This window comes from Leptodactylus fuscus, chromosome 11, assembly GCF_031893055.1.
Source record: "Leptodactylus fuscus isolate aLepFus1 chromosome 11, aLepFus1.hap2, whole genome shotgun sequence".
Classification (NCBI taxonomy): Eukaryota; Metazoa; Chordata; class Amphibia; order Anura; family Leptodactylidae; genus Leptodactylus; species Leptodactylus fuscus.
The window spans coordinates 10,209,172-10,337,067 of NC_134275.1; the positions used below are offsets into that span (position 1 = coordinate 10,209,172).

The 127,896-nt window shown below is 49.5% G+C and overlaps 5 protein-coding genes and 3 non-coding genes across 18 annotated transcripts; 2 read left to right on the forward strand and 6 right to left on the reverse strand.

The window, feature by feature from the left end:
- The first annotated feature begins 1,704 nt into the window (after positions 1 to 1,704).
- Positions 1,705 to 37,264, forward strand: RAPGEF1 (Rap guanine nucleotide exchange factor 1). 5 transcript variants are annotated; one of them, XM_075260263.1, is made up of 26 exons: positions 1,705 to 1,954; positions 13,587 to 13,729; positions 14,755 to 14,933; positions 15,311 to 15,467; positions 16,859 to 16,947; positions 17,030 to 17,179; positions 18,643 to 18,766; positions 18,955 to 19,138; positions 19,998 to 20,468; positions 21,867 to 22,069; positions 22,803 to 22,961; positions 26,162 to 26,410; positions 28,028 to 28,120; positions 30,739 to 30,824; positions 32,035 to 32,158; positions 32,238 to 32,313; positions 32,960 to 33,044; positions 33,297 to 33,389; positions 33,655 to 33,843; positions 34,051 to 34,135; positions 34,217 to 34,311; positions 34,398 to 34,476; positions 34,783 to 34,884; positions 34,964 to 35,061; positions 35,146 to 35,274; positions 36,341 to 37,264. In XM_075260263.1, the coding sequence occupies exons 1-26, from the start codon at positions 1,930 to 1,932 to the stop codon at positions 36,489 to 36,491; spliced, it is 3,618 nt and encodes a 1,205-aa protein (XP_075116364.1). In that variant the 5' UTR covers positions 1,705 to 1,929; the 3' UTR covers positions 36,492 to 37,264. The 5 variants fall into 5 exon arrangements, with proteins under 5 accessions (XP_075116364.1, XP_075116365.1, XP_075116366.1 ...); XM_075260264.1 differs by lacking the exon at positions 26,162 to 26,410; XM_075260265.1 differs by lacking the exons at positions 26,162 to 26,410; positions 28,028 to 28,120.
- A 1,111-nt stretch (positions 37,265 to 38,375) lies between these two features.
- On the reverse strand, positions 38,376 to 45,318 carry PRRT1B (proline rich transmembrane protein 1B). The gene is made up of 4 exons (XM_075260290.1): positions 44,601 to 45,318; positions 40,024 to 40,337; positions 39,260 to 39,391; positions 38,376 to 38,670 (listed from the first exon to the last, which is right to left on the reverse strand). Exons 1-4 carry the CDS (start codon positions 44,611 to 44,613, stop codon positions 38,524 to 38,526), a joined length of 606 nt encoding a protein of 201 aa, XP_075116391.1. The 5' UTR covers positions 44,614 to 45,318; the 3' UTR covers positions 38,376 to 38,523.
- Positions 45,319 to 48,900: 3,582 nt separating this feature from the next.
- UCK1 (uridine-cytidine kinase 1) lies at positions 48,901 to 56,871 on the forward strand. Its single transcript, XM_075260649.1, has 7 exons — positions 48,901 to 49,093; positions 53,132 to 53,291; positions 53,379 to 53,475; positions 53,654 to 53,796; positions 53,928 to 54,022; positions 54,370 to 54,418; positions 54,914 to 56,871. Exons 1-7 carry the CDS (start codon positions 49,004 to 49,006, stop codon positions 55,093 to 55,095), a joined length of 816 nt encoding a protein of 271 aa, XP_075116750.1. The 5' UTR covers positions 48,901 to 49,003; the 3' UTR covers positions 55,096 to 56,871.
- Positions 56,872 to 57,018: 147 nt separating this feature from the next.
- POMT1 (protein O-mannosyltransferase 1) lies at positions 57,019 to 69,181 on the reverse strand. Of its 2 annotated transcripts, none has more exons than XM_075260803.1 (20): positions 69,134 to 69,181; positions 64,974 to 65,179; positions 64,397 to 64,503; positions 64,127 to 64,177; positions 63,509 to 63,655; positions 63,030 to 63,141; positions 61,831 to 61,896; positions 61,663 to 61,756; positions 61,433 to 61,588; positions 60,469 to 60,599; positions 60,274 to 60,369; positions 60,083 to 60,175; positions 59,910 to 60,006; positions 59,591 to 59,683; positions 59,289 to 59,409; positions 59,121 to 59,218; positions 58,745 to 58,858; positions 57,900 to 58,026; positions 57,632 to 57,809; positions 57,019 to 57,549 (listed from the first exon to the last, which is right to left on the reverse strand). In XM_075260803.1, exons 2-20 carry the CDS (start codon positions 65,096 to 65,098, stop codon positions 57,378 to 57,380), a joined length of 2,178 nt encoding a protein of 725 aa, XP_075116904.1. In that variant the 5' UTR covers positions 65,099 to 65,179; positions 69,134 to 69,181; the 3' UTR covers positions 57,019 to 57,377. The 2 variants fall into 2 exon arrangements, with proteins under 2 accessions (XP_075116904.1, XP_075116905.1); XM_075260804.1 differs by having other exon boundaries at positions 64,974 to 65,102; positions 69,134 to 69,153.
- A 2,943-nt stretch (positions 69,182 to 72,124) lies between these two features.
- Positions 72,125 to 111,560, reverse strand: PRRC2B (proline rich coiled-coil 2B). 6 transcript variants are annotated; one of them, XM_075258998.1, is made up of 32 exons: positions 111,410 to 111,560; positions 97,258 to 97,427; positions 96,646 to 96,823; positions 96,412 to 96,514; positions 95,436 to 95,508; positions 95,210 to 95,353; positions 94,000 to 94,244; positions 93,015 to 93,142; positions 92,740 to 92,888; positions 92,566 to 92,656; positions 92,200 to 92,395; positions 88,784 to 89,111; positions 88,479 to 88,642; positions 87,855 to 88,068; positions 87,457 to 87,658; positions 84,611 to 86,566; positions 84,191 to 84,372; positions 84,006 to 84,118; positions 83,794 to 83,917; positions 83,267 to 83,343; positions 82,328 to 82,513; positions 81,640 to 81,834; positions 81,448 to 81,534; positions 80,607 to 80,711; positions 80,221 to 80,413; positions 79,734 to 79,831; positions 78,794 to 78,921; positions 78,467 to 78,707; positions 78,224 to 78,385; positions 78,053 to 78,144; positions 76,874 to 76,949; positions 72,125 to 75,930 (listed from the first exon to the last, which is right to left on the reverse strand). In XM_075258998.1, exons 2-32 carry the CDS (start codon positions 97,370 to 97,372, stop codon positions 75,790 to 75,792), a joined length of 6,486 nt encoding a protein of 2,161 aa, XP_075115099.1. In that variant the 5' UTR covers positions 97,373 to 97,427; positions 111,410 to 111,560; the 3' UTR covers positions 72,125 to 75,789. The 6 variants fall into 6 exon arrangements, with proteins under 6 accessions (XP_075115099.1, XP_075115098.1, XP_075115097.1 ...); XM_075258997.1 differs by having other exon boundaries at positions 81,652 to 81,834; positions 95,186 to 95,353; XM_075258996.1 differs by having other exon boundaries at positions 72,125 to 75,927; positions 95,186 to 95,353.
- LOC142185780 (small nucleolar RNA SNORD62) lies at positions 79,603 to 79,683 on the reverse strand. The gene has a single exon (XR_012711955.1). It is a non-coding gene; the product is annotated as a small nucleolar RNA SNORD62 (small nucleolar RNA).
- Positions 79,911 to 79,991, reverse strand: LOC142185779 (small nucleolar RNA SNORD62). The gene has a single exon (XR_012711954.1). It is a non-coding gene; the product is annotated as a small nucleolar RNA SNORD62 (small nucleolar RNA).
- On the reverse strand, positions 83,130 to 83,213 carry LOC142185778 (small nucleolar RNA SNORD62). Its single transcript, XR_012711953.1, has one exon. It is a non-coding gene; the product is annotated as a small nucleolar RNA SNORD62 (small nucleolar RNA).
- Positions 111,561 to 127,896: the final 16,336 nt, after the last annotated feature.

A 127,896-nucleotide genomic window follows, 5' to 3' on the forward strand; every position in this document is an offset into this window, starting at 1 on the left:
GTCTCCCCTCTCTCTGTATATACTCTGGGTCTCTCCTCTCTCTGTATACACTCTGGCTCTCCTCTCTCTCTGTATATACTCTGGGCTCTCCCTCTCTCTGTATATACTCTGGGTCTCCCCTCTCTCTGTATATACTCTGGGTCTCCCCTCTCTCTGTATATACTCTGGGTCTCCCTCTCTCTGTATACACTCTGGCTCTCCTCTCTCTCTGTATATACTCTGGGTCTCCCTCTCTCTGTATATACTCTGGGTCTCCCCTCTCTCTGTATACACTCTGGCTCTCCTCTCTCTCTGTATATACTCTGGGCTCTCCTCTCTCTGTATATACTCTGGGTCTCCCCTCTCTCTGTATACACTCTGGCTCTCCTCTCTCTGTATATACTCTGGGTCTCCCCTCTCTCTGTATATACTCTGGGTCTCCCCTCTCTCTGTATACACTCTGGCTCTCCTCTCTCTCTGTATATACTCTGGGCTCTCCTCTCTCTGTATATACTCTGGGTCTCCCCTCTCTCTGTATACACTCTGGCCCCCCCCTCTCTGTATATACTCTGGGTCTCCCTCTCTCTGTATATACTCTGGGTCTCCCCTCTCTCGTATACACTCTGCCCCCCCCTCTCTGTATATACTCTGCGTCTCCCCTCTCTCTGTATATACTCTGGGTCTCCCCTCTCTCTGTATATACTCTGGGTCTCCCCTCTCTCTGTATACACTCTGGCTCTCCTCTCTCTCTGTATATACTCTGGGCTCTCCTCTCTCTGTATATACTCTGGGTCTCCCCTCTCTCTGTATATACTCTGGGTCTCCCCTCTCTCTGTATATACTCTGGGTCTCCCCTCTCTCTGTATACACTCTGGCTCTCCTCTCTCTCTGTATATACTCTGGGTCTCCCCTCTCTCTGTATATAATCTGGGTCTCCCCCTCTCTCTGTATACACTCTGGCTCTCCTCTCTCTCTGTATATACTCTGGCTCTCCTCTCTCTGTATATACTCTGGGTCTCCCCTCTCTCTGTATACACTCTGCCCCCCCCCCTCTCTGTATATACTCTGCCCCCCCCCTCTCTGTATATACTCTGGGTCTCCCCTCTCTCTGTATATACTCTGGGTCTCCCCTCTCTCTGTATATACTCTGGGTCTCCCCTCTCTCTGTATACACTCTGGCTCTCCTCTCTCTCTGTATATACTCTGGGCTCTCCTCTCTCTGTATATACTCTGGGTCTCCCCTCTCTCTGTATATACTCTGGGTCTCCCCTCTCTCTGTATATACTCTGGTCTCCCCTCTCTCTGTATACACTCTGGCTCTCCTCTCTCTCTGTATATACTCTGGGTCTCCCCTCTCTCTGTATACACTCTGGCTCTCCTCTCTCTCTGTATATACTCTGGGCTCTCCTCTCTCTGTATATACTCTGGGTCTCCCCTCTCTCTGTATACACTCTGCCCCCCCCCCCCCTCTCTGTATATACTCTGGGTCTCCCCTCTCTCTGTATACACTCTGGCTCTCCCCTCTCTCCTGTATATACTCTGGTCTCCCCTCTCTCTGTATATACTCTGGGTCTCCCCCCTCTCTGTATATACTCTGGGTCTCCTCTCTCTCTGTATACACTCTGCCCCCCCCCCGTATACTCCCCCTGTTGCTCAGTAAATACGGCTCCCTTGCAGTTCTGCTCTCGGCCGCCGGGGGCGCTGTGTTGCAGTCAGGCTGGAGGCGGCTCCTCTCACAGGCAGGAGATAGAGCGGCTGTGGCTGTGGCGGACTACAAGGAGCCTCTCACCGGGCACATCACTCCGGAGCACACGGGACATGCTGCCGCCTCTGCTGCGATTGGTTTAGGCCTGGAATCCGGCAGGACAAGTACCGGGGCCTTCCCTCCCCGGAGCCCGGACAGACGGTACCGGAGAGCGCGGCCCCGGGGAGCGGCCTGTGACTGCGGACATGTCCGGGAGAATAGAGAAAGCAGGTAACGGGGAGGAGGCGGCGGGACAGCCCCGGGAGGGACAGGAGACCGCTCCCTGCAGCTCCGGGGCACGCATTCTATCCAGGCCCGGCCCATGACAACAGCGGGAGGAGAGGAGGGGGAGACACCGGGAGAGCAGGCCGAGGACCGGGGGAGACATCAGAAGAACAGGCCGAGGACCGGGGGGGGGAGACACCGGGAGAACAGGCCGAGGATATGGGGGGTAGAGGGTTAATGGGGCGATGAGTGTGGACACTGAAAGGTTAATTGATATTTGGGAAATCACAGTCGGGGTTCACTTGGGGGTGTCTTAGGGATCCCCCCCATATATGTTATGCTTCTTGGGGGCCACTTTGAGGTATGTGATATGGGGCCCCCTTGGAGGATGAGATGATGGGTGAGGGCAGTATAGGGGCCCCCTAATGTTGGGGTGACACGTTTAGGGTGTGAGGTCTGCCCGGTCTGGTGATCTCTCGCAGCATTGATATATGAGGGGGGTCTTGTGTCACATTTGGGGGGGCTGTATTAGGATCAGACTGAGCCACAACCTCTCCTTCTAGTTCTTTGAGTTCTTTTCTACCAAATTATTAGAGAACTTTCTTTTCCCAGGAAAGCTGGGTGACGAGCATACGGCCACAATCTGAGTGCGGTAACAGCGGCCATTGTGGGGCAACTCAAGCACTTCTCCATGGGCTTGTTACATACTTTTATGGGGGCCACTGTGGCCCCTGGAGTCTTCTGTGTGGCTCCTGAAGTTTTGGTTCTATTGTTCGCCCCCCCTCCCCCTCTTAGTCTCAGTGTTTGGGGTCTCTATGATGGGCGCTGGATTTTAATGTGCAAAATGCTGCTGAATGGAACCTTGTCCTGTCCTAATCCAGCGGAGGGTTTGTTACAGTGTGTCATTGTGGGCAGTGAGCGGGTCTATCAGTCTGGATTGATCCATTTCCTGTATGGATACATTGTGACAAACTATCAGCTGTGTAGACTGGATACAACTGTAACAGCCCCTCAGCTGTGTCATGTATCTGATCAGGTTGTGTTGTTACTCCAGTATGTCTGCTGGTTATACTGGTGGAAACATCATCCTCCTCCAGTTATCAATCTGTGGTAGGAAATTGCATCATGTGAATGGACCTCTATGTAATGTACGGTGAGCTCTCGCTGGCGCCCCCTACCTGCCCTGGGGTCGGCACAGTCACTGACTGGTTGTATGTCCATGGTCTATGTTTAATGCAGCAGTCAGGGGATGCTGGGAGTTGTAGTCTCCAACAACTGCAGTGTCTAAAGTCGCCCCCCCCCTGGTCTGCAGGTACTGAGGCGGTCAGGGCATGCTGGGACTTGTGGCTCTTCACTTGTTGTTCTGAAGGATCTCAGGTCCTGACGCTGCTGGTTACTTGTTCCTCTGACGTCTCCAGTGAAGAATGTTGGGGATCACCTCAGGGCTTGGGGTGGGGGGCGTCTTCCCAGTCTGAGAGGTGACATCACATTCTTCTAAAACACTGATGGACTAACATTATTCAGGAGTGAAGCAAAGTGTGAGCCCACAGCAGCACAGAGAATGTCAGGAGAAGGATGTGCTGGCAAGCTGAGGGTTATATAGTGGAAGGTGCAGGATCTGCCCAGCAGCACAGAGTATGTCAGGAGAGGAGTATGCTGATCTTATAGGCTAGGTCACGTCTGCGTCCGCTTGGAGACCCCGGACAGAAACCTAATCTGCTTAAAAAATGCGTCACCCGCAGACCCGTGAGACTATAATGGGATCCGTGTGGTTTCCGTCTAAAAACAGGGGAACAGAATCCCAGCCTAAGTGTTATGTAGTGGAAACAGCAGGGTCCCCAGCAGCACAGAGTATGTCAGGAGAGGAGTGTGTTGGCAGACTGAGGGTTACACAGGCGAAGGTGCAGGAGTATTTTAGGAAGTTATTGTGGTTGGTCATAGACTATAATGCTAATAGTCAGAAGAGCCGGGATATCACAGCTGCACAGAGTATTTCAGTAGAGCATTGTGCTGAGGGGAATGGGGTCCCAGGCTATTGTCACCTGACCCTATTCCTTTCTATGTGATCATATAATTCTCATTGTCCACTCAGTGCCCCTGGGGGGGGAGGAGTTGTAGTGGCGGCGGCTCCTCGGCCGGGGGTTGTAGTGGCGGCGGCTCCTCGGCCGGGGGTTGTAGTGGCGGCGGCTCCTCGGCCGGGGGGTTGACTATTGTCCTCTGTTGTCAGCCACTTCATGCTCCATTGATAGGTGATTTACTAAACGCGGGCATGTAGGAGGACACCCAGCTTTCCCAGGATCAGATTGTTTCTATGAACCTATTTCTACTAGTCTCAGTGGTTTTGTGGATTGTCATCCGTGAAAGAGGAAACGCCGGCGCTGAGATTAGGACGGGGCTGAGTGTGTGTTGGTTTGTACAATGTAGTTGGCAGCGGTCGGACTTCCTCCTCATCCGGCGGGGTCACTGGCACCCCCTCCCCCGTGTGATATCAATAATGAATCATGTGTGGTCAGTGAGTGGCACATGGTAGGTCCTGCGCTGTTGCTGGGCAGTTTGGTGGCCGCTTAGTTACGCTCCGGCATTCCTGGCGGCCGCGCCAGCGGTGGAGATGACCGCGCACGCGGATGGTTTTTTCTGGGTTTTTTTCCACGCAGGCATTCCATTGTGACAGAAGAATTTGTTATGGCTTCCTGTTCTGCAGCTACCGGCTCAAGAATGTCATAAATTAGCCGCAGATTTCACGGAGAATAATGCGAGGAGATGATGAGGAGCAGATTGGAATAATACGAATCAGAGTGGAGGTCTATGGGGATATTGGGGGGGGGGGGGGGGGGGATCATTCTTGTGACTACCTGACGACGTCTGCGCTATTGATGCCTCTCGTACGGTCAGACGTCTCCATTGATTTTCCGCCATCTTTGTCCATTAGAACTAAAAGGGATTTCTGGTGTGCTCTGCTGGCTGTCAGTGAATGGGAACATAGCGGCCTACATGGAGGGGCTTAAAGGGGGATTCTATGTATAGACACAGGATCAATGGCTGATAGTCAGGGGTCCAACTACTAGGAGAGTGGGCGTCTGCGTGTGCCCGTGTGACTGCACTATAGGCCACAGACTCCATTCATACGGGGCACTAGCAGTAACTTCTATTATTCTGTGTGTAGAGAATGGATGTCTATAGTGGTAAAACCCTTTAAAAACACCGGCATGCCTTACACCTCTCACAGCTGAAGGTTTGTTACAATTACACCCAGTATAGAACATGCTGAGTGAGGGCCGAGCTGCTGCACTGATACATTGTAACGAATACTTCTCGTAGTTGGTGAGGTGACGTCACATGGACACGTTCAGGTGTTTCCCTGGACTCCCAGTATTGGAGACCTCTATAGTCCCGGCTTTAGCTTTACCCCTCTCTTCCTGAGGAGCGGGTATTTTGGCAGTGTCATTCTTAGACCCTTTCCTGATCATGCCTACTCAACTTTCCCAGACACCTGAATGGTAAACTATACATCGCAACCCACTCGTATATCTGCACTAGGTTGACCCTAGCATTGGGGTGTCGGGACAGAACAATGGACCACTGAAATATCAGAGCCCGCTGCGTGGAAAGTCATTCATACAGAGACTCCGACCCAGATGTGAACCCACCTTAGTCACCCTGATTTTCTGTTTATTTTGCACCCTCCGCCCCGGGGTTATATTGAGATTCACCTTCAGAGGGCTCTGCAGAAATCTCACCAGGGTGGAGGAGTGTGCACATAGCTCTGTTCATCCTGAGCTGCCTGCTCCATGAATAGAATGCCATCATACAGTTCATTCAGGATCAGGGAAAGCTGAATGAACATGTGATGGGGGTGATAGCAGTGTGGGGGGAAAGCTTTGGGAACATCTAAGGTCAGTTTATCTACCCCTGATAAATAAGACTGTAAGTCCTGCTTGCTCTAAAGGCCGCCTGCTCTGGGCACAGCCGCACAGTCATTATCTAGGAAGATGTTTTGCTTCAGGAAGCCGCAGTGATCTGAGGTCAGGAGAGGAAGCCTGTCCTTCATGTTATCAGCCCGGCCCTGATCCTGAGCACTTAACTATCCCTTTGATGTCTGGGGAGATGGGGTCATGGAGTAATTGTCATGGGGGCAGGGGGGGGTTACTACACCTCATGTCACCCATCCTATTGAAGGACTGTACAGTCGGCCTCTCCTGACATGGCTGATAACAGATAGTACTAGATTGTATTCCCCTGTCCTACAGTCGGCCTCTCCCCTCCTGACATGGCTGATAACAGATAGTAATAGATTGTATTCCCCTGTCCTACAGTCAGCCTCTCCTCTCCTGACATGGCTGATAACAGATAGTAATAGATTGTATTCCCCTGTCCTACAGTCGGCCTCTCCCCTCCTGACATGGCTGATAACAGATAGTAATAGATTGTATTCAGCCCATGGCTCTTGGGTGTAGTGGTTGTGGGCAGTGCCGCCATCTGGCAGGTTGTAGGCTCTTCTTACCGTCTGGCGCTGTCACCTCCTCAGACTTTGCAGCTGTTCCCACTTAGGAAAAGACACTTGAAAGAATTCTGGTTGTCCGTCAGGGCTCAGGCTGTCTGGAGAGTGCGATGTGCAGGGCCCTGTCATAGTACTTACATGGCTGACTGCAGAGAGCAATAGCCATCACTATTACCTTGACTAGAGATTCTGCATATAATGAGACGTTACCTCCTGTTTAATTTGTTACAATGTATCAGAGCAGGTCCTGCCTGTTGTCTGGACTGGATACAATTGTAACAGACCTCCAGCTGCGATCCTCAGTAGTATATTCTTGTATCCTGCTAGTGTGTTACAATGTGTCAGTGCAGTGCAGGCTCTCTCTATTCTGGAGATTTTCAGGCTGCCCTTGTAGACGTCTCCTGCTTTCACTTCTCAGTACAGGGGAGGAAGTGAGGACTTTTCTGAGCACTGAACCCCCAAAATAGCCTCTTGTGGTTGCCGTTTCTTCCTGCACCCTCTAGGCCTGTGCTGGTCAGCCTGATGAATGGTGGGTCCTGTAGGTAGGTGGCCATGTAGTATAGGCTATGGTGACCTGGACACGGGGCAAGTGTATCCTGGGTTCATGGTCCATCTTATAGGGGACCAGTCTTATTGGGGACCAGTCTGCTGCTCGTGGGGGACACAGGACTCCTGTTCATGGTATTTTCAGGTTGCCAGCAGCCATGCTTGTGTGTACTGTGCGTTGTGTAGACAACCCCCTGCCTGTCCACCAGAGACCCTGAGAGGTAGAGGGTCACCTTGGTTGGGGGGGGGGGGGGCTGTGTATTAAGCTTTGCGATCAGATTGGGAGGGCGTTGTATATTGCTGTTGAGTACTATGTGTTTGACTTATTGTCTCGGTTGGGGGGGCCCTGTATATTTGCCTCATTGGCCTTGTTCATGGGGTTTGTGCGCTCTGTTCATTGCCCTGGTTTGCAGGCCCTGTGTATGCGGTTTGTTCTCCAAAGGGTGTCGGGCTTGTCACCCTGATTTGGAGGGGCTTGTTGCCCGGCTTGTGCCCATATCAGGTTGTCTGTGGTGCAGGGTGTATATGGAGGTTTGTCCACTGGAGTAGTAGTTTTATTTCCTGTGCCGGATGTTCGGTGGAGTAGTCCAGTAACGTGACGTCTATTGGAGTAGTTAATAGGATGGAGTATAAAGTATTATCAGTTTCCCTGTAATGGGGGGGGGGGGAGGGGGCGGCTGCACAGTTTCCTCCATGGGACTATAATGTGCATGTCCGCCATATCCCTGACAGCATCTGGCTAATGTACGGCTGTGTTCACACTGTATATGCACTGCATGCAAAGTTTGACATTTCAGATCTGATGTTTTGCACCCTGTACGATAGAGGGGAAAATGACCCAGGGATTAACCATGACAGTGCTGAAGACTAGGAGTGTGTGTAATGGTGACTACTGCAGGGCATATGAATGAGGGGGGGTAGTATACAAGTGACTGGTGGGGGTAGTAGTAGGTATAATGCACTGCACATGGATGGCGCTGGTATTCTAGTCCTCGGTGACATATCCTGGACTTATTACCCTGTGACAGGAGCGGGTGCAGATGTTAAGGCTCTGTTCACACCTGCATCTGAGGCTCCATCACATGACAACCCTACGACCCTATTATGGGGTGCCCATTGTGTGATGGTTTTGTCCCTGCCTTGTGGCTTGAGCCCTAGGCTGGCAGTGCTGATCCTGCTTTCCTCTTTGTTATTGGGGTGCCTGCCCTTGCCTTGGACGTCTCCTGCATATCCCTTCCCTTCATCCCCTGGTACGAGCTGCCAACAACTATTTAGGGACATTTCCATCAAAGATCCCTCAGTGCAGCTGTCGCAGCAACTGCTGCAGCCGCTGATGTTGTGACTCATGTCTCTAGTCACAACACAATCTGCAGAAACTTTTCTCCTGAATCACAGCGACTTCATTTAGAATTGTAACTGAGCTTGATGACTCCCTAGTTTTGCAGCTTGTGTCCGGGAAGATGGCGGCTGGCGCCCCTGTGCCGGGATCCCGGGGACTCGCCACTTACCTGTTGAAGAAGCTGCAACACGGCAAAGAGTTAATGGAGGCGACTGCTGAAGATGTTGCCCATGGATCCCCCCCCCCTTGTTCGTACCACCTGCGGCATTCCTCCCGGGGGACCCCAGATGTTAATAAGAGGGGCCGTCCCCTTGGAAATCATCTATAAAGGGGCCGCAGGGACTTCAGAGCTGCTCTTCACTTAATGAGTCTCATGACAGCAAAAACCGCCTGTATTTACCCCTGTGGTACCAGTGATTAAGGTAATCCCACCACCATCATCCTCCATAGGGATAGCAGTGGAGGGAATGAGTGCAGCACATGATGGGAGTGATGTTCCTTCATTGGCGTCCACTAAAGGGATCAATACATGTGACAGCTCAGTAATGGCAGACCGACTATGACCCCCGATAAATCTCTTGTGGTTGGTGACCATCCCCCGCAGCCGCCTTTGCCGTCCTGTGAGCGGTGTTCTGGTTTTATTAGGTTGTCCGGTGTGATAAGGGGCAGATATAAAAAGTGTTGTGTACAAAAATGGCGCAATTTTACCCTCTATACGTGAATTAGGCCCAGGTGCTGCCCTGTGCTTGTGTCTATAACGCAGCGCCCCCGAGCCTCCCGTATTGTCTGCTCCTCCATGCTCACCATTTTTGTCTTCACCCTCCAAGGCCGCCATCAGTCAAAAGGCGAGTTAATGGTTCTGCATCACTTCATCAGATTAATTAGTGTGGCCTAATGACCAGGCGGCAGCGCCATTGGCGGGGGTCCCCGGCGTCCCGGTCCTGCCTCCTAACAAGGCTCCAGTTTCATTAGGCCGCGGGCTGATAATGGCGAGGAGGCGACGAGCGTGGAGTTCAGCACCAGTTACCCCACAGCGTTATCCCATCCCTTACTGGAGTTAGAGGGGCTCCGATCCCACAGGGGGGCCGGGCCTGTACGAAGTCGTAGGCTAATACACGACTTACTTCCTAATCTTTGGGTATGATTTTGCATTCCTTAAAGGGGAAGCCCTAATTATTTTGGACAAGGGGTCTTCTCCTTCCTGGCTTTTCCCAAAGTCCACAGGGTGTAAGAATCGTGGTGACCGCGCACTCCTCTCTGCAGACTGACGTGTTACAGGGGGCGCTCTCTTCTTGGCCCGCTCCATAAATCCCTGTCCTGGTGCACAGAGCTGCCAGCCATGAAACAATCTCACAGCTGGAGTAACCGATGACATCACCCCATGCCATGGAAACCCATAAACCGGGCGCTCGGTGCAGCCTGCCGGGGAACATGTGTCCATGTCACTGATGTGTAATTTACTGGGCGTTGTAGTCGTCCCCTCTGCTGGAATGCAGTGACCGGGCGCACAGCTGCTCATCCGTTACATAGCAGGGCACAGGCGGGCGCAGCTCTACCCAGTCACTCACTAGTTCTTAGTCTGCTCTATGTGGCTGTGCAGTTCTTGTAGTTGTCAGGGCGTGCTGGGAGTTGTAGTCCCATCCCAGCCCCTCCTGTAGTCCTAGCAGGGCCTCCTCCTGTATACTGCACTTGCTATGAGTCTGCTGTTAGTCAGTGACCACTCAGTACCGGACTAGTTCCATTCACTGACAGCCAGCAGAAATGTTGTGAATGGAGTGTATATAGTACTATAGACCTGAGCCTGGTCACCCTACGCCTCAGCACCACGCCCCGTCCTGTGATGTCATCGCCTCCCTCATCACTCCTTCCAGCTCTGAATATTTCCCGGGTGACTCAGTGGCGGGCGGGGGGGCAGGTGTTCGCTCAGGTCGCCTCCTTTCACTTTCATTGTTTCTGCTTCCACGTGGGCGGTGTATTAATGAGCTACAACCTGCGCTCTCGCGTGCTCGCCTCACTATCATGTGTGCTGTATTATAGGCCGCCTGGGATTTGTAGGTTCCCTGGTTACACGCGGGGCGCTTACATCACCTTTATCTGTTAACCCCTACAGCGCCAGAGCCTTCCCCTCCACTGATCTTTTGATTTTGACCACCCTCCGTCCACCCCGCCCCTCCCCTGTATTGAGCAGTGCCTGGGTTTTGGTGGCTAAGGAGAAGGCAGTCTTGCTGAGATTCTATTTGGGACAATCCTTCAAATCCGGGACTGTTGGCCGCCATGTTACTTTGGCCACTTGCGGTGCCCTCTCTGGGTCGGAGGATGTATTGCATGTGACGCTGCCGCTTCCTCTCAGCTGGTTTCCGTTTCCTGACTGGGCCAAGTGTCTGATTTACGACCAATCACAATGGAAGATTCCTCCGGCAGCTTCAGATTCCTCCGTGTCCCCTCCTGTCCAGCAGGGTTAACCTAAGAGCCTGTTCACACAGTTTGGATTTGTACCAGATTCCTAAGGATGGTCACATATACCATTGTGGTGACTACTTGGCTGCTGGTTCAGGGTCTTGCCTTGCATTACTAGTGCCATTAGGTTTCCCAGAATGCAGAGCTGTTAGACAGTTGATGTGGAGCAGCAGCTGTAGAATTGGCTGCAGCTCTGGGAGTGACTGGAGTAGAACAAGCCAAGGTTACAATTGTTTAGTGAGGTCCTTCTCGTTACATGGGGAGCGGGCTCTCAGTGCCTCCATGGTGCGGGATCGATTGGCTATGGCTGATATTGCTGCAGACCTAACCAGTCGGTCCCGCACTGAGCACAGACAGTCTGGAGAATCCTGGGAATCCATCATAAGATGCCGGGCTCGTATTGGGGTGGGGCGACAGATTTTGCGGCTTGGTCTCATTTCGTTGAGTGCACGGAGCAGCCCCAGGCCTGGGTTATATAACAACCCTTTATTACCCCTATTCTGCAGACGCTTCCCCTGCACGTGCAGATTTTTGCAGTTCACTCTTAGTGCAGGTCACTGAATGTCGCTGTTAACCCCTTCCTTCCCTGCTATAAGGAGTGCTACCCCCATCAGGACATGATGGAGCATTGCATCCTGTAGGACAGAGATTGGGCAGGATTAGAGAGACGGCGCCCCATCTGTCCATGGTCTGGATATGCACGTGCCTATGGCCAGACCTCTGCTTGCTGTCAGTGCTGACCAGTCCTAAGGCGATGTTCACACCTGCACCTTGCTTCTGACGGGGTTGGCTTCTGCAGCAAGTGCAAGGATTTCTCTAAGGCACTATTCAGATTCAGACACTTCTACACCAATCTGCCCAGTATGATGTAATACTTTCCACTGCTGAGGATTTGTTACACTGTGCCCGTGGCTGCGGTTTAGATGGAATTGTAGCGAACCCTCAGCTGTGTCCGCTCTGTATAGTTTCCTGCACTGACGCACAGTAACAGAACTTCCCCTGATTTTTGCGGTTTCCTTGTGAGGCTGGCACTTGCCTGATGTTCCAGTAACGCAGTGTGTAGTTTCCAGGTTGCCCCATCATCCCCCAGTAATCTTACCCCTGTAGCTGCCGCCGCTGCTCTCCCTGCCCCCGCCTGTCTGATGTGACAGCTGCCTCTGTGGTTGCTGAGAAGTGATATTTAGCACAGGATTGTGGTCGCCGCTGCCGCGCTCGCTGCCTCTGACTCTTCACAGACTATTTCAAGCTGTGGTTTCTGCAAGAAGCTTCTGAGCCTTACTCATGCCGGGTGCTCAGCTGTGCAGTAATATCAGCCAGGGCATGCTGGGTCTTGTAGTCCTCAGATGGTAAATATACTCTGCAATGGGAAGTGCATTATGAATAGGCCACGAGCTGCTTGTTCAGGGTCTGCGCAGAGCTCTGGTGCATTCTGGGCTGCAGAGCTGAAATCTCCCAGCATTCCCTGCTTGTTCAGTGTCATTGCGGTGATCTAGGAAGTGCAGGATCTAAGAGAGCAACAAATCTGTGAGCCCAAGTTTCTGCACCTTCTCCTATGTTCACACCTGCGCCTGGATTCTGTTCGAGGTTTCCATCCGCTGAGCAGTGAGAAAAATCCTGCTAGAAGGAAACCCGGCGGACCCCACTATAGTCTGTGGGGGGTGTGCAAGTCTACACCGGTGACCGCTATTTAAGTACATTGGGCTTCTATTTTTCGGGTCCCCAAGAAGACCCAGAGAACAGAAACCTAAACACAGGTGTGAACCTAGACTGATATTATCCTGCAGATGGCGACTGGAGAGAGCGCAGCTCCGGAGTATAATACAGGATAATTAATGTAATGTATGTACACAGTGACTGCACCAGCAGAATAGTGAGCGCAGCTCTGGAGTATAATACAGGATAAGTAATGTAATGTATGTACACAGTGACTGCACCAGCAGAATAGTGAGTGCAGCTCTGGAGTATAATACAGGATAAGTAATGTAATGTATGTACACAGTGACTGTACCAGCAGAATAGTGAGTGCAGCTCTGGAGTATAATACAGGATAAGTAATGTATGTACACAGTGACTGCACCAGCAGAATAGTGAGCGCAGCTCTGCAGTATAATACAGGATAAGTAATGTAATGTATGTACACAGTGACTACACCAGCAGAATAGTGAGCGCAGCTCTGGAGTATAATACAGGATATGTAATGTATGTACACAGTGACTGTACCAGCAGAATAGTGAGTGCAGCTCTGGAGTATAATGCAGGATAAGTAATGTAATGTATGTACACAGTGACTGCACCAGCAGAATAGTGAGCGCAGCTCTGGAGTATAATACAGGATAAGTAATGCGTGTACACAGTGACTGCACCAGCAGAATAGTGAGTGCAGCTCTGGAGTATAATACAGGATAAGTAATGTAATGTATGTACACAGTGACTGTACCAGCAGAATAGTGAGCGCAGCTCTGGAGTATAATACAGGATAAGTAATGTAATGTATGTACACAGTGACTGCACCAGCAGAATAGTGAGCGCAGCTCTGGAGTATAATACAGGATAAGTAATGTAATGTATGTACACAGTGACTGCACCAGCAGAATAGTGAGCGCAGCTCTGGAGTATAATACAGGATAAGTAATGTAATGTATGTACATAGTGACTGTACCAGCAGAATAGTGAGCGCAGCTTTGGAGTATAATACAGGATAAGTGATGTATGTACATGGTGATCTAATGGTGTTTTTGGCATCCTCTCTATTTCTGTATCTTGACTAACCCCTTGTCCTCCATTTTTTGTCTCCGCAGACAGTCAGCGTTCCCACCTCTCCTCCTTCACCATGAAACTGAAGGATAAGTTCCATTCTCCTAAAATCATCAAGCGGACGCCCTCCAAGAAAGGGAAGCCGGCTGACCTTACAGTAAAGACTGAGGAGAAGCCTGTTAATAAGGTAACTTAAAGGGGGGCTCCTCCTGATATGTTACATTTCTTAATGTTTCTTATAGATATTTATATCCTTGATGTTGGGCCCCTCTGTGTGTGATATCGGCCGTTCTCCTCTTCAGCTCTACTTTGGGGAGTGTGGTCTCCTCCTCTGCAGGGGGACATGATCTGACCTCATCTTCTATAAGCTCCCACCCCGCAGCTGTAGCATCGGCCGTCTATCTCTGGCCCCGCCGCGCCCCACAGCTGACAAGGGCCTCACCCAACATATTGGAGTTCCTCAGCTTCCAGAGCTGTATGGCCACGACCCCTGCACCAAAGCTGAACTTCACTTGATCAGGTTTCTGCCTCCTTTAACCCCTTCTTGCACCTAGATCCGCTAGTGTGTGTAGGAATCAATTTTGGAATCTCCATGGAAGTGAATGAAGCCGGGGTGACATGTGAGCCACTTCTCCATTCACATGGGGCTGTCAGGGCGCCCCCGTTCTCATGCTCGGTGGGGGCATGTGTTTGTAGAAATACTGCCTCTTAAAGGGGCGGCGTAGTATTCCAGGGTTGTAGCCGATGTTGAAGGGTGACTCAGATCCAGGATTAGCTGCGGTCGTGTGGCGTATCTGATGAGTTTTGGTCACAGTTTTGATGTGTTGAGGCTCCTCGAGTGTCGCTCAGGAAATCTCTTCTTATGAGTCAGGGAAAGTACAGAAACTCTCATCCTCCTCACTTCCTGACAAGTCACTTTATAAAGCCACCAAATAGTTCCTCTGAAAACTGCCCCAAGCGTGTGAGAAAAAAAATCAAATCGATATCTCTACCTGGGAAAGCTGAATGACCACCATCACAGCCACTACTGTCATAACCCAGCTTTCCCAGACTCCTGAATGCCAATTCCATGCCTCGCCAGTCTTCCTCCTAGAGCTGCAATTTTGATCACTTGGCTTGAAATTTCACCCATCTTTTCAAGGAGCCTGATAACACCGGATTTAGTTGTAATATTTCACATAGTCTCTATTAATCTCTTCTCATATGTTGTAGACTCTGAGCCGGCTGGAGGAGCAGGAGAAGGAGGTCGTCAACGCCTTGCGCTACTTCAAGACTATCGTAGACAAAATGGCTGTGGACAAGATGGTATTAGTCATGCTCCCTGGTTCGGCCAGCAAAGTCCTGGAAGCCATTCTCCCCTTAGTCCAGGCGGACACGCACTCTCAGCAGAGGTATGGGACTATAACTTTCTGTGCAATGCATGCTGGAGTTCATCATCGTTTTGTTGGTCACTGATGGTGCCGGGCCCCTCGCAGCCGGTCAGTGATGGTGCCGGGCCCCTCGCGGCTGGTCAGTGATGGTGCAGGGGCCCCTCGTTACCGGTCAGTGAAAGCTCCAGGTGCCTCGTGGCCGGTCAGTGATGGTGCAGGGCCCCTTGCAGTAGGTCAGTGATGGGTGCCAGGCCCCTCGCGACTGGTCAGTGAAAGCTCCGGGCGCCTCGCTGCCGGTCAGTGATGGTGCCGGGCCCCTCGCGACCAGTCAGTGAAGGCGCTGTCAAGTAAGCCTTTTCTTTCCCTGTTGTCATTGTTCTTCTCCCTTCCATCCACAGTTCTGCGATCTCCTCCTGCTACAGCCGAGTGTACCAGTCTCTTGCCAACCTCATCCGATGGTCCGATCAAGTGATGCTGGAAGGCGTGAACTGCGAGGACAAGGAAATGGTGGCTACCGTGAAGGATGTCATAAAGGCTGTGCTGGACGGTGTCAAGGTAGGACTGTGGCCTTGTAATGGCACTGTTCTGTGCCTGCAGTGTAAAGAATGGAGGATTACATGGCCTTTATCATGTTTGTATTTTTGTCTATGGGAATCTAATAAATGGGCACGCTTCTTTCTTTATGTTGGACTTTGTCATAACTGCACCAATCGGAATGAGAACCCTCCATGCTTTACCCTGCAAGCTGAATTCAGTGAATTAGAGAACAATGCAATATAGTCATTATAGGACAGGTTTATAAATCGCAATGCAACAGAACTCTGGTTCACTTGTGCCAAATGCTGTTGCACATAAATCATCTTCAAGTGTCTGACCACATGACTGCTCCATGTGAATAGAGGGATGGGACGCAGCATGGCTCCTGACACTTCTATGTGACATCAGAGATGGCCCCATAGAAGTGAATGTAGCAGTGGCCACGCTTGTGCAGTAGCTCTCTATTGGTGCACTGGAGGGACGTTACAGGTCCAGTTAACCTGATCCCATTGAACATGACCTCTGGTGAGCGGGTACATATCCCCAGTGTAGAGGATACGGGATGAATGTATATCCTGGTGTTAGACACTAATTGCACCGCCCATTATATGTTAAGGGGTTTCACTTAGTGATAAATGCGAGTACATTACTCAGGAGGAGGTTTGGTTTGTGCACCAAAATTTTGGTGTAAATGAAAGGTGCAAAGCCAAATAATAGGAGGTATTAAATTAGCCATCACCCAGCAGCCACTATGGCAACTGTCCGGCATCGTCACACTTATATTTAGCTAGTCTGGCTAGTAGAAGGGGTTAACAAATCTGCCCCAATGTTTCTGTACGCTCGCTCGGCTACTTGTATTGACTTGTCTGCTTACCACAGTAGCTAAGGGGTTAACCCCAGCCGTACGCTTAGCAGGCTGTCTTTCCCCTCTGGGGAGACACAGCTGGAGCCGGCATCTGTGAGGTCATCCAGAGAATGAAGTCAGATATTTGGGAGCCGTCCAGCCCTCCCCTCCCTCATTCCTGTGCTCAGCTTCAGAGCTGTGACTTCACCTTCCAGCCCTGATTGTGTATAAACTGTCATGGCCTCCATTGCCCTCATTGTCACATCCCGTCCAGAGCGCTGAAAGTTATCAGTGATGGACGCCTCAAACCACAACCCCTGCTTCAATGTGTCAGTGCTGGGGATCTATGATGGCTGAAGTGTGAGAAAACATGGAGGCTGAATACTAATGAAGGCCCAAACCTCATATACATGATCCTTTATTATACTCATGACCTCCAGTAACCCTCAATGAAGAGACCACTTCTCTTTTTTTCCTGGCTATAGCCCCCTCTACCTGCAGGCTGATGACATGTTTGGCTTTCCTTCTCCTCTGTGTTTATTTAATTTTCTTCTTCTTGTTTTAGGAGTTGGTGCGACTGATGATTGAGAAGCAGGAGCGCCCGTCTCCCACCAGCCCTGTAAAGCCGGCCTTACCAGCGTGCAAATCAGACAGGTGGGTTCTGGGCTCTCAGACAAGGGCACATCTGCTGCAGTGACATCCCATGGTTTCTAACATTGTTTTTTTTCTTTTCCAGCACACAAGATTTACCTTTGTCTGATAGAGAATTGGAGATTCTCAATAAGACCCCAGAGCCACCTAAGGAAGTTCCGATAGACTGTGTAGAAACAGACGAGCTCGCTCCACCCAAACCCCCATTACCTGGTATACGAGTGATGGACAATAGGTAGATGTCCCCTATAATATTCACTAGTGGTGACTGTATAACCTGTATCTAGTGAGCTCCCTCTAGTGGTGCCTGTATAATCTGTATGTAGTGAGCTCCTCCTCGTGGTGACTGTATAATCTGTATGTAGTGAGCTCCTCCTAGTGGTGACTGTATAACCTGTATCTAGTGAGCTCCCTCTAGTGGTGCCTGTATAATCTGTATGTAGTGAGCTCCTCCTCGTGGTGACTGTATAATCTGTATGTAGTGAGCTCCTCCTAGTGGTGACTGTATAATCTGTATGTAGTGAGCTCCCCCTAGTGGTGACTGTATAATCTATATGTAGTGAGCTCCTCCTAGTGGTGACTGTATAATCTGTATGTAGTGAGCTCCCTCTAGTGGTGCCTGTATAATCTGTATGTAGTGAGCTCCCTCTAGTGGTGACTGTATAATCTGTATGTAGTGAGCTCCTCCTAGTGGTGACTGTATAATCTATATGTAGTGAGCTCCCCCTAGTGGTGACTGTATAATCTATATGTAGTGAGCTCCTCCTAGTGGTGACTGTATAATCTGTATGTAGTGAGCTCCCCCTAGTGGTGACTGTATAATCTATATGTAGTGAGCTCCTCCTAGTGGTGACTGTATAATCTGTATGTAGTGAGCTCCCCCTAGTGGTGACTGTATAATCTGTATGTAGTGAGCTCCTCCTAGTGGTGACTGTATAATCTGTATGTAGTGAGCTCCTCCTAGTGGTGACTGTATAATCTATATGTAGTGAGCTCCTCCTAGTGGTGACTGTATAATCTATATGTACTGAGCGCCTCCTAGTGTTGACTGTATAATCTATATGTAGTGAGCTCCCCCTAGTGGTGACTGTATAATCTATATGTAGTGAGCTACTCCTAGTGGTGACTGTATAATCTATATGTAGTGAGCTCCTCCTAGTGGTGACTGTATAATCTGTATGTAGTGAGCTCCCCCTAGTGGTGACTGTATAATCTGTATGTAGTGAGCTCCTCCTAGTGGTGACTGTATAATCTATATGTAGTGAGCTCCTCCTAGTGGTGACTGTATAATCTGTATGTAGTGAGCCCCCCCTAGTGGTGACTGTATAATCTGTATGTAGTAGCTCCCCCTAGTGTTGACTGTATAATCTATATGTAGTGAGCTCCCCCTAGTGGTGACTGTATAATCTATATGTAGTGAGCTACTCCTAGTGGTGACTGTATAATCTATATGTAGTGAGCTCCTCCTAGTGGTGACTGTATAATCTGTATGTAGTGAGCCCCCCCTAGTGGTGACTGTATAATCTGTATGTAGTGAGCTCCTCCTAGTGGTGCCTGTATAATCTGTATGTAGTGAGCTCCCGCTAGTGGTGCCTGTATAATCTGTATGTAGTCAGCTCCTCCTAGTGGTGACTGTATAATCTGTATGTAGTGAGCTCCCTCTAGTGGTGACACTGATCTGCTTTTCTCTTCTTACAGTCCACCTCCTGCTTTACCTCCAAAGAAACGACAATCTGCACCTTCACCCACTCGTGTGGCCGTTGTGGCGCCCATGAGCCGTGCTACCAGTGGCTCTAGTATACCCCTTGGCACCACTTCCCAGGTAAGAGATTTCAGGCAGGTATCATATGCCATGTAGTGGATGGCCCCAGTGAGACAAGATAATTTTAAAGGGGTGATGGATAAATAGTGTTCTTGACATCTCCCCCTTAAGGTTGTGTCTATATGTCGGGTGTTAGTTTTCGGTGTCTGTTCCCTTTTAACCTCGTGTTTCTCTTTTGTTGCCAATAGGATTTTGAAGTGAATTGTTTTGCACACCGCCGATTGTCCGGAGGGAGCCAGTCCTATGGGGGCGAGTCTCCGCGCCTCTCACCCTGCAGTAGTATAGGAAAGCTTAGCAAATCTGATGAGCAGCTCTCCTCCCTAGATAGGGACAGTGGCCAATGCTCCCGAAATACCAGCTGTGAGACACTAGGTAAGATGGGGAGGGTCAGAAATGGTTTGGAAAGTGGCATGACATGTCTGGAACTGCAAAATCTTCCAGCAGAATTCATAAATGGCGCCATTTGTACACAACAGAGATGAAGGGAAGATCCGTTGATATGGAGGCTCCTGCCTGTTGAGTTAGTTTATCTTGCATTTGGGATATGGGGGAGGGGGCCTTGTGATCCTTTCCTAAAAGCGAGAGTGAGATGAGAGGTCTGGATGTTTTCGCACGTCGCCTCTGGACGCGCGGCCCTTGTTCTCAGCGGGAGTTTCCTGTCTGTGGTTTTCTCCATTGACCGCTGTGCAATGTGACATGTGTAACGACCAAGAGTCATTTCTTCAGAAAACCACTGGTGAGAACAGACAGTAAGCAATAAAAGCAGGGAGTCTCTGCACAGGGGTCACTCAGCTTTTCCAGAGTCCTGAAAAGCAAATCTTTCTTCACCAGTAATACATAATATAGTCGGCTCTTTAATGGTGCCCATGTGGACTGTCACACAACTTTACCAGAACCAGATTTAACTTGGTCTGTTTGGCTACTTTGTCTGGGTGCTGGGAAAGCTGTGTGACAGACCATATAGCCATCATTGCTTCTGTCACAGGCTCAGCCTGTTGAAAATGAGCAGGCTCCATCACTATAGGTTTGTTACTCAGGAGCCTAGAAAAGAGGGTGTTGATGTTTTACCCAGCTTTCCTAGACAGATGTTTTTCCTCTTCACATGGTTGCTTAATAAGACTTGACGTTCTGGATCCTTGGAAAGTTGGCTTACTATTCCCTGTTGGAGCTGGAATGGTGACTGTGCTGCCAGCCGTTACCTGCTCACAGTTGTCTTCTTACTTCCCTGCAGATAACTATGACCCGGATTATGAATTCCTCCAGCAGGACCTCTCTAGTGCAGACCAAGTGCTAGGCCAAGGCCCCGGCGTCCTCAGTCCTCTCCCAGAATCACTCGGAGAATCCGGTTCCCCCTTTCATGGACAGAATTTTCAGTTACCTCCTAACACCCCCCAGACCTCAGAAGCCTCCCACCCCTCAGCCATAGAAACCCCCCCTGCCCTACCCGAGAAGAAGCGCAGGAGTGCCACATCCCACTCCTCTGATGGATCCCGCATCTGCTACGAGCGACACCCCTCCCAGTACGACAACATCTCTGAGGACGACCTGCTGCTGCCGCCATCTTCTACTCCTTTTGCTGCCGTTTCCCCTTTTCAGGCTGGGAACACTTCACAGGTGGAGTTCCTGACAGACTTCGGAGTGGTGGAGTGCGATGACATTCCAGAGAAACCACCGCCATTACCGGAGAAGAAGAACAAACACAGTAAGTGGCATATGCTCCGGTATATGGCTGCGGTATAGGAGTCTTGCAGGTTGATAATAGATTGTATTCCCCTGTCCTACAGTCGGCCTCTCCTGACATGGCTGATAACAGATAGTAATAGATTGTATTCCCTGTCCTACAGTCGGCCTCTCCCCTTCTGACGTGGCTGATAACAGATAGTAATAGATTGTATTCCCCTGTCCTACAGTCGGCCTCTCCTCTCCTGACATGGCTGATAACAGATAGTAATAGATTGTATTCCCCTGTCCTACAGTCGGCCTCTCCTCTCCTGACATGGCTGATAACAGATAGTAATAGATTGTATTCCCTGTCCTACAGTCGGCCTCTCCCCTTCTGACGTGGCTGATAACAGATAGTAATAGATTGTATTCCCCTGTCCTACAGTCGGCCTCTCCCCTCCTGACGTGGCTGATAACAGATAGTAATAGATTGTATTCCCTGTCCTACAGTCGGCCTCTCCTCTCCTGACATGGCTGATAACAGATAGTAATAGATTGTATTCCCCTGTCCTACAGTCGGCCTCTCCCCTCCTGACATGGCTGATAACAGATAGTAATAGATTGTATTCTCCTGTCCTACAGTCGGCCTCTCCTCTCCTGACATGGCTGATACCAGATAGTAATAGATTGTATTCTCCTGTCCTACAGTCGGCCTCTCCTCTCCTGACATGGCTGATACCAGATAGTAATAGATTGTATTCCCCTGTCCTACAGTCGGCCTCCCCTGACATGGCTGATAACAGATAGTAATAGATTGTATTCTCCTGTCCTACAGTCGGCCTCTCCTCTCCTGACATGGCTGATAACAGATAGTAATAGATTGTATTCCCCTGTCCTACAGTCGGCCTCTCCTCTCCTGACATGGCTGATACCAGATAGTAATAGATTGTATTCTCCTGTCCTACAGTCGGCCTCTCCTCTCCTGACATGGCTGATAACAGATAGTAATAGATAGTATTGAGCACTCGGCCTGGTGGGGCTGTTGTTTGCAGTAGTTGGTGTCGGTCACGGTCAGTCGTGCCATCTTTTTCCTGTCTCTCCCTTTTACCCCTGCCACCTCCCCCACGTGCTGCCATCAGACGGCCATAATCCCGCAGCTGTTCTCCTCCGCCAGCCATTTATTTCCTCCCTGACACACGGAGCCGGGCGTTGTACACGTCACAGTGAGAGCCCTGCGCGGTGCCAGCCATTGTGATCCCATATAGCGTTGTGGGGCTTTATAGGGTGTCCTATGAGCAATGTCTGGCTATGTGGGTGCAGTTTGCCCCTCTCCTCTGGGCCCCGTCTATCAGGTCTCTTTACGACTTTTATAATCATTTGCTAGAATTTTTTTTTTTTTTTTTTGCTAATTTCTGTTTTTTGTCTTCCTTGCCCCCAGTGATGACATACATGCGCTTTGTGGAGGATTACTCCGAGCCGCAGCCCTCGGTTTTCTACCAGACTCCGCAGAACGAGCACATCTATCAGCAGAAGAACAAACACCTGCGCGAGGTCTACGGCTTTAATGATTCATTCAGTGGCCCCGAAACGGGTGTAGAAAGAGCCCCGCCGCCCGCCCTCCCCCCTAAACAGAGGCAGCTGGTAAGTACAAACACCATACACCTGGGAAATATACGCTCGGCACCCTGCGCTGCGCTGTGACTGCCGCTGGTGTTAGGATAGACACAACAATGGTGGTGGAGGAGGGGCTATAAAAAGTAAAAATGGGGTATTCATGTTTTAAAGGCGTTCTCCAGGCTGAAGAATTGACCTGTCCTAGGGCTTGGCCGGTCAGCTGTTTGCAGAGTCTGCACCATAAGAGTAAGCTCTCCGGCCTCTTCACTACTTGCCAAGCACAGCGCTGTACATTATGTAGTGGCTGTGCCTGGTATTACAGCTCAGCCCCATTCACTTGAATAGGACTGAGCTGCAATCAGACCATATGACTGATAAACATGACCTGAGACGCAGAAGAGGAGCTCAGGGTGTGCCACTGCCCCTTCACATAGCTGAATCTGTAGGGGTCCCCGGGGTCAGACCCCCACTTCACTTGATGAGAAGGTAGCATTCAGCCAGTGTAGTCCTCAGGGGTTGTCCATTGATTTCAGTGGCGCTTGCAGACGGCCCCCACTCATTATAATAACCCTACACCACAGTATGGGGCCGTTCCCTGCATCCTTGTATTCCTGTTGGGACTCCTTAGTGAAGTTGTCCCATTAACCACTTGCAGCCTGGGCTGGTGTTGGGGTGGGGGGTCGGCTCTGCTATGTCTTGTGCTCCTTGAATCTCTCTATTTTCCTTCCACCTGCCCTCTCTGTATCTGTAATTCTTCCAGCAGGCCTCCTTTGCTGCTTCTTCCTTCTCCTCTGTCTCGTACTGTGCACAGCCAACCAAAGGGGTCTTCGCACCTGAGGACGGCAGCCACCCTCAGGGCATCAGTCTGTCCGTCTCTAACTGCTTTCTGAGCCGCCATGGCTCTTTCCCTGTGCCTTCGGTGAGTGTCGGCTTCATTGCCTCATCTCTGGTGTGTCGTGTGTGAGTGTCGCTATGTAGAGACCTTAGACTTGTGTATAGGACTGCCATCTCTTCTATAGCGCCGGCGCGTACAGGAGCAGAGCGTGTAGTCACAGAGATCTTTACGCAGATGTGGTCTGTGCAATTTGATTGGTTTCTCTGACACTGCAGATCTGTCATGTACCTGCTCCTTATTGGACATCATGGGGGTCTCCCGCTCAGTCTCACAAGGGGCTGCTCTTTAATAAGGTGTAATCCTTGTATATTAAACCTTCCCCAATTTTATATTAGACTTTCCAGTCTCTGCTTGCTGTCAGTGAATGGAGGTATTGCTTCTATGCTGTGACAGTGTATCAGAGCTGTGCACATGCTCATTCTGTTTACTGTCAGCAGTCAGAGGGTTAATATGCAGGGATCGCTACTACCCCCCCCCATCTTATACGTGACATCATGGGACAGGTCTGAGAAGTATCTATAGAAGGACGTGACAACCTGAGACACTGAAGTGTACGACGTTCTCACTGTACTGTATGACCGGAGGGGCAGCAGCGCTCAGTCCTCGCCCTCCGCAGACTCTCACCTGTTCTTCACTAGACGTCCCCTCCTCCTCCTGCAGGAGTCAGTAAATATAACCCAGGGTGGGATGAAATGGTCAGGAGAAGGCTCAGCTTTCACAGGAGACTGTTATGGTTGTACAGCGCCCCCAGTGGGGACAGGGAGAGTTATCATGTGGACCATATGGGAAGGAGATTAATACAAGGAAGGAGGGGGCCGGGGAGGGGGGGGGGGTGCGGCGGCATACCAGCTTCCTACTGTGAGAGCACATAGCTGGGATTCCAGAGGCAGACTGTGGCATGTAAGAATCCAAGGAAGGAAGGAAGGAGCAGAGAGAGGAAAGGAGGAGACGTGTGAAGGGAAGGAACGGGGAGGGGGCGCAGGAAGAGACCGTGACCCAATAGAATAGAAAGTCTACACAGGAATAATGAGCGGGCAGATCCAGATGTGTGAACTGCCTGGAATACCAGGATGTGCCCCCCCACATGTGGGCTGTGAGGGCTCCACCGTAGTATATGCAGGCCGCGGGCTCCACCGTAGTATACACAGGCCGCGGGCTCCACCGTAGTATACACAGGCCGCGGGCTCCACCGTAGTATACACAGGCCGCGGGCTCCACCGTAGTATACACAGGCCGCGGGCTCCACCGTAGTATACACAGGCCGCGGGCTCCACCGTAGTGTACACAGGCCGCGGGCTCCACCGTAGTGTACACAGGCCGCTGGCTCCACCGTAGTGTACACAGGCCGCGGGCTCCACCGTAGTATACACAGGCCGCGGGCTCCACCGTAGTATACACAGGCCGCGGGCTCCACCGTAGTATACACAGGCCGCGGGCTCCACCGTAGTGTACACAGGCCGCGGGCTCCACCGTAGCGTACACAGGCCGCGGGCTCCACCGTAGCGTACACAGGCCGCGGGCTCCACCGTAGCGTACACAGGCCGCGGGCTCCACCGTAGCGTACACAGGCCGCGGGCTCCACCGTAGCGTACACAGGCCGCGGGCTCCACCGTAGCGTACACAGGCCGCGGGCTCCACCGTAGCGTACACAGGCCGCGGGCTCCACCGTAGCGTACACAGGCCGCGGGCTCCACCGTAGCGTACACAGGCCGCGGGCTCCACCGTAGCGTACACAGGCCGCGGGCTCCACCGTAGCGTACACAGGCCGCGGGCTCCACCGTAGCGTACACAGGCCGCGGGCTCCACCGTAGCGTACACAGGCCGCGGGCTCCACCGTAGCGTACACAGGCCGCGGGCTCCACCGTAGCGTACACAGGCCGCGGGCTCCACCGTAGCGTACACAGGCCGCGGGCTCCACCGTAGCGTACACAGGCCGCGGGCTCCACCGTAGCGTACACAGGCCGCGGGCTCCACCGTAGCGTACACAGGCCGCGGGCTCCACCGTAGCGTACACAGGCCGCGGGCTCCACCGTAGCGTACACAGGCCGCGGGCTCCACCGTAGCGTACACAGGCCGCGGGCTCCACCGTAGCGTACACAGGCCGCGGGCTCCACCGTAGCGTACACAGGCCGCGGGCTCCACCGTAGCGTACACAGGCCGCGGGCTCCACCGTAGCGTACACAGGCCGCGGGCTCCACCGTAGCGTACACAGGCCGCGGGCTCCACCGTAGCGTACACAGGCCGCGGGCTCCACCGTAGCGTACACAGGCCGCGGGCTCCACCGTAGCGTACACAGGCCGCGGGCTCCACCGTAGCGTACACAGGCCGCGGGCTCCACCGTAGCGTACACAGGCCGCGGGCTCCACCGTAGCGTACACAGGCCGCGGGCTCCACCGTAGCGTACACAGGCCGCGGGCTCCACCGTAGCGTACACAGGCCGCGGGCTCCACCGTAGCGTACACAGGCCGCGGGCTCCACCGTAGCGTACACAGGCCGCGGGCTCCACCGTAGCGTACACAGGCCGCGGGCTCCACCGTAGCGTACACAGGCCGCGGGCTCCACCGTAGCGTACACAGGCCGCGGGCTCCACCGTAGCGTACACAGGCCGCGGGCTCCACCGTAGCGTACACAGGCCGCGGGCTCCACATAACAGCATGTATAGCCATTACTCCACATTGCGGTCGGAGTCCCAGCGATGCGACATCCTTCTAGTAGCTGCGGGCGCTGTCTGCAGTCTTCGTGCACTGATGACAGGTGGTCTAATGTGCTGCAGGGCATCGCGCCAACCAGACTGTGCCATGCGTTGACATGAGTGACGCCTTTTCTGCAGCTCATTTTCAAGGGACAGGAAGCTCCCCACAGTTCGGCAGCATGTCCCCCCCTCAGTCCCTAAAGATCTAAAGAGAAGCATAGAGTAGATGGGGGAGGAGGGGGGCGCAGCTGCAGCTACTCTGTGAAGGCTGGGAGACATCTGAGGGGGTCACTGTGCTGTAAGATGTTTAGATCGCAGGAATAGAGGAAGAGCCTGGACTCTCAGAGCATGCTGGGATCAGTAGTACGTCTACGAGGCAGGTATGGCGCTGCTACGCTCCTGTCTGGGCCTGGTATATGGCGGTTTGTACGGTACTAAACCTGCTTTTACACTAATCTGCTTTTCTTTTTACCTTCTCTGTTTCTTTCTCCCTTGCCCCCCCTTTAACACCCCCTTCTCTCCCCTCCCCCAGTACAAGTCGGTTTTCCGCTCCTACTCCCAGGATTTTGCCCCTCACAGTCAGACTCCTGCCCTTCCCCTGATGAATCCTGCCATCTTTTACTCCTCCCGCTTCTCCCCAGTTCTCTCCGATTCGCTGCCCCCTCCTCCAGCTCCCCTCTGCCCCACTTTACCCTCCTCTCAGGGTGGCAGCTCCTGCGGGACCCCTCCTGCCTGCCTTCCTTTTGAGCCTCCTTTCTCCAGCTCTCTGCAGACGTCAGCGGTGAGAATGGGAGGGGGCTCGGACGGACGGGTTCATGTGTGGGGGGCATTTGTGAATGGCAAACCTGCTTCTGTCAGTGTACCCCTCTCATCATCCCTGTGCTGTGCCGCTGCTGTCATCGCCTCCTTGTACTGTCTGTCTGCTCATTGCTCTCATGTAATAACCATGGCAGGGTCCATCAGCATCGCCCCCCTGAGGTCAGGTCAGTGTTAGGCTGCAGACCCCCTACCTGTACGGCCCGCAGTGGTGCCCAGGACCCCTCTCCTGTGTACGTGTATCCTCAGGCAGTCTTTGTAGTTCTGCTGCCCTTGGATATGGCGCTGCACCCACTGCTATAATACACAGCGATATAAGACAATAGAAGCCAGAAGTCGCATCACCTACAGCTGCTACAGGGATGGGCGAGTGCGGCCCAAAATGTGTCTCAGGTTCTGATTTTTGGCACGGTGATAAATATCATGTCAGTGCGATATATACAGGATATAACTGTTCTATTAAAGGGGAAGCCTACTATAGAAATACCTTTAAAGAGATTCTCCGTCTGTGAAGGGTCTTATTGGGGAGAACCTCGGCTCGCAGCGTCAGTGCAGGTCATTGTATTCATGTGCATAAGGTCAGAGCAAAAACTGCAAATAATCCGGGGGCAAAGCATCGACTATCACCTGTTATCTGCCCCGTGTACTCCTATATAACAACATGTTACTGAGCCAACTCGCAGCAGACCCTATACAGGAAAAGGAACTGCACCCCTCAAAGTCACTATGTCCAATTACATGCAGCAGAATAGTGAGCGCAGCTCTGGAGTATAATACAGGATAAGTAATGTAATGTATGTACACGGTGACTGTACCAGCAGAATAGTGAGCGCAGCTCTGGAGTATAATACAGGATAAGTAATGTAATGTATGTACACAGTAACTGTACCAGCAGAATAGTGAGCGCAGCTCTGGAGTATAATACAGGATAAGTATTGTAATGTATGTACACAGTGACTGTACCAGCAGAATAGTGAGCGCAGCTCTGGGGTATAATACAGGATAAGTAATGTAATGTATGTACACAGTGACTGCACCAGCAGAATAGTGAGCGCAGCTCTGGAGTATAATACAGGATAAGTAATGTAATGTATGTACACAGTGACTGTACCAGCAGAACAGTGAGCGCAGCTCTGGAGTATAATACAGGATAAGTAATGTAATGTATGTACACAGTGACTGGACCAGCAGAATAGTGAGGGCAGCTCTGGAGTATAATACAGGATAAGTAATGTAATGTATGTACACAGTGACTGCACCAGCAGAATAGTGAGCGCAGCTCTGGAGTATAATACAGGATAAGTAATGTAATGTATGTACACAGTGACTGTACCAGCAGAACAGTGAGCGCAGCTCTGGAGTATAATACAGGATAAGTAATGTAATGTATGTACACAGTGACTGTACCAGCAGAATAGTGAGCGCAGCTCTGGAGTAGGGTTTTCTAGTTGGTCCACGCTGCAGTTTGGGTGCAGTTGATCTTTCCTAGCCCCCGTCTGGTAGGATCTGTCCTTTATGACCCGACCATCCGTAAACCTGTAAATTGGAGACTTTTGCCAAACGTTCCCTCTTCCCGCCGTAGAATGAAAATGCAAGTGAGGAGACAGGAGATGGGGAATATGTCAACCTGTATTCCTCTGGGCAAAGCAACGGAGACTCTCTGCCCTGTGATGTTGTAAGTAAATGATGCAGTCTGGAGTGTGAGGGGCACAGTGGGGGTATTAAAGGCCAAACCCCAGCCCGCTGCATGCTCAAATTTTTTGCAACGCATGCCCCTCTGTCCTCCCCGCTGTGCCCATCCAATGCACCGCATGATCCTACCCACCCTCAAGATGCTGACCTCATCCCAACACTAACCTGACTCCAGGGTTAAACCCCCCCCAATGCACTTACTAAAATTAACATGTTTGTGCATGACAATACCCATCACCTCTCACCATTGTCTCACCAAGATCGAGAAATCTTTTATATTTTACGTAAATGCACCGCAGTAACCGGAGAGCGCGTTCTCAGCCTGACCTATAGGAGTGTATAGGGGGTCGTGTATAGGGGGTCGTGTATAGGGGGTCGTGGACACTGCCCTCAGGTCACCAGCTATGTACATCGGTTACCTGACACTGATGTAGGATTTAGCCCATTATAAACTAGAGGGTGAAATCTATGGTAACCCCATGGCAAATCCAGAGTCGTTTCTCAGCACAATGTGATGTGCTCATATCTATGACTTTCCCTCAGTGTACCAGTCCAGTGTGAACACACCCTTAGGCTACAGCCCGCACTTAGAGGAGCCACCATGGACTTGTGGATGGCTAATTCTTTGCAAAGTGGATGTGAAAGCAGGACGCCCATGGGCCGGTGGTGTGACTTGAGATCCCGCCACTACAGTCATCAGGACACCTACAGCCAATACTCTAAGAACTCCTGCTTGAAAAAAAAAATAAACACATTTTGGGCAGATTCTCCTCGGCGGTGTTCAGACATGCCCTCTGCAATCCGCTGGGGAAAACCTTGAATTGGGTGATCCTTCCTTTTTTTTTTTTTTTTTTTCCCTCACCGGTCTTCTCTGCCGGCCTCTAGTACAAAGGTTCATAGGGCCGCAATACTCGACACGTTGCAGGGTCACATCTCTTGCACGGCAGCTTTTAGTTGCCTCATGTGAGTATGGCGGTGGGTTTAGCCCATTATTCAGGGCGGGCTCCGGATTGTTCTTTTTCTCAGCGTCTTCCTTACACTCCTGGTGATATACGGACCTAGGCGCTCTGCACACTGACCCATATACAGACCCATGCATTATCTCAAGCCCATATAGACCGCAGTGAGCCCAAAACTCAGGACCGGTCCTATTCCTCTGCGTTTAGTGGTCTGAGATCACTCAATGAAGTGAATGGGTCCATGGCTGCCTGGGTAGGACTCTGATGTCATCTATGTGCCATTTTACCATGGACGGGACACATGCACCTTACCGGGGAAATCCCATCTTCATTTTCATGACGTCCCCTCTGTAGTCACCATGGTCAGATGTCCCGGGACCACCCACATACAGTTGTATCCCGTATTCCATAGTAACCTTCAAGGGCAGCGTCGCCTTGTCCATCCGGCATGCTTACATTGTATTCAGGTAGGTGTTTTAGGGATATTCCTACACAGCAGAGATTTCTTAGGATAGTTATAAACCTCTGCAGGACCAGGCATGTTCACATGTACGGGATAGTTTATCAGATCTGCTGCATGTGAACATTCCCTTATTAGATGGTGATGGTCTCCCCAGGCTAGTGATGGGCTTTCTTCTCCTTCCTGGGGTCACTACTGATCCATAGCTGCAGCTTTATCCTTAGACCTCTCATTTCATCCCTAAGTAGATTTCTGTTCTAGGTCTTGGCCCTGCTGCTTGGAGGACGCAGCTGCTGACCTCACTGATGTACAAAGATGGCGCCTCGGCCCCAATGTCCTCCTGGGGTTGTGACAGACTAGGATGAGCTGGTTTATTGCAGGAAATGCAGCAGCGTCTTGTAACATCGATATCGTTGTACTCCTCTAATCCTCCCACCACCTATGCGGCTGCATGAGCTCCATGTGGGGGCTCCGGGAGGGGCTCAGAGGTCGGGCTACACGCCTTTGCTGGGGTGTAAGTTTGCACCAGGTGGACAGTCCACTTTGCAGATGTGAGCACTGGGTCACCAGGCATGTTCTAGCATCGTCACCTGGTTGGATTCGGCTCTGGTTCTGCTCCCATCATCTCGTGACGGCACCGCTTGTGAGTTGTAATCGTGCTTGCTTGTATGTGCACATGTCTGTCCCTACTCACCACTGCTATTAACATGGTGCTAGCAATGCGCTTGTGCTTCCTCATCTGTTTTGCCGCCATGAGTGATGTTCGTATATTTGTATATAGATATTGTATTGTGTTTATATGGGGGCTGGGGGTTGCATAGAGCTGCAGTGACCTCCAGTATGTGTGTCAGGACAGGCCGGGAATTGCAGAGAACTACTCTAGAGCAGTGTCTGGCGGTCATTGATCTCCGTGTAGTGACCTTCCAACTATTGACAGACCTGATCTGGTTGATGTCAGTCTGTAGACCTTGGCACAGTAAACAGCAGCAGAGGAGAGAGTGAGCCTGGAAGTGTATGATATTAGAAATGGCCCCAGCAATGCTCCACATGTATCCGACTACAAGAAGCTCCACTGACGGGTAATAGTATCACAGACACAAGGGTCAGATCATTCCTATCTGTAGAGTAGGGAGGAGTTCAGACTATGATGGCGCCTCCTAACTCGCTGACCTCTTCTTCCAGGAATCGCCTTTGCTTGGAGACGGACACCAAAGAGCCTCATCACAGCCCAGTGTGCCCGGGAGCGAGGGCAACGAGACCACAGAAAGGTAGGTACCTGCAGCGACCTGGGGTAGTCACAGCGGCCATGCTGACTATGATATAAGGGTCAGTACACACAGGACATCACAGCTTGTGTATATGGGGTAGTCACTGACCGGTCACAGCCTCCATGCTGACCCCTGACCTCACCTAATACATTGAACGCTATGTGCCCATCTGGACCCTGGAGTGATGGCAGACGTCTCTGGGTCTGATGGATCCCGTGTTACATTGTGTGGACTGTCCGGTACATGTGCATCACTTACCTGTAGAGGAGATGACAGCAGGGGGCGTTACGGGAAGATGCTGCTGTCTGGGCGGTGTGATGCTCTGGACAATGTTCTGCCATTTTGTGGCTGTGACCGCCTACCTCTACATTGTACATACCTGTTACCACCCGTTATTATCAGGTTCTGTGCGGTTATTTTTGCCGTGGTGTTGGGGGCGGCCGCAGCTCTTGTTCTCTATTGAAGGTGTAGAAAGCTTTAATCTCCTAATCTGCAGTCTCTGTAGGAGCCGCCATGATAGTTTTGTCTTCTCCTCCTCGCCGCCGTCAGATGTGATCACTATAATTTTTCAGCACTTCCCCTTTAATGATCCCCTGCATGTAGAGCGACGCCATGGAAGCCATTGTAGGGACGTCAAAGAAGCGCGAAGGACCCCAATTCTACAGACAGCTTATTATCTAAAATCCGCATCGTCCGTCACCTCCACATTGTGCTGCTGTCTGCAGTGATCCAGGGGAGGGGGCGCAGAAAGCCAAAATAGCGAGAAACTCCCAGAATATCGACTGATGACGAGAAGTGCGTTGTCACTTTAGTGAAGATTCCTTAAAGAAGCCACAACCGTGCACAGCCATCTCCTGTCCTGATAGTTTGTTACAGTGTAGCAGTCTGGAGTCCACATAATATTATCTAGACTGGATACAATTGTAACAAACCCTCAGCTGTGAGAAGTATCAGCTCAGACTCTGTAGGAGACGCTGCAGAGAGAGAGGTCTGGCATGGAGGACTCTTCTCTCCGCCAGTTGCAGTATAAAATGGAGCGGCACTGAGCGGACCCCATTACAGTCTATGGGCTCTGCAGGTTACCGCTTCATTAGTGGATGGGGATCTCCATTGTTCATGTCCACATGGGGAACCAGAGCACTGCCGGATTCACTGACAGCAAGCAGAGGTCTTATAGAAGGTTTATTACAGATCTCTAATCTTATGTCAGGCCACAGAACTCTACCGAAGGTCTCGATCCGGAGGAGCAGGAGGCGGAAGAAAGTGAGGAAACCGACGAGCTGTCCCTGGTGGATCACAATGAGATCATGGCCCGGCTCACTCTGAAACAAGAGGTAGATGTGGTGGTGTAACAGCAGAAGGGGGCGCTAGTGGGACAGCAGGCTTATGTATAACTGATCTTTATAACTGCAGGGTGACGATGGCCCAGATGTGAGAGGCGGCTCTGGAGACATCTTATTAGTCCATGCCACAGAGACAGATCGCAAAGGTGAGCGCAGAGAGACAGACTCCAACCGGTACAGGATAATAATGTATGTACACAGTGACCAGCAGAATAGTGAGCGCAGCTCTGGAGTATAATACAGGATAAGTAATGTAATGTATGTACACAGTGACTGTACCAGCAGAATAGTGAGTGCAGCTCTGGAGTATAATACATGATAAGTAATGTATGTACACAGTGACTGTACCAGCAGAATAGTGAGCGCAGCTCTGGAGTATAATGCAGGATAAGTAATGTAATGTATGTACACAGTGACTGTACCAGCAGAATAGTGAGTGCAGCTCTGGAGTATAATACAGGATAAGTAATGTAATGTATGTACACAGTGACTGTACCAGCAGAATAGTGAGTGCAGCTCTGGAGTATAATACAGGATAAGTAATGTAATGTATGTACACAGTGACTGTACCAGCAGAATAGTGAGTGCAGCTCTGGAGTATAATACAGGATAAGTAATGTAATGTATGTACACAGTGACTGTACCAGCAGAATAGTGAGTGCAGCTCTGGAGTATAATACAGGATGTAACTCAGTATTGTCCTGGTCTTTCCATCGCAGTTCAGTATGATCTTGTCCCTTTTTCTTCTTCCTTCTTGGTGTGATGAGCGTTGTCTTCCTCCTCTCCCCACAGATCTGGTCCTGTACTGTGAGGCCTTCCTGACCACTTACCGGACGTTCATCTCACCAGAGGAGCTGATTCAGAAGCTCCAGTATAGATATCCTTTCCTGTGTGTGTGTGTGTGTGTGTGTGTGTGTGTGTGTGTGTGTGTACATATAGTAGGGCGCTTTTCACATACAGGAAGCCTCAGACTCCATTCTAAGTCATTGGATCTGTCCGGGTTCCTCAGTCTCTGAGCTCATGGCTCCATTATGAACTGCAGCTCACAAGCATGTACACTGCCCGTCATGTCGGGGTTATTGGTCTTCTTTCTTGCACTGTCCATTTTATTTCCTTATCTTCTTTCCACATATGAGAGATTTTGTCACTTCCAGGACACGTTCAAGCAGCGAGTGAGCAAAAACACCTTCTTTGTGCTGGTGAGAGTGGTGGACGAGCTGTGGTAAGTGACGTGGCCAGACGTGGTGTTAGTGTCTCCTCCTCTGCCCTCATTACCTGTATAATAGACGCCCGTCCACACTCAGTCTTGTCACTCTCCATTCCTTGTAGGTGGAAAAACTTGGTAAATCGCCAGTGTAGCAAATACTTATCCCCCTCCTTCCCGAACATCAGGGTCATGCTCTGCACCCCTCCTGTGCCATATATTAGGAGGTTGCAGAAGTTTCCATTGGCCGAGCCCTGACCTTGTGGTTTTCTTCTCTCTGCAGCTTGGTGGAGCTGACAGATGAAATCCTGAAGCTGCTGATGGAGTTGGTATTCCGGCTGGTGTGTAAAGGGGAGCTCAGCCTGGCCCGGGTGCTGCGGAAGAACATCTTAGAGAAAGTGGACAACAAGAGAATGCAAAGCCATTGCAACTCTGCACTGAGGCCTCTGGCTGCCCGGGGGGTGGCTGCCAGGTACGAGGGTTTCCCACATTATGGATCACTACTACCTCATGGGGTATTAAGGTCAGCACGTGACCCCCATTAAGTCAGTGGCTACAGCTTAGCTGCATTGTCTATTGTCATGTGGTATCCACTTCTAAGGTTACTGGTCTATTGTCCACCATGCTTTACACGTCTGCTTTTTCTATATACCTGATGACTTCTATGTCCTTATCCCAGACCAGGAACGCTGCACGATTTCCACAGTCATGAAATAGCGGAGCAGCTGACCCTTCTGGACGCCGAGCTATTCTACAAGATTGAGGTATGGACGTGGGCAGTGGCGCTCTACTGGTGTCGTAGATGGCAACGGACCGGTTCTAACCCAACGTCTTCTCTATTACAGATTCCTGAGGTCCTGCTATGGGCAAAAGAACAAAACGAGGAGAAGAGTCCAAACCTGACCCAGTTCACCGAGCATTTCAACAACATGTCTTATTGGTAAGAGAGGTGGACGGTTGTGTGGAGCGATGAGAGCGGCGCAGGTTCATGTATGCTAACTTATCCCGCCATACCCCTCCCCCCAGGGTGCGATCCATCATCATGCAGCAGGAGAAGGCGCAGGATCGAGAGAGATTGCTCCTAAAATTCATCAAAATTATGAAGGTGAGTGACAGGCGATCACATGAAGGGAAAATGGTCGCTGCCTAGTGTTTGCTCCCCCAATATAGAACCCACCTAGTAACAACAGTGTGACCATAGAGAAGGGGTTGGTGACATCAAGCTATGACCTGCTCAGTATCTAGATGACTTTGCAGCAGACCCTCTGCCGTAATAAGGATTAGCTGGGGACTTGTCTTCAGCCTCTGGGTGTAAATCTATTCCCGTTCTCTGACATAAAGCAGAGTTATTGAGATTCTGACAATATGGATGTGCAGAGATGCAGAGTAATCGTCGCTTTTTGCTTCATAGCATCTGAGGAAACTTAACAACTTCAACTCGTACCTCGCCATCCTGTCCGCGCTGGACTCTGCGCCCATCCGGCGGCTGGAGTGGCAGAAGCAGACGTCTGAGGTGAGGCTCCTGCCGCTCTTCTCTGCTGACGGCCATGTCTGACACTTGCCTGTATTAAATCTGACTTTGTGTCCTGCAGGGTCTTGCTGAGTATTGCACCCTGATCGACAGCTCCTCCTCCTTCCGGGCTTACCGCGCCGCGCTGTCTGAAGTGGAGCCGCCCTGTATACCGTACCTGTAAGTACGCCATAGGCTTTGTATACATTGTGATCACATGATATTATGGACGTTGCATACATTGTACCTTTGTCTTTCTTCCAGGGGTCTGATCTTACAGGATCTCACCTTCGTGCACCTGGGGAATCCGGACCACATTGATGGGAAAGTGAACTTCTCCAAACGCTGGCAGCAATTCAACATCCTGGACAGCATGAGGCGATTCCAGCAGGTGTAAGTGAAGGATCGGACTGACTCCGCCTCCTCCCCGCACACTATATAATCTATAGGGCTCCCCTGCCATCTCATAGACTCTGATCACAACTCCTGGACCCCTATGATGTCTCACCAGACATGGCCCCCTAGTACCCTCATGTGCTAGTGGCCAAAGGGTTAAAGCGGCAATGATTGTTAAGGTTGTTCTGGCTACAATGTCTGCAAAGTGTTATAATGTAGCAAAACCCCCACTGTGGCAGATTTATTAAGACTGACGTTTCGTCCTGCAGACAGGCGCTCCGGGCCCCTAGTACATCAGACACACGCGCCATATTATCACCCATCCATGTCAGATAACAGGAGTAGGTGGGATAATATCCCTGTCAGAACAGATCAGATGAAAACAATGCAAGTGTGAACACAGCCAAAGGCTTCTTGGGATGGGTATTCATGTGATATGTGATGTCTGAAGGTGGTGACCACATATACCAGGCTTACTGGGGGGAGTGTATTGTACCCTATAGATTATAGAGAGGTCCCTCGGGTGTATTTTTACCTAGTCAATGTTATTAGCTGCTGTCGGGGGAACCTCTGCTGCAGATGTGACCATAGCCTTCTATATGGATGGACCGAATCTCCGCAGGATCTCTGCTTGCTGTCAGTGAACATGTGCACAGTGATACAGCTGAGGGTTTGCTAAATCTCCAGTCCACATAGTCTCCTGTGGTTTCCAGACTGATTTGTTACAATGTATCAGTGCAGGTAAATCCTATCGGTGCAGTTATTTCTGCTACATGGCCACTTTGGCTGTAGTTCCCATTGCATGACCAAAGTTTGCCGTATCGCCCTGCGACTTCTCCACTTCCATTGGTCAGCAAGTCACAGGTTGATACAGCACCGATCATTGCCTGTGACTCCATAGTGCAGCTGTGATGTCTCCATTCACCAACTGCGAGCAGAGGTCGTGTAAGAAGGTTTCAGGACGTTCCATTTAAAAGTAATGTAGCTGATCCATGTCCGCTCACTTGGTGTAGTTGCTTTATCCCCCATATAATCTGTTTTTATGACTATTTCCTCCTTGCAGTCATTACGACGTCCGCCGGAACGATGACATCATCTCTTTCTTCAATGACTTCAGCGACCACCTGGCAGAAGAAGCTTTATGGGAGCTCTCGCTGAAAATCAAACCTCGCAACATCACCAGGCGAAAGACAGAACGGGATGAGAAAACCTAAAGCCGGGAGAGCGGGCGACGCAGCCCCGCGGACACAGAATATAGGGGATCTCCGACTGAAAGGGAGATCCCTGAGACTGATGGGGCGGGGGGTCATTCGTCATGGTTACCTATTGTCACTGACTCCTCCCAATGATGCGGTTGGCCTCGCCTGCTGCCGTCTTACGCTGATTTACCGCCATCCCGTGGCCAAACACCACACTGTGTGCCATCTGTTTACACATCTATGGAACGGCAGACATATTGTGCTGTGACATTGCGACTTCCCCGGAGGGTGGGACACGGCGGCCTGAACGTCCGCAAAGAAGCCACCTGATGTGGAGCCCAAAGTTTTACTTCTCATTGTTTTCTTTTGCCAAGAAGGTTGGCTTATGTTGGACACCGTGTTTACCCAGAACCCCCTGCAGAGGGCGGCAGCGAGCAGCTCCTGTAAATATCAGTGTTGTTTTTGGGAGGGGGAGGGGGCGCAATGTGATATGTATTATTATAATTATTATATTTTTTTTATGATGTTGCATGACAAGTATCCAGAGACTGAGCGTGTAATATACATAGAAAAGCCGGGCGTACGGCCATCTGCATAAGGGCAACTATCCGGGGGCCGCCTCACAGGAGGCCAAATAAATGTTTTCAATGTCTTTGTTCCTTACGGCTTGGCTTGTCGAGCAAGGAATCTTCTCGTCCTCCCATGTGATGGCGTCCATGTCTAGTGCTAAACCGCCCCAAACTAAAGAATTGTTAATTTAAATAAAAAGAAATTCACTTTTTTTTGCACACAGGTCGCTGAGGTTTATGGGGTCAGTGAGCCGCGATCTGTGGGGGGTGCTGGGACTTGTAGTTGCACAGATATGGGAGTGGAGGACTGGATGGAACAAATGCATTAGGTCTGGCTGTAAGGTAACTGGCTGCAGAAGAAGCCCTGCCCACTTGTTTAAGCCCCACCCCTCCATGTGTATAGATGCTGGATGAGCCCTGCCCACTTGTTTAAGCCCCACCCCCTCACCTGTATAGATGCTGGATGAGCCCTGACCACTTGTTTAAGCTCCATCCTCTAAAGTCTAAATTCTTTAGGATTTCTGGACTAAGCTGTGATAATCTGCCTTGTGTTGTAGTTCATATCTGTTCCAGCAGGGGGCGCTGTATGTAAGTGTCTGGACTAAGCTGTGATAATCTGCCTTGTGTTGTAGTTCATATCTGTTCCAGCAGGGGGCGCTGTATGTAAGTGTGTTTGCTGTTTTTACATTCACCTTTAGGCTGGAGCTCCACGTAGCATAAATGCCACAAAAAAAGCGCGTTTTCCAGTTGCTGCACAGGACTCCGGCTAATCCATATGTTGCAGAAATGTCAGTCACGTCTTTGTAAATCGCAGCAGGTCAGTTATACTGATGGAAACGCCGGCGCCTTCCCTGTAACAGAGACAGAGAGTCCGCAGGGGAAAACTCGCAGGGAAAGTAACATGTTTCCTCTGCGTTTTGTTTTTTTTCCTGCTGCGGCCTTAAAGGGGTTGTGCCTGGTTAGATAAACATGGCTGCTTTTGTTTGCAGACGGCGCCACCTGTCTGTGAGTTATCTAGTTATAGTAAAGAGAAGGAGACTAAACTGCAATACTGCACACAACCTGTAGGCAGAGGTGGCGCTGTAGTGGATCTAGATTTGCTTCTGTACGCCAGGACAGCCACAGGTTCTGTATAATGTTGCTATTTCTGGGTTTGTGGTGTTTGTCTGAGCTCTGACAATGTACAGCTGAATGTTGGTCACAGTGAGTCTAGTCCTAGTAATAGGTCTGCTCAGCCTCAGCTGGTTACTATACGCAGGCAGCAAGCAGGGGTCCTGAAGAGTAAACTGATCACAATGGCGCCCCCTCAGTGAACACCAGGAAGTGCAGGTAAATTAAAAAAGATACAATGTATTTCCATGTGTCCTGTACATATACACAGCGGCGATGTGTCCGAGTATCCGGTCACCCCCTGAGGGGCCGATTAGGGCCAGGAGTAATATTTAGTCTCTGCAGAAGTTTCTCTTTCTAGTCCTCCATCATAAGAAGATTGTCACGACCACGTAAATGATCCAGCTGACCGAGATGAAGACCCCGAAGAGCAGGCTGAAGAGGACCAGGGAGCGAGCCTTGCGGGAGGACTCCTGAGCCTGCAGGATGTCGCCTCTGCTCAGCGCCACGCGGGTCTGGAGAGGGAAGAGACAGGTGGGTGAGACGGAGCGGACTCAGAGATGTGTATGTGGGGAGTCTGCCACTAGGGGGCGCTGTACACCTAGCCTAGTATTACCACTGACACATCCTGTGATCACCAACTGCTGCAAAACTGCAACGACCAGCATGCAACAGCCGGAGAGTCAGACTGGGATTACTGATCCACTGCATGATGGGGGTTGTAGTGTGCAACAGGTTGTGGATGAGCGTGCAGATTGTTAGACTTTATATAGGGAGTGGTACCTGTGGTCATTGCAGGGTTAATGCGGCAGTGGCTCGGCCCGGATCCTGTTACCACTCCCCCCATTAATATTCTATGGTGTATATGTTATTCTGACAGGTCGTTTTGCTTTTTCTTTCCTGAATAATTTACATCTGATCTGTGATTTAGTCGTCGCTGTGTATTTGGTGCGGCCGCCATGAAATCTCACAGGACGCGGATTTAAAGGGATTCTCCGCTACTGACTCATGGGACAAGGCTCTGTGCAGGCTGACAATGGTGAGATTCAGTGTTAGGATTGATGGAGTTCCCCTTTAAGGCGAGTCTCCACCCCCGTGCCTTACCTCATGTGAATAGACCACGGCGATGATCCCTGTCAAGAAGCAGCAGAAGAAAGTCACTAGCACCGACTCCACCATGTAGTCCTTGGTCCGCGCTTCGGGCTGCGATGGCGCCATCCCCAGGGAGCTGTCATTCTGCAAGGAAGCAATGGTGGCATCAGCAACACCCCAAACCTACCCCTGCCCTGTGGACTGGAGGTGGCTACTAAATCCTCAGTGTGACCCGCAGACATTGGCGCCCTCTTACCACCTCTATGTTCCGTACATCGATACGGAGGACGGGGCCATCTTTTGGGCAGTTTCACAGGAGCTACACAGGATCATGTGGGCATTAATAATTCAGGACCTGCCAGGCCAAGGAGCCGCCGAGATCTTATTTCCTCTTTATTTCTCATAGAAGGTGTAGTTAACCCTTCATGTACCTGAGGAGCGCGCAGAGCCAACGACGCAACGCATGGGGGTGCTCTATGAAGCGCTGCGGGGGCGGCCATCATTAACCCTAGAGGACTGGACATTGGGAACGTCTCACATAAGGGTTATCCCTGAGTATGGAGATATTGGTTCGCCATTCAGGAGTCTGGTAAAGTTGGGTGAATACTCTGAGACTTATAATGGAGGCCATATTGTTGGTCACCCAACTTTACCAGAATCCTGAGTATCAGGTCTGGACAATGACGCATAGTTTGGCCCTTCAGGAGTCTGGAGAACTGTAATAGAATCCATATTGGTGGTCACACAGCTTTCCCAGGGCGAGATAGGTGACTTACTATGATGTAGGGGTAGGAGCCAGGCGGCAGGTTGGGTTGAGTGTAGACGGTGGACATGGCGGCTCTGGACTGGTAGTAGACGGGCATGTTCCCCGAGTAGTTGGCTGGTGGGTAACTTGGATACAGCAGGTGAGCGATCTTTGGGTCCGGGGGGGAGTATGGAGGGGGGTCCCCAACAAATCCCACATTCTCTATCCCTTTGGGCTCCTCGGATGTCGTCTTGGGCTGCTCGTCTCCAGGAGTGTTAGCTCTTTGGCTTATTTCTGCCGCTGCGATGCTTCTTTCCTCTTCCTCCTGGATCGGAGCCTCAATGTCTGCAGAAAAAAATATTGGGGTTACTATGCTGAAAATGAATACAATGCAAGTCAGTGTACACTGTAACAACACATCTCACAGCAGGGGGTTTGTTCCTGTGCATTAGTTTAGACAGCCCTTCTCCTGTCCTGATAGTTACAATGTACCAGCCCGGAGACCACAGAAGACTGCTCACACTGTAACAAACCCTCAGCTGTGACACGGACTGGTTTTCAACCTTGAGCTGTTCCTGACTGACCTAGGACTGGGCGCCTCGGTTTTATGGCTAGATTGTCGCTGTTATTTTGGCCTCCTATCAGATTTCCGTCATGTTCTCGCCCCCGTCAGGGGTAATAACTTTCCGTGGCCGCCACCTTTGCTCTCGGGTTATTTTCTCTTCTTTACTGATAAGATTCTGTGTTTGTTCTGCAGCTTGTGCTGTATAAACATCCACTGACCGCTCTTTGTTTACAGTAAAGATTTCACGTATGTGCGAAATCTGCCGTGACACGTCCAGGATTAGAAATACAAGGCTTTCCTCTAGAAACAGCGCCACCACTGTCCACAGGATGTGTCTGGTGTTACAGCTTGGTTCTATTCACTTTAATGAAGCTTCAATACCAGATACAACCTGTGTGTCTTTGTGGCGCTGTTTCTGGAAGGTTGTAGTCTTTATCTGTAAGGATTGCTTTTCAGGATGCTGGGAGAGCTGGTTGACCACCGCTATGCGCTTCTGTTCAGCTTTCCAAGACATACAATGACAATTTTACCTGGTTAACACTCTCTGGACTCTGCAAAAGCTGCGTGACAATCCATCAGAGATCTTTGGGAAGTCATAGTGGTAGTCACCCAGCTTTCCCGAAAACCAATTCTAACTATTTATCGCAATCTGGAAGGAGAAGAAGCTGAAAGGAGAAGAAGCTATACCGCATGGGATTATGTGGGCCCCTATAATCTGCTGTAATCTCTGCTGCTCCCTCCCTATAGGATTAAATGATTTGCAAGGAAATCGCTGAGAAGTGCGAAGGTAAATTATCTTATTGTTAGTGACAATGTAATCTACCTCCTATGTACAAGAATATAACTACTATAAGGGTGCATTCACACTAAGTATACGCTGAGCTGATTCTGAACATAAAACACATTCAGAATCAGCGCGTACAAAGCAGATCCCATTCATTTCAATGGGAGCCGGCCTATGAGCGCTCCCCATTGAAATGAATGGGCTGCTTTTTTCCCTATTGGTTTCAATGTGATACACGTGTATCAGAATCAGCTCAGCGTATACTTAGTGTGAATGCACCCTTATACTGATCCTATATACAAGAGTATAACTAATATAATACCGCTCCCATTGCCCACATTATATATTGTATATTGTGACTTGCATTACTGATCAGGTCTTGATTCCGATAAACTTTCCTTTGTACATTACAATCATTAAATGGAGGTTATAGGGTTAAGTTCTTTCTGCTCTGGCGGGTGGGGATGTGAGGGCTAAAGGTGTGAACACAGTGCAGAGAACCTGAAGCCATAAAACAGTTAAAATATGTTTGAGATGGACATGTAAACAAGAGCGCCCCCTATCTTGTTATAACTCTTCTGTCTGGAGAGTAATGCAGAGCATAGGTCAAGTGAATACAATCTATTACTATCTGTTATCAGCCATGTCAGGAGAGGCCGACTGTAGGACAGGGGAATACAATCTATTACTATCTGTTATCAGCCATGTCAGGAGAGGCCGACTATAGGACAGGGGAATACAATCTATTACTATCTGTTATCAGCCATGTCAGGAGGGGAGAGGCCGACTGTAGGACAGGGGAATACAATCTATTACTATCTGTTATCAGCCATGTCAGGAGAGGAGAGGCCGACTGTAGGACAGGAGAATACAATCTATTACTATCTGTTATCAGCCATGTCAGGAGAGGAGAGGCCGACTGTAGGACAGGGGAATACAATCTATTACTATCTGTTATCAGCCATGTCAGGAGGGGAGAGGCCGACTGTAGGACGGAGAATACAATCTATTACTATCTGTTATCAGCCATGTCTGGAGGGGAGAGGCCGACTGTAGGACAGGGGAATACAGTCTATTACTATCTGTTATCAGCCATGTCAGGAGGGGAGAGGCCGACTGTAGGACAGGGGAATACAATCTATTACTATCTGTTATCAGCCATGTCAGGAGAGGCCAACTGTAGGACAGGGGAATACAATCTATTACTATCTGTTATCAGCCATGTCAGGAGAGGCCGGCTTCTTGTGACTTGTGTTGATGAGTGACAGGAGGTGTTGTACGGTCTTTCTCCATGATCATATTTGTCTGACAGTAATTATATTTGTTACCTGTCCTTATAGTCACTGGTGGCTCTGACAACTTCTCTCTATTTCAGTAACAAAGTAGAAGCTGTTGTCAGAGTTGTCAGGTCCTTTCTTATGTTATATAGGAGACATTTACCGCTGATTCCTCTCTTATAGTTCCACCATTTTTAACCATTTCTGTTCCTATACTATGGATCAGTATGTTTGTATTTGTCAGACCTCAACATCTTACTAGTCACAAAGAAATGAAAGTCTACCCCCCAACTCCTGTCCTGGCTGGACCTCCTGATACCTGCACAGTGTAGGCTCACCTTTGTAATAGGTAAGGGAATTACATAAAAGCCCTGCTGGGAGTTGTAGTTCAACAGGTTGAAGCCCCGTGATCTGCAGTTCCCTGTGGTTGTCAGACAATATGTAGTATAATGTGTCCTCTAATATATCCATATGAATAAGGACTGATCAGTCTGGGCTGAAGACCTGACCGGCTCCTCTCCCCTGCCCAGATGCTGCAGCCCAGATCGCTTACCTGGAGTGGCCATAGCCCCGCTGTCTTGTCCCCACATCCCCCTGTACCTGGAGTGGCCATAGCCCCGCTGTCTTGTCCCCCACATCCCTCTGTACCTGTAGTGGCCATAGCCCCGCCGTCTTGTCCCCACATCCCTCTGTACCTGTGGTGGCCATAGCCCCGCTGTCTTGTCCCCACATCCTCCTGTACCTGTAGTGGCCATGGCCCCGCCGTCTTGTCCCCACATCCCTCTGTACCTGTGGTGGCCATAGCCCCGCTGTCTTGTCCCCCACATCCCTCTGTACCTGTGGTGGCCATAGCCCCGCTGTCTTGTCCCCCACATCCTCCTGTACCTGTAGTGGCCATAGCCCCGCCGTCTTGTCCCCCACATCCCTCTGTACCTGTGGTGGCCATAGCCCCGCCGTCTTGTCCCCCACATCCCTCTGTACCTGTGGTGGCCATAGCCCCGCCGTCTTGTCCCCCACATCCCTCTGTACCTGTGGTGGCCATAGCCCCGCCGTCTTGTCCCCCACATCCCTCTGTACCTGTGGTGTCCATAGCCCCGCCGTCTTGTCCCTCACATCCCCCTGTACCTGTAGTGGCCATAGCCCCGCCGTCTTGTCCCCCACATCCTCCTGTACCTGTGGTGGCCATGGCCCCGCCGTCTTGTCCCCACATCCTCCTGTACCTGGAGTGGCCATGGCCCCGCCGTCTTGTCCCCCACATCCCTCTGTACCTGTAGTGGCCATAGCCCCGCCGTCTTGTCCCCCACATCCCTCTGTACCTGTAGTGGCCATAGCCCCTCTGTCTTGTCCCTCACATCCCCCTGTACCTGTAGTGGCCATAGCCCCGCCGTCTTGTCCCCCACATCCCTCTGTACCTGTAGTGGCCATAGCCCCTCTGTCTTGTCCCTCACATCCCCCTGTACCTGTAGTGGCCATGGCCCCGCCGTCTTGTCCCCCACATCCCTCTGTACCTGTGGTGGCCATAGCCCCGCCGTCTTGTCCCCCACATCCTCCTGTACTTGTGGTGGCCATAGCCCCGCCGTCTTGTCCCCACATCCTCCTGTACCTGTAGTGGCCATGGCCCCGCCGTCTTGTCCCCCACATCCTCCTGTACCTGTAGTGGCCATGGCCCCGCCGTCTTGTCCCCACATCCTCCTGTACCTGTAGTGGCCATGGCCCCGCCGTCTTGTCCCCACATCCCTCTGTACCTGTGGTGGCCATAGCCCCGCCGTCTTGTCCCCACATCCCTCTGTACCTGTGGTGGCCATAACCCCGCCGTCTTGTCCCCACATCCTCCTGTACCTGTGGTGGCCATAGCCCCGCCGTCTTGTCCCCACATCCTCCTGTACCTGTGGTGGCCATAGCCCCGCCGTCTTGTCCCCCACATCCCCCTGTACCTGGAGTGGCCATAACCCCGCTGTCTTGTCCCTCACATCCCCCTGTACCTGTAGTGGCCATAGCCCCGCTGTCTTGACACTCCTTGCCTGGGACTTGGAGTAAGTTATGATGATGAGGTTTATCCTCCTCTTGTCATTAATCCTGGCCCTGTTGGCCCGCAGGCTGGCTCATCCTTCCCCTGCTGCCCGGCGCGCTCTCCGGCTTCTTCCTCTGCCTTCTCTCCGGGTCTCAGTTTTCTGGCTCTCACCTGGCCTATTAATAATTGACAGGGCTGTTTGCGGACGGCTGTGTAAATAGGAGCTGAGCTCCGGCTGCTGAGCTCACAGGGAAGGCTGGCAGTACCACTTCACTCAATGCCACCATGGTACAAAGGGTGGAGGTAGGTCGGCTAGGAGGGTGGTACGGGGTTATGTCACAGCCCATATGTCACAGTAATCTGTAGCCAAGCTGTAAGGAGCAGAGGTGGCGCCCTCCTGGTGGTCGGGGTAAGACCCCTGCTGTAGTAGTGTCACTTCCCTGGCCCCCACTGTCACCCCATCCATAGGGGAGTTGTCGGTCATGTCTGTTCGGGTGTGACGGGCTGCAGTCACCTGTGTGTGGTCCAGGCTGAGACATCCCGGATCGGCAAAGGCTTAACAAGTTCCAGGCCGTCCTCTGCGCCGGGCCCTGATGGAGACCGGATAGGACTGAGCTAAGGCTGGGCTCACACTAGTGCTCGGTCTCCATTCCTGCAAGCAGGATTTTTCTCTCCACATTCTTCCCAGGCTGACCCCCATTCACTCCATAGGGCCTGCTCCATTGTTAGGGTGCATTCACACTGAGTAAACGCTAGCTTATTTTGTAGAGTAAAATTACACTTGTAAATTTTGCTATCCCATTGACTTCAATGACATTTTACAGGCGTATTTTTACAGGCGTATTTTTTACAGGCGTATTTTTTACTGGCGTATTTTTACACTTGTAAAAAAATATCATTGAAGTCAATGGGATAGCAAAATTTACAAGTGTAATTTTACTCTACAAAATAAGCTAGCGTTTACTCAGTGTGAATGCACCCTTACGGGTAACCACATTCTAAGCAGATTGGGTTTCTGTTTTTCAGGTCGCCAAGTGAACCCGAAGAACGGAAACTCAAGTGCAGGTGTGAACTCAGCATCAAGGAATTATTTTTTTTCTGACCTGTTTATTGTATTTTACCTGCATTGATGTATCATCCTTAAGCCTTGTCTGGAGTGGACACAACTGAAACAAACCCTCAGCTGTGTGAAATATTAGGTCAGGGTGAGCCCTTTCTATAACCTACGGCCCGCTCTGTAGATGGGAATCATGGACGTTCCCACAAACACAGAACAGTCACATTCTACGTTCTTGTCATCTCGAGGTCACACAGCAGATAAGCGGTGTCAGCCCCAGAGCAGCGCTCATATCCTGACCAGTCACTGACAGATTCACGTCCTTGAGACCTCATTTACTGGCAAGTCGTGAAAGATTTAGTTCTGTGTTTCAGGGGAAACTAAGTGATGACCAATATGGCGGTATAACTGCACTGGGGTCATTCAGGAATGGATAGCGAGCCCTAAACAGCTTTACCATTCAGGGCTCTGGGAAAGCTGGAAGATGATCTTGACCTTTCAAGTCCACCTCCTCTTCCTCGTATGTGAATGTCTTCCCGGGCGGCGCCCTCTCCTGAAGGCTAACACATCGGACATTTATTGTTTTATTGCCTTGAGGACAAAGGATGAAAATAGGGCGCCATCTTAAAGGAACAGGAACCACTGAGGTTAGCGCAAAGGTGGCACAAAGTGTGCGGAGAAACTTCTGTTTTGTAAAGTGCAAATCCTTGTGTTCAGTTATACAGATCCTGTGTTATATCCTGTATTCTACTCCAGAGCTGCGCTCACTGTTCTGCTGGTACAGTCACTGTGTACATACATTACATTACTTATCCTGTATTATACTCCAGAGCTGCGCTCACTATTCTGCTGGTGCAGTCACTGTGTACATACATTACATTACTTATCCTGTATTATACTCCAGAGCTGCGCTCACCATTCTGCTGGTGCAGTCACTGTGTACATACATTACATTACTTATCCTGTATTATACTCTAGAGCTGCGCTCACTGTTCTGCTGGTACAGTCACTGTGTACATACATTACATTACTTATCCTGTATTATACTCCTGAGCTGCGCTCACTATTCTGCTGGTACAGTCGTTGTGTACATACATTGCATTACTTATCCTGTATTATACTCCAGAGCTGCGCTCACTATTCTGCTGGTACAGTCACTGTGTACATACATTACATTACTTATCCTGTATCACACTCCAGAGCTGCGCTCACTATTCTGCTGGTACAGTCACTGTGTACATACATTACATTACTTATCCTGTATTATACTCCAGAGCTGCGCTCACTATTCTGCTGGTCACTGTGTACATACATTACATTACTTATCCTGTATTATACTCCACAGCTGCGCTCACTATTCTGCTGGTACAGTCACTGTGTACATACATTACATTACTTATCCTGTATTATACTCCAGAGCTGCACTCACTATTCTGCTGGTCACTGTGTACATACATTACATTACTTATCCTGTATTATACTCCAGAGCTGCACTCACTATTCTGCTGGTCACTGTGTACATACATTACATTACCTATCCTGTATTATACCCCAGAGCTGCGCTCACTATTCTGCTGGTGCAGTCACTGTGTACATACATTACATTACCTATCCTGTATTATACCCCAGAGCTGCGCTCACTATTCTGCTGGTGCAGTCACTGTGTACATACATTACATTACCTATCCTGTATTATACCCCAGAGCTGCGCTCACTATTCTGCTGGTGCAGTCACTGTGTACATACATTACATTACTTATCCTGTATTATACCCCAGAGCTGCGCTCACTATTCTGCTGGTACAGTCACTGTGTACATACATTACATTACTTATCCTGTATTATACCCCAGAGCTGCGCTCACTATTCTGCTGGTACAGTCACTGTGTACATACATTACATTACTTATCCTGTATTATACCCCAGAGCTGCGCTCACTATTCTGCTGGTGCAGTCACTGTGTACATACATTACATTACTTATCCTGTATTATACTCCAGAGCTGCGCTCACTATTCTGCTGGTGCAGTCACTGTGTACATACATTACATTACCTATCCTGTATTATACCCCAGAGCTGCGCTCACTATTCTGCTGGTACAGTCACTGTGTACATACATTACATTACCTATCCTGTATTATACCCCAGAGCTGCGCTCACTATTCTGCTGGTGCAGTCACTGTGTACATACATTACATTACTTATCCTGTATTATACTCCAGAGCTGCGCTCACTATTCTGCTGGTGCAGTCACTGTGTACATACATTACATTACCTATTCTGTATTATACCCCAGAGCTGCGCTCACTATTCTGCTGGTGCAGTCACTGTGTACATACATTACATTACCTATCCTGTATTATACCCCAGAGCTGCGCTCACTATTCTGCTGGTACAGTCACTGTGTACATACATTACATTACCTATCCTGTATTATACTCCAGAGCTGCGCTCACTATTCTGCTGGTCACTGTGTACTTACATTACATTACTTATCCTGTATTATACCCCAGAGCTGCGCTCACTATTCTGCTGGTGCCGTCACTGTGTACATACATTACATTACCTATCCTGTATTATACTCCAGAGCTGCACTCACTATTCTGCTGGTACAGTCACTGTGTACATACATTACATTACTTATCCTGTATTATACTCCAGAGCTGCGCTCACTATTCTGCTGGTACAGTCACTGTGTACATACATTACATTACTTATCCTGTATTATACTCCAGAGCTGCGCTCACTATTCTCCCCTGTAGTATATAGTGCGCTGTCGTCTTGCTGTACACTATATATCTCTGCTGTTAGTTTGTTGCCCCCTCAGTCGGTTTCTTCTCCATTAGGGGCGGAGCCTATAGTGTGTGACGTCTCCTCATGGCGGACAGATAAACATCTTCATCTCCCACAGCAATGCAAAAGGAAACAAAAACAAGCTCCCCCTGCAGGCCGGGCCGGGCCGCGCTGTGTTGCTCGGGGTGACAAGGCCAGTAATAAAGCTGTCCATCTTCTGTTACCATAGAAACCTGAAGAAAATTCTTAGTATATGTAAAAAAAAACAAAAAAAAAAACTTTATTGTCCATGCTCTGCGCACACACCCGTCATGTTTCTGACTCCCACCCCGGTCGTATGTCACGTGTCTCTGTTGTTATGCCTCACTGTCACATGACTGAGGGTAGTACGTCGGCGCTGTGAGCGGCATCTCCCGGCATGCTGCGCGGTACGTGTCATGCGTCCTCTCATGGCCGTCCTGCCCCGGGTGCTGCTGGGAGTTGTAGTTTCTGCTCTGTCCCCGCTGCCCGCAGGTTGTCCCGGCCATGGCGTCTGCAGGGAACATGGAGACCCCGGAGCGCGGACACCACAGACCCTTCCTGATAGGAGTGAGCGGCGGCACGGCCAGCGGAAAGGTGAGCGGGGGAGAGGGGGTTAATAGTGCAGACCGGGGTCTCCGCTGCAGGTCACAGGGGCTGTCACTGTCTATGGCAGTGTCCTCTATTACTGGAGTGTGAGCGACCCCTCAGTGACAGGAGGAACAGCCCGACCCCTCAGTGACAGGAGGAACAACCCTACACCGACCCCACAGTGACAGGAGGAACGACCCTACACCGACCCCACAGTGACAGGAGGAACGACCCTACACCGACCCCACAGTGACAGGAGGAACGACCCCACACCGACCCCACAGTGACAGGAGGAACGACCCCACACCGACCCCTCAGTGACAGGAGGAACGACCCCACACCGACCCCACAGTGACAGGAGGAACGACCCCACACCGACCCCTCAGTGACAGGAGGAACGACCCCACAGTGACAGGAGGAACGACCCCACAGTGACAGGAGGAACGACCCCACACCGACCCCACAGTGACAGGAGGAACGACCCCACACCGACCCCACAGTGACAGGAGGAACGACCCCACACCGACCCCACAGTGACAGGAGGAACGACCCCACACCGACCCCACAGTGACAGGAGGAACGACCCCACACCGACCCCACAGTGACAGGAGGAACGACCCCACACCGACCCCACAGTGACAGGAGGAACGACCCCACACCGACCCCACAGTGACAGGAGGAACGACCCCACACCGACCCCACAGTGACAGGAGGAACGACCCCACACCGACCCCACAGTGACAGGAGGAACGACCCCACACCGACCCCACAGTGACAGGAGGAACGACCCCACACCGACCCCACAGTGACAGGAGGAACGACCCCACACCGACCCCACAGTGACAGGAGGAGCGTCCCCACACCGACCCCACAGTGACAGGAGGAGCGACCCCACACCGACCCCACAGTGACAGGAGGAGCGACCCCACACCGACCCCACAGTGACAGGAGGAGCGACCCCACACCGACCCCACAGTGACAGGAGGAGCGACCCCACACCGACCCCACAGTGACAGGAGGAGCGACCCCACACCGACCCCACAGTGACAGGAGGAGCGACCCCACACCGACCCCACAGTGACAGGAGGAGCGACCCCACACCGACCCCACAGTGACAGGAGGAGCGACCCCACACCGACCCCACAGTGACAGGAGGAGCGACCCCACACCGACCCCACAGTGACAGGAGGAGCGACCCCACACCGACCCCACAGTGACAGGAGGAGCGACCCCACACCGACCCCACAGTGACAGGAGGAGCGACCCCACACCGACCCCACAGTGACAGGAGGAGCGACCCCACACCGACCCCACAGTGACAGGAGGAGCGACCCCACAGTGACAGGAGGAGCGACCCCACACCGACCCCACAGTGACAGGAGGAGCGACCCCACACCGACCCCACAGTGACAGGAGGAGCGTCCCCACACCGACCCCACACCGACCCCACAGTGACAGGAGGAGCGACCCCACACCGACCCCACAGTGACAGGAGGAGCGACCCCACACCGACCCCACAGTGACAGGAGGAGCGACCCCACAGTGACAGGAGGAGCGACCCCACACCGACAGGAGGAGCGACCCCACACCGACCCCACAGTGACAGGAGGAGCGACCCCACACCGACCCCACAGTGACAGGAGGAGCGACCCCACACCGACCCCACAGTGACAGGAGGAGCGACCCCACACCGACCCCACAGTGACAGGAGGAGCAACCCTACACCGACCCCACAGTGACAGGAGGAGCGTCCCTACACCGACCCCACAGTGACAGGAGGAACAACCCTACACCGACCCCACAGTGACAGGAGGAACAACCCTACACCTACCCCACAGTGACAGGAGGAACAACCCTACACCTACCCCACAGTGACAGGAGGAACGACCCTACACTGACCCCACAGTGACAGGAGGAACAACCCTACACCTACCCCACAGTGACAGGAGGAACGACCCTACACTGACCCCACAGTGACAGGAGGAGCGACCCCACAGTGACAGGAGGAGCAACCCCACACCGACCCCACAGTGACAGGAGGAGCGTCCCTACACCGACCCCACAGTGACAGGAGGAGCGTCCCTACACCGACCCCACAGTGACAGGAGGAGCGACCCTACACCGACCCCACAGTGACAGGAGGAGCGACCCTACACCGACCCCACAGTGACAGGAGGAGCGACCCTACACCGACCCCACAGTGACAGGAGGAGCGTCCCTACACCGACCCCACAGTGACAGGAGGAACAACCCTACACTGACCCCACAGTGACAGGAGGAGCAACCCTACACCGACCCCACAGTGACCCCACAGTGACAGGAGGAACAACCCTACACCTACCCCACAGTGACAGGAGGAACAACCCCACACCGACCCCACAATGACAGGAGGAGCGACCCCACAGTGACAGGAGGAACAACCCTACACCGACCCCACAGTGACAGGAGGAACAACCCCACAGTGACAGGAGGAACGACCCCACAGTGACAGGAGGAGCAACCCTACACCGACCCCACAGTGACAGGAGGAACGTCCCTACACCGACCCCACAGTGACAGGAGGAACGTCCCTACACCGACCCCACAGTGACAGGAGGAGCGACCCTACACCGACCCCACAGTGACAGGAGGAACGTCCCTACACCGACCCCACAGTGACAGGAGGAACGTCCCTACACCGACCCCACAGTGACAGGAGGAACGTCCCTACACCGACCCCACAGTGACAGGAGGAGCGACCGTACACCGACCCCACAGTGACAGGAGGAACGTCCCTACACCGACCCACAGTGACAGGAGGAACGTCCCTACACCGACCCCACAGTGACAGGAGGAACGTCCCTACACCGACCCCACAGTGACAGGAGGAGCAACCCTACACCGACCCCACAGTGACAGGAGGAGCAGCCCTACACCGACCCCGCAGTGACAGGAGGAACGTCCCTACACCGACCCCGCAGTGACAGGAGGAGCAGCCCTACACCGACCCCGCAGTGACAGGAGGAACAACCCCACACCTACCCCATAGTGACAGGAGGAACAACCCTACACCGACCCCACAGTGACAGGAGGAGCGACCCCACAGTGACAGGAGGAGCGTCCCTACACCGACCCCCACAGTGACAGGAGGAGCGCCTCTGCACCAGCTGCCTCTGTTACACAGTTCTGACTTGACAGTTCTCACAGCTGAGGGTTTGTTACAATTGCATAAATCGTAGACAGAGTTCTCTCCTGCCGTGATAGTTTAGAATGTTCAGTCTGGAGGTTTCTCTGGCCTGGAAATAGTCAGTTTGGTAGGAGAGAATTATAAGTGGATTCATATCTACACCTACCACTAGAGGGAGCTCACTATATAAAGGTTATACAGCCACCACTAGAGGGAGCTCACTATATAAAGGTTATACAGCCACCACTAGAGGGAGCTCACTACATACAGGTTATACAGCCACCACTAGAGGGAGCTCACTATATACAGGTTATACAGCCACCACTAGAGGGAGCTCACTATATACAGATGTGTTATTGATGTGATTTTCAGCAGTGTACTATTGTGAGCTCCCCCTATTGGTGGTTGCCAGTAGTCGGACTCCTATACTGTAGCTCTGGCTGAATGACTATTGCAGGGGATTTGTTGTTCTGTTATGAATTGGTGCAGGGCTGGTCCAGGGGAACATCCGCTATAAATTTTATTTCCATAGGGCTGAGGTCACCTGTGCTGCGAGGGTCCTGTATATATGACACCTATATAAATTTACAACTCAGTCCATGTTGCCCGGTGTCACTGCGGGGGCAGGAGGGGTCAGACTTTGCCCCCTGCACATATTGACCTTTGTTAACCACTTACTGCCCAGTAGAGAGTCATTTCCAGTTTCCTATAGAGGTCAGCAGTTCTCCAGGCATCATGGCTGATTCACTGACACCTTGTACTGCGCCCCCTGCTGGCACAGAGCTGCAGCTGCTTCACATATATTGGCCACAAGGTGGCGACACCCTTCTCTGTACTTTGTGGGTTTCCCTGACGTCGTCGTCTTGTCTGTCGTCCAGTCCACAGTGTGTGAGAAGATTATGGAGCTGCTGGGGCAGAACGAGGTTGACCAATGTCAGAGGAAGGTGGTCATATTAAGCCAAGACCGATTCTACAAGGTGCTGACTGCCGAGCAGAAGGCCCGGGCCCTGAAGGGGCAGTACAACTTCGATCACCCTGGTGAGTGGCCCTAAGCTGCCCCTTTATACACCGCTGCCCCCCGGTCCTCACGTCATGTGATCACAATGTTCCCTTCTCTTTCCTTAGATGCTTTTGACAACGATCTGATGTCCCGGACACTCACCAAGATCCTGGAGGGGCAAATCGTGGACGTCCCCATGTATGACTTTGTCACTCACTCCAGGTGAGACGCTCCCAGCTCTGGGGTACATGTACCGGGGCTGACTGTGGCCCCTGCACCGCTCCGGGTCATCATAATATAGAGCTCTCCCTAATGTCCTGCTCAGCTGGGTGATCGCCACCTTGTGGCCCCCGGCTGCACTGCACACAGATGAATACAGCTGCAGCTTCTCTCTCTGCAGGTTACCGGAGACGACGACCGTCTACCCCGCTGACGTGCTGCTGTTCGAGGGCATTCTGGCCTTCTATAACCAGGAGATCAGGGACATGTTCCACCTCAAGCTGTTTGTGGACACAGACTCGGACGTCAGGTTGTCCCGGAGAGGTGAGTCAGGCGAGAGGTTCGGGGTCCCCGCATTGCCACGGACAGTCGCTGTGACCGGGGGGCTGCTGTGTGTGACCTGGCCCTGATCCTCTACCGCTGACATCCATCTTATGGGATCTTTCCTCTCGTAGTCCTGCGAGACATGAAGCGCGGCAGAGAGCTGGAGCAGATCCTCACACAGTACACGACCTTCGTGAAGCCGGCCTTCGAGGAATTCTCCCTGCCGGTAATATTCTGACAAGTCTCCTCGTATCGATCACTAAGGGCTAGTTCAGACTGTAATGTGGCTGCGTTGTGATATCTCCCCCTGCATCGTTGTCACCATTGCCCGCTCCAGGAGCACAAATAGCCCATATTGGAGGGAAGTGAAGTGACCCCCAAACCACGCCCCTTTACAATTAGCCACGCCCTTTCTCATTTTTGATCATTTGGCACTAATGGCAGATCTGCAGCCGTAATACTGACCGTGGGCTGCGGCCTGGTCTGAGCTGTCCCTTACTGAAGTGTCTCCTGCACGCCGATTACTCGCTTCGGTGGTCACTGCCAATCTCTATCGTTTTCTTCTCCCTGTAGACTAAGAAGTATGCTGATGTCATCATCCCGCGGGGTGTGGATAACATGGGTGAGTGCAGGAGGAGGCATCTTTGCTTACACTTTGTATCATTAGGTGGGGGCGCTGTTGCATTATTGTCTATAGGGTGGCAGTGGTGGTAAGCGGTACTGCAGCTCATACAGAACAGTGAATGGAGTGTCCAAGACCCCAAGTGTATGTGATGGGTGGGTGTCTGTCCCCACTGTGGCTGTCAGTGGCTGTCTGCAGGGTGTTTCGCTCCTCTTCAGGCGGGAGCGGAGCTGCAGTTTCCCCGTCATCACTGCTATAGCGTACGGCTCTGTCACAATGGCGCTGGGCTCTATTCCCGTACAGGCAGAGCTATCACCATGCATACAGTATCAGTGCGGGCTCCGAGCAATCAGTTACTGGGGACCCATCCTGTGACTAGGTCATCACTATCCAAAACACTTGGGTATCCCCTTGATCATTGGTATTGTGACTATTCCTGCCTGTCTGTAGGGGGCGCTCTTACCCTGCTCTCTGACCTTTCTTCTCCCCTCGCAGTGGCCATTAACCTGATTGTGCAGCACATCCAGGACATCCTGAATGGTGACATCTGTAAGTGGCAGCGCGGGTCTGTCAATGGGCGGTCGCAGAAAAGAAGCTTCCCGGGCCCCGGCGAGCCAGGAGGAGTTCTGGTCCCGGGGAAGCGCACTCACCTGGAGTCCAGCAGCCGGCCACACTGAGCGCACAGTGAGATCAGTCTCCTCATCATTCCATATCCGGCAGGTGCCGACATCGAGCGCTGGGACTAAGTGCCGCCACAATGGGGAATCGGTTGTTATTTTTGAAGCATTTCTCATTTTTCGGATATTTACCCGCTGATGATTGACGACAATGGTAAGAAGAGACATTTATCATGTGACTGGAGCGCACAGCGCCCCCTGGTGGACCTGCCAGTCAAAATGGAATCTGGAACCTCATGTTAAAATCCTGTGCTGTGTTCATAGATATGACGTGAGCTCACCCCTCCCCCACTGACTACATAAGCTGCACCTTGTACCCCATCCCCCACTCCTGACATGGCAGATAGTTAGTGACGCTGGCTATGATTTCTTCCTGGCACCTTCTACACAGACGGACACACAACGATGAGGGTTGTAGTAGTGGAGACGCCGGCGGCCGCAGAGATGAAGGGTAATAAATGTTGTCATAGATTTCCTTAATGTCAGGTGATCGGGACGGCCAATCACGTGGTTGCGTTCACAGCGTTTCTATGGTGGGTGTGACCAGTCTGGAATCAGCCTCACGTGTGTGAACGCGGCCATATCAGGACACGGGGCCTCATCTCTCTGTAATAGCCAATCAGAGTCCAGATTTCTCTAGAGACAAAGCTGTGTTGTGATTGGCTGCTACAAGGACAGGTTTAGTTCATTTTGACCATTCCAAGATGGCGGTAGACTGTGCGTTACACATGGGGCAGCGCAGTCTACTGCTAATTTTTTAAGAGTTTCCAATTTTTAGGTAATTGAAGTGAAATCTTCCTTATGACCCCGCAATGATATAGAGGCGGGAGTCTTCCTAATTCTGGCGAAACCTACTCCAGCCTGCCTGGTTTGGATAGGCTTCTACTGGTGGAAGAGCAGAGGCCCCCCCATATACCTGTAGTTGGGGTCCGGGGCAGCCATGTCCATCATTAGTCCTCACGCTGCTGCATATGGGGGGCCTCTGCTCGTCCACCAGAAGAAGCTTCATGTACATCCATCTGTATGACCAGGGAGACAACATGGAGGACGCAGATAGTGTGTGACCAGGAGAGACGGTAATGGCCCAAATGTTCTGAGGCCCCGGGGCCCCTCCTGGTGACACCTCCTATATCTGCTATATAAGGACATCACCGCCATATAATAACTGTGTATAGCGTGTATTCACACACAGCAGATCTGTAGCAGTAAAACCTGTTCTATACATGTACATGGAACAGACACGTCTGTCACAGATCTGCCAGGTGTGAACATGTCACATGATGGCCGAGCAAAACCGACACCTAAACCTGTAGAGAGACTCCAGCGGGGGTCCGGTGAGATCTGAGGGGCTGTTTGTGGGGTGAGGTCGCCCCTACTCTAGAGCGCCCCCTCACACCTCAGCGTCCTGAATGGTCGCTCACACTGGGCTCTATCTTCTGGATCCACCTTGTAGCTTAATTGTCTTAATTTTGCACTTTATGCTTATGCAAATGAGCGGACCTCCGGCGAGCGCGTGGCATGCTGGGACTGGCTGGAGGTCGGCGGCGGCTGCTGCTGTAGATAATCAGATGCGACATTTCATTAGTCGTTTCCTCGTCCAGGCTGCTGCCTTTTAATGACGGAAACCAGAGGCCGGTGATCAGGGCACTGCTGGGGGTTGTAGTCCTTGTTCTAGCAGATGGCAGCACGACTGTTATATTCTGTCACCATCTCCTCTGTCCTCGGCGTCCCGTCACCAGTATTCTCAGTGTAAACGGCAATAACATCATCGTCATTAAAAGGAAATTATCGTATAAACAGCGTCTGTCGTGTTATTAGCGTCATACGGTATCGGCTGTCAGTGAATGGAAACATCACGTGATTTCTGCCGCGCACAGACTAGTCGCTGACACTACGTACAACAGATTTCACTAAATACCTTTATTGTGTGGGCAGAGCACAGATGTCACGTGACTTCCATCAGGGTGGAGCTTCCTTCTGTGCTCCGTGCTGCCCCCTGCTGTGCGTCTCTACCACCGTCTTGCCTGCAGCTTGTATGGGATATCTGTACAGTCCTTGCTGCAGGTTGTCAGCTCTGTGTCAGGCTCGTCCGACCACGGCGCCACCTCCTGGTCACCTCCACAGTGATACTCACACTGTACAGGAGACTGGAGCTTCCTAACCTATATTTTGCTATTCCTTTAAACACCTTACATTGACTCCATGACCTCTCAGGCCCAGCTCATCATCATCATCTTCACTCTGACACATTCATGGTCACCGGTGCAAGTCCTCGCCTTCCCTCACTTTCTAATGAGAATGTCCCAGGTGTCTTTCCACCTTAAACCTCTCAATTCTTGCGGTGACAGGGCCGGCTCTCCGTAGGTAAGGGGACAGAGCTTACTAAAGATCAGGACAACACTGGACATCCAGACCAGCAGGACGGCACAGAAGGTGTTTTGTAAAGTGTCAGACCTAAAGCAGAGACCGGACCAATGAGTAAAGACCCCAGGACAGGACCAGCCGTCACCATACAAAGCACAGGCAGAGCCCTCACCTGATCAGATGCTGGTGGACATGTTCCAGGACTGGAGGCAGCAGCAGGATCTGCAGGGTCAGGGCCGGGAGGTAATGATACAGGAAGAGGGTCTTCTCCATCAGGAAGAATGGTAGGTAATTCACAGCCCAGCCCCCGAGGCACAGAGTCCCGGTGAGCTGTAAAGCATGCCAGGTGCCTGCAGATACAACATACGGACGTGTCATCCCCAGTGGTCAGGCTGCCAGCGCCTTGTGGGTCTCTACAGGTGACAGAACTCATCTCTGACCTTGTGGGATGTCGTGGATTCTCCGGTGAAGCCGCAGCAGGTAGTAAAGGAAGAGGACGGTGTAGCCTGCGGCTCCAGCATTGGCAGAATACCAGATCACAGGGTTCCCCAGCAGCTGGATCTGAGCCTGGAAGTGGACAAGACAGTGACATAACATCAGCACATAGGGGGACACAAGGGGAGCAACCAAAAATGTAACAACTGTAAGACTAGAATCCTCCTCCCCTCATGGTGTAACGCTCCCCCAGCAGCCAAAAAACCTGCTACAACCCCCCATGAGGAAGAGGAGACGAACAACTAACATGGGGAACAATTTACACAAACTCTGGATGTGACTGCCATAGACAACACACAACTAACCCGAGGGCCGAGCAGCTCTGACCTAAAGGGAATTCACTGCCACAAACTGGGGGATTCTCCGGCGGCAGAATGGTGGAGGGGTGACAGACACCGCACCAAGTGACAGATCTCAGGGGATGAAGCTGCAATACCAAGTATCGCCACTACTAGGTAGATGGAGCACTGCAAACACAGAGGATTAGCAGGGGAGGGGGGACCGAGCGCAGAACCCCCACTGATCTGATAGCCTGAGGGGGCGCTATATGCCTAATTTTGGTGCACTTTTAATACGTTACAATCCATAATACGTTACTAAACATGTCACAAAGCAGCAGCTCCTCTCACTTTGCTTCTTTACAGACAGAAATGAATGGATATAAGACGGCCCTCTCATCATACAGTGGGGGGCGCTGCAGCCATATTGGACACAATCTTTGTGCTCCCCTCACATTAATGAGACCTTTTGCTGAGGGATATAGCACATAAACCAATGAGTGTCCACTCACCGTAGTCCTGGGATGGAGCCAGTAGGCGATGCTGGTGTCCAGTGTGACCCAGTCTAGAGGTGACGAGCAGTACTTGTGCTCCGGACTGTCGCTCCGCATAGTCAGCATCTTCCACTAGGGGGCAGACAAAGCAATGTCTAAATGCTCCAGTATAAAGCTGCACTGACTGCTCTGTGTACACCCCCAGAACCCACAGCTATAACCTGACATGGGGCACCTACCTGTAACTATAATATGACATGGAGCACATACCCGCAACTATAATATGACATGGAGCACCTACCTGCAGCTATACCATGACATGGGGCACCTACCCGCAGTTATGACATGACATGGGGTATCTACCTGCAGCTATAACATGACATGGGGCACTTACCTGCAGCTCCCAGAACCGCGCCATGAAGCTGAGGTTCCTTGCCACATCCATCTGTGCCGGAGTGTGCAGCTCCTCCTCTCGCTCTGCCTGCTCCCGACCTATAGACAGTAGATATTCAGGACATGACAGGCCGGCTCTGAGCCTCTGCCGCCTCCTCCATACACTTACTCTTGCCGTATCGATGCTCCTCCACGTTCCACACCAGACTCTGATGAGAACCTTTTGCCACTTTGTCCCCCACAATCTCCAGCTGCCGGAAGCCCCAGTCTGGTAATGTGGAGCCGCTGAGCTGCAGGGAGAGCACAAGTCACCGGCCAGTCACACAAGCTTCAGCTGGAAGGTGGATTAGACTTCAGGGATTATTCAGACGTCACAGTTATGGGTGAACACACACACACAATACATTATCCCCACCACATTTTCACTACTGCACACCATGGCTGATAACAGGGGGCAATAGCTGCGATTACCTTCAGGGCAGCCGATGTGTTCACATGGACCAGCTTCACTTCAGACAGGATCGTCTTCCACGCGTCTCGATCTGACTCCCGATTTATGATCTCCTGTAAGGACAGGCTGACGTTACTGTCAAACCCACACCGTCCTGTGTCAATAAAGCTTTGTCATTTTCAAGACCTCCGCTTGCTATCAGTGAGGGGGAAACTGAAGTGAATGAGACTGCGACCCCATGTAACACCCTACATGATACATCACAATATCAGAGCCCTCTCTTATACAGGACGTAGCACTCTAGCCCCCTCCAGTCTCGGCTCAGAAGCTGACACTCACCACCTTCCACAGCGTCTGTGCCGGCATGGAGATGTTATAGTCTATATAACAGGAGATTTCTTGGGCATAGGGTGAAAAGGGGGCAGCGACATCATGTCTGGGGGGAGACAAAACAAGTCAGAGAGTATCCATCCTACATGTACATACAGTGTAACACATTCAGTGACACCTACGTGTTGAGGAATCGTGCCGTCATCCCGTGTACCAGCTGTACGGTGTCTCCGTGTCTCACTGGGCGCGGTGGCGAGCTGACAACCATGTCCTGTCTGGGTAAGTGACAACACAATAGTTCCCTCCTCCTCCTCCTCAGTGAGGTGTCTCACACACACTATATATATGTATATATACCGTATCATGTGATTACCGTGTGGGGTCCTTGACAATCCACCAGTTGTTGACATCTTTGTAGGGGTAGCAGGTGACCTGTTGCTGGTGTGAGCTCCCGCGTCCCCCCTCGTACCTGCAGGAGGAAAACAGCAGTGAAAGCTGAAGATATGCGCGTATGATATAAGGAGCCTGTACGAGTGGAGTGCCCCTTTAAGTAGAAGTTAGCACTCACATGATGGGGTAGGTGTTCTTGTGTGAGTGCAACCAGCATGGCACTGGTTTACCCAGCGTGTTCCTCAGAGTGATCTGCGATCCGAAAGCCACCTCCAGCGGCTGACCCTGCGTGATCCGAGACAGGCCGCCCTGACAAGACAGACAAGGTCAGAGCTATCCACAGGATTGATGATCGGTCAGGAGTGACACCGGGATCCCGCACAGATCAGCTGTTCTAGCAGGCTCTGGGTGTCAGCTGCTAGTGGACGGGTAGCATGTGCAATGTCGCTCCGAGGCTGATAATAAGAGGGCAGCTGTAGCCCCGTCCACTGCCGGTGTCCCATATTACTGCAGGTGTGGATTTTGGGTTCCTGCCGGTAACCGGGAACATCCCTGAATGTTTGCCGACAACCTGCCCAGACCTATCTCACAGCTGAGGGTTTATTCCATCTGTTTCCTGTGCCAATGTATCAGCGATGGTAACATATATCTGTCTGGGCCCTGCATGAGGATTGTCTCAGCTGGATGCAACTGTACCAAACCCTCAGCTGAGAGAAGTGTTAGCTCAGGATGAATGAGAATGGTGCGGTTCACTGAAAGCAAACGGAGGTGTCCACAATACACAACCATTATATAGTCGCTTCTCTTTAGACCGTGAACAGAGTCAATGCTTTCCCAGCTATGGACAAAATCCTCTATCTAAAGAAGAGAGGACAAGTGTCTGCAATGACTAAGGGGGCCGAACATTGGGACCCAAATAGATGTATAAATGGGGGTCCTGAGTGTCCCGTGTAGACGCGGGGGTGGAGCTCATGTGTGACTACCGCACCAATGACTTCTATGGGACACCTATCTATGCCAGTCCCATAGCACTGAATGGTGCAATGGTGTCACATGTGCATCTCCACTATTCACTTTGGACACCCCTATTTTTGTGAGTATGAGGGGGCCCAAAGAATAAGACATTGTATTGGAGTTGTTACCTCTAGACTGGATTGGAAGGCGCTGCTCATGATATGGTCGTGGGGTCCAGAACGTGTCAGAACAGACAGGTGTATGTAGAACATCCCCAGGTACAGGAGCGCAGGGAGCAGGAGCAGCGCCAGGCCCCGGGCCCCCACGTGACAGAGCACCAACACCTGCACATAAGAGGAAGATGCTGACAGGCCGCCACCCACAATGCATCAGGAGCGCCGACGCTTCACTTACGTACATTGGATAGTTTCCGATCACCAAGAAGCTGCCAACTGTGCGCGCCAGCGAGGACCAAGACCAGGAGGTAGGAGAAGAGCCCAATGTACTTCACACTGAGAATGGGAAAGGAGAAGGTCAGAGAGGAAGGCAGGCAGGAGATGGGGTGTGAGGAGAACCAACTACTTACCCCACCGCACAGGAGCAGGAGACACCGGTCAGGACCAACCACAACCACCAGCGTGTACAGAAGGGACTGGGGGGAGGCAGAGGACAAACATTAGGATCAGAGACACAGCAGAGGGTGCCAGGGCAGAGAAGTGTGAAAACAGCCCTGCACCCAATATTCTGTAGGTAATGGAAACAGTCAGCAAGCATGGGTATAGACAATCCCAAACAGCCGATCCTGCAATGTCTAATCTGCAACCTTTCCCAAAATTGAAATCACCACAAAAATTACTAAACAAGCAGAGAATAGATAATAGTGAGCGCAGCTCTGGAGTATAATACAGGTTATATACACACTGGTACATTTGCTGGTAAATTCACTGACTTATAGATACTGAGTAGTTCTTATTACAAATGTTTTACTGAGGGGAAAAAATTCCCAAAGGAGTACAAAAAATGAAAATAAAACTTAACCTTTATTGATTATGCAGATAAAACCATTAATAGGTAAAAACAGATATTTGAATCCGGCCGCCTGGGCAGTAGTACACCCAAGTGCAACAGGTGTGCTCTAGATCAAGCAACACCAAAAGGTATGGAGCGGTCCTGCTGGTGGTCAGTGCACCTACCGCTAGTTTGTTTATTGGTACACAGTGGCTGCTGCCACGTGTAATGGAACAATTCTCGTACATTTGAGCCCCTGATGATTCTCATATAGAGATGAAACGCATAGGGTGAAGTTGCAGTTTAACTAGTCATATGCCAGTACATGAAGTTCTGAAGCTCCCTGACTATTGGTGTAATAGTGGTCCGACTTCCTTCCCTGTTGGTGTGGCACAAGGCCAGTATCCTCAGGGGGGGAGGAGGCAACTTTCACTGTGTTATATTCATCTGAAGTCAGTGGAGTGATATTTGATTCAGTACCATCAAATATCTGGCATATTTGAATTGATATGGCTAGGGAGTGAGGGTATTAGTGGTAAGGGCGATAAAGCATTGTGACAGGCACATTTGCCCTTTACATTTACCCCACTTACCTTTTGGTGTTGCTTGATCTAGAGCACACCTGTTGCACTTGGGTGTACTACTGCCCAGGCGGCCGGATTCAAATATCTGTTTTTACCTATTAATGGTTTTATCTGCAATATCAATAAAGGTTACATTTGCTGGTATTCTATGTGATCCCACTCTGCAATGTTACTTTTATCTCACTGGACTTACCTGGTTTGCTGATAGTTATGAAACTTGAGGTAGGACAAGATGGCCAAAAGTATGAAAAATATGAGGAAGGACTCTAGAAGAATCAGACGGGACTGAGTGACCAGGGCATTTTCTAGAACAGGGATAAGTACAGGGTTACACTCACAGATAACTACTTGTATCTGATGATACTCAATGTATATAAAACCCAGTGTCTTCCAGTGTATACAGCTCCGATGTAAAGCTTTGGGCCTCCATGGTTACAGGCAAACAATTCCCGTGTAATCTTGTACTGTAGTCATGTGTTCCTGTTCTCTGGAATATCACATGACTTTAGGATCAGACTACAGAGGGATTTGTATGTTGTCTGTAACCAATGGGCACACAACACTTTAGCACAGGGCTGTATTCTATCACAGTCTGCAGTGTAGATTCAGTATTTCAGTATTCAGCGCTGGATTAATAGGTTGTGTAGGTGAAAGTAGGTAGGTAAGACTCACCAAAGAGAATTAGCAGAGCCGCAGCCACTCCGGCCCAGGCAGAGTAACCCAGCTCAACCACAATCTGATAGGCAAGTGGGACAGAGAAGCCTCCGGACAGGGCAGGCAGCAGACGCAGCGACCACACGGGGACATTACTGCTGTATTCTTCAGGGGAGAGAAGGCACATGACAGGTATCTATCACAAGTATATAGTAGTAGGCTGACATTTACATTCAGTGATGGGTATTGAAAGGGTTAAGCCTGGACATATAGAGTTACAGCCTGATACAAGATCAGATCCTGTAGGGTAATGTGAGAGTGTGAACAGATTAGTTTGCAGGATTCTGACTGCGGAAGGCTTTATATTAGGACATGTGATCGGCCCGTCTGATGTGTCTTTAGTTTGTGCTTGAAGCTGCAGAAATTGGGAGTAAATCTGATTGTCCGGGGTAGAAGATTCCAGAGAAGTGGTGCAACTCGGGAGAAGTCTTATAGTATACGGGAGTGGGAGGTTCTGATAATAGAGGATTTTAGTCTTAGAAGCAAGACTAACATCAAGAGAAGCAAATATTACTGCAAAGCCAAACCTCTACAGACAGTGATGTGACAGACATCTAACCCCCAGATATCACTTACCGGCCCCAATCCTGTTCCACATGAAATTACCATCGAATCCCCCAAGGTATCCTGCAAGACAAATACATCAGACTGAGAACTAGAAAGGTACCATGAGGTCTCCGTGCCCATGTAGACAGGTGGCACCACCAGGGCCGGACTATCTGCTGAATATCCAGGTGACATGGGATGGTTTCTATCTCATGTTGGATTACATCTGGGCCAAAGAGCTTACAGTATAAATGTCTGGACGTTGGGACCTAGTTGGTTTGTGCTCATGTCATGTCTCACCTCCAAGAGCGAGCAGCATGTGTCCTAGGGGAGGTCCACTGTCATCCAGGAAAAATATCCGTTTCATGTACAGAGAGATGAACTGACCGTAATAAACCTCATCAAACCTGCGAGGGAGAAGCAGAACATTAAGGGGGCCCCGGAATCTGCATAAAGAAACCTTCATCACAGGTTCTGCAACCTTCTACTGAACTTTGTGCACCAAATTCTCTCCAGTTACAAGACTGTGGCTCAGACTTCTTACAGCTGAGGGTTTGTTTTGTGTCATCTCTGGAGTTGTAGATTTCTAACAGCAGGAGGAGCAGCGGGATAGACCCCAAATAAGCGGCTCCTGCACATGACACTGACGTCCTGTCATAAGGGTGTGTTCACACAGCATAATGTTCAGGTCACAAACAGTGTAATGCAGATTTTACATCAATGCCCACAGCTGAAAGAAGACCGATCATCGGATGCCAGGAGTCTGCACCCGCTGATTGTAGAGTGTGAGCGCTATATGGGACAGTGACTGGCAATGTGTGTACAGCGCTGTAGTATATGGTGGCGCTATATAAGAAAGAAAGAAGTAAAAACTTACACAACAGCCGGCGGGTGACAAAGATTCCACAGACGGCTGAGAAGTCCCAACACAGTCAAAGCCACAATGATCAGATTAATGTCCAAGGTGACTACAAAGGGAGATTTCTTAGCAGGAGCCGCCATCTTACTGCAGAGGAAAGGGGGGAGAAGACTCAGGAGAAGCAAATGCAAGAGGGAGGAGGAAGAGGAGGAGGAGGTCACATCCTAGAGGAAGAGAAATACATCAGGAATAAACCAGCAAAAACCCAAATATTACTAACGAAATGTCCCAGATTACATAGTCTGTATACTCCAGAGCTGCGCTCACTATCCTGCTGGTACAGTCACTGTGTCCATACATTACATTACTTATCCTGTATTATACTCCAGAGCTGCGCTCACTATTCTGCTGGTACAGTCACTGTGTACATACATTACATTACTTATCCTGTATTATACTCCAGAGCTGCGCTCACTATCCTGCTGGTACAGTCACTGTGTACATACATTACATTACTTATCCTGTATTATACTCCAGAGCTGCGCTCACTATTCTGCTGGTACAGTCACGGTGTACATACATTACATTACTTATCCTGTATTATACTCCAGAGCTGCGCTCACTATTCTGCTGGTGCAGTCACTGTGTACATACATTACATTACTTATCCTGTATTATACTGCAGAGCTGCGCTCACTATTCTGCTGGTGCAGTCACTGTGTACATACATTACATTACTTATCCTGTATTATACTCCAGAGCTGCGCTCACTATTCTGCTGGTACAGTCACTGTGTACATACATTACATTACTTATCCTGTATTATACCCCAGAGCTGCGCTCACTATTCTGCTGGTACAGTCACTGTGTACATACATTACATTACTTATCCTGTATTATACTCCAGAGCTGCGCTCACTATTCTGCTGGTACAGTCACTGTGTACATACATTACATTACTTATCCTGTATTATACTCCAGAGCTGCGCTCACTATTCTGCTGGTACAGTCACGGTGTACATACATTACATTACTTATCCTGTATTATACTCCAGAGCTGCGCTCACTATTCTGCTGGTGCAGTCACTGTGTACATACATTACATTACTTATCCTGTATTATACTGCAGAGCTGCGCTCACTATTCTGCTGGTGCAGTCACTGTGTACATACATTACATTACTTATCCTGTATTATACTCCAGAGCTGCGCTCACTATTCTGCTGGTACAGTCACTGTGTACATACATTACATTACTTATCCTGTATTATACCCCAGAGCTGCGCTCACTATTCTGCTGGTACAGTCACTGTGTACATACATTACATTACTTATCCTGTATTATACTCCAGAGCTGCGCTCACTATTCTGCTGGTACAGTCACGGTGTACATACATTACATTACTTATCCTGTATTATACTCCAGAGCTGCGCTCACTATTCTGCTGGTACAGTCACTGTGTACATACATTACATTACTTATCCTGTATTATACTCCAGAGCTGCGCTCACTATTCTGCTGGTACAGTCACTGTGTACATACATTACATTACTTATCCTGTATTATACTCCAGAGCTGCGCTCACTATTCTGCTGGTACAGTCACTGTGTACATACATTACATTACCTATCCTGTATTATACTCCAGAGCTGCGCTCACTATTCTGCTGGTACAGTCACTGTGTACATACATTACATTACTTATCCTGTATTATACTCCAGAGCTGCGCTCACTATTCTGCTGGTGCAGTCACTGTGTACATACATTACATTACTTATCCTGTATTATACTCCAGAGCTGTGCTCACTATTCTGCTGGTACAGTTACTGTGTACATACATTACATTACTTATCCTGTATTATACTCCAGAGCTGCGCTCACTATTCTGCTGGTGCAGTCACTGTGTACATACATTACATTACCTATCCTGTATTATACTCCAGAGCTGCGCTCGCTATTCTGCTGGTGCAGTCACTGTGTACATACATTACATTACTTATCCTGTATTATACTCCAGAGCTGCGCTCACTATTCTGCTGGTACAGTCACTGTGTATATACATTACTTATCCTGTATTATACTCCAGAGCTGCGCTCACTATTCTGCTGGTACAGTCACTGTGTATATACATTACTTATCCTGTATTATACTCCAGAGCTGCGCTCACTTTTCTGCTGGTACAGTCACTGTGTACATACATTACATTACTCATCCTGTATCATACTCCAGAGCTGCGCTCACTATTCTGCTGGTACAGTCACTGTGTACATACATTACATTACTTATCCTGTATTATATTCCAGAGCTGCGCTCACTATTCTGCTGGTACAGTCACTGTGTACATACATTACATTATTTATCCTGTATTATACCCCAGAGCTGCGCTCACTATTCTGCTGGTACAGTCACTGTGTACATACATTACATTACTTATCCTGTATTATGGTCCAGAGCTGCGCTCACTATTCTGCTGGTACAGTCACTGTGTACATACATTACATTACTTATCCTGTATTATACTGCAGAGCTGCGCTCACTATTCTACTGGTACAGTCCTTGTGTACATACATTATATTACTTATCCTGTATTATACTCCAGAGCTGCGCTCACTATTCTGCTGGTGCAGTCACTGTGTACATACATTTCTTATCCTGTATTATACTCCAGAGCTGCGCTCACTATTCTGCTGGTACAGTCACTGTGTACAAACATTACATTACTTATCCTGTATTATACTCCAGAGCTGTGCTCACTATTCTGCTGGTACAGTCACTGTGTACATACATTACATTACTTATCCTGTATTATGCTGCAGAGCTGCGCTCACTATTCTGCTGGTGCAGTCACCGTGTACATACATTACATTACTTATCCTGTATTATGCTGCAGAGCTGCGCTCACTATTCTGCTGGTGCAGTCACTGTGTACATACATTACATTACTTATCCTGTATTATACTCCAGAGCTGCGCTCACTATTCTGCTGGTACAGTCACTGTGTACATACATTACATTACTTATCCTGTATTATACTCCAGAGCTGCGCTCACTATTCTGCTGGTACAGTCACTGTGTACATACATTACATTACCTATCCTGTATTATACTCCAGAGCTGCGCTCACTATTTTGCTGGTGCAGTCACCGTGTACATACATTACATTACTTATCCTGTATTATACTCCGGAGCTGCGCTCACTATTCTGCTGGTGCAGTCACTGTGTACATACATTACATTACTTATCCTGTATTATACTCCGGAGCTGCGCTCACTATTCTGCTGGTGCAGTCACCGTGTACATACATTACATTACTTATCCTGTATTATACTCCGGAGCTGCGCTCACTATTCTGCTGGTGCAGTCACTGTGTACATACATTACATTACTTATCCTGTATAATACTCCAGAGCTGCGCTCACTATTCTGCTGGTACAGTCACTGTGTACATACATTACATTACTTATCCTGTATAATACTCCAGAGCTGCGCTCACTATTCTGCTGGTGCAGTCACTGTGTACATACATTACATTACTTATCCTGTATTATACTCCAGAGCTGCGCTCACTATTCTGCTGGTGCAGTCACTGTGTACATACATTACATTACTTATCCTGTATTATACTCCAGAGCTGCGCTCACTATTCTGCTGCTGTACATACTGTCTTCTTCCCCGGTCTCAGGTTTGCAGTGCTGCAGATATAGTTTGTCATTTCCAATGATAAGCGGTAGAATAGTGATTGCAGCTCTGGAGTGGACGTCTCAGGTAGGGACAGTATTATGGTGATGGATATCAGACTTCGCTCCTCTGCTTGCTGTCAGTGAATGGTAACACTATATTCACCTCACTTACAAAGATACAACTGTAACAAACCTGCAGCAGTGAGGTGTGAGGTCTGGACAGTGTAAATACTCCGTAATGTTCTCATTCACTGACAGAAAGCAGAGACATTACAAATGGTGAAACACAAAGTGTACTAGAAAACCGCAGAACTTTTAATTACACGCTTAACAGTATGAACAGTGACCAAATGCAAGGCTGTAAAGTCGGACTGACAATGTCGGCTATTTCTGCACTTGTAATTGACCACTGTCTACACTATCCCTCCTCTGCGGTAACGTCCTGAGCACAAGCACCTGCGGTTCTACTGATAACCGCGCGCGTTTCCCTCTCTCACCTCCTCAGCGGACTCTGGCGGCGACTCGTAAGGTCTGACAGGAGCCGCGCTCGGTTAGTACAGCCTGCGCAGGCGTGCTGGGACGTGATGACGTAATGCAGAGCTTGTAAACTCTGCCACACGAGGGCGCACGGGGTAAAGAAACAAACGATGTCGCCAAGTAGTGCAGCAGCCGCCATATTGTTGGCAGGAAGTCTCAGCACAACATTGTGGTTTTACTGATTTTTATCTTATTTTTTTGGTCATGTTGTTATTCTTCTTCTCCTCCTCCTCCTGACCCTCAGTGCCCTAAGAAATAGGTTATCACAGCGGTAATATGTTATTGCACTGTGCGATCATGATGACGTGCACTATAACATATTGTCAATACTTATGTCAGTGTATGGACGGCCTATAAAATTATGAGGAAAATTTATCTAAACTTATGCCAAAGAAATCGCTTCTTGCAACTGGTCCAAGGGAAATAAGGTATCTGGTTGCTATGGGCGACAGCTCCTCTAACATCTGCACCAGTTGTCATTAATTACCTGCAGCGGCCAATCACAGCGCGGCTTATAGAGTTGTAGGGCATGTCAGTATAGGAAAGGGCAAAGAGATAAGTCTCCAAGAGGCCGGACTGTCCCGAACACTAGTGTGAATGGTGTCCTGTAATGTCACCTGTAGCCTACAACTATCTGAGCAGAAGAGATACAGTAAAGCAAATTGCTGAAAAAGACTATGCTATGATATAAGGGTCAGTACACACAGGACAGGACAGCTTGTGTATATGGGGTAGTCACTGACCGGTCACAGCGTCCATGCTGACCCCTGACTATGATATAAGGGTCAGTACACACAGGACATCACAGCTTGTGTATATGGAGTAGTCACTGACCGGTCACAGCGTCCATGCTGACCCCTGACTATGATATAAGGGACAGTATATACAGGACATCACAGCTTGTGTATATGGAGTAGTCACTGACCGGTCACAGCGTCCATGCTGACCCCTGACTATGATATAAGGGTCAGTACACACAGGACATCACAGCTTGTGTATATGGAGTAGTCACTGACCGGTCACAGCGTCCATGCTGACCCCTGACTATGATATAAGGGACAGTATATACAGGACATCACAGCTTGTGTATATGGAGTAGTCACTGACCGGTCACAGCGTCCATGCTGACCCCTGACTATGATATAAGGGACAGTATATACAGGACAGCACAGCTTGTGTATATGGAGTAGTCACTGACCGGTCACAGCGTCCATGCTGACCCCTGACTATGATATAAGGGTCAGTACACACAGGACAGCACAGCTTGTGTATATGGAGTAGTCACTGACCGGTCAGAGCGTCCATGCTGACCCCTGACTATGATATAAGGGTCAGTACACACAGGACAGCACAGCTTGTGTATATGGAGTAGTCACTGACCGGTCACAGCGTCCATGCTGACCCCTGACTATGATATAAGGGTCAGTATATACAGGACAGCACAGCTTGTGTATATGGGGTAGTCACAGACCGGTCACAGCGTCCATGCTGACCCCTGACTATGATATAAGGTGTCAGTACACACAGGACAGCACAGCTTGTGTATATGGAGTAGTCACTGACCGGTCACAGCGTCCATGCTGACCCCTGACTATGATATAAGGGTCAGTATATACAGGACATCACAGCTTGTGTATATGGAGTAGTCACTGACCGGTCACAGCGTCCATGCTGACCCCTGACTATGATATAAGGGTCAGTATATACAGGACAGCACAGCTTGTGTATATGGGGTAGTCACAGACCGGTCACAGCGTCCATGCTGACCTCTTCTGCTTCTACAGTGGACAAATCACTGTACATCAGGCCTGGACCCTGGAGTGATGGCAGAAATCGCCTGATCTCATAGATAATGTGTTACATCATGTGGACTGTCGGGTACATGTGCATCACTTACCTCGAGAAGAGACGGCACAGGGGGCGCTATAGAAAGAAGGTGCGGGTAGTGTGATGGTCTGAGCAATGCTCTGCTGATAACCTTGTGTTGTGGTTGTGACATGCACCCCCTTCATAGCAGTCGCACCCCCTAATAAAAGTGACTTGTCTCTGCAGGATCAGATCCAGGAGTGATGAACATGACGGAGATGAAGGTGACGACTTCTCCAGGCCCAATCCGATTGTGGGATCTGCTGGAGAACAGGACTGATCTATGGCGGCCATACTGAGCAACTGACAGAATGCACTGCTTACCTCGCAGATAGCCAGGAATCGGCAGGAATCTAGTGGGCTCCAGGTCTCTGGGGGTCAGAGAGGGGAGCTGATCGGTGTATCCCTAGGCAGTGATTGTGGGTGTGACAGTTCTGATCTGGGACTGTTGGTCCTTCGCTGGAGGATGAAACATCCACCACCCCAGCGCACAGATCAGGGCCGTCTCCCACGATTAGACATACATAACATTAAACAATAGAATATCCCCCGGCGTCCGGCGCAATAGACTCAGGAATTAAGTAAAACTTAACAGGTGAACATCAGCGCATGAATAATATGGCTATGACTAAGTGGCGTGTCCCCGAAATGTGCAAGCCCAACATCACTTTTTCGTGTTCAATATGAGATTTTTTTTATATTATTATTATTATTATTATTGTGCTGACGTTCACCTGATGTTTCATCCTTTTGGCGAGAAGATTTTGTCCGTGCGGGAGCCTCAGCCTGACGCTGCCTTTGAAGTATCCGAATCTGCGAGTAGGTCTTTGTGTGTTTTACGTTTTTCTACACGCGATATTTACCTTCTATTACCGTCCGTAGCACCAGATTCAAACTGAAGGAAAAAAAGAAAAAACCTCCACTGCAATCTGATTGGTTGCTACATGCTTCACCCCCTTAGGTTTATAGTAATTAGGACTGTTTCTTTAAGAGGGGGAGGAGTTTTACCATCACATGATCACGAGGTCACATGTTGAGCGCCAGCATCGGCACAAACGCAGAACAGCACAAAACCACACTTTGAGAAAAGCAGATTTTGCTTTATTATTTTTTTTTACATTTTTATTATTTAAATGAGAATTCTTCCAGATGATAAGAGCTAATACAATCACATAGTAAGAGAGGGTGACCGAGAGAATGACAGGGACTGGAGAACCAGGCAAGGAGGGCGGGGGAGGGGAGGGTGCTCGTCCTTGACACCAGGCGGGTGAGTCGTGAAGTTTTATTTTCTCTGTATTTTTTTGGGTCACTTAAAAAGATTTATCTTAATATATTTTTTAAAAAAATATAAAACACTTGGTATCTATCACATCGCCGCGCTCTCCGTACACTCCATAGAGGGCTGTTCTAGGTTAGGGAGAGGTTATCTGACGTTTGCTCTGCGTTGTGGATCCCTGGATTACAAACCATTCACCTGTGTGTGGGAGAAACTCTAGAAATGTGATATGTGACTGCAGATCAATGACTACAAAGTGTACACCCCCGCAGCTGCGCAGAATGGAAGGAGCCATATCAGCATAGTGATGTCAGGAAGGAACTGCCCCCTCAGTGACATCACTCACAGGAGCCGCCCCCACAGTGACATCACTCACTCATGGCTGTAGGCTGCCAGGGTGGGCACTTTGTTTTTACCCCGGAGGACATTGCCGTTGGCCACCGCGCCCTCACAAAGTAAATGCCTGAACAATAAACTAGGAGGAGCAGCGACATCCAGAGAAGGAAATTTATAATATATACAAAGACATAGCACAGACTAAACTGGAAGCGAGGTAAAGCTGGTTCATAGTATTCAGTTTGCTACTACATACACACTGTACACTGCATATATACACAACCAGACTAAGATCCTTATATTGAGCCAGGACACAGGATGATGAAGGCCAGGTGTAAATCCAGAGAGGGTTGATAGGGGGCGACATGACTGCTCTTTTTGGGAATGATTGGAGGTCCAAGCACACCATCTCTACAACAGGTTAAGTGGCCCAATAAAACAGCAGAAAGCAGGGGAAGGCGGCTTTAGCTTTTGACCCGCCCATGCGGAACAGCTATATATGGTTAAACCCTATATACCCAACACATGGACTGAACAGATGTCCCTTAGACTCCGTTCACATGGGGAAATCCAGAATATGGTCTATACATTGGCCAGATTTCTAGGTCTGAACAAAGACAGAAGATCACGACTCTCTGCATGATAGTGACCGGATATTAGGAGTCCCTGCAGCCCCACAGTCCTGTACTATATACAGTAGGGCATGGGCAGGTAGGGACTCCAAATCTCAGATCTATATGATGTAAGGTCTCCCATCTCTTGACTAGGATCAGACTAGGGAATCTGACAGTCTGGACTGTCCCATGTGCATGGAGCCTAAGTGTGAAACCATATCGGATAACTGAGATTATGTCTAAAAGGCTTCTACGTACTCTACACAGATAGTTTGCATTCAGTAGATTCCTACCAGAGGCTGGAAGTAAGGTGAGGTGTTCCGGGCCGGGCCGTTATACAGGCGCCTGCAAAAAATATGATTAGATGTAAATAATGGGGCAGAACCTGACAGCTGCCCCTATAGACTATACAATCCTCTGCTCTCAGGGCAGGAGTACGGAAAGTGAAAGATGAGCTCATATACTCTGATTTTAACACCCCTGCTTGCTGCTAGTGAATGGAGACCCATCGTGAGCCAGTCCTGCTCGCACAGCTGCCTACTGTATATCAGGGCTTCCCTGCAGTGTGAGCAGGACTGTCCAATAATGAATGTCCACAGTGACCGACAGCAAGCAGAGTTCTTGAAAATGGTGAGGTGTATAAATAAGGACTATTAGAGAGCGGCAGCACCTCAGGGGGACCCAGATATATAATCTCCACACACACAGTAATCTGCAAAGTGCCGGTGACAGATAACAGAAGGTAAATGATATTTGGGGGAGGGGGGTTGTATATTCTGCCTAGATATACAGCAAAGACTGATAACGGACTGAACCTAGAGGGACAATTAACCCATTCATAACAGCATCCTCACCATCCTCCTCTAATGCCTAGGGGTGGCTGGGGCGTGAATCCCCCAATACCACCACCACAATATGTAACAGACAGGACAGGGATGATGAGGATTATAGTCTCCCTAGGCGAATGCACTTAGTACAGCCCGGTCATGGCTGTCATCTTAACTGGGGCTGCAAATCTTAACCCTTCTTCCCAGCTGTGACTGAGCCACAACTACCTGCAGAGATCACCACCATAGCAATATATACTTTCTGACCAAGTCAATTTATGCCTCTAGTCCCCACCAAAGCAGCACTGACCCTGGCACTAGACCCCTGGTACTAGACTGCTCCTCCTGGCAGGGTATACTCTAAAGATGCATTGATCAGACACTCCGCGCTCACTTCTAAAGCTAAAACTTGTCATCTATTTCTTTGGAACCAATGTATAAACAGAACAGAGCACACGAGTCCGAGGGTGCGGGAGGAGAAAAGGGCCGGACCTTCCACCATACCTGACACCTAATACAAGATTCTCTTCCATATACCAATACCCTATGACAAGCAGATTTTGGGGTCTGGTCACTAACTCTGCATTTTCCAGGGGACACCATAATGCAGTTATGCCTAGGACAGGGATGGGTGGTGGGTCATAATTCAAGAAGGGCCTGTGTCATGCTCCATCCCCTCCACATAACATGGTGCCTCGCTGTAAAGGGCAATACCCAGTATATACATGTATGACATATCCACAGCATAGAGACAGGACCCAACTCCCCACAACTCCAGTATATAAAGGTGATCCTTCCATCAGCTCCGGACCCCTATACTGGAGAGCTGGGTGGGTCCCAGGGTTGTGGGTGGCAATAACCCTTTAAATGCAAGATGCCATGCACAATAATACTCCGTACTGCAACACGGATCTAGGGCAAAAACTGCATTAGGGTGGTGCAGGACTTACATGATCTGAACAGTCTCCAACATGTGACCCTTTGGCTGTTGCAGAACTACTACTCCCAATATGCAGGGAACAGTAATTTTTGCAAGAGCTGGCAAGGCACAGACTGAAGAAATCCTAAGATCTAGGTGATCCTGTCAGTTTCTTCTCCACTCCCCGATTTGCTCATATGTTGCTGCATACTACACAGATCACCTCCCTTACGGGGCAGATCCCTAACTGTATACAAGGAAGAGGTTAAAAGTCATATCATATATAAGTATGTATAGGACAAAAAAAAAAAAAAATTAAATAAACACAAAGTTAGGTAAAGGGTCATTAAAAACATAAGAGACAAGTGATAGAATCCGCTGCTGTGTGTCAGTTACGAGGTGGAAGCAGGGGACATGAGACGCCAACAAATCACGGACTGCGTGGTCACATGATGAACGGAGAGGGCAAGGGCAGCAAAAGTAAAGGCTTAAGACGCTCCTGTGTCAAGGTAGGAGTCCATTCAGCAAGAAGATCTAAGGATGCGAATACAGGTAGTTTTTTTTTTTTTGTCGGTTTTCTTATTTTTGTTTTTTCTTCAAACAGTTCTCGGAGGGGTCAGTGTCCGCCTGTCCATGTGACTGTGGAGGTAACATAAGAGGAGAAGGCTCTCAACCGAGGAAGAATCCAGAAGAGGGAGGAGCAGGAGGAAACAGAGGTGCATGGGAGGCGATAAGAACTAGGTATTTACAAAAAGGAAACAAAAACGGGAACCGCTTCTCAGGCCGCGCTCTCCTCCATTTTCGCCACTGAAGGCTTGATGGCCCCAGTCCGAACCGGCTTCATCTGACTTGTACTGGGCTGATCAGGAAGTTTTGGGGAAACCAGGCCGCACTTCTCGTCAGTCCTCGGTTTTACCTGCTAGAAGAGAAAGGGGTCAAAAAAAAAAAAAATCCAAGGTGGAGCGACAGGTGAAATAATGGTGGGGGAAGGGAGGATAAGACGACCCTCAATGCTCAAATAAGGAGTCCGGCTTCAGGCGGGCCCCGAGGAGGAGACATGCACAATCCAAACTAGGAGGGGGGGGGGGGGGGGGGGGGGGGGGGGCAGTCCAGTCTCTCGCCATTTTCAATATCTCCGCTTGCTTCTTGAGACACCAAGTCTTAGTAATCCTTCCTTCTCACAGTTGCAAAGTTTGCTACAATTGTATCCAACCGAAACAAACCAAGACATTGATTGTAAACTGCCCCGATACACTGTGACAAAAGACATCCTGACACAAGAGGGTCTGCACTGCAGTCTCTGCAATCTGGATATTTCGTCACTGTGTATCAATCAGTGCAGGTAGACCTTAGTAGGTTGCTTGGGCTGGCAACAATTGTAGCAAACCCTCAGCTGCGTGCGGTCAGGACATGTTTTTCAGCCTCTGGATGTAAATGTGAATTGTCCCCAATCACTGACAGCAAGCAGAAGTCTTGAAGACCGAGGGACTGAACCACAGAGATCACAAAGTACGGAAATAAAAAGGACTAGATGAACCCTTAAAGGCAGGGTCATTTAAAGACACACACTAAGCAATGCAGAAGTGGATGCGACTACCAGACACGCCACAAAGCACAAAGACGTCTCACACAGCGCAGAGGTCGTCTACATTAGTACAAATACACAAGACACCAGATTCTCTCCATGCAAACTGAGCTGAGCAGGCAGGATATACAACCACTAGGCCTGGGCTATAAGGCTTTGTCCCTATTAGCAGGGGCCCCTTGCATCTCATAGGAGGGGCCCGCTGCCTCTGATCATACGATGGACAAAGTCTGAACACAGATGGATAAGTAAGGGCCACTGGATCACAGGACGTTACCTGTTGAGGATAGTGTCCTAAGTTGGCAGATGGCCCCGGTCCTGGTGACTTTCCACTGGGACTAGCTGAAGCTGGCCTTAAAATGAAAGGCAACCGATTCAGAGCAGGAAGAGAGGAAAATCACAACTACTGGTGCCTGGAAGAATATGGACTATGGGGGAGGGGAGGTAAAAGATGAGGAGACGACTTATGGAAATGTGTGAAGTATAAGACAAAGTGGAGGAATATCCTGCGCCTTATCCACCTGGTGCCTGGCTGCAATGTCCAATGTGACATGGGGTGAGAGGTGGAGACCAAACATGGAGAAGCTACAGTGAGGCCATGCATCGAAAGATAGGAGACACACACATACAGGAGACACCGAAACACAACACACCTGAGAAACTGCCTGCAACATGTGATCAATACTACAGGTCATACGTGTATTACATCCCTGTACTACCCTGTATTATACTCCAGAGCTGCGCTCACTATTCTGCTGGTACAGTCACTGTGTACATACATTACATTACTTATCCTGTATTATACCCCAGAGCTGCGCTCACTATTCTGCTGGTACAGTCACTGTGTACATACATTACATTACTTATCCTGTGTTATACTCCAGAGCTGCGCTCACTATTCTGCTGGTGCAGTCACTGTGTACATACATTACATTACTTATCCTGTATTATACTCCAGAGCTGCGCTCACTATTCTGCTGGTACAGTCACTGTGTACATACATTACATTACTTATCCTGTATTATACTCCAGAGCTGCGCTCACTATTCTGCTGGTACAGTTACTGTGTACATACATTACATTACTTATCCTGTATTATACTCCAGAGCTGCACTCACTATTCTGCTGGTACAGTTACAGTATGTACCCCACAGATAAACAACATAACTAGGCACCCTGAGTAATTTCAGCTCTGCAGACAAGTAAATCCAGCTCCCGAGCACTGTAGAAAGTCTCCTGATCTCCTATGTGTGTGCAGACTCTCTGTCCTCTCCTGGTCATACTGCTGTGTTATATTGTTATATACACGTCTTATACATCAGACCATCCGCCATTCCAAACAAACCAAGAAGATAAATTCCAGCAAGCAGACATGTGAGTGCGCGGCCCCCGTGACAGTTCTTACCCCATGTGGGGGTTTTCACATGCCAATCAAGAGGAAGGGCCTGGGTCTTACCGATATGAGTGCTGTGCTTGCACCGAGGTGGCCGTCTGCATACTCTGCTTGCCTTCTGTGAAGTGAAATCCCTTCATCTCCATCTGAGAGGACTGTCGAGGAAACCAAGGATGATGTGATACTCTACAACCAACATCTTATACCTGCTTTTGCTACACAACAACCACTTACTTCTCGACTTGCTGTCAGGACTGAAGGTTGCATCCTCCGCGGAGCGCCCACAGGCATGTTCTGTCCCTGTGGGATCTGAATGGACTGCGGTAGAAGCATTGGCTGCTGTCCAGAGCTGTACCGAGGCATCCCAAGCTGAGAGCCGGCCATTGGCATGGTTAACTGGAACAGGAGGAGAAGAGTCAGCAAGAGATGTGCGCAGAGACCCGGATGTTAGCGCGGTGCAGACCTCACCAGACTCACCTGTGTGAGGGGGGAGTCCATCATCTGCGAGGCCCCCATGCCCGCTGCCTGGTTCAGCTGACTCTCATACACAAGCTGCTGACTCCCACTCAATGGCTGGTAAGGAGAAGCGGCCTGCGTCTTCACCATCTCCAGAGGCTGCATGCCAGGAAACGGCGAGTACTGAGGCTTGAGTCCGGTGCCGCTGGTCAGGACCATAGCACTGGGCTGTGACAAGCTGGGATGCATATACACCTGGGACCTGGAGGGACAAGATGCAGAGCCCTGTATATACTGAATACTACACCCCAGTGCTCACTATCTGCAGCTGGGTCATGGCCGCCTTACCTGAAGGGTTGTATGGAGCTGTACATTTCTTGTGACTGGGATACAGGCAGTCCTCCTCTCATACTCAGCTGAGCCTGGGCTTGCAGCGATGTGTGGAGAGACATGGGAATCTGCTGGGCGGCTGCAGCCTATTAGAAAGCACAGCATAAAGGCAATGTGAGCGTGAAAGGAAACCCAATACATCGTACACAACTATCTGCCCTGGTGGGTAATAGGGTCAGCCCTGGGGACCCCAACCTCTGCTATAGAGTGTTAAATAAAGGGTTAAACAGCAGGTTTCTCTGATCTCCGCCACTTGGACAGGTCCACATACATCACAGACTTCACTGCACTACCACGAAAGAGGTAAAAACATTGAACCAAAATGGACATGATGTGGATTTTAATGTTCACATTGCAGGCCAACTCCTGGAGCATTTGGACAAGATCTGTAACCCATCACCCACCGGTTACTGGACGCCAGGACAAGGTACCGAACCTTACAGCTAGGGATTACAGCCGTGGACAAGCTCCTGTTCACACTGGCACAAGCCCTGCTCAAGTAATCAGCTAAGACTAGTGTGGATGTCTGATGGGCATCATGGTCCCACCTCGGCCATCTCTCCATGTCAAGGGCCCTACAGTTTCTAATTTGTAAGTGAAATATGAATATTCCAAAGATTTATTAATATACTGTAAAATCTGAGCAGACCCCTCCAATGGCCTGAGCATAATGGCTGCACACAGGACACCTGAGGCTACAATGGGCCCATCACAAATAGGCCGATACTCTGCATTATATCATTATATATCATTGCATTATATCTCGGCCTCTCAGCCACAACTTCTCCTCAGGTCTCTTCTGAGTACATAGAGAAGAGTCAGCAGGATCTATTGAAACATCATGGAGGCCGAGGAAAGTACAATATATGAAGCCATGGACCGAGCCGCAGACACTGACCTGCTGGTATCCTTGCTGCTGAGGTATCGTCTGCTGGACCAGGCGCGGCTGCCCTGCAAACATGTGACTTTCCAGGTAGAGCGGGGGAATGTGGTTACCTAAAAAACACAGGAAGAGATGTAAGTGATCCCCAGTGCAATGAGAGAAGAGCAAACCTGCACAAAGAGGTCAGCAGAGTCTCTCAGGATATGAATCTCCTCAGCTCCCTTCTGAGTACATAGTGAAGGGTCAGAAGGATCTATTGAAACATCACCGAGACAGAACAGACGTCTCCATCATCAATAATACCGTCTACGACCCCCTTGTTACATCAGGACATCCTCTCCTAACCAGATCGACATTCACAGCTGCAGACGGACAGTATAAAGTGCCACCGACTTACAGGGCAGCTCAGGAGTCTCCTTTATATTGAGGTGGCAGAATTATGAGTGCAGCTCCAGAGGTGAAGAGTTTAATGTAAAATGGTCATTCCATAGTAAGAAAGTACCTGGAAGAGATGCAGAAGGGGCCACGGAGGCCACGGGCATAGGCGGCATGGACACCCCACCAAAGGAGCTGTAGTTGACACCGGCTGAAGTTCCCACACTGGAGGGCTGCTGTATTCCTGAGCCAGGGCCGGCTGGGGAACTCTGTTCTGGCAAATTCGGTGAGTTTTCCCAGGCCTTGCGGGCAGACTCCATCTGAAGAGGAGGGGATAAGCGAGTTTATGAAATGCACTGAACTCCCATTAACCATAGGGCACAGGATAACAGCCAAAAATATCCAATAAAAAGAATATTGTAATATATACAGGATTTATTATTTTGTGGGCGATTCTATGGAGGCTGCGCCAGTCAATGATCTGTAACAAGGAACGGGTGACGTGAACATTACCTTGAGTGTAAGGTCGGCAGTGGGGTATGACATGGGGTTCAGTCCCATCCCTTGCTGCAGGTGATGGTCTCTTCTCAGCATGGGTATGGACTGTGACAGACCAGCCTAAAATCAATGTGAACAAAAACCAGAATAAGGAACAATTCACATTACTACAGTACAGGTTATCAGTCAATCCCTCCTGCTGTCTGGTAGCCCAGAGGATTTGCCAGCCAGGGCCTATAGGGTTAACATACAGAGTCTACGTAAAGAGGATTTTCTGAGACTAAGAGAACAGTCACCTATTATTCAGATAGGTCATTAATATCAGATCAGAGGTGGCTCCTGACACTCCCACATAACAGGTTCCTCTTGTCAGGCCAGTGACGTTGTGTCCTTTTGTCACATGGCCATGTTGCAGATCAAACCCCTGCAGATCTAATAGTGAAGACCTGTCCTAAGGATCAGTATTTTAGTCAGAGGAAACCCCTGAGGTTCTAGCACTGCTCGGAAATCTTAAAGGGATTTTCTGGCCCCAAGTCACATTTGCATACAGATCAGCTGTTGCCGCAGGCTCCAGGTGCACAGGGGGCGCCGCTCCTATGGAAGTCGTACAAGCAGCACATCAGCCCTGTCTACTGTATAGCAGTAGCTCAGGGAACCACCGCGCTGCTGCTCCTACTACTTCAATAGAGTGGCGCTACATGTGATCCCAAGTGCACCAAGTTTGTGTGACAATTGTTCTGTGCAGGGTCCTGGTTTTGGACCCCCACACGTAACTTACTTACGACCTATCATGTGGATAAGTCATTAGTAGGAGAACTGGATTTGGGCCTGAAAAAGACTTTTCTCCAATTTTCACCTTGTTTACGAGGGCATCCTGAAGTTTTGAAACCGAACTAGCAGCGGGTCCAGGAGAAGCTCCAGGAGGCAAAGAGTAATCTGCATCCTGAGGGAGAGAGAGGAAGATTCAGGATCTTATACACTCAGGACGAGAGCAGGAGAGGGAGCGTCTGTGCGAAAAATGTAAATAAACATAATATATTTTCCTTACTTTTGGGCTTACTCCAAATTCAATGGGAGGAACAGGAAGAACAGAATCCACATGAATCTCAACACCATTGACAGGCGGCACGCTGCCCTCCATCCTCTCCGCACCTTCTGATCCTTTCCTATTTTTTAGCGAGCGCTCGTTGCCAATGGGACCGGGCTTGTGTTCCTTGTTCATTCCAGAACCAGAGTCCGGATCCTGCAAGAAAGCAGAGAAATAACACATTAGAAACTGAAGCCAGGCTCAGGAGACCGAGGAATTGCGAGATACTAGTTCACCATTGAAGGGATTGTCCAGAATCATTAAATCCACAGTCCTGGGGCTAGAAAATGAAATGCATGGATACTTACCTGCGACCTCCTCTCCAGTCCTGCGCTGAGCTGCCTCCGCTGTAGTAGTGACAGTACATTGGCAGCACTGCTGCAGCTACCTCTGCCGATGGGCGGCCCAGCGCAGGACCAGAGGGAGAATGCATTAAGTATCAGGGCATTTTATATCTCCTCGTCCTCCACAACTGCCTGCACTTAATTCAGTGATCCTGGATAACCACTTCAATGGAGAAACACAGGATGCTGGTTCCTACTGACGGACTCGACTATGAAACCTTCCGGCCGCTCTCAGCATCATGCCCGCTCTATACAGGGAGGACGGAGGGCAGAAGGGTCTAGTCATCATACAAGGGATAGCTCACCTTCTTTTCTGACTGTTTCTGTCCCTGCTCTTTAGGACAGTCAGATTTTGACTCCATGACTGCACCATTTAACTCCTCTGGTTTCATCGTCCCATACGGAGAGCTACGCTGGGAGGAAGTGGCAGACGATTCTCGAGATTCTGCGCTCAGATCAATGCCGCTGTCACCCTGGCTGCCTTTGAAACCCTACAAAGCGAAGAACGGGTCACAAGTTACACCTGACCAAATGTTCTGTCCTAGTGGAAATTTGTTTTCACAGATTTATGGAAATCTGCTATAACATTTTCCATGGGGAAACGGGACACAGAAAGCCTATGGAAGATAACTGACAGGACAGGAATAGGACACGACCTGAGGTTTGCTCAAAATCCTGTGAAAATGTATGGGCGTGTGAATAGGGCAACAAACAGTAACATGAACGTGTGCTAGCTGGGCTTATGTGGCCGAAGATTTTACACAAAAGTGATTGGGGGTAAAATCCACTAAAAGGAGATAATAAGGTTCGTAGGAACAAGATTCCGGTATGCTGAGCCTTACATCTTGAAGTAATGATCATATTCACAAAGACTCTCAGTCATGTGCTGGACCAGTCATTCTCATGGACCTATTCACATCAATGAGCGAATCGGATCTGTGAACGCAGACCCGACAGTCCATGAGAAAACGGAGAGCACTCAATACTTCACGGATAAGACAGAACCAAGGAAGTTGGTCATGTCAAAAGGCTCTTACCATTAGGAGGAAGTCCTTGTGCAACAAGTGTATATGTAGTGCAAGCCCTAATGCATAGGATACAGATCAGCCTCTCAGTATATACATCTCCTCACTTCCCTTCTATTGAGTACAAGGTGAAGGGTCAGAAGGATCTATTGGAACATCACAGAGACCGGGAGAGGGCAACAATGTACTAGGGTCACATATAGCAGCTGGAGCACTCACCTCTGAGGATGCAGATTCTGTACTGAAACTACTGCCAGGTTTACTCCAGGTATCACTGCTGGACTGTACGGAGATACCTGCAGGGAGCATGTACATAACTGAGCATGTGCAGAACACTACAAAGGGCACAGAGCAGGCAGATGATGATCCAAGAATAACATTGTCATGTATGGGATCACACAACTTTAGCGCATTGATTTTGCATCATTTGCTCAATTCACAAAGCAACCGAGTGAGTCAAGCCACGTATAAGTGGGAACCGATTCATGGAAAATTGGTGAATTCATAAAATCCTGTATGTGACCCCTGCAAAGCGAGGACCAAGGCCAGGTAGAGCAATTGGGTACTGAAGGGGCTCATCCTTCACAGTGCTTAAGTATTGCATATGGTGAAATCAGCACAATGGTGAAGAATATAGGAAACAAGCACCAGCACCTGAAGTGGCGCCCCCTCACCCCGATTACACAGCAGACGTGCTCATAGCCTGCTCCATATCTATACATTATATTAGTGACATGACGGCTAACCTTGGCTGTTGCTCTCCCAAATCTCTTTACCGGGAACCTCAGTCTGATCCAGGCACATGCCATTCTGCTTTTTGGCGAAACGAGGAGGGATCCTTGACTGTATATTGCTGTTCTTAGTAGGGACCTAAATGGGATAAGATTTACAGAGATCTATCCACAGAGATTTAAGAGCTTCTTGGGGCCGGCTAAATCTAACCTAGACAGCATCTCACCTGAACAATTTGATCCTTCTTCCTGCGATCTTTGTCCAGGGCTCGCCGGGGCTTATTGGTCATGTCAGAATAGGCCTCACCTCCCACCTCGGCATCTTCCTCAATAACAGAGTCTAGAGAAGGAGCCGACACATAAGTGAACAGTCTGCAGGTCACAGAGGAAGCCTCAGAGGGCAGAGTCTTACCTCCATATTTCAAATCAAAAGCAGTCATGGCTTCTGATTTCTCGCCCGCTTTGAGCCCCGCCACCCTGGCATCCCGCTCGGACTTCTTGCCTGGAACCTCTCCGTTGTCACACTGGGCTGACCTTTCTAACCCATAGCGGTGGTGGCTGCCATCTGGAGTGTAAGACTCTTCAGAACAGCGACTTCAAGGAGAGAGTTAGAAAATACCATGAGAGAGCTAAAATTATCTGAACCAAAGCAGAAAGAATACAAAGAATATGTAAGTTAGAGAGGTCAACTAGGAGGACGGGCGGCAATATGCACAGAATAGCGCTACACTGCGGCCTCTTCATATTCAGGATCAGTGAGGATCCTGATGGTTTGTTATATTGTATCAGTGCTGGTAAAATGTGCTGGTACCACTAACACGACCCTCCTTACCTGGTCTTCCCAGAGGCAGGGTTCTGCTGGTAGTCACGAGAGTTCCCTCCGACTTTGGATGGCTTCTCATCATACCCAGAAGATTCCACCTTGCGTCGGTCTACCAGAGGTCTCTGGCTGGAGAAACTCCTCTTGGACAGTTCTCTCTTCTCAGAGAAGCCGTTACCAGACAGGTTTCCATCTCCGTCCACCTCTCCAGGTCTCTTCTCGCTGAAGTCGCTGCTCTCGGATGCAGTTTCCCAATCCTCGTTCACATGGTCGGAGTTGTGGTAGGAGCGCTCTGGCGATCGCCTGGCAGCTGGCGCTGATCGATCATTAAGAGGCATCTTAGGACGGGTCTGCCAGTGCTCATGGTTGGTTACAGCGCCCCCCATCTCTTCACCGCTCCAGTGCCCGGCAGATTCCCTTTCCTGCCTCAGACGTCGAAATCTTGGGGGTTTATCTTGACGAGGGGGTCGTCTTCTCACAAACGATCTCTTATCCAAACTCTCCCGATCGGAATATTCGTCTTGGAAAAACGTCCGCCTGTCGTCTCCTTGAGATTCATCGAACCCTCTCCTATGGTGCAGGTTGTCAGAGTAGTTATAGTCACTGCCGTGCTCTCGGTCAGGGTTGTGCCGTGTGCCATAAGACTCTGCTGGCCCGTTATACTCTTGCCAATTTGACCCTCCAGACTTGGCGTTCCAGTGTGACGATTCCTTGGAGGTGAATGGCCGCCTGCTATAACTGTTGCTAAGCCTGGGGGGAAGCGATCTTCCAAAAGCCCGCGGGGCCCTGGATTTAGGGTCCATGCCATTTGAGTCGTCTGAGTAATTTCTATTGGACCTCCAGGAATCTTGGAATTCTCCTTTTCTTGTCTCCTCTGTTTCTCTTTCCAGAAGAGGCTCATTCTCTGATCCTCGCTGACGGCGACGTTTGGGGAGTTCCTCATACTCTGACCCTTCGCTGTGTGTTTCGCTAACACCGCGCCGCCGAGGTACCCTATTTCGGAAATCTTCAGTGGGGTTAAATTCTCGAAGCCCTCGGCCTCTGTTGACCCTCTGACCATTATAAGGACCAACAGAACCTCGGCCACGAAAACTGAAGTCTCTGAACCCTCTTCCTCTCCCGCGGCCATGGGTCCTACCCCCAAAAGCCTGTTCCTCATCAATAAAGATCCAGTTGTTCCGTTTGGGTTGGGGGATGGTGCTTGATTCACGAGTAACAGATGACTTTGTGCCCCAAGTTTTTTCAGCTTTCTCCTGGGAAGTTCTCTCAGATTCTTGGACATTAATTTGGGGTTTCTCTTCGATGGCAGGGCTGGATGAGGAGCTTAGGAGCGTCGGCTCGCTCACCTTGGGCGCACTGTCTAGCTTGGAGAGCAGCTTTTCCTTCATAGTTTTCACAGGCTCCTTAGCTTCAGGTTTGCTTTTCTCCAGCTCCTTCTCCTCCACTTTAAGAGCTTTTAGCACTGGTTTCTTTATGGGACCAGTCCGACGACTCCTTCCAAGGTTCTCAGAGTGCGTCTGGGAAGAGTTGGCAGTGGGCTCGCTCCTCCAGTCTGCTCCAACAGTCGAGTCTTGGCTGCCTCGCTCGTCCTTTTTCCATACTTCAGAAACCATGTTATGTTCTTCCTTGGGAGGTTCCTCTTCCACACTACTGGTGGTTTCAGAAGACTTCTGATGGTGCCCGTACCCCCAGCCATTAAACTGAGGCTTCTTATCATTCATAAAGTCTGATGGTCTACATGGTGCGCTGCTTTGCTGCCCCCTACTGACACCAGAGTCTACTGCAGCCTCCAGATGTTGGTATGAACTGTCCGGTCCTCTTCTTTGGGGTGAGATGCAGTTACTGAAGTTTCCCGCAGACTTCTCATAACTTCCAGTAAGATACTCATCGCCTCGCTCCTCTATAGACTCTTGGTGGACATGGACAGCGTCGGGCCTGTCCCTGGAGGAGCAGTAGGAGCCATCAGTCCTTGAGAAAAGAAAAAGGAACAATAGAAGATGACTCAGGATTCATTTCTTACATTCCAAGGATGCAGTTTATTTAGTGTATATATAAAAGACGTTGGATCAGTAAAACATACTTGGTTTCTTTTTAAGGGGACCAGTCATGTCTTTGGAGAACCGAAGGTATAATATACTTCTAGAAAGCCAAGGAATGTCCCCCCTGACTGTAGCGGACTGTGAATTCAGCACACGGTCAGCCTTCTAGTCTTTAAACAATATCACATCTTTCATAGGTTGAGTGTGATACTACAGCTTAGCCCCTTTCAAATCAATAAAACTGTAATACCAGACAGTGCCTGTGGAAAAAGTGAGGCACTGTTGAATAAAAATGTCTATTATAGTATGTATTTGATTAAAAGGGGGTTCCCATGGCTATGATAACAAGGACTTATCCTTAGTGTTGGACCCTCCCTGAGGTGCAACACCAAGTACAGCCTCTATACAATGTACAGCGCTGTGCGTGGTAAGCAATGAAGAGGCTGTAGTGTACAACAAAGACATAACCTATAGATTAATATTGTCATAGCCTTTTAAAGCCCTTTTAAGTTCTGCAGCTAAAGAATAGACTTTGCAAGCAGAGGTCTTAAAAAAACGTAAGTGACAGAAAAGCAAACAGTGAACTAAAACTAGTCCTGCTTCTATGTGCCGACTACACGACCATCTCAGCTACAATGTACCAGCGATGGTAAGGAGTAACAGTATGTAGCCCCCAGAGGACTGTCGTGCTCTGAAACCATAGTAGCAAATAAAAAGTCTGTATGTAGGAGGACTCCGTTGTTAAGAATACAAGAAAGGCTATTCAGTGCAGGCAAGATGGTAAAGCGCGTCATGTAAATGCACTGTCTCTCCCATTACCTGCAGTACGTTACGTCTGTCGCACTCTCCATGGGTTTCGGCTGTGGCAGGGAGTAGGCTTTGCTCTGTAGGTGCACATAACTGTCCTGGCTCCAGGCAGACACAGGTTCAGCAGACGGAGGCCTGCGATCTGACGGCTGGCAATCGTCGGGCTGGCAACCTCCACCCACGGATTCTTGCTGGATCATGTGTTTCATCACACCTAGCAAGAAAACATGTTTATTTTGTATGCAGGGAAGGAACAAGCAACCCTGGCAGTGGAAGGAGCTCCGTACCAGACTGGGATCCATGCTTAAACCCCAAACATCTACCTATTCCTCCTATGATCCGCATGTGTGCTCTAGCTCTACTACCTGCATGGTGCAGATAAAACAGACACAACCATGCTGAGTACAAACCTGGAGGATGTATGGAGGAAGGATAGAAATCTACAGTAGCACGACCCTGTGTCATCCGGGGATCCATATAGGAAGGCATCATCATCCAGCGAGGATCAAAGCCCAACATCTGCGGGTGGTGGGAATAGAAGGGGCGTGGGTGGCTGGAGTGGGTCGATGCCACATACGCTTGTTGTTGCTGCTGCTGCCACTGCTGCATCTTATATAACTGCTCCTAAGGAGAGGAGTGATAGTAAAGCATTACATCAGTAGACATTAGTCACATCTATAGATCTGCATGCTTCAGAGCAGAGATCTCACATATTCTGTGTTGGCACAAAGCCTGCTCTGCACATTTGTAAGTGTTCTCTTCACACCAGACACAATACAGTCACCTGGTGTTACCCCGGTATTATAGGAGCTTGTGAGTGCGTACGACAAGTGTAATGACCATTACCAATATATAGTGGGACCTCACCAATATCAGATCAGGTCATGGCTACCATAGGTGCCAAAGTAAACACTACTGTTACCGCGGAAAGCGCCAGGCTCTGTACACAGTGTAGTGCTCATTCCTGGTTATCGCCAATCAGCTCCGATATATGCATGTATGGATTAGTACCCCAGTATAACCTGATCCATTACCTGCTGCTGCCTCTGGAACCTCGGTGGGATCAGCTTCTGGTGCTTGCCAAAATCCTGCACTGGAGACACAGACTCTCTGCAGTCTTCTTCACTGCTGCTCTCAGCTCTAGGAACTACTGGAGGCTCCTCATCTAAATATTCGGGGGCAGATTCCTGGGAGTAATCTAGAGGAAAAAAAAACCAAAGAAACCCCCAGTTAAAAAAGAAGGTGAATGCAGGATAAAGCCTTTCAGGGTTACAGTTATATACCCCAGGATAAGGAATGGCCAAATAACATCTCAAGCCCTTGTCCCATACGGTCGTACCTCTGCGGTAATTCTGAGCGTTCTCCTGAGTGCTGCTATGGTCTGAGACTGGGGACCGGGGGTCTTCATTCTCTTTATTTTCCATACGCTTAGGGGTCTCACTTCCCGATTTAGAAACATGTTTGGTCTTCTGATCCAGCTGTTTAAGTTTTGCAGCGCAGGCAGCCAGTCGTTCTTCACGAGTTCGGCGCTCTTCCTCCTCCCGCCGCTTGCGAGCTCGCTCGACTGCCTCAGATATTTCAGAAGTGACAAACTTCTGCCTTGGAGGAGTCTTCTCTTCTTTATCTTCAACAGAAGACTGACGTAAGACGGAGGCTGGAGCCGACTTCTGTAAGAAAGGAACATAGAGCTAGAGGTTATTAAAACCCAAAGGGGAACAACAAAACCAACAACTATCTACAGATCTTATGGTTGTAGTCAATATATCATCATTTAAAACAATTAACCACCCCCACATACAACTAAAAATAACTATAATACTCCTCCTATGTACATGAATATAACTACTATAATACTGCTCCTATGTACAAGAATATAACTACTATAATACTGCTCCTATGTACAAGAATATAACTACTATAATACTGCTCCTATGTACAAGAATATAACTACTATAATACTACCTCCTATATACAAGAATATAACTACTATAATACTACCTCCTATGTACAAGAATATAACTACTATAATACTGCTCCTATATACAAGAATATAACTACTATAATACTACCTCCTATGTACATGAATATAACTACTATAATACTACTCCTATGTACAAGAATATAACTACTATAATACTACCTCCTATATACAAGAATATAACTACTATAATACCTCCTATGTACAAGAATATAACTACTATAATACTGCTCCTATGTATAAGAATATAACTACTATAATACTACCTCCTATGTACAAGAATATAACTACTATAATACTACCTCCTATGTACAAGAATATAACTACTATAATACTGCTCCTATATACAAGAATATAACTACTATAATACTGCTCCTATGTACAAGAATATAACTACTATAATACTACTCCTATGTACAAGAATATAACTACTATAATACTGCTCCTATATACAAGAATATAACTACTATAATACTACCTCCTATATACAAGAATATAACTACTATAATACTACTCCTATGTACAAGAATATAACTACTATAATACTACTCCTATGTACAAGAATATAACTACTATAATACTACCTCCTATGTACAAGAATATAACTACTATAATACTGCTCCTATATACAAGAATATAACTACTATAATACTACCTCCTATATACAAGAATATAACTACTATAATACTACTCCTATGTACAAGAATATAACTACTATAATACTACTCCTATGTACAAGAATATAACTACTATAATACTACCTCCTATATACAAGAATATAACTACTATAATACTACCTCCTATGTACAAGAATATAACTACTATAATACTGCTCCTATGTACAAGAATATAACTACTATAATACTACCTCCTATATACAAGAATATAACTACTATAATACTACTCCTATGTACAAGAATATAACTACTATAATACTACTCCTATGTACAAGAATATAACTACTATAATACTACCTCCTATGTACAAGAATATAACTACTATAATACTGCTCCTATATACAAGAATATAACTACTATAATACTACCTCCTATGTACATGAATATAACTACTATAATACTACTCCTATGTACAAGAATATAACTACTATAATACTACCTCCTATATACAAGAATATAACTACTATAATACTACCTCCTATGTACAAGAATATAACTACTATAATACTGCTCCTATATACAAGAATATAACTACTATAATACTACCTCCTATGTACATGAATATAACTACTATAATACTACTCCTATGTACAAGAATATAACTACTATAATACTACCTCCTATATACAAGAATATAACTACTATAATACCTCCTATGTACAAGAATATAACTACTATAATACTGCTCCTATGTATAAGAATATAACTACTATAATACTACCTCCTATGTACAAGAATATAACTACTATAATACTACCTCCTATGTACAAGAATATAACTACTATAATACTGCTCCTATATACAAGAATATAACTACTATAATACTGCTCCTATGTACAAGAATATAACTACTATAATACTACTCCTATGTACAAGAATATAACTACTATAATACTGCTCCTATATACAAGAATATAACTACTATAATACTGCTCCTATGTATAAGAATATAACTACTATACTACTACCTCCTATATACAAGAATATAACTACTATAATACTACCTCCTATGTACAAGAATATAACTACTATAATACTGCTCCTATATACAAGAATATAACTACTATAATACCTCCTATGTACATGAATATAACTACTATAATACTACTCCTATGTACAAGAATATAACTACTATAATACTGCTCCTATATACAAGAATATAACTACTATAATACTGCTCCTATGTACAAGAATATAACTACTATAATACTACTCCTATGTACAAGAATATAACTACTACAATACTACTCCTATGTACAAGAATATAACTACTATAATACTGCTCCTATGTACAAGAATATAACAATTATAATACTACCTCCTATGTACAAGAATATAACTACTATAATACTACTCCTATGTACAAGAATATAACTGCTATAATACTACTCCTATGTACAAGAATATAACTACTATAATACTACTCCTATGTACAAGAATATAACTACTATAATACTACTCCTATGTACAAGAATATAACTACTATAATACTACTCCTATGTACAAGAATATAACTACTATAATACTGCTCCTATGTACAAGAATATAACAATTATAATACTACCTCCTATGTACAAGAATATAACTACTACAATACAACTATGTACAAGAATATAACTACTATAATACTGCTCCTATGTACAAGAATATAACTACTATAATACTACCTCCTACGTACAAGAATATAACTACTATAATACTGCTCCTATGTACAAGAATATAACAATTATAATACTACTCCTATGTACAAGAATATAACTACTATAATACTACCTCCTATGTACAAGAATATAACTACTATAATACTGCTCCTATGTACAAGAATATAACAATTATAATACTACTCCTATGTACAAGAATATAACTACTATAATACTACTCCTATATACAAGAATATAACTACTATAATACTACTCCTATGTACAAGAATATAACTACTATAATACTACCTCCTATGTACAAGAATATAACTACTATAATACTGCCCTATGTACAAGAATATAACTACTATAATACTGCCCCCTATGTACAAGAATATAACCACTATTCACAGAGATGGATCACTATTTTTCCATTGGTTACTACAGTTCTCCTCCCTACCGGGTGTTCCGCTACTGCAGCCCAGCTGTTGGCTTTCCGTGGAGCTGTCTGTACAGGTTCCTGCCCCCTTCTGGTGGGACGTGGATGTGCAGCTGGATCGCTCCATACTTTCACATTCTCTGCTGGGTGTTTGGTCTCAGCGCTGTCAGTGGAGTTAAAGGAAACTTGCCGCTGCCTTCTGCAGTCCCAGCCATTCCTGAAACACCAATACCACCATCACATGAATAGTGCAGGACATGGACGATATTTGGGGTCAGTGTCCAGTCCCAATTCTAAATTCAAGGACCAACCAAACAGTAATATAAGGTGCTCAGTATAAGACCTCCCGCTCAGGCAGACACCAGGATAATACTGAACTCCTCCTACCATTTACTTCTGCTGTCTTTCGGGGCTTCCTCCTCCTCCTCATCTTCACTGAATTTCAGTTTCTCAGAATAATCCACTTCATCATGAAGACCTGAAATCAAGAAAATCACAGATGAGCAAAAAAGATGAAGTGCCTATTCAGGAGGTGCAGTGCACCCATATCCTGATACACACCTGCCCAGCCGTCTTCAGCATCATTGTCTAGGTCGTCCAGTTCCTTAAGGTCTTCTGCATTTATAATGGTGGCTCGTGGGGCCCTCTCCGGTTGAGGGCGCTGTGAACGTACAGGCCGTAAACCGCCACCGCTCGGCCTGATCTCTTTTCTGTTTAAGTAAAGGCACAATTAGAATGAAATGAAGACAATGGGAATACACAACACCAGAGAGCCCGCGCCGCCCCCAGCACCAGAGAGTGAGCGCATGTCCCCCCACCAACAGAGGGTCACTCACCCATCCTGATTGTTCATTTGATACTGTCTAAAGGGTACGCGAGGTTCAAGGCGAGATTGGGAGGAGAGGATGGGGAAGGAAGCTCGATCCAATGTCCCAGTGGGTTCTGGAGGGTGCTGAGAGCACATCTGAAAGACAAGATTATAGAAAGTCTAGAAAGGATCATCCTCTGTACACAAGAAAGAAGTTACAAGTCCTGAGGAGTCTGAACAAGCTGGGGGATGCTAGAAGATTTCAGCTCTGAGGTCTGCAGAATAGTGAGCGCAGCTCTGGAGTATAATACAGGATAAGTAATGTAATATATGTACACAGTGACTGTACCAGCAGAATAGTGAGCGCAGCTCTGGAGTATAATACAGGATAAGTAATGTAATGTATGTACACAGTGACTACACCAGCAGAATAGTGAGCGCAGCTCTGGGGTATAATACAGGATAAGTAATGTAATGTATGTACACAGTGACTGTACCAGCAGAATAGTGAGCGCAGCTCTGGAGTATAATACAGGATAAGTAATGTAATGTATGTACACAGTGACTGTACCAGCAGAATAGTGAGCGCAGCTCTGGGGTATAATACAGGATAAGTAATGTAATATATGTACACAGTGACTGTACCAGAAGAATAGTGAGCGCAGCTCTGGGGTATAATACAGGATAAGTAATGTAATGTATGTACACAGTGACTGCACCAGCAGAATAGTGAGCGCAGCTCTGGAGTATAATACAGAATAAGTAATGTAATGTATGTACACAGTGACTGCACCAGCAGAATAGTGAGCGCAGCTCTGGAGTATAATACAGAATAAGTAATGTAATGTATGTACACAGTGACTGTACCAGCAGAATAGTGAGCGCAGCTCTGGAGTATAATACAGGATAAGTAATGTAATGTATGTACATAGTGACTGTACCAGCAGAATAGTGAGCACAGCTCTGGAGTATAATACAGAATCAGTACAACAAATGAGCACATTAATACTTACAAAAGCTGGTAGCATATCATGGTATGTAGGTGGATGGTAGGTGTTTCCCATGAACTGTGAAGCCCCTTTTCTTGTGGGCTGAGCCGGGCGCAGTGAGAGTTCCTTAGGGTCACTACTAGCTTGCGCTGTGGAGGGGGCGCCATCTGCAGGAGCAGTGGATTTGCTGCCCGGCTCAGTAGGAGAGACGGTTGGAGAGATGCCACCGGTGATGCTTCTCCCACCGCCCTCCCTCCAACTGGTGACATCTGCAATGGGAGCATAAGAGGAAACAAGAGCTAAAGATGAAACGTCCAACAAGACCCAGGAAAACAAAAAACTGCAGGACTGTGAGGAGACCAGAGAGAACTAAGAAGCTGAAGCGGCAATAAGCGCCAAGGCTGCAAACTACTGAACCACCTGCAAAGGCCAGAAAATAGAAAGGTTTGTTCTGTATTTTCTACTTGACCTCGTGCTTCAGTCTGTGACCAATGTACAGATCTCTGCTTGCTGAAAGTGAATAAACATAACTGCATCATAAGATTATGGATCTGACAGCTGAGGGTTTGTAACTTTTGTATCCTGTCTGTGAGTCCGTTACAATGTATCAGTGCAGATAATACATGTATCAGACAGAAAAGTGACAAACCCTCAGCAGTGAGACGTCTCAGAGGTAAATACATAAAACAGCGGAAGATTTCTAGTTAGGATTTGCTGGATTAATTCCCATGTTACATGCACTAGAGGGATAGGAAGTGGACATATGGCCCCGGTCCCTGACAGGTCTAATATTGAGAGAACCCCTTGAAATCTACCCCCTCCTTGGTTAATGCAGATAATTGCATTGTAGCCAATAATACACTTCGAGCCCCCTTAAGAACAAGTCAGGTGACATAGGCCCCGGGGCCCTTCAATCTACTGACTGATGGTGGTTACAGGGATCAGACCCTCCCTAAGTTCTGCATTGTGTTTATGACATTACTGTACACAGGAACGTTCCTATATAACACCTACGTATCAGTAGGATTCCCCTGTAACATCTATGTGCTAATAACTACCAGTCCCTGATATAAACCTAGACAGGCACAATAAGATGGAAGACTCGTCATCTATGTCATATACAGCCAATGCTCCTACTATATACACACAAGCAGGTTTGGGTTCAAGCGGGGGAAGGGAGGACGGACAATAAAACGTTCAGAGCGGTTACCGGGAAGCAGGGCGAGGGGCTTACTCTGGGGGCGGAGGCTTGGTCCGGGCCCATACGATGGATCTAAGCCGCTCTTTTCTTTGCCAGCCTTGTCTTGCTCGCCAGCTGCTTTCAGCGTTGGAAATTCCTCGGGAGAGAAGGACAACAGTCGGTTTGAGCCCCTTGAACCTGTGGAGGAGACAGGGCAGGGATCAGGACGGTGCAGGAAGAGGCAGAGGCGGCAATCTATGGCACAAGCGATGGCACTCACCACCTTCGTGTCCTGCTGGCTTTCCGTTCAGCTGAGCCCATGACTTTGGCCCACCTGGCACTAAATTTATATTCTGCAAACACAAGAAAAGAGAATCATTAGGCCTATAGAGGTCCATACTGGGCGCCCCTATAGAAGAGGACCATGCACATGTACCAGAACCCTATATAGGCCATATAAATGCATTGACATGCAGGGTCACAGAGGGTTAGCACAGGTCCTCGCAGGTAACACGGACATCAGAAACGTATTGTATCTGCCATGCAGAATATCTGATATCCCCATCGATGTAGTATTAGAGGAATTACTGGAATCAATAGGTTTCCAGGCCAGTGTCGCCTTCCTTATGGGCTGTGTGTTGCCCGCACTGCAATACAATGCATCTGCACTTGTCAAGGCTCCATGAGAGGCGACAGACAGGGAAGAGCTCTTGCTGAAGGCCTTTGCTACGGCCTCCTGGGATTGACCTGACATCTCAAGGCTTAGTCTTCAGCATAAAGATAATAATGGAAGTCTCTACTGCTAACACCAAGGAGGAGACAGTTGGCGGCCCCGGAGGGAGCGGCCCCTGGGGCTGGGAGGTGATTACTGTTTTCTTCTGAGAGCACCAAATGCAAAACACAAGACAAGAATAAAAGATCCCACCAAGGAAAAGGGCTAAATCGGTGGAGGGGGATGGGGGGCAATCGTCAGGGAGCTGCAGAACAAGCGTGTCACCCATCACCAAAGCAAACACCGAGTACTAAATCATTAACACTGCGTCCTGATAATGCAACACTATCCACCAGCATTAGGATCTGAACCAGCTGAGAATGGGGAAAGTCAGAGGCGGAGCTGTGACAACCATGAGTGAGATTGTACTCGTATCGGAGTACCATCATTATACTGGAGCGTTCACAAGACTTTGCCCTCAGAGCAGCGGTTCTGGGAATGGCTGCCAGTGAACAGAGCGAGCGCGTCCCTGCCAAGCACCCACCTCCGGACTGTTCACTGTGGTCGGTTTCTGTAAATTGGAGACAGATTTCGGCAAACCCTGCTGCGGCAGCGACTCCTGCTGCTGAGGAGCTGTCACACTGGAACTGCGGGAGGTACAAGAAGAAAGCGGGTGAGACGAAGAGTCAGGAGAGGAATGACAGATACACAGCAACATGCACCAGACTATAACACATCACTGACATCGCTCCACCACCAGGCGGCGCTCCGCACTCACCTCTTTTGGTCTGGATGCTCTTGTTTGTTTGCCCATCCTGTTCCGTCTTTGGGCACTATAATAATATTGGGGTCGTTTCCTTTGTTCTCAGATTTCAAGCTTGGCAAGTTTGCAGGAGGTGGCATACGCCGAGCAGCGGCAACTTTCCCAAGACTCTGTAAGCCATGTCTAGGTATAACTGGAAGGGAATAAAGGGTTAAACTGAAAATCGTGTTTGTGCAGCAGGAAAAAAAAAAAAAAAAAAAAAAAGAACACAAGAACAAAATACATCCCCCCCCACTCCTGTTTATATCCAGAGAATGACCAGACCCAATTCTACTAACACAGCTGCAGTTTGTTACAATGTGCCAGCGCTGCTAGGACAGATCAGCCCCGGGGCTATTTGCAGCCGCAGTGTACTTAAAGGGATTGTCCTGGATTGGAAAACCTGGCAGCTTCCTCCAGCACCGCACGTGTGCACAGGTTTGTCTGCTATTGCAGCGCCCCATACGCTGTGCTCCAAGGCTCAAAGGGTCACTTCAGGTCACATGATTAGACCACAGTATACAGAGCCACCCCCTACATGTGCTATGCGTGAGCACCCCCCTCCCCCGTACTATACGCGAGCCTCACCTGTGGTTCTGACGGCTTCTATTGACTTCCCTTTATACTTGTCAAACAGGTTGAGAGACGAGTACTTGCTTTTCCCATCCTTTCCCTTGGATATCTGCCCCAAACGATCGGACATTGCGATGAAATGTCATCTAGTAGGGAAATTTTTCTCAGCACCTCTCCCGATCAGCCTGTGAAGCAAGACAAATGTAATAGATGAGTGGAAGCCAGACAGAAACTACAAGTGACAGCAAAGATGACAATGAATTCAGTCAGCAAGTGTGTGGGCAGGCATAACAGCTCAAGGGACTGCACCAGCAGAATAGTGAGCGCAGCTCTGGAGTATAATACAGGATAAGTAATGTAATGTATGTACACAGTGACTGTACCAGCAGAATAGTGAGCACAGCTCTGGATTATAATACAGGATAAGTAATGTAATGTCTGTACACAGTGACTGTACCAGCAGAATAGTGAGCGCAGCTCTGGAGTATAATACAGGATAAGTAATGTAATGTATGTACACAGTAACTGTACCAGCAGAATAGTGAGCACAGCTCTGGATTATAATACAGGATAAGTAATGTAATGTCTGTACACAGTGACTGTACCAGCAGAATAGTGAGCGCAGCTCTGGAGTATAATACAGGATAAGTAATGTAATGTATGTACACAGTGACTGCACCAGCAGAATAGCGAGCGCAGCTCTGGAGTATAATACAGGATAAGTAATGTAATATATGTACACAGTGACTGTACCAGCAGAATAGTGAGCGCAGCTCTGGAGTATAATACAGGATAAGTAATGTATGTACACAGTGACTGCACCAGCAGAATAATGAGCGCAGCTCTGCAGTATAATACAGGATAAGTAATGTAATGTATGTACACAGTGACTGTACCAGCAGAATAGCGAGCGCAGCTCTGGAGTATAATACAGGATAAGTAATGTAATGTATGTACACAGTGACTGCACCAGCAGAATAGCGAGCGCAGCTCTGGAGTATAATACAGGATAAGTAATGTAATATATGTACACAGTGACTGTACCAGCAGAATAGTGAGCGCAGCTCTGGAGTATAATACAGGATAAGTAATGTAATGTATGTACACAGTGACTGCACCAGCAGAATAATGAGCGCAGCTCTGCAGTATAATACAGGATACTGTTACTAGTTGCAGGGAATACATTTACAGTAACGCGGTGCGCTGTCCTTGTGTCCCCCTCACACGTTTCTAGCGTACATTATATAACAGGCATCCCAGGAATGACACTTGTTCTCCTTCCTCGCAGCAGCTGTCTTTAAGAATTTCAGACATGTCTTCCGTTCTCCTACAGCCTTCTATATGATGATCTCTTATCCAGTGTCTTACAACAACCTTTCTCTTCCTTCCTACAGCCATAATCCCTTCGGTCACCCCAAGTCTATCCTGTGCAGTGACTCTGCCGCCGATTTATTCCCATCACTCAGTAGTCGCTGCGGCTCCGTGTTGCGGTCAGTGGCGGCTGACAGCAGGAGGACGCCCGACCTGTATTACCCTCTGGGTCATACACTGGCCCTTCTCAGCATTGATTACCCATCCCCCTCCTCCACCAGAACTGGACCAGTATATTTAGTGGGGGGAGGGAGAGCCAATACATGACTAGCTAGTACAGGACGACGCCACTTGTTTTTTGCACAGCGGCGACTCATCCTATCGTGTTCTCAACACTGCTTGTCCTTATGGTACCAAATTAATATGACGACACCCATTTTTGGAGGGGTAGCACCACTGAATGCAAAGCCTGTCCTGGCCGGCACCTTGACTTCGATGCACCTCCAGATCAGCGGTGCCAGTCACGCTTATCACCCTCTTTATGGCAGTGCACGCTCAGCAGTCTGAACACTGACAAGAGAGACGTGAAACACAGCAAACATAACCGGGCAGGAATCTGAAGATCAGCAATGTCCTATTATTAAAATGCAGCGGATCCGCCCCAGTGACCAGGCTGATGAGAGGAGACAGGCCGCAGCCTCATCAAGCAAACGAGCGCCTCTCCCGCAGGAACAATACGGTAGCTAAGTAACCAGCTGCAAGCCCGATATGGCTGCCGAGAGGAAAGAGGGATCAATACGGGGGATGTGGATAGAACCGCCCCTCCCCCGCTCAGTATCAGTGTATATGTGATGGACAGTATGGCCGTTACCTGCAGGGCATGGTAGGACTTTCTCAAGAGCTTTGGGCTGACAAACACAGACCCTAAATAAAGAGAAGGGAAATTCCATAAGGGACTACGCCCAGTCATCCAGCAGGGGGCAGCAATAAGAGAAAACATCATATTAAATGCAGCTCTGGATGCAACTAGAGTACGAGACACTGCTCAGCATATTACAGATATTTGCTATAATATGGCGGCACATACATGGCCTCTACCCGGACACTACAATACCCAGCATGCCCTTATAGCCAAATGACAGTCCCCAGCCCCCCCATGCGCTCCCCACACCCCCAGAAGGATTCATTTCACCCGGCTGCCGGGTGTAGGCGGTCAGAGAATCCCTGCGGCAGCAGCTGACAAGCCGCCGTCCTGCGTAATCCAGCGCACTTCCTAAGAGAAGCCGCGACGCGTTCTCAATGACACCATAAACATGTTTTCCGTAGGTTTCTTATTCAGAGTACAAACTGTATCCAAGCAACAGCCCCATCCACCCCGGCCCCGAAACACGCGCTGAGATCATCCAGATACACGAGACTCGACAGACACGGGAGCCTTAAAGGGGCAGTAAATGCAATCCCGACATCTGCCAGAGTGAGGGTGTGTGACCCAATCTTACTCTCCGCGGGGTGCACACGACCCAAACACTCACCTTCCAGGAATCCAGGGGCGGACTGTCCGGCCAGGACTGCAAGGTAATATGTGGCCCCATCTGGATAATCCCTGCACCTACCCGAATATACAGAAGTGGCCAGGGCTCCCCCACTAGCCTAGGACACATGGGCTTCAGGAGGGGCCGACATCACAGGGGTCTCATCCACTATGCAGGTCCTGGGGGGAGGAGAAGGGAGGGAATCAGCGGTTGTGGCGATTAGGGGGGGGGACAATGCCAGTACTCTGTTCATTTCTATGGGACTGGAGAAGATGTGCTCACCTGTTTTTGGAACATCCATAGAAGTGAATAGTAAGAGTTGAGCACCTACACCCCCCCCCCCCCCCCCAAGAGGATTTGTGACACCTGTATCCAGTCTGAACGATCCACATGACTACAATGTATCAGGTAAGATATAATATCGTGCAGACTGATACATTGTAACAACCTCCGGATATCCTCCCACCTGGGTTTCACCCCCCTCCCACCAAAATACTAGGCCCGATTTATCTTCGGCTTCTGTGCTGTCGCTAGGCAACCCCTCTGTGCAAAAGATTGCTCCCATCCACCACATCTCCCCTCCCCCGCCCGGGTCACATGACTGCGCTCCGCACACCGGGGGTACAACGGCAGATTTGTCAGTGTAATTTCACGTGAACCCACATAAACAATGGATAAGAGGCAGAATAGAAAGCCGACAACCTCATCCCGGGGAGGCGGAACGGCCGACACGTCCGACAAGGTCACCCAGGCAATTACAAAACCTCCAGTCCCCAAAAGCCAAGTCTGCGCCTGTCCACGCCCCCTGCAGTGGGGAAGGTTAATTACATACAATAAAACAAAAACAAGAAGAAAAAAAAAAAAACCTGCAAGATGCCATCTGCACAGCACGCAACGCCGGCGCAGCCGCTAAGTGGAAGCAGAGCCGGAGAAAATCTAATTAGCAGAAGGAAACCGGCGCCGGCGAATCCCCGGGGGGCGCGGAGGATCAGCAAGTGGGGGGGAAGTAACCGTCTACTACACCGGCAACCTGGAGGAAACCGACGCAGCTCCTTCACTGTCTTTACCGCCGCTGCTTCGTCACGGTGACCGCGTCCTGCCAAACAATAGGTGTGAGGATTCTGCAAGACGTCCCAAAAACACGAAGCGCGACAATTCCTTTAATCTGGTATTCCAGTGTACGCGACTGAGCCGCGGATGTACTAAGATCCGGACCGTACACCTGACCCATTCTCTACGGCCTCATACACACAACTAGGGGCCGAGACGCAAAACTAAGGCACAGGTCCGATCCTGGGCTCATTCGCCAAAATATATAGGTGCGTGAACAACATGGATGATACAGGACGCCAAGTGTGCGCGGTCCGTTTTCCACAAACCCATAAGCAGCACCTGGCCGCCTGTGTGTAGCCTTGAGCCCTATTCACACAACTGAGGTTTAATACAACCATATAAAGGTTTCCGGCGCCCAACACAACGCAAGGGATCCGATTTTAACAAGTGACCAATAAAGCGGCTTTTAATGGACAGATCAGAACAGACGACAAATAGACATTAAAAATGGCGGCAAAATGGGTCCAAAACTGCCAAAAAAAAAAAAACGAGTCGTTTCACCTGCTCTTACATGACCCGCCTTAGGTCCTGTTCACACAACCTTGTTAGATTTAGACGCAGGTTTTGCATCTGTTGCGTCTCCGCTTTCATTGGCCAAGTCTCATCTGCTAATTTTTCAGTCCTGACTGATCCGCTGTAATGGAGGAGACTCGGACAATCTGTTTAACGTCTTAAAGGAGCCACGACCTCTATCGGGACAGATCATCAAGTCAATACCCATGGCGGTGGCGGCGCGGCGGTCGTGTGAGCGAACTCACAACACTCCAGCACCTCACACTCCACTGAGTATTCCTGTATACAGACACGCAGCAGCACGGAGGCGACAAACCAGCAATGTCCTCTGTCAGACACGAGGCTTGTACTCTGTTACTAGTCCTGTCGGTGAGATCCCTCTGACAACTCTGAGCGGCAGGGCTGGAGAGTCCATCTCTAATACGTCAGCACAAGAGACGCTCCGCGCGGAGCTAGACCGCACAATCCAGCAGTCATGTGACCTTCATGGTGCGGAGGCTTCTGCAAGGGTTAATGGCGGTAAGTCTGACATTACGGTGGTGAGCGGCGGCGCTCCGGATATAACCAATCAATAGCGCGGATTACCCCGGGGTCCCCGCCGGAGCGCTGTAATCCAAAGCTGGACAAAATCCCCAGAGCCAACACATCTACTGACAGCGCTCCCTGATAGGAAACCGCTCAGGAGCCTGGGAAAGCAGAGTGACAGCCTCGGACACAGTCAGCACATGGGCTGCCACCCAGCTTTACAACCTACAGAAGAAAGCGCTTCATAGGACGTGGCAGGGAATTGTATCCTGAGCCAATTCCTTAAATATGAAAGTCCCCATGACAGATCTTCCTGGCACCACTAGCGCAGCCATATCCACATCCCCAACAAATCTGCCGATTTTCCATATGTTCCCCTTGAAGGCACACAACGCCTCCGCAAACAGAACGCACCTGAGCAGCGCAGCGGCCGCGCGTCCTCCGAGGAATTTTGTTTATTTCTTGAAAAATTACATCTAATCACTGAGGGGGCAATTAAAAAGGAGTCAGCGCCGCAGCCAATCCTCCAGACCCGCACAATCCGTCTCCATCGTCCTCGACCGCTGAGAAATCACTGGAGCTCCCATCTGTACGAGGCGACAAAAATAATGGCGGCCCCACGGATAACATCACCGCGCACATAGGGGAGGGGGCAGAGATCACGTCCAAAACTACAGTATAGGGCCCCAACTCTGCACAGACAAAGAGTAGAGGTGACCCCAATATTATACTACAGAGCCAAAGACCAACCTGCAGTGTGCACCAGAGGGCGCCATAACCAGAAGCTTCACAGAAACAGCAGCTAAAAGAGGTCACTGAGAAGTGGGGCCCCAAAACAGACGGTAAAGGGGGAGTAACCAGTAATCAGGGGGCCCCATAACAGTCTGCAGCATAATACAGGATAAGTCATGTCTATACACAGTGACTGTACCAGCAGAATAGTGAGCGCAGCTCTGGAGTATAATACAGGATAAGTAATGTAATGTATGCACACAGTGACTGTACCAGAAGAATAGTGAGCGCAGCTCTGGAGTATAATATAGGATAAGTAGTGTAATGTATGTACACAGTGACTGTACCAGCAGAACAGTGAGCGCAGCTCTGGAGTATAATACAGGATAAGTAATGTAATGGATGTACACAGTGACTGTACCAGCAGAATAGTGAGCGCTGCTCTGGAGTATAATACAGGATAAGTAATGTAATGTATGTACACAGTGACTGCACCAGCAGAATAGTGAGCGCAGCTCTGGAGTATAATACAGGATAAGTAATGTATGTACACAGTGACTGCACCAGCAGAATAGTGAGCGCAGCTCTGGAGTATAATACAGGATAAGTAATGTAATGTATGTACACAGTGACTGCACCAGCAGAATAGTGAGCGCAGCTCTGGAGTATAATACAGAACAGACATGGCCACAACTTCAGGTTAGTACCTACTGATGTGATACAGCGATGTACTTGCAGTGATTGTCAGGACCACAACATCCAGCTTGCTATAGTGTCACAGTATGAAGACTGTGTATACCCAGATGGGGGTAACAATGACCCCTGTTGTGATTTGTGGCAGCCCCAGTGATCAGACATCTTATACCCCATCATGTAGGTGATCGGTGACACTTCCTACAATATCAGGAGATTCACCAATCACCGGGGGCTGCTCATGACTGGTACCTATGACACAGACAGACATTTCACAGACCGTTCACTCACTGCCCGCAGTAGCGCAGACTCTCTCACCTCCTTAAAGACGATCCCTGTAAAAGCAGAAGTCGAGAGTCTCTTGTACTTAGATAAGATATTTTGAGCAGAATACACACAGCTCTATCATATGTCTATGCGGAGCAGCGCTCAGGAGCCTGCTAATAACACGGCGCCTCCCCCAGGACATCACTTGTAGGCGTATGGGAGCGTATTACTGTTATTGTGCAGAGCTCACCAGCAACGCTCTGCAGCTGCTCCGGAGGACTGAAGGGAGCGCTATAGTGTCTGGAATAAGGCTACACAGGTCAGACCCGACCGCAGCAAAAAACCGCCACAGTTGCCGAGCGGCCGGCCACAGCTCTCATCCAGTGCATTGGAAAGGTAAAAACTATGGCCTAACCCGGAGCAATAACGGACACGCCACGTGATCAGAACACGCAGCAATAACGGACACGCCACGTGATCAGAACACGCAGCAATAACGGACACGCCACGTGATCAGAACACGCAGCAATAACGGACACGCTGCGTGATCAGAACCCGCAGCAATAACGGACACGCTGCGTGATCAGAACCCGCAGCAATAACCTGTTTGCCTGGCAGCAAACAGCGGCGTTCCAGGGACAGGCGAGTGTGTGTGTGTGTGTGTGTGTGTGTGGTTATTTTTTTCTTTTACACCCCTACAAATACTTGACAACCCATAGAGTATGAGATCGGTAGGGTCTGACACCTCACAACCCCCCAGATCAGCTGTTAAAAGTGACATTAGCCCTTGAGTGGATACTGCTACCGCTATGGGTCACATGGCCTGGTCGCAGCTCAGTCCCATTCAGGAAAACAGGGCTGATCTACAGTACCAAGTATAGCCACTATAGAATAGATGGCACTGTATCTGGTGAGCAGTGACCTGAACACTGCGGCCTCTACAAACAACTGATCTGTGGAGGTCTCGAGTGTTCAACCCCCTGGAAAACCCCTTTAAGGACACAAATTACAAAAAGAAAAGTCACCAAACCCAAAGATTTCATCAGGATCAACCAACTATAACAGATTGGGGTGCTGGGCCGTGATTTGCACCCCCAGGGAAACCGGTGACTGCAGCAGCGTACTATGGTGTCCAGTCCAGACAATGCTCTACGAGCTCCAGACTGATACACTGTAACAAACTAGGAGAGCAGAGATGGGTCTACAGCAGAGCACTAGCAGGACCGCAGGGGCCACAGTCACATGACCTGAGACAGGCTAAGTCCAGAAGCATCTGAAGTGGCCCCCAAGCTCAGCCCCAGAAAGTTAGTGCCTTAAAGGTGGAAATGATCCTGTGCCAGGCTCTGCCCCCTCATTGTGACTTAACGGCTCCTTTAAGACGCATTTACGCAATGACAAATTCTCACTACAACCAGCCAGCAAGGGGCGAGGAGCTGTCAACTGCAGGAGGACACCAAGACCCCCAGCGAGGAAGCACAAGTCACAGCCAAATCTGCAGCAACGGCACAAGTGTTAATGCTTCTGTATGGAATGGTTACAAAGTTACCACTCTGTAAGAATCCGGAACAGTGTATCAGCGCCGGCCTGAGACGAAACTTACATACAGCGCACGTCAACTATACTGACCCCCCCACCCCCACCCCCGATACCGGGAGAAGGAGCCCCCAACCAAAATATTCCAATATCAAACTAAAGCCAAAGCCCCTTCCTATAAGTCATGAGAGGCCCTGACCGGTCAGAGGAGACGACGAAACCTTCTAGCACACTGCAGACATCGCCCAGACCGGGCGCCAAAGCGTACGGAGCCCCGTATACCGCAGGCAGCAGCGTACGGAGCCCCGTATACCGCAGGCAGCAGCGTACGGAGCCCCTTATACCGCAGGCAGCAGCGTACGGAGCCCCGTATACCGCAGGCAGCAGCGTACGGAGCCCCGTATACCGCAGGCAGCAGCGTACGGAGCCCCGTATACCGCAGGCAGCAGCGTACGGAGCCCCGTATACCGCAGGCAGCAGCGTACGGAGCCCCATATACCGCAGGCAGCAGCGTACGGAGCCCCATATACCGCAGGCAGCAGCGTACGGAGCCCCATATACCGCAGGCAGCAGCGTACGGAGCCCCATATACCGCAGGCAGCAGCGTACGGAGCCCCATATACCGCAGGCAGCAGCGTACGGAGCCCCATATACCGCAGGCAGCAGCGTACGGAGCCCCATATACCGCAGGCAGCAGCGTACGGAGCCCCATATACCGCAGGCAGCAGCGTACGGAGCCCCATATACCGCAGGCAGCAGCGTACGGAGCCCCATATACCGCAGGCAGCAGCGTACGGAGCCCCATATACCGCAGGCAGCAGCGTACGGAGCCCCATATACCGCAGGCAGCAGCGTACGGAGCCCCATATACCGCAGGCAGCAGCGTACGGAGCCCCATATACCGCAGGCAGCAGCGTACGGAGCCCCATATACCGCAGGCAGCAGCGTACGGAGCCCCATATACCGCAGGCAGCAGCGTACGGAGCCCCATATACCGCAGGCAGCAGCGTACGGAGCCCCATATACCGCAGGCAGCAGCGTACGGAGCCCCATATACCGCAGGCAGCAGCGTACGGAGCCCCATATACCGCAGGCAGCAGCGTACGGAGCCCCATATACCGCAGGCAGCAGCGTACGGAGCCCCATATACCGCAGGCAGCAGCGTACGGAGCCCCATATACCGCAGGCAGCAGCGTACGGAGCCCCATATACCGCAGGCAGCAGCGTACGGAGCCCCATATACCGCAGGCAGCAGCGTACGGAGCCCCATATACCGCAGGCAGCAGCGTACGGAGCCCCATATACCGCAGGCAGCAGCGTACGGAGCCCCATATACCGCAGGCAGCAGCGTACGGAGCCCCATATACCGCAGGCAGCAGCGTACGGAGCCCCATATACCGCAGGCAGCAGCGTACGGAGCCCCATATACCGCAGGCAGCAGCGTACGGAGCCCCATATACCGCAGGCAGCAGCGTACGGAGCCCCATATACCGCAGGCAGCAGCGTACGGAGCCCCATATACCGCAGGCAGCAGCGTACGGAGCCCCATATACCGCAAGCAGCAGCGTACGGAGCCCCATATACCGCAGGCAGCAGCGTACGGAGCCCCATTTACCGCAGGCAGCAGCGTACGGAGCCCCATATACCGCAGGCAGCAGCGTACGGAGCCCCATATACCGCAGGCAGCAGCGTACGGAGCCCCATATACCGCAGGCAGCAGCGTACGGAGCCCCATATACCGCAGGCAGCAGCGTACGGAGCCCCATATACCGCAGGCAGCAGCGTACGGAGCCCCATATACCGCAGGCAGCAGCGTACGGAGCCCCATATACCGCAGGCAGCAGCGTACGGAGCCCCATATACCGCAGGCAGCAGCGTACGGAGCCCCATATACCGCAGGCAGCAGCGTACGGAGCCCCATATACCGCAGGCAGCAGCGTACGGAGCCCCATATACCGCAGGCAGCAGCGTACGGAGCCCCATATACCGCAGGCAGCAGCGTACGGAGCCCCATATACCGCAGGCAGCAGCGTACGGAGCCCCATATACCGCAGGCAGCAGCGTACGGAGCCCCATATACCGCAGGCAGCAGCGTACGGAGCCCCATATACCGCAGGCAGCAGCGTACGGAGCCCCATATACCGCAGGCAGCAGCGTATGGAGCCCCATATACCGCAGGCAGCAGCGTATGGAGCCCCATATACCGCAGGCAGCAGCGTATGGAGCCCCATATACCGCAGGCAGCAGCGTATGGAGCCCCATATACCGCAGGCAGCAGCGTATGGAGCCCCATATACCGCAGGCAGCAGCGTACAGAGAGGACGTATACCGCAGGCAACAGCGTATGGAGCCCCATATAACACAGGCAGCAGCGTATGGAGCCCCATATACCGCAGGCAGCAGCGTATGGAGCCCCATATACCATAGGCAGCAGCGTACAGAGAGGACGTATACCGCAGGCAGCAGCGTATGGAGCCCCATATAATACATCAATAGCTGCAGGTCTGTCTAGTATATACCTTGTATACGGCTTCTGGCAGACATATTAGTTTGTTGGGCCGCTGTCACTCCCTGACCGGTCCAATCCTGTGGACAGATCTCCGGCATTCATTATACACAGGTCTCAGACAACCCCTTTAAGAAGCTGCCTTCTGGGGCAGTGGAACCCCCTCCCTGTATAATATCCCCCCCCCCCATATCTGTCTCATCTCTACAGTATTGGAGATCTCTGCTTGCTGTCAGAAAATTAAAACCTATTGCTGGAAATCCACCCGGTGTCACAGCTGAGGGTTTGTTACAGTTGCACCCAGTGCAGACAATCTCTGATCTCCAGCCTGGCACACTGTAACGACCCCTCAGGATGTGAGAAGATCCTGCAGCGCTACGGTCACCGCACTGATACACTGGAACAACTCCTCAGCTGTGAATGGAAGGTTCGGGCTCAGTGACAGTCCTCAGCTCTGCGACCAGGAGACGTCCAGCGAGTCAGACTGCGAGGAGCTCAGGCCGCAACGCACCTGTCTATATAGAGAACTACAGATCCCAGCACTGCAGGAGGACGACTACAACCCCCACAGTCTGACACCAGGGAGCGCTGCGCTGGCAGGACATGCTGGGAGTTGTAGTCACATCAGATTAAGAGAACAAGAAGCTGCAAAGTATTGTGTAATACCTGACAGGGCATGCTGGGGGTTGTAGTACTACAGATCCAATCTGCACTACACAACTCACAGCTCTGACAAATGCTGGGAGTTGTAGTTCTACACACAAGCACCCGAGCAGCTACAATACAGCACAGCCTCATGTAAGCTGCCGAAAACAGGGAATGCTGGGAGCTGTAGTACTACAGGGCCCGGCTGCAGAGCGCTACACCAGGATGCCACAAGTATGGCGCAAGGAACTACAACTCCCAGCATTCTCCAACAGTTCTGTATGACACAGCAATGTGCCAATGTCCAGTCAGCATGCTGGGAGTTGTAGTTCATCTACAATAATAGGAACATCCAACTCCAGAGGAACTACAACTCCCAGCATTCACTGAGTGCAATGGGCAGGTCCTTTATCACACACAGAGATAGTACAGACTGCTGGGAGTTGTAGTCCCCCTATATTACAGCACAATACTCTGCAGCCAGGCCCTCTATAATACATAGCAATGACAGGCAATGCTGGGAGTTGTAGTTCCCCCACATCATAGTACAATACTCTGCTGCCAGGCCTCCTATCATACACACAGGCTGCTGGGAGTTGTAGTTCCCCCTATATTACAGTGCAATACTCTGCAGCCAGGCCTCCTATCATACATAGCACTGGCAGGCAATGCTGGGAGTTGTAGTCCCTCTATATTACAGTGCAATACTCTGCAGCCAGGCCATCTATAATACATAGCAATGTCAGGCAATGCTGGGAGTTGTAGTTCCCCCTATATTACAGCACAATACTCTGCAGCCAGGCCCTCTATAATACATAGCAATGTCAGGCAATGCTGGGAGTTGTAGTACCCCTATATTACAGTGCAATACTCTGCAGCCAGGCCCTCTATCATACATAGCACTGTCAGGCAATGCTGGGAGTTGTAGTTCCCCCTATTACAGTGCAATACTCTGCAGCCAGGCCTCCTATCATACATAGCAATGCTGGGAGTTGTAGTCCCCCTATATTACAGCACAATACTCTGCAGCCAGGCCCTCTATCATACATAGCACTGTCAGGCAATGCTGGGAGTTGTAGTCCCCCCTATATTACAGTGCAATACTCTGCAGCCAGGCCTCCTATCATACATAGCACTGTCAGGCAATGCTGGGAGTTGTAGTTCCCCTATATTACAGTGCAATACTCTGCAGCCAGGCCCTCTATCATACATAGCACTGTCAGGCAATGCTGGGAGTTGTAGTCCCCCCTATATTACAGTGCAATACTCTGCAGCCAGGCCTCCTATCATACATAGCACTGTCAGGCAATGCTGGGAGTTGTAGTCCCCCTATATTACAGTGCAATACTCTGCAGCCAGGCCTCCTATCATACATAGCACTGTCAGGCAATGCTGGGAGTTGTAGTCCCCCCTATATTACAGTGCAATACTCTGCAGCCAGGCCTCCTATCATACATAGCACTGTCAGGCAATGCTGGGAGTTGTAGTCCCCCTATATTACAGTGCAATACTCTGCAGCCAGGCCTCCTATCATACATAGCACTGTCAGGCAATGCTGGGAGTTGTAGTCCCCCTATATTACAGTACAATACTCTGCAGCCAGGCCCTCTATAATACATAGCAATGTCAGGCAATGCTGGGAGTTGTAGTCCCCCTATATTACAGCACAATACTCTGCAGCCAGGCCCTCTATAATACATAGCAATGCCAGGCAATGCTGGGAGTTGTAGTTCCCCCTATATTACAGTGCAATACTCTGCAGCCAGGCCTCCTATCATACATAGCACTGGCAGGCAATGCTGGGAGTTGTAGTCCCTCTATATTACAGTGCAATACTCTGCAGCCAGGCCTCCTATCATACATAGCAATGACAGGCAATGCTGGGAGTTGTAGTCCCCCCTATATTACAGTGCAATACTCTGCAGCCAGGCCCCCTATCATACATAGCACTGTCAGGCAATGCTGGGAGTTGTAGTCCCCCTATATTACAGTACAATACTCTGCAGCCAGGCCCTCTATAATACATAGCAATGTCAGGCAATGCTGGGAGTTGTAGTTCCCCCTATATTACAGTGCAATACTCTGCAGCCAGGCCTCCTATCATACATAGCAATGACAGGCAATGCTGGGAGTTGTAGTTCCCCCTATATTACAGTGCAATACTCTGCAGCCAGGCCCTCTATCATACATAGCACTGTCAGGCAATGCTGGGAGTTGTAGTCCCCCTATATTACAGTACAATACTCTGCAGCCAGGCCCTCTATAATACATAGCAATGACAGGCAATGCTGGGAGTTGTAGTCCCCCCTATATTACAGTGCAATACTCTGCAGCCAGGCCCCCTATCATACATAGCACTGTCAGGCAATGCTGGGAGTTGTAGTCCCCCTATATTACAGTGCAATACTCTGCAGCCAGGCCCCCTATCATACATAGCAATGTCAGGCAATGCTGGGAGTTGTAGTCCCCCACATGACACTCAGGCACAGCTGCTCGGGGCTCAGTGTGGGGGAGGGTGACATGTACAAAGCCCGGGAGGTTCCATTCCATCCCGGGGGGAGGGGGGTCGGGTTCTCCCCTGTCCTGAGGGCAGTCCGGAGCCCCGGTGTCCGGGCAGCAGGGCCCCAATCCTCGGCCTCCGGCTCTCCCTCCCCGGTCCCCCCGTCAGAGCCGCCCCTAGATGGAAACACAAGAGGAGGAAGATGGCTGCTGGGCCCGAGCGAACAAAGCTGCGGCCTGGCCCGTCCTCCGCCCGGGATAGGAGGCCCCGCGCAGCCGCCCCACCCCGAATACCGACCTGTTCTGGTGGAGCGCTCGGCGGGGCTGCTGCGGGTGTGCTGGCGGGCTCGGGGCGGGCGCTCGGTGCTCGGGATGGCGGCGGATACTCGGCCCTCAGCTCCGGCTTCGCCTCTCTCCTCCGTCTCTATCGCTCTGTATTTTTTTTCACTACAAGCCCCTCCCCCTCACCGAGCTGTCAATCATCCAGCAGAGCTCAGGCAACAGTGCGCGGGCGGCAGCGGCCTCTACTGGCTCCGGGCAGTACTACAATAACAAGCCTGCACAGGGAGCAGCGGCCCCTGCCGGCTCTCAGAGGTAGTACAATAACACTAGGTGAGCAGCGGCCCCTGCCGGCCCCCAGAGGCAGCACAATAACACTAAGTGAGCAGCGGCCCCTGCCGACCTCCTCCGGTATTACAATAACACTGTGAGCAGCGACCTCTATAGGCCTCTATATACAGATCTGATTGTAGCCCCCTTATTACCCCCCCTATAATGCCCCCCCGTATAATCCCCCACACAGTATATACTAATCTCCTTATTATGCCGCCTTACAGTACAAAAGGCTCCTTGTACCCCTCTATTACTGCCCCCCTTGTACCCCTCTATTACTGGCCCCTTGTACCCCTCTATTACTGGCCCCCTTGTACCCCTCTATTACTGGCCCCTTGTACCCCTATATTACTGGCCCCCTTGTACCCCTCTATTACTGGCCCCCTTGTACCCCTCTATTACTGGCCCCCTTGTACCCCTCTATTACTGGCCCCCTTGTACCCCTCTATTACTGGCCCCTTGTACCCCTCTATTACTGGCCCCTTGTACCCCTCTATTACTGGCCCCTTGTACCCCTCTATTACTGGCCCCTTGTACCCCTCTATTACCGGCCCCTTGTACCCCTCTATTACTGGCCCCTTGTACCCCTCTATTACTGGCCCCTTGTACCCCTCTATTACTGGCCCCCTTGTACCCCTCTATTACCGGCCCCTTGTACCCCTCTATTACTGGCCCCTTGTACCCCTCTATTACTGGCCCCCTTGTACCCCTCTATTACTGGCCCCTTGTACCCCTCTATTACTGGCCCCTTGTACCCCTCTATTACCGGCCCCTTGTACCCCTCTATTACTGGCCCCTTGTACCCCTCTATTACCGGCCCCTTGTACCCCTCTATTACCGGCCCCTTGTACCCCTCTATTACTGGCCCCTTGTACCCCTCTATTACTGGCCCCTTGTACCCCTCTATTACTGGCCCCTTGTACCCCTCTATTACGCCCCCTTACAATGATTTGCCCTTTTGCCGCGCTCTTACCCCTTGGCCCCCCAGGATCAGCTATTGGGTGGGCACTGAGGAGATGGCGGTGACTGAGGTTTATGGAAATAACGGATGAGAAGATCTACAACTATCTGATAAACTGAATCCAAATCTGCAGCATGTGAACAGGACCCGAACAGTGCGATGTCCCTGCTGCTGCCACTGACCGACCAAAACACCGCGACACCTGTCCAGGTAAGAGAGGCGCGGCGGTTATCACTAATATGGGGGCACTGTGGTTATCACTAATATGGGAGTGCTGTATCTTACGTTATTATGGGGGGCGCTGTATCTTACGTTATTATGGGGGGCGCTGTGTCTTACACTATTATGGGGGTGCTGTGTTTTACCCTATTATGGGGCGTGTGTCTTACACTATTATGGGGGCGCTGTGTCTTACACTATTATGGGGGCGCTGTGTCTTACACTATTATGGGGGCGCTGTGTCTTACACTATTATGGGGGTGCTGTGTTTTACCCTATTATGGGGCGTGTGTCTTACACTATTATGGGGGCGCTGTGTCTTACACTATTATGGGGGTGCTGTGTCTTACACTGTTATGGGGGTGCTGTGTCTTACACTATTATGGGGCGCTGTGTCTTACACTATTATGGGGGTGCTGTGTCTTACACTATTATGGGGGTGCTGTGTTTTACCCTATTATGGGGCGCTGTGTCTTACACTATTATGGGGGCGCTGTGTCTTACACTATTATGGGGGCGCTGTGTCTTACACTATTATGGGGGTGCTGTGTCTAACACTATTATGGGGGCGCTGTGTCTTACACTATTATGGGGGCGCTGTGTCTTACACTATTATTGGGCGCTGTGTCTTACACTATTATTGGGGTGCTGTCTCTTACACTATTATGGGGGCTCTGTGTCTTACACTATTATGGGGGCGCTGTGTCTTACACTATTATGGGGGCGCTGTGTCTTACACTATTATGGAGGCGCTGTCTCTTACACTATTATGGGGGCGCTGTATCTTACACTATTATGGGGCGCTGTGTCTTACACTATTATGGGGGTGCTGTGTCTTACACTATTATGGGGGCGCTGTGTCTTACACTATTATGGGGGTGCTGTGTCTTACACTATTATGGGGGCGCTGTGTCTTACACTATTATGGGGGCGCTGTGTCTTACACTATTATGGGGGCGCTGTGTCTTACACTATTATGGGGTGCTGTGTCTTACACTATTATGGGGGCGCTGTGTCTTACACTATTATGGGGTGCTGTGTCTTACACTATTATGGGGCGCTGTGTCTTACACTATTATGGGGGCGCTGTGTCTTACACTATTATGGGGTGCTGTGTCTTACACTATTATGGAGGCGCTGTGTCTTACACTATTATGGGGGTGCTGTGTCTTACACTATTATGGGGTGCTGTGTCTTACACTATTATGGGGGCGATGTGTCTTACACTATTATGGGGTGCTGTGTCTTACACTATTATGGGGCGCTGTGTCTTACACTATTATGGGGGCGCTGTGTCTTACACTATTATGGGGGCGCTGTGTCTTACACTATTATGGGGCGCTGTGTCTTACATTATTATGGGGCGCTGTGTCTTACACTATTATGGGGGCGCTGTGTCTTACACTATTATGGGGCGCTGTGTCTTACACTATTATGGAGGCGCTGTGTCTTACACTATTATGGGGGCGCTGTGTCTTACACTATTATGGGGGCGCTGTGTCTTATACTATTATGGGGGCGCTGTGTCTTACACTATTATGGGGTGCTGTGTCTTACACTATTATGGGGGCGCTGTGTCTTACACTATTATGGGGGTGCTGTTTCTTACACTATTATGGGGGGCTGTGTCTTACACTATTATGGGGGCGCTGTGTCTTACACTATTATGGGGGCGCTGTGTCTTACACTATTATGGGGGCGCTGTTTCTTACACTATTATGGGGGCGCTGTGTCTTACACTATTATGGGGGCGCTGTGTCTTACACTATTATGGGGGCGCTGTGTCTTACACTATTATGGGGGCGCTGTGTCTTACACTATTATGGGGGTGCTGTGTCTAACACTATTATGGGGGCGCTGTGTCTTACACTATTATGGGGGCGCTGTGTCTTACACTATTATGGGGGCGCTGTGTCTTACACTATTATGGGGGCGCTGTGTCTTACACTATTATGGGGCGCTGTGTCTTACACTGTTATTGGGGTGCTGTGTCTAACACTATTATGGGGGCGCTGTGTCTTACACTATTATGGGGGCGCTGTGTCTTACACTATTATGGGGGCGCTGTGTCTTACACTATTATGGGGGCGCTGTGTCTTACACTATTATTGGGGTGCTGTCTCTTACACTATTATGGGGGCCCTGTGTCTTAGACTATTATGGGGGCGCTGTGTCTTACACTATTATGGGGGTGCTGTGTCTAACACTATTATGGGGGCGCTGTGTCTTACACTATTATGGGGGCGCTGTGTCTTACACTATTATGGGGGCGCTGTGTCTTACACTATTATGGGGGCGCTGTGTCTTACACTATTATTGGGGTGCTGTCTCTTACACTATTATGGGGGCCCTGTGTCTTAGACTATTATGGGGGCGCTGTGTCTTACACTATTATGGGGTCCTGTGTCTTACACTGTTATGGGGGCGCTGTGTCTTACACTATTATGGGGGCGCTGTGTCTTACACTATTATGGGGGCGCTGTGTCTTACACTATTATGGGGGCGCTGTGTCTTACACTATTATTGGGGTGCTGTCTCTTACACTATTATGGGGGCGCTGTGTCTTACACTATTATGGGGGCGCTGTGTCTTACACTATTATGGGGGCGCTGTGTCTTACACTATTATGGGGGCGCTGTGTCTTACACTATTATGGGGGCGCTGTGTCTTACACTATTATGGGGGCGCTGTGTCTTACACTATTATTGGGGCGCTGTCTCTTACACTATTATGGGGGCGCTGTGTCTTACACTATTATGGGGGCGCTGTGTCTTACACTATTATGGGGGCGCTGTGTCTTACACTATTATGGGGGCGCTGTGTCTTACACTATTATGGGGCGCTGTGTCTTACACTATTATGGGGCGCTGTGTCTTACACTATTATGGGGTTCTGTGTCTTACACTATTATGGGGTTCTGTGTCTTACACTATTATGGGGCGCTGTGTCTTACACTATTATGGAGGCGCTGTGTCTTACACTATTATGGGGGCGCTGTGTCTTACACTATTATGGGGGCGCTGTGTCTTACACTATTATGGGGACGCTGTGTCTTACACTATTATGGGGGCGCTGTGTCTTACACTATTATGGGGTGCTGTGTCTTACACTATTATGGGGGTGCTGTGTCTTACACTTTTATGGGGGTGCTGTGTCTTACACTTTTATGGGGGCGCTGTGTCTTACACTATTATGGGGTGCTGTGTCTTACACTATTATGGGGGCGCTGTGTCTTACACTATTATGGGGTGCTGTGTCTTACACTATTATGGAGGCGCTGTGTCTTACACTATTATGGGGGCTCTGTGTCTTACACTATTATGGGGGCGCTGTGTCTTACACTATTATGGGGGCGCTGTGTCTTACACTATTATGGGGGTGCTGTGTCTTACACTTTTATGGGGGTGCTGTGTCTTACACTTTTATGGGGCGCTGTGTCTTACACTATTATGGGGTGCTGTGTCTTACACTATTATGGGGGCGCTGTGTCTTACACTATTATGGGGTGCTGTGTCTTACACTATTATGGGGGTGCTGTGTCTTACACTTTTATGGGGGTGCTGTGTCTTACACTTTTATGGGGGCGCTGTGTCTTACACTATTATGGGGTGCTGTGTCTTACACTATTATGGGGTGCTGTGTCTTACACTATTATGGGGTGCTGTGTCTTACACTATTATGGGGGTGCTGTGTCTTACACTTTTATGGGGGCGCTGTGTCTTACACTATTATGGGGTGCTGTGTCTTACACTATTATGGGGTGCTGTGTCTTACACTATTATGGGGGCGCTGTGTCTTACACTATTATGAGGTGCTGTGTCTTACACTATTATGGGGTGCTGTGTCTTACACTATTATGGGGGCGCTGTGTCTTACACTATTATGGGGTGCTGTGTCTTACACTATTATGGGGGGGCTTTGTCTTACACTATTATGGGGTTCTGTGTCTTACACTATTATGGGGGCGCTGTGTCTTACACTATTATGGGGTGCTGTATCTTACACTATTATGGGGGCGCTGTGTCTTACACTATTATGGGGGCGATGTGTCTTACACTATTATGGGGCGCTGTGTCTTACACTATTATGGGGCGCTGTGTCTTACACTATTATGGGGGCGCTGTGTCTTACACTATTATGGGGTGCTGTGTCTTACACTATTATGGAGGCGCTGTGTCTTACACTATTATGGGGGTGCTGTGTCTTACACTATTATGGAAGTGCTGTGTCTTACACTATTATGGAGGCGCTGTGTCTTACACTATTATGGGGGCGCTGTGTCTTACACTATTATGGGGGTGCTGTGTCTTACACTATTATGGGGTGCTGTGTCTTACACTATTATGGGGGCGATGTGTCTTACACTATTATGGGGTGCTGTGTCTTACACTATTATGGGGCGCTGTGTCTTACACTATTATGGGGGCGCTGTGTCTTACACTATTATGGGGGCGCTGTGTCTTACACTATTATGGGGCGCTGTGTCTTACATTATTATGGGGCGCTGTGTCTTACACTATTATGGGGGCGCTGTGTCTTACACTATTATGGGGGCGCTGTGTCTTACACTATTATGGGGCGCTGTGTCTTACACTATTATGGAGGCGCTGTGTCTTACACTATTATGGGGGTGCTGTGTCTTACACTATTATGGGGGCGCTGTGTCTTATACTATTATGGGGGCGCTGTGTCTTACACTATTATGGGGTGCTGTGTCTTACACTATTATGGGGGGGCTTTGTCTTACACTATTATGGGGTTCTGTGTCTTACACTATTATGGGGGCGCTGTGTCTTACACTATTATGGGGTGCTGTATCTTACACTATTATGGGGGCGCTGTGTCTTACACTATTATGGGGGCGATGTGTCTTACACTATTATGGGGCGCTGTGGGGGTGCTGTATCTTACACTATTATGGGGGCGCTGTGTCTTACACTATGTATTGGGGGCGATGTGTCTTACACTATTATGGGGCGCTGTGTCTTACACTATTATGGGGCGCTGTGTCTTACACTATTATGGGGGCGCTGTGTCTTACACTATTATGGGGTGCTGTGTCTTACACTATTATGGAGGCGCTGTGTCTTACACTATTATGGGGGTGCTGTGTCTTACACTATTATGGAAGTGCTGTGTCTTACACTATTATGGAGGCGCTGTGTCTTACACTATTATGGGGGCGCTGTGTCTTACACTATTATGGGGGTGCTGTGTCTTACACTATTATGGGGTGCTGTGTCTTACACTATTATGGGGGCGATGTGTCTTACACTATTATGGGGTGCTGTGTCTTACACTATTATGGGGCGCTGTGTCTTACACTATTATGGGGGCGCTGTGTCTTACACTATTATGGGGGCGCTGTGTCTTACACTATTATGGGGCGCTGTGTCTTACATTATTATGGGGCGCTGTGTCTTACACTATTATGGGGGCGCTGTGTCTTACACTATTATGGGGGCGCTGTGTCTTACACTATTATGGGGCGCTGTGTCTTACACTATTATGGAGGCGCTGTGTCTTACACTATTATGGGGGCGCTGTGTCTTACACTATTATGGGGGCGCTGTGTCTTATACTATTATGGGGGCGCTGTGTCTTACACTATTATTGGGGTGCTGTCTCTTATACTATTATGGGGGCCCTGTGTCTTAGACTATTATGGGGGCGCTGTGTCTTACACTATTATGGGGGTGCTGTGTCTAACACTATTATGGGGGCGCTGTGTCTTACACTATTATGGGGGCGCTGTGTCTTACACTATTATGGGGGCGCTGTGTCTTACACTATTATGGGGGCGCTGTGTCTTACACTATTATTGGGGTGCTGTCTCTTACACTATTATGGGGGCCCTGTGTCTTAGACTATTATGGGGGCGCTGTGTCTTACACTATTATGGGGTCCTGTGTCTTACACTGTTATGGGGGCGCTGTGTCTTACACTATTATGGGGGCGCTGTGTCTTACACTATTATGGGGGCGCTGTGTCTTACACTATTATTGGGGTGCTGTCTCTTACACTATTATGGGGGCGCTGTGTCTTACACTATTATGGGGGCGCTGTGTCTTACACTATTATGGGGGCGCTGTGTCTTACACTATTATGGGGGCGCTGTGTCTTACACTATTATGGGGGCGCTGTGTCTTACACTATTATTGGGGTGCTGTCTCTTACACTATTATGGGGGCGCTGTGTCTTACACTATTATGGGGGCGCTGTCTCTTACACTATTATGGGGGCGCTGTGTCTTACACTATTATGGGGGCGCTGTGTCTTACACTATTATGGGGGCGCTGTGTCTTACACTATTATGGGGGCGCTGTGTCTTATACTATTATGGGGGCACTGTGTCTTACACTATTATGGGGCGCTGTGTCTTACACTATTATGGGGCGCTGTGTCTTACACTATTATGGGGTTCTGTGTCTTACACTATTATGGGGTTCTGTGTCTTACACTATTATGGGGCGCTGTGTCTTACACTATTATGGAGGCGCTGTGTCTTACACTATTATGGGGGCGCTGTGTCTTACACTATTATGGGGGCGCTGTGTCTTACACTATTATGGGGGCGCTGTGTCTTACACTATTATGGGGGCGCTGTGTCTTACACTATTATGGGGTGCTGTGTCTTACACTATTATGGGGGTGCTGTGTCTTACACTTTTATGGGGGTGCTGTGTCTTACACTTTTATGGGGGCGCTGTGTCTTACACTATTATGGGGTGCTGTGTCTTACACTATTATGGGGGTGCTGTGTCTTACACTATTATGGGGTGCTGTGTCTTACACTATTATGGAGGCGCTGTGTCTTACACTATTATGGGGGCGCTGTGTCTTACACTATTATGGGGGCGCTGTGTCTTACACTATTATGGGGGCGCTGTGTCTTACACTATTATGGGGGCGCTGTGTCTTACACTATTATGGGGGTGCTGTGTCTTACACTTTTATGGGGGCGCTGTGTCTTACACTATTATGGGGTGCTGTGTCTTACACTATTATGGGGGCGCTGTGTCTTACACTATTATGGGGTGCTGTGTCTTACACTATTATGGGGGTGCTGTGTCTTACACTTTTATGGGGGTGCTGTGTCTTACACTTTTATGGGGGCGCTGTGTCTTACACTATTATGGGGTGCTGTGTCTTACACTATTATGGGGTGCTGTGTCTTACACTATTATGGGGTGCTGTGTCTTACACTATTATGGGGGTGCTGTGTCTTACACTTTTATGGGGGCGCTGTGTCTTACACTATTATGGGGTGCTGTGTCTTACACTATTATGGGGTGCTGTGTCTTACACTATTATGTGGGCGCTGTGTCTTACACTATTATGAGGTGCTGTGTCTTACACTATTATGGGGTGCTGTGTCTTACACTATTATGGGGGCGCTGTGTCTTACACTATTATGGGGTGCTGTGTCTTACACTATTATGGGGGGGCTTTGTCTTACACTATTATGGGGTTCTGTGTCTTACACTATTATGGGGGCGCTGTGTCTTACACTATTATGGGGTGCTGTATCTTACACTATTATGGGGGCGCTGTGTCTTACACTATTATGGGGTGCTGTGTCTTACACTATTATGGGGGCGCTGTGTCTTACACTATTATGGGGTGCTGTGTCTTACACTATTATGGGGTTCTGTGTCTTACACTATTATGGGGGCGCTGTGTCTTACACTATTATGGGGTGCTGTGTCTTACACTATTATGGGGGCGCTGTGTCTTACACTATTATGGGGGTGCTGTGTCTAACACTATTATGGGGCGCTGTGTCTTACACTATTATGGGGGCGCTGTGTCTTACACTATTATGGGGGGCTGTGTCTTACACTATTATGGGGGTGCTGTGTCTTACACTATTATGGGGGCGCTGTGTCTTACACTATTATGGGGGCGCTGTGCCTTACACTATTATGGGGGCGCTGTGTCTTACACTATTATGGGGGCGCTGTGTCTTACACTATTATGGGGGCGCTGTGTCTTACACTATTATGGGGGCGCTGTGTCTCACACTATTATGGGGTGCTGTGTCTAACACTATTATGGGGGTGCTGTGTCTTACACTATTATGGGGTGCTGTGTCTTACACTATTATGGGGTGCTGTGTCTTACACTATTATGGGGGCGCTGTGTCTTACACTATTATGGGGGTGCTGTCTCTTACTCTATTATGGGGGGTGCTGTGTCTTACACTATTATGGGGGTGCTGTGTCTTACACTATTATGGGGGGCGCTGTGTCTTACACTATTATGGGGGCGCTGTGTCTTACACTATTATGGGGGCGCTGTGTCTTACACTATTATGGGGGCGCTGTGTCTTACACTATTATGGGGGCGCTGTGTCTTACACTATTATGGGGGCGCTGTGTCTTACACTATTATGGGGGCGCTGTGTCTTACACTATTATGGGGGCGCTGTGTCTTACACTTTTATGGGGGGCTGTGTCTTACACTATTATGGGGGCGCTGTGACTTGCACTATTATGGGGCACTGTATGATCGGCCATTGTGACTCCCTGTTATAATTTTCCCCTATTGATGTAAGGAGACCCCCTAAATCCCTTGCACCCCACCACTAAGGGGGCGTTCACACTACCGTCGGTGTCCGACATGCAGTGTCCGCTCCTAGTGTCCGCTCAAAATCTGTCACGGACACTAGGAGCGGACAGGGTTCTTCTGTCCGCTTGAGAAGTCGGACATCTTCTCTTGCGGACAGGAAAGGACGGGCACGGAGTGCAAAAGAACGCACCCGATGCCCATTCAAGTGAATGACAGGTGTCACGGACACATCTAGTGTCCGCTCCTAGTGTCGGTGACAGATTTTGAGCGGACACTAGGAGCGGACACTGCATGTCGGACACCGACGGTAGTGTGAACGCTCCCTAACCTGGGTTTATAGTTTGTTACAATGTATCTGCAGTTTAGTATTGTGATTAATAAGTGCTTGCAGTGTCAGTAGATGGTGCATGTGTTTAATATTTCTCCATTGGGTAGCCTGAAAGATCCCCAACACAGTGACACCTACAGGCCACTTGTAGATATGACACATGATATCATTAGAGGGGACGTACACTTATCAATAAAAACTATTGTAACTATTGATATTATATCATGGAGAAGTACAGGATATATATATGGGGCAGTGCAGGATATATATGGGACAGTACTGGATATATGGGGCAGTACAGGATATATATGGGTCAGTACAGGATATAGATGGGGCAGTACAGGATATATATGGGCAGTGCAGGATATATATGGGACACTACAGGATATATATGGGACAGTACAGGATATATATGGGGCAGTATAGGATATATATATGGGACAGTACAGAATATATGGTACAGTACAGGATATATATGGGTCAGTAGAGGATATATATATGGGACAGTACAGAATATATGGGATAGTACAGGATATATATGGGGCGGTACAGGATATAAAAGGGACAATACAGGATATAACTGGGACAGTAGAGGATATATATGGGGCAGTAGAGGATATATATGGGACAGTAGAGGATATATATGGGGCAGTACAGGATATATATGGGGCAGTACAGGATATATATGGGGCAGTACAGGATATATATGGGGCAGTGCAGGATATAACAGGGCCAGTACATGATATATATGGAGAGTACAGGGTATAGCTGGGACAGTAAATTATATATATGGTACAGTGAGGGATATATATGGGACTGTTCTAGGTGCTGGTTTGGGCAGAGATGTTGCTGATGACCTGGCTTCTGATATAATAGAGAGATGAATATATATATATATATATATACAATGTATAGTCCTAGATAGCTCAGTCAGCAGGATCAGCACTACAAGTGTAAGGTGACCTCAGGCAGGCAGTGCAGCCCCCGCCGTATAAATAGTGCTTCATATATAGCTGAGACCTCCACCGAAACAGCCAGCTGAAAGATAGGAATAGCCCGGAACGTCTCAGGGAGGATTCATTACATGATGGGGGATGTAGTGCTGTGTGATTCTCTGCGACAGTATCCTACAGGAGAGGATTAGATACACAGCTCAGTACACCGTATCACACAGGATAGGATAAGATACACAGCTCAGTATACAGTATCACATGTGATAGGATAAGATACACAGCTCAGCAGTATCACACAGGATAGGATTAGATACACAGCTCAGCAGTATCACACAGGATAGGATTAGATACACAGCTCAGCAGTATCACACAGGATAGGATTAGATACACAGCTCTGGAGTCAGTATCACGCAGGAGAGGATTAGATACACAGCTCAGTATACAGTATCACACAGGAGAGGATTAGATACACAGCTCAGTATACAGTATCACACAGGATAGGATTAGATACACAGCTCAGGAGTCAGTATCACATAGGATAGGATTAGATACACAGCTCAGCAGTCAGTATCACACAGGAGAGGATTAGATACACAGCTCAGTATACAGTATCACACAGGAGAAGATTAGATACACAGCTCAGCAGTCAGTATCACACAGGAGAGGATTAGATACACAGCTCAGCAGTATCACACAGGATAGGATTAGATACACAGCTCAGTATACAGTATCACACAGGAGAGGATTAGATACACAGCTCAGGAGTCAGTATCACATAGGATAGGATTAGATACACAGCTCAGCAGTCAGTATCACACAGGAGAGGATTAGATACACAGCTCAGTATACAGTATCACACAGGAGAAGATTAGATACACAGCTCAGCAGTCAGTATCACACAGGAGAGGATTAGATACACAGCTCAGCAGTATCACACAGGATAGGATTAGATACACAGCTCAGCAGTATCACACAGGATAGGATTAGATACACAGCTCAGTATACAGAATCACACAGGATAGGATTAGATACACAGCTCAGCAGTCAGTATCACACAGGATAGGATTAGATACACAGCTCAGCAGTCAGTATCACACAGGATAGGATTAGATACAGCTCAGTATACAGTATCACACAGGATAGGATTAGATACACAGCTCAGCAGTCAATATCACACAGGATAGGATTAGATACACAGCTCAGCAATCAGTATCACACAGGATAGGATTAGATACACAGCTCAGCAGTCAGTATCACACAGGATAGGATTAGATACAGCTCAGTATACAGTATCACACAGGATAGGATTAGATACACAGCTCAGCAGTCAGTATCACACAGGATAGGATTAGATACACAGCTCAGCAATCAGTATCACACAGGATAGGATTAGATACACAGCTCAGCAATCAGTATCACACAGGATAGGATTAGATACACAGCTCAGCAGACAGTATTACACAGAATAGGATTAGATACACAGCTCAGCAGACTGTATCATACAGGATAGGATTAGATACAGCAGTGTGATATATATATATATATATATATATATATATATATATATATGGGTGGGGGTCTTCTTCCTGTGCTGGGTAGATAAGATGTGATGTGTGGTTTATCTGTACAGGATGAAGCTGCAGATACAGGACATGTAGGAGGTCACAGCAGCAGTGATGACTGGCAGGCGGTGCAGGGAGATTCTGCCTCCTCTAACAACTCCTCAAGCGCTATACGACACTGTTAGGTAGGCAGTGTATGGCAGTATTATATAAGCACTATATAACATTATTATATATGATACATGGTGCTTATTTTCATATAGTACTTATATAATACTCTGCCTACATCAGTGGTTCTCAACCCGTGGGTCACAAGCCCTTTTGGGGGTTGAACGACCCTTTCACAGAGGTCATGTAAGACCATCGGAAAACACATATTTTGGGAACTTCACAGCTGTATCAGCATCAGTATATCCTACAGTAGCTGTGCTGTCCTGTCCTGTGCTTTCCTGTCCTGTTCTGTGCTGTCCTGTCTTGTGCTGTGCTGTCCTGTCCTGTCCTGTGCTTTCCTGTCCTGTCCTGTGCTGTGCTGTCCTTTCCTGTCCTGTGCTGTCCTGTGCTGTCCTGTCCTGTGCTTTCCTGTCCTGTCCTGTGCTGCGCTGTCCTGTGCTGTCCTGTCCTGTCCTGAGCTGTCCTGTCCTGTTCTGTGCCGTCCTGTCCTGTGCTGTGCTGTCCTGTCCTGTCCTGTGCTTTCCTGTCCTGTCTTGTGCTGTGCTGTTCTGTCCTGTCCTGTGCTTTCCTGTCCTGTCCTGTGCTGTGCTGTCCTTTCCTGTCCTGTGCTTTCCTGTGCTGCCCTGTCCTGTGCTGTCCTTTCCTGTCCTGTGCTGTCCTGTGCTGTCCTTTCCTGTCCTGTGCTGTCCTGTCCTGTGCTGTTCTTTCCTGTCCTGTGCTGTCCTGTGCTGTCCTTTCCTGTCCTGTGCTGTCCTGTGCTGTGCTGTCCTTTCCTGTCCTGTGCTGTCCTGTCCTGCCCTATCCTGTCCTGTCCTGTCCTGTGCTGTCCTGTCCTGCCCTATCCTGTCCTGTGCTGTCCTGTCCTGTGCTGTCCTGTGCTGTCCTATGCTGTCCTGTCCTGTCCTGTGCTGCGCTGTCCTGTGCTGTCCTGTCCTGTGCTGTCCTGTCCTGTCCTGTGCTGCGCTGTCCTGTGCTGTCCTGTGCTTTCCTGTGCTGTCCTGTGCTGTCCTGTCCTGTGCTGTGCTGTCCTGTCCTGTGCTGTCCTGTGATGTCCTGTCCTGTGCTGTCCTGTCCTGTGCTGTGCTGTGTTGTCCTGTCCTGTGCTGTCCTGTGATGTCCTGTCCTGTCCTGTGCTGCCCTATCCTGTGCTGTCCTGTGATGTCCTGTCCTGTCCTGTGCTGTCCTGTCCTGTCCTGTGCTGCGCTGTCCTGTGCTGTCCTGTCCTGTGCTGTCCTGTCCTGTCCTGTGCTGCCCTATCCTGCCCTGTGCTGTCCTGTCCTGTGCTTTCCTGTGATGTCCTGTCCTGTCCTGTGCTGTCCTGTGCTTTCCTGTGCTGTCCTGTGCTGTGCTGTCCTGTCCTGTGCTGTCCTGTGATGTCCTGTCCTGTGCTGTGCTGTGTTGTCCTGTCCTGTGCTGTCCTGTCCTGTCCTGTGCTGCGCTGTCCTGTGCTGTCCTGTGCTTTCCTGTGCTGTTCTGTGCTTGTCCTGTCCTGTCCTGTGCTGTCCTGTGCTTTCCTGTGCTGTGTTGTCCTGTACTGTCCTGTCCTGTCCTGTGCTGTCCTGTGCTGTCCTGTCCTGTCCTGCCTTGTGTTGTCCTGTGCTGTGTTGTCCTGTCTAGTGCTGTCCTGTCCTGTGCTGTCCTGTCCTGTGCTGTCCTGTCCTGTGCTGTCCTGTCCTGTCCTGTGCTGCGCTGTCCTGTGCTGTCCTGTTCTGTGCTGTCCTGTGATGTCCTGTCCTGTGCTGTCCTGTGCTTTCCTGTGCTGTCCTGTGCTGCGCTGTCCTGTGCTGCGCTGTCCTGTGCTGTCCTGTCCTGTGCTGTCCTGTCCTGTCCTATCCTGTGCTGTCCTGTCCTGTGCTGTCCTGTGCTGTCCTGTCCTGTGCTGTCCTGTCTTGTCCTGTGCTGCGCTGTCCTGTGCTGTCCTGTCCTGTGCTGTGCTGTCCTGTGCTGTCCTGTCCTGTCCTATCCTGTGCTGTCCTGTCCTGTGCTGTCCTGTCCTGTCCTGTGCTGTCCTGTGCTGTCCTGTGCTGTCCTGTCCTGTCCTGCCTTGTGTTGTCCTGTGCTGTGTTGTCCTGTCTAGTGCTGTCCTGTCCTGTGCTGTCCTGTCCTGTGCTGTCCTGTCCTGTCCTGTGCTGCGCTGTCCTGTGCTGTCCTGTCCTGTGCTGTCCTGTGATGTCCTGTCCTGTCCTGTGCTGTCCTGTGCTTTCCTGTGCTGTCCTGTGCTGCGCTGTCCTGTGCTGTCCTGTCCTGTGCTGTCCTGTCCTGTCCTGTGCTGCGCTGTCCTGTGCTGTCCTGTCCTGTGCTGTCCTGTGATGTCCTGTCCTGTCCTGTGCTGTCCTGTGCTTTCCTGTGCTGTCCTGTCCTGTGCTGTCCTGTCCTGTGCTGTCCTGTGCTGTCCTGTCCTGTTCTGTGTTGTCCTGTCCTGTGCTGTCCTTTCCTGTCCTGTGCTGTCCTGTCCCATGTAGTAAGGTTGAGAACCACTGGTCTCCATAATAGTGTGATATATTATACTGCTACACGCTGCCTACTTTATGATGTCATACAGTGCTTATATAATACCGCCATACGCTGCCTACATAATGGTGTCCTATAATACTTACGTATGCCGTCACATGCAGTACCACTTTCCACCATTGCCAGTATCAGTAACCTCCATAACCTTTAATACAACAGCACTCCCATCTTTCATCTCATGAGATGCATAGATTGTGTCTACATACCAAACGCCCAGCCTTATGATCCCCCTAGGGGTCAGTTCCCTCCCTGTACCCTAAATCCTTGACCTTCCTATGGCTTCACCCACATTCTGCTTCTTTACATGTAAAACCAGAGCTGGGAATATTTTACCATTTTCTTAATTCCCAGTTTGTGCGCGGCCGCGCCGTATGTCAGGGCTTACAATCCTGATGTGTAACTGTAAGCTGCTTAATAGCTATGTCATTGAATAAGGGGTTACAGGGGTGACCTCTGCGGCCAATTATCGAACCCCCCCCACCACCAGGTTATAATCACTGTATAATGGTCAGTGCCGCCTTCTGTAATATATCTCATGTATATACTTGTTACCAGTCTCGCTAGCTCTGCTTACTGTCAGTGACAGGGGCATTCTTATTTGTTACTGAGGATTTGTTACAATGTATCGCTCTGGGAAACTGATCCCAGGCAGAGCTACATGATGTCACAGTATGGCCATGTGATGTCACAGTGTACACAACAGAATTGATGGGATAGGATGGCGCAGAAGAAGGGAAAACACGAATTACAATCTGGACAAGAATATTCTGACAACCAAGAACAAAACCCATCAAGAAGGAACATAATACAGGTAGATAATTCTGGAAAATAATACAATGTAATGTGTGCAAGGAGAAGAAATATCAAGAGATATGGTATGTCTGCCAACAGTACAGA

Bases quoted from the DNA above. Each gene is read 5' to 3' on its own strand.
- RAPGEF1 (XM_075260263.1), top strand. From the start codon at position 1,930: ATGTCCGGGAGAATAGAGAAAGCAG. The intron at 33,844-34,050 runs GTACGAGGGTTT...TCCTTATCCCAG, and splicing joins GCCCGGGGGGTGGCTGCCAG to ACCAGGAACGCTGCACGATT. The intron at 35,062-35,145 runs GTAAGTACGCCA...TCTTTCTTCCAG, and splicing joins CCGCCCTGTATACCGTACCT to GGGTCTGATCTTACAGGATC.
- PRRT1B (XM_075260290.1), bottom strand. The intron at 39,392-40,023 runs GTAAGTCACCTA...GCTTCCTTGCAG, and splicing joins GCTCCTACCCCTACATCATA to AATGACAGCTCCCTGGGGAT. The intron at 38,671-39,259 runs GTAAGGCACGGG...TTCCCTCTCCAG, and splicing joins CCGTGGTCTATTCACATGAG to ACCCGCGTGGCGCTGAGCAG.
- UCK1 (XM_075260649.1), top strand. From the start codon at position 49,004: ATGGCGTCTGCAGGGAACATGGAGACCCCGGAGCGCGGACACCACAGA. The intron at 53,476-53,653 runs GTGAGACGCTCC...CTCTCTCTGCAG, and splicing joins GACTTTGTCACTCACTCCAG to GTTACCGGAGACGACGACCG. The intron at 54,023-54,369 runs GTAATATTCTGA...TTCTCCCTGTAG, and splicing joins TCGAGGAATTCTCCCTGCCG to ACTAAGAAGTATGCTGATGT.
- POMT1 (XM_075260803.1), bottom strand. From the start codon at position 65,098: ATGGCGGCTCCTGCTAAGAAATCTCCCTTTGTAGTCACCTTGGACATT. The intron at 64,504-64,973 runs GTAAGTTTTTAC...TCTCCCTCGCAG, and splicing joins TGTCACCCGCCGGCTGTTGT to GTTTGATGAGGTTTATTACG. The intron at 59,410-59,590 runs GTAATCGCAGCT...CTCTCCCTGCAG, and splicing joins ACACATCGGCTGCCCTGAAG to CTCAGCGGCTCCACATTACC.
- PRRC2B (XM_075258994.1), bottom strand. From the start codon at position 97,372: ATGTCCGATCGTTTGGGGCAGATATCCAAGGGAAAGGATGGGAAAAGC. The intron at 94,245-95,185 runs GTAACCGCTCTG...CTCCCATTGCAG, and splicing joins GCCCCTCGCCCTGCTTCCCG to ATGTCACCAGTTGGAGGGAG. The intron at 78,922-79,733 runs GTCAGTGTCTGC...GCTTTCTAATAG, and splicing joins AGCAGCAAGGATACCAGCAG to GCTGCAGCCGCCCAGCAGAT.